The sequence below is a fragment of the Pieris brassicae genome, chromosome 9, assembly GCF_905147105.1.
Source record: "Pieris brassicae chromosome 9, ilPieBrab1.1, whole genome shotgun sequence".
NCBI classification, from domain to species: domain Eukaryota; kingdom Metazoa; phylum Arthropoda; class Insecta; order Lepidoptera; family Pieridae; genus Pieris; species Pieris brassicae.
In genome coordinates, this window is record NC_059673.1 from 11,260,713 (window position 1) to 11,379,010 (window position 118,298).

Consider the following 118,298-nt stretch of genomic DNA (forward strand, 5'->3'; position numbering starts at 1 on the left):
TGTATTTTGTTTTTGTAATAAATTCTCTTCATAATAATGGATTTCTATAAACAAACTATAGAGTTGCTATCAAAAAAGGTGCAATTAGAGGCAATGTTTATAATGAACGAACCTAAAAATTTTACTAGGAATTTCTTTTGCGAACTAGCGAACTGTGGAATCTACTCCCGGTGGAGGTATTCCCTGAGAGATACGACCTCCAACTGTTCAAAATTCAGCGTACTCCTCTCTCAAAGGCCGGCAACTCACCCACAAAAATGCGTGTCTATGGGCTGCGATGACTGCCCTTTTTGGGCGTCCCACAGGCAAAAAAATGCATTTTGCTTTGGCACATTATAGAAAACTTAAGTTCATGAAATATAAATTATAATACAATTTTTTGAGTGTTACTTTATTTTATTTAATGTAGTATTTTGTTCCCTTTCTAGTAGAGATGCTTAGGCCGTGGCGTTCTAGTACACAGGCGGTATTTAAAAATATCTGGTGACCCCAGAGCTCGTGCTTTCCTTGTGGAACGAATAAGTATTGAAGTACAAATGTGTACACGGACCAAACTTTTTAAAATTATTTTAGCTCTCTATTATTAATTATTCTCTTATTAATTATTATTATTATTGTTATCACAGTATTCTTAATCTAGCCGTATTTAAATCCTTGTTTTTTTAAAGGATTTATATTTTTTAAAGAAGTGTTCGATCCAAAGATTCTTTATTTCTCAAAGAATGACATTCACTTAGCGAGCAAATTTAGAGTAGGATAGTTGTTTATTGTGTTATGCAATTACTTGAAAATAAATATATTAATTTCTATGATTCTTAGAAGTATTCGATTTTTAAATAATAATTTATGTGAGTTCCTTTTCCGGTGAGTTAAGTCATCGGTTTATATACACGTTTTCTAATAAGCGCGAATATGCGTGACTGCTTAAGACTGACATTTCATGGTTTCCTGGTGGTGGATTTAGGTCTAAAAAAGTAAGGAAACACATTATTTTTACTCTTATAAACCTGTCAGTGTTGGCCTAGTGGCTTCAGCATGCGACTCTCATCCCTGAGGTCGTAGGTTCGATCCCCGGCTGTGCACCAATGGATTTTATTTCTGTGTGCACATAAGATTAGCTCGAACGGTGAAGAAAACCGACTTGTCTTAGACCCAAAAAGTCGACAGCGTGCGTCAGGCACAGAAGGCTGATCACCTACTTGCCTATTCGATGAACAAATGATCATGAAACAGATACAGAATCTGAGGCCCAGACCTAAAAAGGCTGTCAGTTGTTATAATGCTTTATTAATGCATAAAATCTACTCCAGACGAATCGAATTGTACTTAAAAGTATTTCATAATTACAGTGTTCTTAAACTAGTTGTAAATAGCGGACTGTTGCTTACATTTCATTACTAAGAAAAACAAATAAGTCAAATTCGAGTTTCAAACATGAAAATGTCCAGAAGCGTATTTTACTTAGAAATTCCCGTGAAATATGAAATCTGAGCGAGCAAACACCACAAACCGTCCTAGCATAAGATTCATTCATACAATTTCATGCGTTCAAAACAGTGAAAACAACAATTTCAGTTACATAACTAACACGACAATGTTGCATTCATAACCATCATACTCAGACCCCCATATTACTCTTCACCTGCAGTGAAATCTGCGATGATGTTGGTAGATAATAAAACGAGAGAGTTACATTTAAATTGGACACGCTGCCATTCTACGAACGTCGGTCTAGCCAATTAAACTATAGGAAGTTGTAATGAGATCTGCACAAAATTGAACAGTCAAAATGGCTTGTGGATAATGCAAAAAGTTTCTGACATCTTTGTTTGTGTTTAATGGAGTCGTCAGCTGGATAATTCGTCTGTTAAAGTTTTGGCAATTTTATTTAAAAATATGTGTTTAAAAGTTGAACAACGTATAATGCTGAATTTTCTGTATCGATGGAATGGTTATGGAGACTTAACGCTTAGAATGTAACAAACAAATTCTTATATGTTTTGGACATAGTAGAGTCTGGTTTCGTTTCTGAATCTTAGCATTGGATTTCTGTCGAACCACGTGTTTCTTTACCAAATCATTGTTTTCAAGGTAGCGTTTACTTGAAATCTCTTCAAAACGTGTTCGTGTGCTGTGCGTGTGTGTTAAATGCATGATTGGTGTCCAAAAATACATACATACCGACTAGTGTAATACTAGTAGTAGAGTAGATATATAAATATTAGGATGTTTCTATTATTTCAAAATAACAAATTAGCAACCACTAGGTCACTTGCCAAATTATACCCAATTTTTAATTCTGTTCTAGGAGGAAGAGCGTACCAATTCTTAATAGGCCAGAGACGTACTAGCGAGCCGTTGGCATTGAGAGGAGGCATAGAGAGTGTTCATGAGCCGGCGGAAGGTCGTTTGCTATTGCTATAAAAAAAACTTTTCCAAATAATATCACCGGTTATAAAATGAAAACGTGTTAAAATGATCAAGAAAACGGAAAAATATATGTAAAACCATTTAGTTACAGCCGTTTAGTTAGTAGCCTTTTTGGCCCATTTACAAAAGACCATCAAAAACCATATCGCCAGCGTTTGTGTAAAAAATTAAGGTATTTTAATGCAAATTCTGAACTGCACTTTTACAATACAAACGAACCTAATTTACATTTACAAAGAGAAATAAGTTTAAAAAATCTGTTGATCCTACCCAATAAATGATAGGGTTACACAAGCGATAACGTTTAAGTGTTCTTATTCAAAGAAACGCTGGCATACACCCAAGAAACTACTGGAAGGCTGCGTTGGCAAAAACTTTCAAATACTGGCAGGTACGATTCGAGTTTGTGATGTGGTTTATAAGTTAAATTGATTTCGGTTATTTGATGTAATAAGCCAGCATTGCCGGATAAGCACTAATACATTTCATTTCTAATGCCAAGTTACTAAATTGCGCCCTTTCATAATTCTCTGTATGTATTATGACATAAATATTTATATATTTAGAAATATTGTTTTATCATCAATGGTTATACAGCCCCTTGTAGGCCTTAGCCTCTATCTATCCAGTGCTCCCCGCGTCCAATATCGAACCCCTATTGTTTCGAGGTCCTCGAAAACTCCATCCCACCAACGCAACCTCGGTCTACCGGGTTTTCTCTTGCCACCGGGTTGTGAGTTCAGTAAGAACCTTGGGGTTCGTCCACCATGCGTCGCACATGTCCCTGCCACTTGAGCCTGTTGCACTTTATGAATTCGTCGTCGTCTAGGAAGTTAAGTTTTTCAAAATAGGACCAAGAATTCTACGAAGAATCTTCATGTTGATGTTTAATATAATATAATGTCCAAATGTCAAGTCTACAAAGCGACACCTACAATCTTCATCTACAAATCAGTACCCTGAATAGCGCTAAGAAAGTTATTCCGTCAGCTAAAGATATAGAATATATATCCTAGAAGATATAATTTATGGTTTTTCTCTACCTCAGCCACTGAGACCTTTGGGCCGGTAAGTCAGTGGTCGACCTTCTTTCTCTTGGCTGGAGGAAACGCACAATTTTCTTCCACAAATTTGTGACACAATATTTCTGAATAAAATGAGATATTTATCTTGATCTATCTAATCTGTGGCTGCGTCTTTGATGTTTTATCACAAAAGCCTTTTTTAATTATATGGTTCAATACCAATAGATTAGTACAACATTATGAAATCCGCGAATAAAATTTACTTATAAAATCTTAAAAATACACTGATTCGTTTGAGATTTTTCTTAGTTTAATGCTAGTTGGAGTAGCAATAGTTTTAGCAAACGATTTCTAATTGTGATTTTAAAAAAAATCAATGACCAAAACCTTTTTCGGTTTGGGCCTCAAATTTCTGTATCTTTTTCATGATTATTCGTTAATCTATTAAGCAAATAGCTGATCAGCATTTCTGTGCCAGACGCACGCCGTCGACTTTTTGGGCAAGCCGGTTTCCTCACGATGTTTTCCTTCACTGTTCGAGCGTATGTTAAATGCGCATATAGAAAGAAAGTCCATTGGTGCACAACCAGTGATCGAACCTACGACCTCAGGGATGAGAAACGCACGCTTAAGCCACTAGGTCAACACTGCTCAATTGCGATTATTATATTCTTTAAATTTGTATCTAAAACGTATAATCGCTGCCAACTAAAAATGTTTCGTCAAGTGAAGAGGACAAAACTATGAATTTACAGCAAATATCTCTTCCAAACTTAAATATGTTTTCCGAAATCCCATACGAACTTTATTGGCGGACTTTCAACTTGAAGACAAATACTTTAATACATCAATATGGTACGGAACATTTTAGTTATGGACAAGGATATGAATATTATCTTGTATAATGTTGTATAGCAGTGTTTGCCTAATGGCTTCATCGTGCGTTCCTCATCCCTGAGGTCGTAGGTTCTGTCTACGTGCGCAAAAAAAACATAAGTAAGTATATTAATAGACGAAATGAAAACTGAAATTTAACATTAAACAAAAGACAATTAATACGAGTATTTAATAGTTCAAAGAAAAAACAAAATTGTTACTGCTAAAGCTACTACTACTACTACTAGCTACTAAACTACTGCTAAAGTCTTTTTGTCTCTTCAAATATTTCCTCTCATCCTGTTTGATGAGGTGCAAAATATTAACATCCTCATAATTAGTGTCATCAGCGAATTGTGTAGGTAATTCGTATTCGTGCGAGGCACAAGGAGCAATTGTCAGTATCTCCCTTACGTTGGAGGGATTCTTAAAGAAATTAGCCATATGAATACCATACATTTTAGCGATTAAATTTAGGTAAAAAAATAAGACTCAATCTCTAAAAATAAAAGATCTATTTTATAAAATGTTTACTTTATTACTAAATAATGATTCAATTAATTGTATATCTATCTACAAGGCCTTTTCACCAAATAACTAATATCGTTATAATACGTCATAATTAATTTGCGATATTTGTTTTAAAATAAGTGTTCTTTGATGATTTGCTATTTTAAAAGAGTACCGAGAGTTTTTTACGCCTGCTTTTTCTTTTGGCCTACATCCTCTGTCTTCTTTGCCGATGAGTAGAGATGTCTACCTATCCAATTAAATGACGTGGAATAAGTGATACTTGTATCTAATGTTCCATAATAAACATATTTTATGTTATTTATTTTTATATTCTAATTTAATGTGATTAAGTCCACAAAAAACACTCGCTATTACGTCGAACGAAAGAGGCGTGTCTTAGACCTAAATATATATTAACCCCTTGTCTATAGTTTATCACAGAAACATAAAAATCTAAAGCCTAGACTCATAACATTTTTATTTTGTATCCAAGCCTACAGTCATACCCAACATATAAGTGAATAAACGCCAATCATCCCTTTCAATATTTACGAGTCGATTTCAGACAAAATTCAAATATTTCGGAAACGCTTCAAGGCTTCATTCGAGATCTTTGGGGTTGATAGATATAGATAAACCCTGATTTTATTCTTGACCTTAATCGGACGAAAAACTTCAGTCGGAGTTCAAGATATTTTAACTTATTAACCTACTCATAAAAACTTTAAAAAATTACTATTACACCATGACGCTTCTTGACTCTAGCTTACTGACTAATACTGGACTCACACCAGTAATCTTCATCATTCCATAAAAACATGTTTCGCAATTTCATTTCACTTAAAAATAGTTCAAAATTTAAAAGTTTATACTTCAGTTAGCTTTTGAAATTTAAACAAGAAAACAATAAAATGTCAGTGATAATATTTGACACTAATTTTCCAATAGAATATTAATATTTCGAATACAATTTAGCTCTACGCTCGATTTAAATAACGGAGTCTAGACACAAAAAATATTATAGCTGAAACGTTCTCTTTGTTATAAATATATTTTTAGGCTGTCATATGTTTATTTACCTATATCTAATCTAATATTCATCAAACAGGATAGAGCTGTTATATACTTGTATCATAAAACGATTTTACGCGAACCTGTAGAGTAGTATAAAGCGGAAATGCTTTAGATATTTTGAGTGCTTGGAAACTGCATAAAGTCTTATCGCTAAGGCAATTTGAGACATGAAAATTGTGGATGTCTTTGGTAGTGTATTACTTGCGGAATTATCCGCTTTTAGTTTTCAGAATACTTTATACTGAGTGACGTGAGTATAATAGCTTTATGATAAATTCATACATGTAGTATTTTATGTTTATATTTTAAAAGACTGCCGATAGTTTTTACGTCGGATTTTCTCTCGGCTTACACCCCGTGTCTTCTTTGCCGATGAGTCAACTGAGTCTAATTTAATGACGTGGATTGAGTGATAACAGTCTCCTATATTTCATAATAATAATATTTAATGTGAATGTTAGGGTTCCGTATTTAGTAGATACACTAAACACACATATAAACACATTGAACAGTGCTGGGCCTAGGCTTAAACGTACGCCTTTAAACCTAAGTTCGTGCATCGTCTTTTTTCCGTTTCTATGAGCGCAATTAACTCGCACTCGCACAACAATTTATTATACGGTACAGGACAATATGGCATGCCTTAAACCCAAAAATGGGCATGTATTTCTATGTATGTATGTATGTAGGGGTATGTATTTTTGAGCAAAAGGCTGGCCACTTTTTCTTTTCTGAAACAAACCAACCACAGTAATATGAGCACCACTGGTTTTTGTAGACTTTCTTTAGTTATGTTCCTAAATTGCACTTATGTCAATATAAAGTCCTTATAGAGCAATATTTACACCCAAGCACTACGACAAGACTCTGAAATTTAACGAACCGGGTTAGTATACAGTCTTATTTATTTAGGGAACCTTATCCAATGATATTCATCTCTTAATAATATAATCCAACAAAAAAGCCTTACTAAATGAAAAAAGATTTATAAAAATTTTCCTATGAATTTTATATTCAATAAAAGCATTCAATTTCCTTAATGAAAATTGGGTAATAAACAAGTTGAAGCGAAACAAAAAGGATTCGCTTGAGTGGACAATCCAGCTTCATCTCACCTAATGGATGGAAAAGCAAATATTTTCCAAAATATCTTTGCCATAACTTATTACTTTCATAATTAACAGTGGGCGCGAGTTTGTTAATAATGCTTCAAGTTTTGCAGAGGTATCCTAAGTGTTTTGAGAGTAAAACAGAGTTAATGCTTTTTGGCATTTATACTTGTAATTAAAAAGTAATTTAAGCATAATAGAGCATTTTAACCTCTGTTAGGAAATAACTGGAACTTTATGTCTTATAAAACTTTTGCGCGTACTAACCCAGTACGTGTATTATTCTCTGATCACAACTGCAGAAAACCATTTGAGGTGTCAACTGTCTGTTTTATCAACTAAGTAATGAATTTTATCACGTAATATGCGTTATTAGTTAGGTACTCGTAGACAATAAAGGCAAGTTTTATTGAGTGATAATTTACATGACCTACCAGTTAAAACAATCTTTCTCGACGATATGACACTCTAGTGCAGTGTTTCCCAATGTGGGGTCGTTAAGGGGGGGCTGAAAATTTGTTTAAATTATTTGTAATATCATTTTTTTATAATTAAATTTAATGGGGTGAGTACTACTCACAGACTTGGTTACTAAACATAAATAACTATAATCGAAGTGAATTCCTGTTTTTTATAGAACAAACAAACAAACGGGCAGGAGGCTTACCTGGTGTTAAGTGATACCGCCCATGGACAATTGCCAGAAATAATAACTAATCTTAAAATATAATAACTAAAATGTGTTATTAAAAGGAGTCCCATTAGGCAAGGTTCCGAAGATACTGGTAGCGTTCCCTATTTATTTATTTATACTTCGTTACCATAATATACATAATTATACAAATAAAAAACCAAAAAGTAAGTAGGTTACATAAGTTATTAGGCAACAGGCGGCCTTATCGCTAACAAGCGATTTGTTCCAGGCAACCCTAATATGGGAGAATAAAAAAACAGACACCTACAGAGGGTAAAGTACAATAAGTGCATAATTAATTAACAAAAAAAACTCGAAAATAATATGCAACTATAATTAAAATTAAATATATATAAACAGAGATGTAAAAGCTCTGCCAAAGGTTAATTGACTCACAATTAATATATATAACTAGTAGCTAATTACGAGGCAGAAGAAAAATGAAAAGCTAGACAAATATATTATATAACATATTCTTATATAATATGTTTTGAAAACTTATAAAGAAAAATAACATTAAAAATTATGTATGTTGGTTACATTGGGTGGAATTTTAGAAAAGCTAAAGTGGAGCATGGAATAAAAAGGGCTGGGAAACACTGCTCTAGTGGGAGTCCAAGAATCTTACTGCTGGTCTCGTATGTAATTTCAGGGAAATTGCTTTGCAAACTTTATATTATTTTTTATTAATAGACACTATTATTTATTTAAAATAGTTCATGTTTATTTAAAGCGCCTTAATATATTACATACAATGTCTACCGTATTTTACAATAATATCACAAAAGTATTAGAAAAGTTTTCGTACGATGCACATTTTTTTAAATAATATAAATGCATTAGATATTTAAGCTCGACACGATTCTGAAATAAACTATCAGAATTTATCAAAAATATGTTTACTTTTACATCTTTCATACTTGATTTTGTTTATGGCATATGGTAGGTTTATAAATTTGTATCTCTAATTGGTATGCTATAGATTGGCGCAAAATCATCCATCATCACAGCAGGCGGTTTACTTTCATTACGGTACATAGATGTTGCGTCTACTAAAGGAATATCATCGCTTATATCACGTTTCCTATACTTCCACCCTACCATACACGATGTAACACTTAAAAACATTCCAAAAATAGCACCAGACAACCACACATTTGAGTACACCTCACTCGAAACTAAAACTTTCGTTTTAACACCGCAAGAATAACTGGATGCGAGAGTTTTCGTGCAAAGTCTCACAATATATTTAGCGGCAATTTGTGTCTTAATTATCAAACTTGTTATATTCCCAGACACACAAACAGTATGGGGTAAAAGCAAACTATAGTCATTAAATTTAATTACAGGTGTTACTTCAACTGTGTAAGACAATACAGCCCCGTTTATAGTTTTAGGAGGATCCCATTTCACATAAACGTCACCCTTTTCGCTAGCAGTAAGAAAGGTTATTGTTGGTATATCAGCATTGATAGCTCTTAATGTTTTAACAATATTCCGAGCAGAGATGCTGCATTCTTTAGCAGTGCAGGCTCTTAACTGAAATTTGTAATTTTGATACGGTGCTAGACCACCTACTTGGAAGTCTTTTCTCTTACCATTTATGTCTAAAGCTATGTTTTGTACATAATTACCAACAGTCTTATTAAATGGCCTCTCAGGTTTGGGATGACAGTCTTTGATTATATTGCAAACATCAAAATATTCTTCTACCATTGCACCAGCGGTTGCCGTTGATAGGACACCGCACATTGACTCACAACTTCTGTCATATTTCTTTGGTGGTCTCATGACTCTGGCATGAACAGAAAAATCTTCTTGCCAGTCAAAATAATCATAATCTGTACAATGATTATAATTAATATTATGTAAATCTATAAGCGTTACATCTAATTCATACCTTACAATATAAGGGAGGTAATCTAAATGATCAACCCATCGAATGACAACTACTTCGGAAGATGATGCAGTTAACTCTACTATAAACGGTGGTTCCGGTTTACCTACTAATGTTGAAAAGTTCTTCACTGAACTCCGAGCAAGCCGACCATTTTTCGGGTCAAATTGTTCTATACATAAAGCATACTTTGTAGCTGGGCTTAAGGAGGATAATTCTACTTCTATTGATTTATCTACTGTAGACTGAATACTAATCGCGTGCCAATCTGAATCACTACAAACCTCTGGAACTATAGCATTGCTTAATCCTAATGGCACTTTAACATACAAAACCGTGTGCTCACTTGTATTTGATTCTGGATTAAATCTAGCTACAACGCTAGTTTCATTTTTAACATGTATAGTTAAGTTGAAAAAATCTTCATCGCAGCTACCACTATATCCATTTAGGCCCTGAGGAATTTCTAACTCCGTAGGTGATACAGGAAATGCAGGCACAAGTTTTTCAATTTCACTGACACATAGCATTTGATTTCTATAAAAGGAAACCGATCCTCTATCAACTTTCAAATGGTGTGTTACATTTTCTGTAAATAATGTCTGTAGGCTATGCATATCGTAGATTACTAAGCTGTATTTATCGCCAAAAAGATTTTCCCCTCTGATTCGTTTTAATGCGGGGAGGAAATCTAAAGACGTGATGACGAGGGAGCCTCTTATTTCAATGTAATCCGTAACCTCTTGAATACTCTTAAGATAATATCTCAGCTCGTTCATAGTTTCAGGAGGAGCTCTGACGTGAATACTTAAATGGCCTTTGATGTAGACGCATCTCGCAGCTTCCTGAATCGAAGCTAATGTTTGTATAGTTACGTTGTTGCAAGTCTGAAATAGAAAATTTATTATGGAAAATGTATATTAAAGCTTGTTTGTCATTTACATAAGAGGTTTATTACAGATATTGTAATACATCGGTTATATTAAAAATAGAAAATCTTTTTTAGATTTCTTAGGGGTTAAAGGAGAAAGTTGAAAATTTATGGACCTGCTCACCTTTCTCGCAAAGGCTTTGGCTAAATAAATCACTATAATCTTAAGTCGGATCACTTTGACACGTATAAATATATTTTTTAATACGTATTTTTCACATAAAATAATGGTATTAATGGACTTCGCAGCTTGCTTCAAAGAGAAATAGTCAACAAAATATGAAATATAATTCATATATTAATATAGGGTATTATTTTTTAATGTAACAGGAGGCAAACGGGCAGGTGGCTCACCTGATGTTAAATAATACCACCGCCCTTGGACACATTATCAGAAAGCTCGGAAGTGCGTTGCCGGCCTTTTAAGTATTGGTAATAGAGTATCAAAATTAATTTATATATTTAGTTTTAATTTATGCATGCTTAAGTCTTTTGCGTCTCTTCTTTTGTATCTCTATTATGTGTACGTTGTGATAAAAAAAATAGATAAGCACTTTAGTTAAAGGTTAAGGTGTTGTGTAATAATAGTTTTGTCAATAAGGCCTATAATAAATAGAATTAAGAACTAGATAAAGACATACCAAATTACAATTCTCGCATGGCACACAGGTTGTTGTCCCGTTAGTATGTTTGATGTGGTTTTGTGGACACTCGGAGACGCACCTATTGTTCCACGGCCAGCGCTCCAAATGTGTACATTCATCTTTTGTTACACAGTAGTTAGTGTCAGTTAGGGGTATTCTGTTGGAGAAAAGAAAAGGTAACAATACAATACTGAACCGAGCTTTGTAAGAAGTCAATTGGATTAGTTCTGTTGATTAGACTTTTAATAACGGGTGATTATCTAGCTTTTCTTTGATGATGCAACTTTCTAAACACAATACAGTTAAACTGTCTCAAAAAGCAAGCAAGTAGAAAATATATTTGAAACTGGATTTACATTCCGCGACGGTGGTGAAAGACAACGATTGATTATTATATGAAAAGCATTAATTGCGCAAATAAAAAAAAGATTTTATTGCGCTTCCAATTAAAGTTAACTTTCGATGGCATGATCTCAATTCTAAACGATTTAAAATAACTGGCAATAAACTCTCCGCCACTCTTTTTTATCGCCAAGTGTTTTTTTAAGCAACATTTGTAAGAAGCTGCAACCATTACACCATGTTCCACATGACATCTTAAGTCATTAATAATAATAAAATAAATTTTCCACATGACATCTTAAGTCATAAATAATAATAAAATAAATTAAAAACAAGATTACTAGTCAAAACCAGTGTTCCAATTAGATTTTCAACCCTGATGTTCTGTGTTCAAATCTCGGCCGTGCAATTGGACTTTTCATTTTATATTCGTAATTAACACTGGGTCGTACGGAAATGTAAACTTCGTTGGAAAACTAGCATGCTACTTGGCTGTTACGAAAATTATCTAAGAAATAGATGCATGCAAGGCCAAGACATATAGGGTTGTAGTGTTGAAAAATTATTGTATATTTAGTGAATGAGCAACAGCCATCTCTGTGACAAACACAATGAGGAAAACAGATAAATACTAGAATGGCTAGCCATATCAGTATTTTCTGTGATTAAATGAAGTTTATAAGACATATCTTCGGGAGTAAATATTTACTTGATTATTTGTTTTATTGATAAAGCACACTTCTGAACATCAACAGAAAAGATGTTAAAATTTCGTAAGTCAAGGGCGTAGAGTGGGCAAGAAGAACTGGCAAGACCTCCGCCACTCTTTTTCATCGCCAAGTTTTCTGTCATACAAATTGTTTGTAAGGCAGAGCCGAGCCATAATTATTTCATTCATTGACAAGGATTAGGGATCATTTAAATAATCATCAAACTTATAAAAAGCTTTGTTGATCAAAACTGAACCTGTGATACGAACATTTAACTAATAAAAATCTCACCGTCACCGTGACACACGCTGTAAAGCACGCGAAATTTAAAATTATGTAAAATAATTATATGTTTATAATAATACAAATAGCTTTAATCCGGTTAAAAAATTGTTTTCTTTCAATGTGTAAAAGCTATGTTAACCAAAGAAAATAAATACTAAATAAAAATCTGTACCATAAATCACTACTAGTAAGCTAAACTTGGAAGATTAGATTTTTTAGTAGATAGTGAATATTAGTAGATTATTTTTTGCCTCTTGCTACTTTAAGAGTGAAGACATAATCCACATTAAGCTTTAGTTTATTTATTGAAAATCTAGCCAATTTCTCTGTGATAATGACAATCCCATATTGCCCTTTAGAAGCTAGTATTCAGTATTAAGAATCACGAAATTCAATACACGTAATTACACAAAAGAAAACAAAGAGACTGAAAACAAGCAAAACTAAGTACCTCATTTAGAATCGATACAGACCCATTACTCAGGATTTGACTTGGATATCCGATGTCGAGTTCGAATACTACGAATTTATATAATCTTTTTTTTCGGAAACAAAAGACGTACGACTGTAGAAGAAAAATATCCATCTTTAACTCAATACGTTAAAACGACCGGTTTCTTACTGAGTTTAAAACATTTGTACAGTTTTAGATAGTTTTATTTTAAACATTTCCTGCTCGTTTACCCTCCTATTTATTAAAAATTAACCAGCAAAAGCATGTGACACGATCTCTTCATGTTTCAAAACCGTATTCTATAATTAATAATATTTAGACCAATCAGATAAGATGGTCAAACACACCGTCGGAAGAGTACAGGTTGGAATGCGGGGTGGCAAGGGGGTTAAACCTCACTGGCGCTATTCAACCTGTATACAAATGAGCTGATCGAGGCACTTAGTGGCGCACGTGTCAGCTGCTCGATGATATTCAGAGCCCATCAGTCGGTGCTCTCCGGCGATTGTTGTCCATCTGTGAGAGATACGCGGAATCTCACGGGCTCCGCTACAATGTTAAAAAAAAGTGAACTGCTCGTCTTTAAGGCAGGCAAAGAAAAACCCGACCTATGTGTCACCAGTAACGCTCGGGGGTGTTCCACTGAAGAGGGTTACTGAGTTCAAATAACTTGGCCATATTGTAACTGAGCACCTGAAAAACAATGCAGATATTGAAAGTCCGCTGGCACAGTTTAAGGTAACCTTGTTTAAGGCGTTTTGCCAGTCCTTTTATACATGTGCCCTGTGGGTTGGATATAAGCGGCGGGCATACAATGCTCTCCTAGTGCAATATAATAATGCTTTCAGGATGTTGTTGCGGCTCTCGCGGTACTGTAGCCCATCAGGTATGTTTGCGGATGCACACGTGGATGACTTTTCTTCAATCATCCGCAAACGGACAGCATTACTGATGCGTGGGGTTCGTGCGAGTACTAACAATATCCTGATGGTTATAGCTAAGAAACCCGAATGTGCTGTTTTGAGACACTGGGTTCATATACATGCCCATGTACCTGGTGCCTCGAATCAACGTAGATTTATGAATTAATGTTTTAATAATTTTGCTTACATAGTTATAAGTTATAGGCAAAATGCCTTAAACAAGGTTACCTTAAACTGTGCCAGCGGACTTTCAATATCTGCATTGTTTTTCAGGTGCTCAGTTACAATATGGCCAAGTTACTCTACTAACAATATATGGACTAATGGTCTGAATTAAATAATTTTTATTATTTTATTTATAAGAAAACACACTTTGACACTTTGATTTCGGTATACTTACGTCTCGTTCGGACACGTGTTGAGGCACTTATTTCGATACGTATAATATCGACAGAGCGAACAAATAGATCCATCTCTTTTGAGACATCCGACACACTCCGGGTTACATCTTTCCGCCTCGGGACCTTCGAGGAAGCGCTGACATTTCCTGAAAAATATATCCTATTATATAATACTGAGGAGATAACACATAGTTGAAAAATATCATCAAAATGTCATAGGCATCGCATGAATGCACGAAACAACAGAGCAGCTTGGGTAACGTTTTCTTTGATTGTTAAAAAATTCTGTATGACCACTATCAATCTCACCTACGTGCTTATAAAAAAATACCAAGACAGAAATTTGATCTCAATATGAAAGCGTTTTCACTTTAGGCTGTTTTGGTTTGAGTAGAATAAACATCAATGATTATATCAATATAAACAAATGTCGCGAAAAAATAACCTTTATTTTTTATTACGCTTGCATGCGTAGGTTTGAGAGAGTTGTGAGGGTTGTGAGGGCTGGCGAGAAATCATATATGTATTTTCTATACTCGGAAAATTCCTAATAATCACTTTTCGTGAAGTATCTTTGTCAGAATATTTTGTTAAAGTAGTAAATGATTCCTGTAATTATCTGTTAAGTTAAGTGAATTTCGTGTAATCCACCAAAGAAACATAAAATAAAACGAATTACTGATATTAAAATTTATTCAAATGAATAATTATAATTATTCAAATATGAAAGATTTTAAAGTTAAAAGATACTTTATTTCTCAAACAATTACATTCACTTTAAAAAAAAAATTAAGGCAGATTAGTTATTATGGTATGTGGACTCAGTTTCCGCACTTAGACTCACTCTTAGGTCCGTTGTTAGCTGTTATCAAATTATTAGAAAAAAATTGTAGTTTTGCTTACATATTATTCCAACAGAAGTTAGTAGTAGAATTATCCGTACAGGAACAAGGTAAGGTCTTGCATGGGTTGTATACGTCAATTCCAGTTAGTACGTGTCTTGCATTCGGTGCGATTGCCCTCCAATCTACAGAATGTACGTAACAGGTGAGAGGACCTGGCCAGATTATAATTCCACCTCTGTCCACTTTAAGTAGATTTGCGAGGCCTATCTGAAAAATGCAAATTTTGACAAAGCTGGCACAATACGAACAATAACTTAACATAGTTTGTTTATTTATTAAAACTAAAAAAAAGTAATAGAATTTAATAACTTAGACTATATATGTATAGTAACTGCTGATGTACTGTTTATCCAACCTATTAGGATTCTCGCCGAGTCGTACCAGTGGCTAAGGTCGCAAAAGTGTATTTATTTATTTATTCAAGTTCCCCCCTCATACATAATACTGTATCAACGGTATGTGTTACAAACTCTTTTATCTAAAATGTATGTAAAAATACAATTAAAATATATACCTACAAGAGAGGCTTAGTGGTTGGAATAAGTTGCTAGCACGTCTCATCGTACTGATTGTAGATGTCGCTACAGACGCAATTAGCAACACTTGAAATTAATAATATAAAATAAATAAATGTAACACTAAAATAAATTTATTTAGTAAAGTTCCCTGTGCCAGAGTGTCCGTAATACATTACACGTAATACAGCATTTCCTCGATGGATTAAATAAATAAAAATAAAATATGTTTATTATGGAGCATGAGATACAGGTATCACGTATTCCACGTCATTAAATTTGAATAGGTAGACCTCCCTACTCATCGGCAAAGAAGACAGAGGGTGTAGGCCGAGAGAAAAAGCCAGAGTAAAAAAATCTCGGTACTCTTTTAAAATAGCAAATCATCAAACAACACTTATTTTAAAACAAATATCGCAAATTAATTAGAAGTATTCTGTCTAGCACTAGTCCCAGGGCCTTTTATCAACTAGATAATCGTTAACTTTGTAGTAAGCCTTTTTACACAGCTTTTCTTTAACACATTTCTTAAATTTATTAAAAGGCAGAGATAAAAGAGCCTCTGGGATTTTATTAAAGAAGAGTATTCCTTTTTCCAAAAAAGTCTCACTTTAGATAGTCTAGTACGGGGAAACTGCAGCCTGCGTTTGTTCCGAGTATAAACATTTTGCGTATGTTCTATTCTAGTAAACTTACCACTATTTTTGTATACATACATTATATTTTCATAAATGTATTGCGAATACGGTAAGCAAAGAATCACCAGTTCTAAGGTAACCTGTCTATCGATTGCCTATTTAAATCGCTAATACGCGTTTGTGCACGTATCACGGCCTCTCTACTCCAAAATTGAAGTTCGTAGAAAGACACTCGTATCAAGAAACTTTTATAACTAAAAGGCAATGAGCTTAGCGTTAATTAGATAACTGTTCAACCGTAGTGATACGAGGATTAACAAGAATTTTAAATCATTACCTCTTAATTGGAATCAACGGTACCTGTCCTTTAAGAAAAGAGCGTACCAATTCCGAAAAAGCCGGCAACGCACTCGCGGGTCCTCTGGCATTAAGAGTGTATATGGCCAGCGGTTTCACTTAACATCAGATCCTGCCCGTTTGCCCTCTATTTTACAAAAAGAACCCAATACCCAAGAATATTTTTAAAAAGAGCGTAACAGTTCTTATGATACTACCATACAGGTCCAATCCCGCTATTCCGAGTGACCTTGACGGCACTATGAGTAATCATCGGATATTTAAAACGTGTAAACCTTACTGTATAAATATAAAATATTGCGATAAATAATATATAATCCTACCAGGGTTCTAACTTCACTGTATAACTGGACACGAGGCCTTCAGAATCTATATAACGCCCGAAACGTACAAACTTTGACATAAGAATAGTGTAAATAATACCTCTCTGAGTCTTGGCATATTACTGATGATGAGAGCGTAGTTATTAATCAGTGTATTCCCACGCACCCTCATTAGGTTTGGAAAGAGCCCGCCCACAGACTCCAAACCTGAGGCCCCATAAATCGCAACACAGCCTGTCACCTGTAACAAGAAATCTTTAAAGAAATTCACTTATTTACTTTTAATACGTAAAACTTATGCTATATATATTGACTGTTAGATAAAAGGCGGTGATGTAAAATAATAATTCAGTCTTACGAAAACAATTATGATATTATCCTAGACTATTCTTGCAGATCTTGACATACATCGCTGGCTTCGTGGGTTCGTACCATTGACCTATGTTTTGCAAGAAAACCCTGCTTTCGAGAGCAAGGATTCGTTTACCAGCCACAACCACTACACTGCAGAAGTGATGTTTTTTTCATGACAGTCACGTCACGTAAGAAATAATTATAACTTCAATTGAAGCAAAGCTAACTGCTGTTACTTTATTATTATGACATTTTGATTCTACATGTCAAGAGAAAAGTGGCGAAATTTTTACAGTGGCCTTGTAAAGCAAAACATGGCGATTAAAAAGAGTGGCGAAGAGTTCTTTTTAATACATAGTAGCCAAACGCGATCTGGCAAGCCCTTTTCCTAAAAAGGGACTATATATGCTTAAACTTTGGGATTTAGGAACGTAAATTTAGATCTTTCTTTTTTTAATCTTGATTTTGTAAGTTTACATAGTTATAAATATGATTAAATGAATGAACTTTGTATTGATCTACTTATGTACTGTTTCGTCTCTTTCATGTGTGTCTGATAAAAAAGAGACAGATCACTACTTCAGTTATATAAAAGGCTTGTTCACTCGCCTTGTCCATTTATCCAATAACCGAACTACCCCATGCATTAATATGACTAAAACCTCTCCAATTTCACAGCGTTCTCCTGTCTAGAACACAACAGTCTACGAGTTTCATTAAATCGCTTTAAGATTGAGTACACAGAGTACCGGCTTAGCCCAATTTCCGCTATGTTCCGATTCATTGGACCCTTAGTATTTTCATCCGCTCAAATCCGACAATAAACCTATCAGGAAATCTAGAAGCTAACTTTAACATTTCCAATGCACATTTCGTCTGGATTGGAAACGATTTATAAAACTAAATGGATCAACGTTTTAAACGCTTTGAAAAATCGTTCACCTTTATCGATGAAAGTATCAAGATCAAACAGTTGCTCCTTTCACGATTAATCGTACGAACAAAATCTGATTTAATTTTTTCATATGAACGGGCTTTGGATAAATGTGTATGATACAGAAAATATATAAATAAAAAATATAAAGAAATCAGTAGCGCAATTTTACAAACTTTTTTTTAGGTCATGGTTTCATATTTCTGTAAGTGATCAGTGAAGATCAGCCGTCTGTGCTTAACACAAGCCACTTTTCCCGTGCAAGTTTCCTCACGATGTTTTCCTTCATACGCGGGAGTATAAATTTCGGACATAGACAGAACTCATTGTGCATGGTCGGTCCCCACATCTTCTAAGTTAATAAAATATATTATTGCATAGAGGTTATGTCTATACAAATACAATAAATAATAAAAGTTTATTGAAATTGAATTGATTTGGAAAGAGATCTTAGTCTCCGTTATTACGCCCTTTCAAAAATTGGTAACCATGGCAAACGGTATTTTATTTCACGTTTTTAAATAAAGGTGATTATATTTAATACCAATTTTTGAATTATTTTGTATTCTAGTAGTAGGAAGCTATTTTTACATGATCCATTTTAGTATGTACCCTCTTTGAGCAGTGCTGGCCTAGTGGCTTCAGCATGCGACTCTCATCCCAAATGTCGTAGAATCGATTTTCGGCTATGCGCCAATGGACTTTTTTTCTATGAGCGCCTTTAACGGTACGAAACGGTGAAGGAAACGGCTTGCCTTAGACCTCTTAAATTAGATAACCTACTTGCCTTAGATTGACACACTATCATGAAAAAGATAGAGAAATCTGAGGCCCAAACCTAAAAAGCTTGTAGCGCCATTGATTTATTTGTTATAGACACTTTAGAAATTTAGTACTGGTAAGTACTTAGTATATGCCAGTTATCTCAATTGGAAAATCTAGACTTTTACTTTGTCCATCGTCCATGATAAGGTGGGAATTCAGTATCACTCTTCTTTTTTATTGAAACCCACGATATATGTTTATAATATTAATATATATCCCTAGTTCACAAGCAGAGCATAATATTCATATTATGGGCCCGTCGAATCTCATAACTTCGCAATAAAGTAATATTACTGCCAATTCCTTAACCGCAATACATTCTTGGGACGGAAGTTATATCGAAATTTATTTACCTCCGGCGCGTATAACTTTAAAAAGAAAATTTTCTTTTTGCCTGGTAATTATAAATACAGTCTATTAATAAATCAGTCATACATATACTATGATATTAGCTACATATTTTAACATTTAGTTAAATGCATTACACAGTTGAAGGTGTTTATTTAGTTTAAAAACGTTACAACGTTTATTATTATTTTTTTAATTGGGATGGTTTATCTTGAGTTGAGACATGAGGGATTAAGTCATCAGTGTCGGGAACACTCTAACCTAGTAGTTGATATCTCCTTCTTCAGGGATTTTGTGTCTAGTAAATTCCACTGAAGATCTTGACTCAAAAATTATAACTTCGCCATTTCGTGTTTGTAAGAAAAATTGATGCGTTGTGGAATATGTGCGTAATGAGTCCACTTTTGTCCTATAGACACGCACTCTTTATCCTGGAGATCTTATTATCATTAGTGGATCATACTACAATTAAGAAAAAGAGCAGTGGTCTTGGCCTCAGATATCTATAAACCATGCCCGTTACCTCATGATGTTTTCCTTCACCTTACGAGCTCGTGATACGTTCAAGAAAAAGCCATCGATGGACGAGTAGTAACACAGCTCCCCCTAACGTAATATTAGGAACTAAAAATAATTGAGTAGACTCACCTCTTTTAATTTAGGAAAACTGACGTTCACGTAGTCACGTGGCCTCGTTCTTTGCAATTGTAACTTTAGGTCCCCCAAAATCACCGTACAATTGTCCAACTTTTGTAGTGCATTCATCTGATTGATTAACACGTCTAAACAGAAGCCATTGTATTGGTAGACTTCGTTTACATACATGGTGCTGCCAAGCTGAACTACGGTTAGTGTTATCCTGAAAATTAATTTGTTTGAGTTTTATATTCCTACAACAAGCTATAACTGGTATTGGATTTTGTAAAGGTGGCTTAGTAATAAAATATTTTTCGTTAAAATTTGGCCATGTATGGGCCGTAAATAAATAAATAAGTAAACAGAACAATACATAATATCCAAAAACACTTCTTAAAGAAAATAATTGTAAAGTACATAAAAACGATATTATAAATGACAGTTAATACACCAATCTGACAAACAAGCGGTGACACTATGGATCGTTTCTGAACTCCCAATTTTGATCCCGACTCCGATAATTATGTTTTTGTATCGGTCACAGGATTTCGACATAATATTCGAAAAGCATTGGTATGGCCATCGCTATTACAAGTGACACATAACCAGCGCCGACTCTGTCAGCTTACGTTTCATAGATCTATGTGAAGTGTTTCAAGAAAATGTCATAGTGTTAACTGCTTCAGCCCTTAGTTTTGATAATTTGAATAGCATAATTGATAGACTTTTATAATTATTCACATCACATTCATTTTAAATTTTGTAATGATATCAGAATTTATAGAAAAAAATTGTATATTCTTTTGTATAATGTTTGTTGTCGTCAGCTCACAACTAAGTAAAAATCTCGAACAAAAAATCGTAGAAGTAAATATAATACGCCTTAAAAACTCATAAAAAAGGAAAAATAAGCAGGTAACAGCTGAGCCCTATCCGTACGCGAATGCCACAATAACATCGTGACTTCTCCCACGTACAAATCTACAAAACCTCATCTTAGGACAGACGTCGCCGTTTCCTTTCCGGCGGAGCATCTGAATAATTTTCACGCTGATGCTCCGCATTCTCTTTCTGATTCATAACGGCCTCACCAACAATCTGGATGGCATTCCAGCGACCGTCATTGTTAGCTTCCACCATGCTTTGAATAATTAGTGGAAGCAACATATTGCCAACAATACTATCAGCAAAGACCAAGTGAGAGCCGTCCCAAGGCGAACACTCCTCAACTCTGTGTCTCACCCAACTCACCACAGAAAGTAAATGGATCGATAGGCCGAAGGTGAATCTACCGGTTTCTCGAACTTCCTTGTTTGCTTTGAATTTTAAAAACACCAACCAAGGACTCACCATCTGCCACCTCTGGATTATCGAAGTCGACATTAATAAAAGAAGAAGAATCACAAGGCAACAGCGTTGTTACAAACAACCATCTCAAGAAACTTTGGCTCCATTGTGGAAGTTAGCGGCCTCTAGGGACAGAGGTTACCTACTCATAAAAATGTGGAACTTTTCACAATTTCGTGTGTCATCCTAGCGCAGGGACCATGCTAATCTTCTCTGTATAGTTCCAATTTTAGTATATGTATTGCCGAAACTAGGGTTGACCTGCAACAAAAGGCAGCTGGTTCACCTAACAAAATAAATCCTCAGGCCTTATGCATGTTCTAAAAATGACTGTTACACTGCGGTAAAGCGCGGCATACAAACACTGAATTATCATTGAGGAGTCGCTTGGAACACATACTTCGTTAGAATCAAATCATGTACATAATAAACGACAGAAATCTCCAATACTGCATTCTCGCTAATCCAACAATCTTCGAGATTCAGTCTCCAAGACTTCATAATATTCGAAAGCGGCATCACGATCCTTTGTTTGCATAAATCGATTTCTAAGCATATTCAAAACAGCTCCCATTTGACACTAGAGACCTCTGCCCTAAACAAATTGGATTTGAGAACTTCAATTGCCCGAATAAAAGATATTTGGAGCTCATTAGGTCCCGTATTGCGGTCAATAGGTGGTTGACCCCATTGGGAATCTAATTTCGGTATTATTATGTTGTTAGTACTTAGACTGTAAAAAAGTTGTTTACAGTTGTAAGACTTCTAAGTATGTATGTTTGTTATAATACAAACAAACGTTGTATCTGTCTAGGAAAATTAATTCATATCCACATAATCTGTCCAATTTAAGGAGCAGTTTAAGTTTTATATAGGATTAATAGATATAAGTATGCATTTCCATATAGGTTGTATTATATATAGATAGGGGAGATATAGATTGATAGGTATATTGAAATATTTTTTTTAATGTAGTTAACTCGGAATTGTTTATAAAATTATCCTTAATAGAAGTAAATTTTAATAAAAAAACTGTAGAAAGTTGCAGAAATATCGAAATCGCGTCTATCGAGAAATAAAAATATCGTCATTCACAAACACAATAATTTAATCCTATGGATTTCGTCGCATTATAATTAATCGTAATTATCGTTTTTATTAATTAAAACGTTAATTAGTTCAATGACTTTCTTGTATCCGGTGTTTGAAGTTAGGTATGTCGACAATATACTCGTATATTAATGATTAGATAAATTACTTAATTAATAAATATAATAATAGTTTTTGCATGTTATTTTCTTAAGTTGAATATAACTATTTCGTTGCTATGCTATTGGAGATTAAATTTTATTAAACAATTTTAAATTTATTAAACGTTACGCTTTACGATGCAGCATCCTTTAAGAAAAGATCATGCCAACTCTTGGGCCAGCAACGCACTTGCGAGCCCACCTACTCTCATTAACTGTAACTCTTATGAACTGAAAAAATGGCTTTCGTATATAAAACTTATTAGATAGTAACAAAGATTTGATTAAAGTCCTACTCGTGGTGAGCCCGTACCATTATGCCAGCCGTTCGTGCGCGAACGCGTATCCTAGGCCAAGTAGAATATTAAGCTACAATCTTGATTGGCCTAGTGGATTCAGCATGCGGCTCTCGTCTCTGAAGTCGTAGGTTCAATCCCCAACTGTGCATCAGTGAACTGTGACTTTTTTTCTATGTGCACGTAACATTCGCACGAACGGTGATGGAAAACATCGTGAGAAACCCGGCTTGGACACAAAAAGTAGACGGCATATGTCAGGCACAGGAGGCTGATCACCTATCTGTCTATTAGATTGACAAATGATCGTGAAACAGATATAAAAATCTGAGATCCAGACTTAAAAAGGCGCCACTAAGTATTTTTTAAATTTAATCTTGATTCGAAGTACATAATATAACGTATCATATCGACGGGGTTAGAAATATTATTGGTAACAGCGGTGCTACAACCTCTAGCCCGGTATTATCCAACGTGGAGCCGACGCCCCACAGGGGGCAATTCGAAAATGAACGTTTTCAATTATATGTTTTGAAAATTGCCTTACTGTGTTTCGTTAACAATTTCCTTGTGATTTCTTTTCAATTGAACAATTCAATTGTTAATATTGAAAATATGTTTATTACATGAGCATAAGGGGAAAGCCTTATATGGGGTATACACAAAAATGGTTGGATAACACTGCTCTACCCCGCCTTTATTTTTTGAATATGTACTTGTCATCATTTTAATCAGCGTTCTGTGTCCGTGACAGTCTAGCTTGCCGGTTCTCTAACGATGTTTTCCTTTAGCGAACGAGCAAGAGGTAATAGCACATATGAAAACCCTTTTGGAGGACAACGGTGATTAAAACCCGCAGAATTAAAGTACGTTTTATAAGCCGTGATAATCAGAGGAAGATATGGTCATATACTTTACAAGTGCGTGTATTTTTTTCGCTGTGTTTAAGCTAAATGATGATCGAACAAGGAACCGTATATCACCGAATGAAGATAACAAGAAATTTCTATTTATTGAGTAATCGAAATGACTCACATGCGATATAAATCTTCGGTATGCGAGGACATATCGTGATTACGTATACAGTGCATATTACATAATATAATAATATTTAGCTATAAAAATGGTTTATGACATAAGCAATCTTTTTCAAACAAATTTTGAATGAAAGTTTATGAAACAAAGAAACGTTTTGTTTAACATTAGATTTTAGCTGGCAAAAGTTTTAGTAAATATTTTGTTAGTAATAATATGGTGGTTGGTTGTAGAAAGGTGAATTTTTCAAAGGATTTAATTTTTTTGCCTTAACATTAAACAAACATTTATTTGTTTAAAATATATATTTTTCTATTTTTGGGATAGGTACCTTACCACTTAGTTAGGTATAAAAATAAAAAAGTGTGCGTGTACTAGTGTACATACGTAAGAAGTGAAACTTCCTTATGACCTTAGTTTTCGAAAAATGATCTACTATATGCAACTTCAAAGAAATTGGTTAAATAAAGTTAAATTAGATAAAGTTTAACAAAATGCTTTTATTATCATAGACATGATTACAAATAATACAATTATTTTACCTTATTACAACTAACATTATTACGGAATTTTATTAAATGTAATATAATTATTACCATCATTGTTATCGTTATTATATATTTTTATTACTTCTGCCTTGGAATCAACCGTGGTAGGGACAAGAAAAAGATGGTGCGTAACCGAAAAATGTGACGGTAAATTTTTATCGACGATAACGAAGTTTCACTTCAAAAATAACAACCTATTCTCGGACCAATAAAAATCGGTCAAGCCCTTTCAGAGAAGTTTGATTACAAACACGAGAATCTTATATATATTCAATCCAGTAGTATACGACTGCGTTTGGTTCATTCATCGTTAAAAGATTTACACGTTCTATACAAACGCTAAACGATTAAACGACTAAAACAAAATTTTAAATTAAAGGGACCGAGCAACACAGACGCCCCTATTTTATCGCGCCTGACAGAAAATGCATGAGAGGCTGTTTGAATGAATTGGTATAGAACAGAGAGCGCTGAGTTTCTCATTTCGGAGACCAAGACACATTTTGGTTGACAGAACCAGAGGAGTCAATGTAACGCAGAATTATTTCAAACTGACCACGTTAAACATAAATCTTAAGTAAAAACAAACAAATCGTTTAACACAAACGCCATTTTGTCTCCGAAGAGGTTATAACAAGGGTTCGAGGTTATTTAAATTTGGATACTTTTTAACTGAATTCGGTTTATCCGTTTAAATAAAAAAACAGAGGGGCGGTATATGGGATCAGTTAAAGCCTCGCGCACACAATTAACCTTTGTCAATAAAACGTAAACGCAATATTTCTTTGGAAAATGTAATCCGCATATTACCTACTAAAAAATGACAAATACTTTAAATCGACCGAATTGAACCTATAATGTAAGGCCATGAGTTGAGTTCACTAGCCATAGGTAAATGAACCTTTTAGCCTTAATATTATTAGTTTTTTCTTGTCTATCCACAGATTTGCAGGCTTTGTCTTGGTAGAATGAGAGGGTGACCCCTTAGTCTCTGTAACGCCGCTTGGTCGGAACTAATCGAGGTGTTTTGAGTGGCTATTGCTCACCCAGTCTCTAAATAGCAGATTCTGGTGAGAGTCAAGTCCCACATCCCCTGCAACTTTTGAGGGCAACATAAAAAAGTTTTGCAGACCTTTAATCCGTATAAATGAAATAATTTTAGTATTGTTAGAAAAATCTTTTGTACTTTTAAATCGATCTTCATCTGTTCGATATGCTAATCTGTCTACCGACCTAGACAAGAAGTACGGAAGACAGATTAACAACAACAATATTGTTATATTAACTGTTTTAAAATTACATTATAACTTTTGATTAGGTTCAGTTATCTAACAATATATCATATCTTTTAACTCTGTTAGTATTTTTAGTCAAAAAAAGTAAAAAAATAAAAGAAACATTTCTAGAATTGTTTTGTTTATAATTTTTCTTTACAAACAGAGATGACTTGTTTGCGCATATAACAGGGCCGGGCCGGGAATTGAATGGAGGACAATGCATTCAATAAAAAGTAAATTACGTATCTCGGAGGAGACTGCAGAACGAGTATTGTAAAATGTTTCTTTTTAGACAATATTCTTATTATAAATTAGTACTCACCATATTAACGTTGTCGACGCCATTTCACATTAAGTTTCTCCTTTCCACCAAAACTTTTATACTTCTTCTGGGAACGAACTTTCGACTTCTGCTTAACAAATAGCCTTAGCAGTTTAAATGACGTGCTACATCCAAACGGGAAGCACATTGTTTATATATCCATAATGAAATACAGCCTCGGTTTATTTTCCTACAAAATAATAAATTACTTCAATATTGATGTCTATGTAGAAATAAGACCTAACGGCATCTAAGCCTTGGCCTGAGGCAAGGCTTGTGGATGCATTTCCTATCGATACTCTGTAACTCCCAGAAACGATTGCGATTTCAATGTCGAGTCTCTGTGCATCCATACAAGTTGAATGTAGAAGTTCCAGAGCTACGAGTATCGAAAGAAATATAGCGAAATTGCACACAAAAATGTCGGGATCACTGTCACTCTTAAAAGTTACAAAGTACAGGCCCTGGAAGAGAAAGTTGTCTGGAACTGGACGCTATGATAGGTTGCGTATATTTATAAATATTTCCAAAACAATAGGTACATAAAAATAATCAATTAATAGGAATTTTGTCGCTCTACTTTTTGGATGAATTCTTTCCGTAACACATTGACAAAAAAATATTATACGATTCATTGAATCACTACACTATCTACGTATGCAAGTCCTTCGGTAAATGTCGATTAAAGGAACTGGACTTTCGAGATTTTTACCTTTTCTCATTAGGCATTTGCAGAATTTTTTTAACTAGATTTATAAGGAACAGAAATGTTGGACAACAAAGTATTCAACTGGAGCCCTTTAAAATGAAAAATATGATGACAATATAGGAGGACGGACGAGATTAAAGAAACAGCTGAAGGCACACAGTACAGTACAGTACAGGCAGAAATTACGGGATTTGATATTGATGACACAGGAATAAACAGCCTTACTTATACAATAGTATAAGTTAATTGAAATAAAATGCTTTATTTTTCTATATAAGTTGAAGTCTAGAAATTGTAGAAAACTATTAAAGAGAAGACGTAGATATTTGATTGTTATTATCTTAGCTTTCTATGCTCAAACATAAGTAAACACGGGATTACGATCTTATGAAATTCAAAAATCAATCAAGAATTAAATTTCAAACTAAGCATAAACCTGTTCGAATTTCAAGTTCAGATACTGATACCTGTATGCAATCAGAGATAAATGACGTCATTAAGTTTAACCAGATAAGTTGTGTGCCAATCCATTGTCGCTTTTTGCCATAACACCGAAATCGACTACATAACAAGTAATACGTGTATTTACTCACCAACCACTCAGATTCAGGTCAAACTTGCATAAAACGTTATCGCAATTAAAATTTTTGAACAAAAGAGCGAAACGTAAGTTAAAACGAGAAAGATTACTGACGTTTCGACACAAAAAATAGAAAACAAGATGGCGCCGAAATAACGAAAAAAATCGTATACAGGTTGTTCGCAGCTTCGCAGTGTGCAATGGAAATTATAGTTAGAGTATTTATAATTAATCTAATCTATGAGGAAAATAACGTGAACTTAATTATATCAAATGCGCGCGAACGAATTAGTGTTGCGATCGAGACTGACGTTACATCGAGTTAGTGCAAATTATTTAATTATACTCGTGAAGATTCGATAGGCTCTTAACTTAGACCCGTGACCTCATAAGGTCACTTAGTTCACAGGGTGATTATTTCCTGGATATTTAGTAAAATATTACTAACTCTTTACAACATTGAATATTGATTTAAAACGTGTCTGTTTAAATTTATATAGGAACGAAAATTACGGGATTCCATTTAATTTTCAGATCAAGTTTCTTACGGCTTAGGCTCGATTAACAGCTTATTTATTTAAAAATTAATTGAATATATATTTAAAAACCTGAGTGTTTAAATTAATTTTTTAGATCAAATCTTCAAGTTTCTTACGGCTTGGGCTCGCTAAACAGCTTATTTATTAAAAAAAATTACAGATTTGCATTCGGATTAATTGAATAGGATTTCTGGTCCGACAATTTCATGTCCTCAATAAAAAATCAGTTTCAATCTGTCTCTTATCAGTTGTGGTACACTGCACAATTAGAAAAGGTAATATTACTGTTATAATATACAATAATGCCCAAATTGGCATCTCCTGGGGTTCGTGAAGCTATATCGAATTCGTCTTTCTACGAAGAATACAAGCAGGGACTAATTGCCTCCACCTGCCGACTAGATTTAGGCCAAGGCATCTTTTACCTGAAAATAATATTTCTAGTCTTTTAAGCGAATTTTCTAGAACGCTAAAACGAAAATGGCATTACGATTTTAGTTTTTGTACATTCATATAAACGTCGATGTCAGCCTGTTTTACTGGTCAAGTAAGCAACATCTTTCCGATATATCTTTATATATAACTGTGTATATCACTGAACTCCTCTTAAACGAATGGACCAATTTTAGTTAATTTTTTGTATGCGTTTTGCTAGAGCCCTGGATGATTTAAATTCACAAATCAGCCCGGCAGATACACAAAGTAATTTGTAAATACACTTTAAACCGTAAAAATATTCTCTTATTATGTTGAGTCCAATTTAATCATAGAGAACTAGTTATTTTAAATTCACATTCATTGGTCATTTATTTTACGCACTTATATTTAAAGTAGTCACGTTTTAATAAAATTCACAAAAGAATATCAAAGCAATTAATTTATACCAAGCATCCTGTATATTGTATAAGGCACTCGGGTCAAGTGGGCTTAACAAGTAATATTGCATTTTGTACGTTGTACATAGTGTACCAAGTGCATGCTTGTGTAAAGATAGCTTGCGACTTGAGTCGCCTTATGACTCCCTGTTCTACTTAAACTTCACAGTTCAAATTACATTTATATTGTTGTTGCGTTGGTCTATTGCTTAAGTACTTACTAAGGTTCATCGCAAATAATTTTCTAACTATAAACCCAATTTACACTTGTACGAAACTTAGTCACAAAATTCGAATCGACGCATAGTCCTCGGCTTATTTTTATTATTATATGCGTCATTAAGAATGTGAATGGATCGTTTATTTACTAATACAATAATTAATTAATGTCACAATAAATTTAATCAATAAACAGGTGTAAAATAAATTGAAACTGTTAAATTATTTTGATAATTAAATCTTCTATCAAAGTGTGGGCTATAGAGGTCAAATGAATACTGAAATTTTAAACTTCGAATCAAAAAAATGCTACGCTTTAGTAATTTTAATGTCTTTAAAAAAACTATAATATAATAAATAATGCGTCTTATCAGTATACTGTATAGATATAACACATTATAATGCAACGGAAATATGTATATACGTTATTCAAAAACATTATGTTAATGTATTTTTTTTATTAAGAAACAAATCAGATATAACTTTATTTTGTCCTAAAAAGTTTCTAAATTATTTTTTAATAGAGACCAAGTGATCCGTGTTTTATAACAAGACTGAAAACTTATTACCTTGTTTACTGTCTGGAGGCAACTGCAAAGCCGGTGTGACATTTGCATGGTTACTCGCAGGTGCTTCGCCATCCTTTGTCCTAAAAGCATGTGCATGCCTAGGAATGTCTATCGCGTATTTAAACTTTTTATGTAATAATTATTCGGTCGTAAATGTTGACTTTTAGCTTCTAGCGACCGGCAGTCACTCTAGACTATATTTCTACCTAATTAAAATAATTTATTGTAATTTTAGAATAATAAAGTGTAAATACCTTCTCTATAAATATTAAAATGTTGGTTGACGATGTTTTATTTAAATATAGTACTTGCGTAAACCAAGTACAATGTTGAAAACTAAACTGCTAAAAAAAGCAATCCGAGAAGTTGTAAGTTCACGGTGCTAACATTAACAATAAAGGCGATTGCGGGTGAAGATAAAAAGTAATATTCAATTTCTATAGATAAATTTATCCACATATAGCTTATAAACAGAATTAAAATTATTGAGGTTCCGTATTCGATTCGAGTAAGATTCATAAATTATCATTGATTAATATGCCAATACGTTATTCGAACAATTGCGACATCTATATAGTATCATAAAAAAACACAACGTTTTTAGAAGAATGTTTTTGTGTTGCTGCAACACATTGACAAATTGTTAATTAAAAGTCGCCTTTAATCATCCTAAATCAGTAATTGTCAACTGTCACTGTCTTACTGTAGATTGTTCATGTACAAACAAACTCAATGCTCTCCGATTTTGTTTACAAATAGAAAGGTTTTGAAGAGGTTAAATATTAAAATACAACTGTGCCAAATACAATTCGGCGCATAATTGTCGGTTAGATGTCGAACCAAAATAATGCTCCAAAGCAAGATCATAATAAATTTAATTTACGGTAAAAATATTTTGTAACCTTGAAACTTAATTATTTAATTATACAGGCCCGGAAAATGTAAACAAAAATTTAAGAAAGCAGATAATAAAATCACAAAATTTGGTATGGAGGAAATTATCAAAACCAGGAGTCTGGTGAAACGTTTAGAAGTTTTGTTGATACTCAAAGTCACTTCACTGTTCAGAAGTCTGTTAATACTGAACCAGAAATATAAAAGAACCAAAACTTAAGATCTCTACAAAAATCAATTCTGTAATTATCTTTAAACTTAATCATTTGTATTATATAATTGTTGTGTCTATTTAGATTAATTAAGTTTAGCTCACTTCAAGCTTAAAAAAATAACAATTGTCTATTAATTATCATATAGTAATTAAATTATTGACTAAATTTTTCAGATTGCTTCAAAGAACTGATACAATAAATACAAAAATTAGAGAAAAAGGGTTGGAAAATCAAAGAAATTTTCATGTTTTGGCAGCACATAAACCAGGACCAAGCAAACCAGCCGACAATAGTAAGTACACTTAGTGTTATACATTTTAGTCATTGTTAATTCATTAATAAATTACTTCTGATAATGATGATATAAAATATTTTTGATTTTATATAATACTCATATAAAAATTTAGATTAAAGTAAAAATAAATATGCAATTACTGCATTAAATATATTCTTCTTTAAAACATGAACTGCTTAAAAATTATTTTACATATTAAATAATAAATAGATGAATATAATTTATAAAATGGCATACTCATACTACTTTAAAATATTTATTTTACAGAAGAGCCACCTAGAGATACTTTACCATATGTGAATCGCCCTAAAGGTAATATAAAAATTAAGACTTTCATAGTAAACACAAGTAACATTCAGCATTAAGACTTTGCAAGGTCTGTTTTTGACATATGGGTGTCATATTTAAGTATGTTTCAACCCTGAATGTTACACTAAAGGATTTATAAACTGAAATGATGCTTTCCTAGAATTATAAACAACAAAAAGATAATATTAGGTCCTTACATATAAAAGATGTGTTGTATGGCAGGGACAAAACATATATTTTTTAAAATAGAATATATTTAATTAATCAAAGTATGTACTATTTATATGTATGCATCCAGAACGAAAATGTTAGAACCAAAAACGCAGTATTTTTTGCGACACCGCCGCCATACACATCATTAATCCTTCCAGCCGTTTCTACCACTGGTGCCACAATGGAACTCGTAGTCGTAAATAACGCAATGTTTTATTCTTTCCACTTTATAAATAGAGTGAAAAGAAGAAAAAATTAAATGAATTATGGTTTTCTATAGAAATTTGAAATATAATATATTATCTGTGAAATAAATATCTACCTGTAGCAAACTTACAGTTCTACTAAAACCTCATCGAATTTAGTGGGGAAAAAATATATTTTTCAGACTTTATTTTAACACTATAACAATCTTTACAATTTGATACAAATGTCTTGTATATAGATTGAGGTATATCCTGTAGTCTCATCTGCTAAATAAATGGACATTTTAACGAATACATTGCAAATCTATCTGGATTGTTAAATTGACATTTCATCAATTACACAATAATGAAATAATGTATAGTATAAAACTGTTCCTAAAAAATTATTCAATTCAGTGCTTTGATTTAGTCTTTTAATTTTTATTTATAGTTTCAGCTAGTAGCGATTTGACTATGTTTGTTTATATGATTATGATTCATAAAGCCTAGAAAACTGATATTTTATTTTTGTAAATACACGAATTACTAATGTTACAGGTGTACCTGTGACATTTTTGTTGAATCAAGATTTTCAAGGGGCTATAACCCCTCAAGAAGGTAATTTCTATTTTAAAAACATTGTTTGTTACTAATTAAAATTATATATAAAAAAATAATTTGTAGACCTTTACTGATTTTGTGCTAGTCTGAAACAATTTTTTTTTCGCCGGGAACTAAACCCAATACAGTTTCGTCATGTACTCAACTGATATGTGTAATATTAGCCAAATATTATAAACTAAGCTTTATTGTTGTTTAAATTTTGTTTTAAACTAATTTTATAGGACCAATGGATGAACCAAATCGTACAGTGTCTGAGCAACTAAATACATATGATCAATCAACATTTCTTCAAGCTAAGCCATCTTTCAACCAACCAATCCAAATGCAACAATCTAATCAAATTTATGGTTATTCTATGGGGCAACAAATGCTTGGACAAGCACAAATCTTTGGTCAACAACAAATGCTTTTTCAACCGATGTATGGTCGATCAATACTTGGTCCAGCACCCCAAATGTTAACTCAGCCAGCTGAAAGGTGGCCAATGATTCAAACAGACAATTTTACAAACGCATCAAGGGAACAGTATTCTCCAACTGGTATTTACGATGACAACGATAGTAAATCGGATTATGGTAAGATAAATTTATAAGTAATGTGTCCAAAGAATATTTAACTAAATTATTTTTTCTATGTTACGTTGAATTCATTTTAAATAGCAAGGCAGTTTGTTTTTGTTCTAAGCCCAGAAATTGGGATTGTACGTTCTAAGGGTATAGGCAGCGGCACGTAAGTCTAGCGCTGGCCGATACGTGGAGGGGATTGCTGCGCATGTGTACTGTCGCGCACGCAATACATTATATGCCACTTTGCTTAATGATTACCTAAATAACGATATTAAGCTGAACGAAATGTGAAGGATAGCTGCTGCGCATGATTACTGTCGCGCATGTAAGTAATATTACCTATCTATAAGATATAATAAGACAGTAAAAAAGTGTCTGTACATAGAACGTATTTCCAAAAAAGACCTAAGATATTTTAACAAGTTTATGGGATGTCGAAAAATAAAAACATTATCTTTTAATTTGTAATCTTTTATTAATCTGAATCAGAGAACGGTATCACGCCTTCAATGGTCTCGCGACAAGGCCTTTTGCTTACTGAGGGCCCGGGCTCAGGACTGCTTCGTTCGTTGATTTGGTACCAGCTTTAAAAGTCAGCAACGCATTAGGTATAAACCCAGTATCAAACCCTGCGTGGACAATGACAACTCGCTGTCCTTTCGAAATAGGTTTCTTAAGCCCCTTAGTAGTACCATCGGTCCAGGCTTTTGAAGAAGAGTGCGATGAATCTACGTAAGATTCGTCTGTATAAACAATAGGCTTTCCCTCTTGGCGATATTGCTTTATTTTCCTTAAATATTCGATACGTTGAAAACGTCTATTAGAAGTCTCAAGCAGCACTTTCCGGTTGTTTTCGGTGTTTTTCCACCGAAATCACAAACTCTTAACTATTCGCCGAAGACTTCGTTCTGAACCTTTGAAATTTATGTCATCTTCTAGCTGCTTTTTAAGCTTTCCAATGGTAGGAAGTTCATTATTTGTCTTGTGAAAGTTATGAATAGTTCACTTTATTACTCCTTGGTCGAAGTTATCGATATTTGTGACCGGTTTTGTTCTGGAACGTTTTTTGCCAGGTGTTCTGAACACTGTAATCAAATCAGAACTTTTGGCTTGATTGGAGATGTTTCTTACCGTTGCAATTGACGTTTTTGTTGACTCTGCTGTCCTTTTTTGGATTTTACCTAATTCGCTGACTATACTATTAAATTTTAGGTTTCCTTAATGATTTCGGCAGTTTGTTTTATCTGGCTCAAATTTACAATGTTGCTGTCCGAATGACTGAACAAAGTATTTGTAGCTTCGTCAATCTCACTTTGGATTTGTTTCAAAGAATCAATTAATTCGTTAGATTCCCTTTTTAAAAAACAATTCACGTCATAAACCATTTTCCTGGCTTGTCTTTTCAAAACAGTATTTGTTCTAGGCAAATTCACTTTAAAGTCACAAGCAAACTTAAAAACAAATAACAAACAACAAAACACTAACAAATTCAAACGTAACAAAAAACAACAAAACGTAACAACAGTAACAATAATATTAATGACGCGACTGGAGAGCCAAGCGACGCTACGCGCGCCCGCTCTTCATTCCGCTAGCCCCCCTCAGGTACCTTATTTTTTACTTCTGCGCAATAACGGTCAGCGCTAGAGTTTCGTGCCGCTACTTGTACCTGAAGTCACAATCTCCGCTTGACTACTGTCAAATATGTCAAAGTTCAAATATAAGATTTTTCTGCAAAGCAGATATAAGTTTGAGTGACGTTCTAGATAATATAGGCATGAGAGACTCTTATTAGAGAGAGGCTTTTATTAGTATACTAAAGTATAGCTACTTAATTTATTTGACATCTGTCAGTTCTAGCTTCATAGTGCACAGATGCAACATCGTAACGGCATTCGCTTCACTATAGAACAAAAATTGTTTATGTTCAGAATGGTTTATTACTGAAAGTACACCGTAAAGTTACTTTCAATTGTCAATTACAATAAATAAATAATCAGATTCTTAAAAAGTTAAGCTATTGTGAAAGTTCAAACGAGTAAATAATATATGTCGGACCAATGGCGTCACTGTCAGCTGCCATTGTCGATATGTCACAGAGATTATAAATTATCAACCACAAAGTCGAATCAAAACCGGTAATACTAGGTTTTAATATAATAACAATGGCAGCTGACAGTAACGCCATAGCTCTGACATGTGTATATTATGTCCGCCGTTACATCATTACACTATTTAATTTTGATGAGGTTATCTTTTACCTATGTACCTTCATGCTTTTTTTAGGTTCTAGAGATTCAGACTCCTCAGATGTATTAGAAAACCAGAAAAAGCGTCAAAGTGCCTTTGAAAGATTGGGGCCACAGACTAAACAAACTAAACCCAAGTTGACCATCAATTTGTGTCTCGATAAAGACCAACCTATCAGGTTAACCCACTTTCTAATATAAACTTGGAGAGATGTTTTTATTTCATAATTTATTCATAATAATTTTCTCGTTCCCTTTTCTCCTTCAAGAAAAGAGCGTACCAATTATTAAAAGGCCGGCAACGCACTCGCGAGCCCTCTGGCATTGAGTGTCCATGGGCGGCGGTTTCACTTAACATCAGGTGAGCCTCCTGCCTGTTTGCCCCCTGTTCTATAAAAAAAATATATATAATGTTCTCGACCACGGCTTAATAGTAACTCATATATATAACTAGGCCATATATGTTTCGTGATAAAAATGATGTTCTTAATAGTTTAATACATACATCGCAAACGAATAAATGCGCACATAAAAAAGTCAATTATTCAGGGCCGGATTTAGAGGTCTGAGGGCTTCGGGGCAACAATGGATTGGTGGCCCCTGGCCCCAATTTTTTTTTCTTATAAAATAAACAAATTTGTTTCAGTCGAATTTTTTAATCAATAATTTATTGTGAAACCAAGTAGACTATTTAAGTATTTAACAATCATATCAAAGTAAAAGTGATTTACTAGTCGGAAAGTCTTTTGTTGGAGCTCCTCATGTGTGAAGGCCCTGGGGCTACAACCCCGATTGCCCTCCCCTAATGCCGGCCCAGCAGCAATAAGTGACCCGTGATTCAAACGTACGAACTCAGTGTATGCCACCTCTATTAAACCCTTCAGACACATTCCAACCGCGTGTGGCCAAGCGCCGCGCCTTTTCGACATTAGACATCTAGCCGAGAGAGTAAATTGTTGGATAAAGTATTTCAATTCATTATAGCTTTCTACAAGTATTGCGATCCATTGCCATCCAAAAGCAGTGTTGGATTAGTGGCTTCAGCATGCGACGCTCATCGCTGAGGTCGTAGGTTCGATCCCCGGCTGTGCACCAATGGATTTTCTTTCTATGTGCGCATTCAACATGAGCTCAAACGGTGAAGGAAAATATCGTGACGAAACCGACTTGCCTTAGACCCAACAAAGTCGACGGCGTGCGTCAGGCACAGAAGGCTGATCACCTACTCGCCTATGAGATTAAAAGAATGATCTTGAAACAGATACAGAAATCTGAGGCCTAGACCTGAGACGGTTGTAGCGCCATTGATTTTTTTAAATTTAAATAATACACGTACAACTGCACGTTTTTTTTAATAATTCTGATTATAGAATCGAATTATAGATACGATTGCCATCGTACTATATATATATTTTTCAGAGAGGTAGTAACAAAGCAAGTTCCCGTGTATGAACGAGATGAGATAATGACCAGTACGGACCCAACTGTTGTGAAGTTCCGATATTTCTGGCCTTGGAAGAACACTATACAGCTTAAGCGGAGTGTCACAGCACGATCTTCGAAGGTAATGTATTTATAAATACAAAAAAACACACTAAGTGATTGCTTTACAGAAAAGAAAACATTAAAAAGATCGTTATTTATATACATTTGATCTGAAGTTCGCATGTTCTGCCACACAACAGCGTTCAAACTTGCCTTACTTACTTAACTAGTAATTTTACATAGGAGTTCCATACAGAAGTTTTACATACAGTCATAAAATAAAAAATAGGTTTATTATGGAATATAAGATACAGGTATCACTTATTCCAAGTCATTAAATTTGAATCAGTAGACATCCGTACGCATTGGCAAAGAAGACAGAGGATGTAGGCCTGGGGAAATTCGAGCGTAAAAAACTCTCGGTACTCATTTAAAATAGCAAATCATCAAACAACACTTATTTTTAAAAAAATATAGCAAATTAATTAGAAGTATTCTGTCTAGCACTAGTCCCCCTTTTATAAACGTTAACTTTGTAGTAAGCCTTTTTACAGAGATTTTAATGCATTTCTTAAATTTATTAAAAGGCAGAGATAAAAGAGCCTCTGGGATTTTATTAAAGAAGAGTATCCCTTTTCCCAAAAAAGAATGACTAACTTTAGATAGTACGGGGAAATGGCAGCCTGCGTTTGTTCCGAGTATTAACATTGTGCGTATAGAAAATTCTAGTAAACTTATCACTATTTTTGTAAACATACATAATATTTTCATAAATATATTGCGAGGGAAAGGTATTAATTTAGTAAGTATATTAATTTCCTTGAATTTATCTCTTAGAGATTTCCTACATTTTAAATAATAGATTGCACGAATATCCCTCTTCTGCAGAATGATAATAGTTTCGACATCAGCAGCATGACCCCACAATAATAAGGCATAAGTCATTAAGCTGTGAATGTAACTAAAATAAACAAGTCTAGCTGTATCGACATCATTTACTGGACGAATCTTTTTAACCGCGCTGCAGAAGTCTCGTCGCCAATCCGTTAATATGAGAAGACCACTGAAGTTTTGAATCCATCGTGATTCCAATAAATACAGTTTCAATTCCTCATCATTTATAATTGATCTAGTATACATAACCCTTGCATCTTTAGCACAAAATTTAAATTCGTTTTTTTTTGCAACGTCCTTTATACTAAACCAATGGCCAATCGAAGAGAGAGCATTGTTCACATCGTCAAAATTTGTTATTTGTCGTTTGATTTTAAAAATCAAGGACGTTTCAGCAAATATCATTATAGTAAATTCTTATATTATTTTATAACTACATCATCACATTTTTAAAATATATTATGACGTTATCAAATAAATATTAATTATAATGTTTCACGCAAATAATCATTATTATAATATTTTTTTTCTAAAAGTAAGGTATTAAGTCGATTTTTAAATACACGTAAACATATGCAATCGTCCGGCAAATATAATCTTACTAGTGACAGACGTTCTGTAGCTATTTTACTATCTTTATCACTGAATAAAAAATGAGAATTTACATAAATCAAAGCTCCCTCACCACACGCCAACTTATGATAACATGATATATAACCTATATGCAGGCAGCTCGGGTAGATCTTTTCGACTCAGGCGTGACGTTCATCTCCTTCAACTCCTATACTCAATTCTTTTCAATCCCAAAACTACCTCTTATCTTAAAAAATAATGTATAGATATAATATATATAAATTCTTAGTTCCTTTTATATTTTGATCTCCTCTAATAGATGCTTTTTTGGAAATTCCACAGTTCATCCTTTTTAGGCAAATCGGATCTCCGCCATAAAGTTGTGAAATACACTCCATACGACCGGCTTCCTCTCTAACCTCTTTTACATTAACTCTTCTTAACCATATCCTGTCCTATATTGCATTTTAATTTGTGATTCATGAACCGAATAGTTTTTAGTTTTTTTTTTAATCAAGTTTGATAATTGTATAATTTCGTAATTATTTTCACTTCTTGCTCTTTACCTTTAGAATTTTTTTTTGTGTTTTTTTTCCTTTGTAGGGTTGCCTGGAAGAGATCGCTTGTTAGCAATAAAGCCGCCGGTTGAATCTCTAATAAGTTATGTTATTTGTTTTTATTTGTATCGAATTTTAAAAAATAAATCAAACCTTTTCAGACTGTGATGATGCTGGAGCGGGAACAAGTGGAGGAAGAATACAAAAATGATAATTTGTTCATGATCGTGTCTGTAAGTTATACAATTTATTCATTGAATAGAAGTTGAGAAGTTGTGTTTATTATCACATATATATGTTTTCTTTTAATATTATATGTTTCCTCCAGAAGAAGACCCATACTAATATTTTAATTAATAGACAGTAAAAATAATAATAGCCTTTAATCACATTTATATTTCTACCATTTCATTATACGAAAGAAATGAGCGTACCAATTTTTAAAAGGCCGGTAACGCACTCGTGATCACTCTGGCATTGAGAGTGTCCATGGAGCGGCGGTATCCCTTAACATCAGATTAGCCTCCTGCCCGTTTAATATATAAATAAAACTAAAACAAGATGAAATCTGGAGCTAATTTTTTTCCGTTTCAGGCGTTCTGAAAGTTATTGCCTTCTTAGACATTAAGAAGGAAATTATTTTTTTCTGTATTGCATTACAGGTGGTAGGATTCCCGCCATCATGGACTAAAGAAAATGTCTTGGACGCGATCTTAGAAGATCTCAAAGAAAAGAGTTTCATTCCCTGTTTTATTGAGGTATTTTTATTTTTGATACTTAAGTTAAAAGGTTTCAGGTAGGCTGATAGAACAATTTATTAAATTTGTGATATGACAATTGACTACAATAATATTGAGTCCGAACCATAATGCCACAAAGTAACTACATTATCTATGGTTAGCCACAGACTATGCTAACGATAACATTAATTTGATTAACATTTTTTATTATGTCGTTTTGACGTTAACCATCCAAATGCGAGAGATAATCCTTGTTCCTAGATACCAGACTGTCCTTTGTTTCATGTTCCTCTATTCCATCTTTGGATATATTTTTAAGTGTAATTCTTTGTTACGAAGTAAAGAAATAAAAGTTAGGAGAATTTATTGAATGGATATAGATGCTATTTTTTTATATCCTGAATCTAAGTTATAGTAACTTGGGCGTAGGACTCACATCCCTGAGGTTGTAGGTTCGAAAAGAGGCGTATTCGCCTTTGTAGATGGACTCAAATGCAATAACAGCATACGACGGTGGCCTGATATATTTTACTTTTTTTTTTTAAATAATATTATTTTATTCTCACGTAAGTTTTTAAGTTCAAACTTCATACCCAAACAACCAATGCACTTACTGTCTATATGCATTTAACACTCGCTTGTACGGTGAAGGAAAACATCGTGAGGAAACCGGCATGCCTTAGATCCAAGTCGAGAGCGTGTTAGGCACAGAAGACCAACCACCGCCTTATGAAAAAAAATATTTTGAATCATAGAAGTCTGAGGCCCAGACCTAAAAAGTTCTCGCGCCATTTTTTTTCACCACTATAAACATGGTGTCTATTTCAGTTCAACTCAAAAAATTGCAAATTCCTAGTAAACAGATGTCGTTCAGCGTTACTGGCACTGCATTGGCAAGGCTTTTCAATTCGTAAAGACGACGTCGAATTGATGATAACCATATCGGTGACGACGTTGAATACGAAAGTGTTGGAATACATCCCCCGTTTGGTGATTAGGAATAGGCTGATTTTTGGTTATGACGGCCGAAAGGTTGATTTGAGCGAGTTCACGTTGAAAAGTGGTGAGTTTTATAATAGACATAGACATAACATTTATTACTAACAAAACACACGAGGAACACATATTCATAGGAAAACACAGGAATCAAAATTAAAAAGAATGACAGATATTTTTTTAAAGAAAAAGGTTTAATTGTGTAATGCGTGTGAGCTTTGGTTGTAATTTGCCCTGGCTCTGCATTATGCTGAGGAGCAGAATTCCACAGCGCTGGTCATTCTGCTAGAGACCACAGCAGCTAGTTTGCGCCTCAGTCGCAAAAAAGAATAAGAATCTAATAATAATAATACTTAGTAGAAACTAATAATAATAGTAGTAGTAAAAGCTAGTAGTGTAAGTAATGAAGAAAAAAATTTGACAATGTAAATTAAATATAAGAATAATTGTTAAAAGAATTAACAAATATATTATTAGTATTTGTTATTGTTTGGTCTGCACGGTTACAGACAGACTTATGGCAGTGAAGTAAAGTGAGGAATTGAAAAAGTGTACCGTTATATATATTTAAGTAATTAAATTTTTTTTAATAGTACATATAAAAATGTATTGCACTACGGCTATTTCGGGAAAGATTGAGTCGTTTTGGTCGTGGCATTGTTAATGATAATATTGGCTAATAACAACTCAAAATAAAGAAAGAAGAAGAAGAAGTCAAAAAATAAATAAAATAAATTATTATTCATATAGATAACACAATGTACACTAATGAACGTCAAAGGATAATTTTAAATTTACTGCCAGTTCTCAAATTAAGGGCGTAGAACGGAAGAGAAGAACTGGCAATAAACTCTCCGACACTCTTTTTAATCGCCAAGTCTTTTTGTATTACACAAGACAGATCAACTTCAAAACTCACTGTCAAATTTTCAATCATACTTAACCATAGATAACATGTTTTGTGTGCCTATGCCCGTCTCTCGGTTCTAATTTGAGAGAAGGGGAAGTAGCTTGGGTATAGGCAATAAGTGAGTTTCCAGCCTTTGACTCTCTTTCACCGACTTGTAAAAAATGATTTATTACTTCCTATTACAGATATAAGTAACTTTATATATTTCCCGTTGAATCATCCAACGAACCAATCTGAGTTAATAGAACTTATACAAGGTTGTGATTGGGAGAATCTGGACCAGCTGAACTTATCGCACAATCGGCTTACGTAAGTATTTGTACCGTACAAAAAACCTCTCACTCATGGGCCAGTCATATAACTGCTTATGTTGCCATTTTTTACTTGCCGGCTACAAAAAGGAAGGATATCTGTTTGATTTATGTATGTATTGCTCGAATTGGTTATATCTGCTTTAAATGTGTGTGTTTGTTTACAAATATTTCTTAGTTATGTCGAGATATAGAGCTTTTTACGGGTATTTGAAATCGGTTAAGTTTTTTAGACTACTTCAATTGTTTTCTGCAGTTTTTAAAGCAGCAGTAGTGTTAGCTTCAGTGTGTGAGTTTTAGCCTAGAGGTCGTAGGTTCCATTCCCCGTTGTGTACCAATGGATATTCTGTCTATGTGTGCGTACGGTACGTACGGTGAAGGAAAACATCGTGAAAAAACCGGCAACATTCAAATTAAATAAAACACGGCGCCTGACGATCAAGATCACTTACACCTCACCTACCTGCTATCAGAAAAACCAATAATCACGGAACAGTATCAGAATAATCTAAATCTGAGGCTAGATATAAAAGCTTTTAGCGTCATTGATTTTTATAAAACAACTATCGAATAACTATCATCATCATTCCAAAGTTATTGAATTTAGGAAATTATTGCCTACCTTCTAAATGCAGTAAAAAAGTGTCTACCCTCAATTAAACTTTATTTTTTTTAGGTCCATACAAGATTTTGATCTCGTATCAAAATTACCTAAATTACTTCATTTAGACCTCTCATATAACTTACTGGATGATATTCAATCAGTGTTGCCATTGCGAGGTTTAATGTTGCAATCGTTATCGCTGGAAGGAAATCCCTTATGTTTGAATTATGTGGACGGAGATTATTATATAAAAGTGTTTAAAACACTATTCCCCTGTTTGAGAGAATTGGTAAGTTTTTTTTTATTTTGTTACTGGCTTTTATTGCACGTAATTCCTGATATTAATAGAAGACACTTAAAGAGAACTAAACCTTTTGAGTTAAAAATCTAGTGTAGTGAATATAAGTGCAAGGTACCTCAGACACACGAACATAGTATCAAAACATTACAGAACACTAGGAAAGTTAAAGAACTTACACCTAGTGTATAACTGTAAAAATTAAGTCTACATAATATTACTTGTTAGTCATAATTAATGTATATGATTGTAATTCGTAAAGTCACACACTTTTTTGTGAACTTAGGAACAAAAATTCCTGAATCACACAATCATATAAGCTGGTATGAAATGATACCGAAGTTTCGCAAATGCGTTGCCAACCTTTAAAAAAGAAAAAAAATATCATTTATTCATATAGGTGACAATGTACAGTTACGAACGTCAAATAAATATAATAAATGCTTCTATTATTACATTTACTGCCAGTTCTCAAATCAGGGGCGTAGAACGGAAGAGAGAACTGGCAATAAACTCTCCGTCACTCTTTTAAATCTCCAAGTTTTCTTATTTACACAACGTTTGTATTCTGCAATCATTACACCATGTTCCACGTTATATCTTAAGTAATTAATAATAATAAAATTATAAACAAAGATTTGTTTCTTTTATCTGGCGGTATGGAGGCTTTAAGAACCGGTAATCTTGTTCGAATTTAGAAAGAGTTAACTGGTTCCAAATCAAATGCGTAATATTCGAATTTTACCCAAAGGCTTGACTCACATTGGGCATAATCGAGCGCGGTGGGTCAAAATTTCCAGTTCCAGTGAATTTTGTACATTCGTGAATAGTACTTGCTCAACAGTATACCTATAATACAACTTTTTGTCGTTACTTTAATACGACATTGTCGTCGATACGTTCGTATAGTCAAGCGTCGAAGCCCGCTTACATTATACATTTTTTGTTTTGTTTTGACGTGACAACGTCTTATAATTCGATGGAGCCGGCTGCACGCACGAAAAAACATGACTCATGCGGCGTTACCTCGCTCTGAATCGTTCCATTTAAGGCTTGAACTGCAAGCGAGAGCGCGGAACGAGCGACAAAGAGGCACAATCCTACTTGAGTGAGCGATGAAAAAACACTTGACATAATTGTATTTATGCGTACAAATAAATGTAACTTGATCAATTCAATTGTGATTTCCATATACCTACTTCTCTATATCTATACAAATATCTATCAAGCAAAGAAAATTAAAATTCCATCAGTATTTTCTTATGACGTTGTCACGTTCAACTATCGTCAGTAAACCGACTTTACAGACAATCGATTTTTTTTAATACATGTGTCTTCTGAGACATGGAACATTACGATCTAGCCTTACTAGTAAATTAAAAGTAATTTTAGTCTAACCTAATTTACTAATAATGATAAATAACATAAGAAATGGTCCAGTACCACGTACAGTCTGTATTATACACTGTTCTTGTATTCTATTTGTTCACTTACCTCGGTTTAGCACTTTAACACTAATTCAAATGATTTTGTCTTGTTCAATCTTCTCACTAGTCCAGTGTCAAAGAGTTGAATAGCCTCGACATTCAACTTTGTATCTTAATAATGGAAACTGGATTCCGCGCCCGTGAGGGTTGAGCCTACGACTAAAACGCCGGCAACGCCCTCGCGAACATATACAATTATCGATTTCACTTAGTTGACATGGTATTTGAAGTTTTCTTTTACTTTTATATAGATTAACTTTTTCATTTTGGTTCAGATTTTCTACAATTGATTGACGTGTGTATATGAAATTTTATTTCCTTTGAATTTGCGACTTGTAAGATTATTAAGGATTATTATCAAGTAAATTGTGACTTTATCTTTAAATATAAACGAAACAAAAACGCGTGTTAGGCAAGAAGTTGCATGGCCGGCAACACACTCGCGAGCCCTCTGGCTTTGAGAGTGTCCATGGGCGGCCCATTTTGGCCCCTGTTCTATAATAAAATATAATTCTATAAAAAAAAGACTAGATATTTGTCTATTTCGCCGGCCGGCACGCGAAAAAACGTCTCAAAGAAATACTTTTGAGTTATCAATCAACGATATATCAAGAACACAAACAGAACTTATGTAATAAAATTTTCAGGACGGCATCTCCATTCAAAGAGGTCGTCGAATGCCGGAATTGAAACAATGCTATTGTTTATGTGACGCTAAACCGTTAGTTGAGAAGTTTGTGAGCTACTTCTTCAGGCTTTTGGACCTTGAGCCGGACAAACGGACTCCTATACAGGAAATGTATCATAGAGATGCAGTGTTGACTGTTACCAGTAAGATGAAATTACGTAAGTGAAACCCATACGTATTGGCTAAGAACCAGTGGCGCTACAACTTTGCGAGGTGAAATACAAAATACCATCCGCATCACCTCGACGTCCGTCGTTCCACAACTGAGCGTTTTCTAAAGCAGTTTTTGCTGCGCACCACCACTATGTGGAACCAGCTACCCACTGAAGTATTTCCGAACCAATTCGACTTAGGGTCCTTTAAGAAAAAAGCATACAAATTCTTGAAAGGCCGGCAACGCACTTGCGAGCCTTCTGGCAATGTGAGTGTCCATGGCTAGCGGTATCACTTAACATCAGGTGAGCCTCCTTACATAAAAATAGGTGTGGGCAGATTTCTGTAGCTGTTTCATGATTATTTTTCAATCTAATAAGCAAGTAGGTTATCAGTCTCCTGTGCCTGACTCCTGTCGTCTTTTTGGAGTCTAAATCCGGTCACGATGTTTTCCTTCACCAAAGAAAATCTATTGGTGCGTAGTTAGGGATCGAACCTACGACCTCAGGGATGAAAGTCGCACACTGAAGCCACAAGGCAAAACAATATCAGCTAAATAATATATTATATTAATTTAAAACATTAATTTAAATAATAATTATATTAAAAATTATTAAAGTTAAATATTATTTTTAATACACTGTATTTGCTATGCTTACGTTACATAATTGTTGAATTTTCAAAGATTTATGTTTCTTAATTTCACTGCATTTGTTTTTTAACCTCATCAATGATGGCCATTTCTGCCGAACATAATGTTTAATTCCCGAATATTCTCTAAGAAAAGTTTCAAATCGCTATAATTTTGGAAGTTCGCCTCGTGTCTACTAATCCAAAATATCAATTTTGGTAATCTGGAATATCAAAGATATGAAATTGAGAACTTAAATATTACTATGCTATCTACGCCAAATTTAGACAAACATTTAAAAAAAATACACAGTAGAACCCGTTTAAGACGATCACGCTTAATACGATTTTACGTATAATACGCCACTTTACGCCAGCCCCTGCAAACGGAGACATTTCTTAACGCTTAATACGATTCGTCATCCCGTTTAATACGCCCTAGCCCGAGCCGAGAGGTCTAACCGAGCGCTCTAACGAGAGCCCTCAGAAAGGCCCCTCCGCCCGCTCGTGAGGAACCCGAGATACTGCAGGGTTTTCCTGGTTATTCTTCCATTGATGACAATGTAGCACCGTACGAAATTCAATCAATTGAAGACCTTATTGAGAATGTGAATGACACACAAAACGAGGCTCTAAGTGATAATGATGAAGACGAAGATGAGTCAACTCCGTTTTTGTTAAACGCCCAGGCATTATCAGCTGTTAATGATTTAAGACGCTATGTAGCTTCTTTGGATCAAAGCGAAGATGCACTGCAAATGTTTAAATATATTGAAATTCTTTTAATTGCTAATGCATCAAAATCTTTCTGTCAAACCAAAATAAGTAAATTTTATATAATGTGATTATAATTACACTACGTATTTAATGTAATTTATAAATGTATAATTTAATACCTATATATACGAAAATTAGAACATAATAATATGTAGTACGTATTATTTTCCCCATCCCGCATAATACGCTTTCTCGCTTAAGACGCGTTTTTGGTAGGGTCCCTGAGGAATCGTCATAAACGGGTTTTATTGTATATCAAAGTAGGAAATTTACTTCGCTAATATTCCTACGTACTTCTCTTAGTACGTTTATAAGCGAAGTCGAAGTAAAGATCATTAATTCTTAAACTAAAATTATTAACCCCAAGGTTACAATCACGAATATAGTCTCGTACGTCAGCTGTTCCACCGCAGTCGTTGCTTAGCGGAAGGTAATTACGACTTCGTCCAAAGTTCGGAAAAAATCGGTAAATTGATATACAACTGGCCACAATTACGACACGATATACATTCCTTTAACATCGACGTCATGATGCATACGGTAAGTGAACTTATTTTCATTGTATTCTGAATAATTAAGGGATATTCAAAACTTTCTTGATCAACTTTAACACAATATAGGTAAATAAATAATGTTTCTAAATTTACTTTTATAAAACAGTGTTGGCCTAGTCTAGGCTTCAGCATGCGACTCTCATCACTGAGGTCGTGGGTTCGATTCCCGGCTGTGCACCAATGGATTTTCTTTCAATGTGCGCATTTAACATTAGCGAATGAAAACATCGTGAGCTTGCAATCGAAACCAGCTTGCCTTAGACCCAAAGAGTCGACGGCGTGCGTCATGCATAGGAGGCTGATCACGTACTTGCCTATTCGATTTACAAATGTTCATGAAACAGGTACAGAAATCTGAGGCCAAGACCTAAAAAGGTTGTAGCGCCATTAATTTATTTTTATTTTTTTAAATTTACTTTTGTTTACGAAAACTGGTAAATATCAAAAAAGTCGCTCTTCGAAATCAAAGTTTTTTGATGTGAAACTTCTTTAGAATCGTTGTGATTTCAAACCGAATACGACGAAAAAAGCGACACTTTCTCGACGACATTTTCTCCCACGTTAGGTCTTATGAATTTATGTGTCTGTCTCTTTTTACTATCGCTTTTTCATTTAATCGATTTTCAAACCGTCATTTTTTAGTTTTTACCAAATTAATGATTGATATTTACTTTTAAATTAAAATATTTTTTTTAAAGAAAAGATTAAGCCTACATTTAGATAGTCAAAAAGTCTAATTAAAGTATAATAAATTTAAAAAAAATTGTTAATTGCACACGTTTTTTCATTATATTAGAAGCTCATACGTCCGATTTTAAGTACGATATAAAAGTTATATTAACTACAACTACTTGGTCTGAGATTTCTGTGTCTTTTGTGTAATCACTGATATTTTCTTATAAGCAAGTGAGCTTTTTATAAATTGAGAGTTGTCGTTAAATGGAGAGAAGAAATAAATAGTATAGATAAATCCAGGACTCCTACTTATTGGTCATGGTCAACAACAGTACACGTGCAGGCAATCCCAATTTGTAAACAAAAGACCGAATTCCTTAGAAAGTTCGTTTGCATTTTTTTATTTTAGCAACTTAAAAAGTACTTTAGTAGTCAATTATTATCGTTATTGAGTGGGGTGTAATGGTATGCAGAGTGTATCATTGTACAAGCTAAACCAACTAAAGCCAATTGATTTCAACGCTTTAGGGAGTTCGTTGTTAAATCGAAGGACATGGAATTAACACTGTATTTCTTTTTTATTTATATTATAATACTTGGACACTATTATCGTCATATATAAATTTATATAAACTTAATTTCCTTTTGTGTGTTATTTGAGTCTTAAAAACACACACACTTGGTTGCCCTAGGGATTAAGAAACGAGACTAAGTCTGACTCCCTTACATCAATGTATTGGATTTGACATTCGGGAGTTCGACTCGTTTCTAAATCCTGCGAACTTGCTTATCTAGTTTTTAAGTCAATTATAAATTTCCTTAGGAAAGACAAACTCTCCTCCAAATTAATGGTATTGTCAGTACAAGATCCGAGACGTTGTCTGACGAAGAGAAGGTCTTAGCGTTCACAAGAACTGTCCTACTTGTATGCGAGGACGGCATTGAGTACAAAATCTATAATGAGATGCTGTATTGGGATGAAGCTACAAAGGAATGTGCCGCAAACGCCTTCACAGTTGCCATTGTGAGTATTGTAATCCCAAAAAGAATTACTCAAGTACAAATTATTTATTGAAGTGTCCTTACGTGTAATAATCTTTTTACCATGCATACAAACAATTACATGAAGACTAAAGCATTAGCATTAAGTAAGTGGTAGTTAAAGGGTTATAGAACTAGATTTTGGTGCATCAGAAGATTTATGTACCTTTATCTTTAGTACTTGACAATGACTCTTGTGTCTAAGATATGCCAGGTTCCTTAGTGTTTACCTTCATACGTAGCCGGGGTTCGTACGCACTACACTTATGCAAGGGTTTAAACTTCCATGGTAAATTATTTGAACGCCATAACACATACTTATTTATTTATTTTACAATACAATAAAAGCTTACATAAAGGAACACGCAAACATAACAAAAACCGATTGTACACCTTTAACAGGCAGATACGGCAAGCGTTATACGTTATTGATAAAGAACTATTTATTCATGCTTATATCAACTAAATGTGATTTTATTTATTTATATCTAAATTTCTAAGTATCAAATTTAGTTCCATAGTCGCTTCCTATAAAAAAGCTCATATACTATACCTCTAATATGCAAAAGGCCTTAACGAATTAATAAATTTTGATAAAATAAAACTAGTAGAAGTTAATTTTTTATTTTCAATTGAAAACAATTTTTTTTTAAACGCTAAATATTTCTAGTGATTAGTAAGCGTGCTCGAATAAAATGAATTAAATTTTCTTGTAGAAGAAAGTATACATAAATTCTATTGATTCATAAAAAAATAATCGTTAGTATTCTTAGAATAGTAAGTGCGGATTTATAATTTGCATGTAATTATTACTGTTTCAATTTAAAAAGTAATATAATAGTGAAACTATATTTACTACACCGAATTTATAAATGTGTATTTTCTTGTGTGAGATATTGAACTTCAGATTTGTGTATTGCATGATAATTTTCACTTCACAAGGTCTCAAGTTAAGGACTAAAAATAAAGTTTACATAGTAAAAATACTTTATTAATTGCAACTTAAGACATATGAACTACATTATGTACACACAATCACTGTAAGATATTTTTGGGGGAAAAAGTTTATATTATAAGGCTAAGTCTTAAGGCAAACCATCAAATTATTAAAACTGATCATGACATATGAATAATTTGATCAAAAAAACCAGAATGTGATGCATGTATTAGACTAAATCAGTATGCTACACAGTGTCCATAGATTCCTCGTTTGTAGGTTCAGTCTCCATCTCCATCTCTTTCTCATCAATACCCTCTGCATATTTTAACCGTAGTTTTTCATAATGTTCTCGCTCCTTTTGTGAAACTGAAGGCTTACATTTGCTCAATGCAGCTCTAAAGTCATCAAAAGTAACAAATATATCGGCCTCCAGGGTTCCATTTGTTATATGCGTTGTCAATGAGTTGGTTGCTGCTGCTCGTACTAAACCAGACAAATCTGCACCAGTATAGCCTTCAGTTAACTCTGCAAGGACTTGCAAATCTACATCGGGTCCTAATTTTGGTTTAGTCCCACATTTAGTAAGCTTCTCGAGAATGTCGTGCCTGTCATTCCTTGCTGGCATGCCAACATACATAATACGATCTAGACGTCCTGGTCGTAACACAGCTGGGTCAATAATATCTGGCCGATTTGATGCAGCAAGTACAAAGACACCTTCTCGGCTTTCTATACCATCCATTTCAGTTAACAATTGATTGACAACTCTTGTTGAGCCATTGTTATCGTGGGAGCTACGTCTTGGACATAAAGCATCAAATTCATCAAAAAATATAACACATGGAGCAGAGTTCCTTGCTCGTCTGAAACATGTGCGTACAGCTCGTTCACTCTCACCGACATACATGTTCAGCAGCTCTGGTCCTTTGACAGAAATAAAATTGACTCCAGCTTCATTTGCAACTGCCTTTGCTAATAAGGTTTTACCACACCCTGGTGGACCACAGAGTAGGACACCACTCGGTGCAGCCAAGCCTAGCTTCTTCATTTGTTCAGGGTACTTCACAGGAGCTAATACAGCCAACTGTAAATCTTTTCTGACCTGGCTTAAAGATCCCACATCATCCCATGTGACATCAGGTACTGTAACAATACCTTCTCTGACGGCACAAGGTTTTGTTGTTTTAAGTGCCTTAAGAAAATCTTCTTGGCTCAGTGCAAGGCCTCGGAGTTTGTCAGATGAATATGGAGTAGTATTTTCTAATAAATCTAAGACTTCAGCTACAGGATCAATTTCAATGTTGGCTTCATCAATATTATTGCTTTCTTCTATGGGCACAACAGCACCTTCAATGTTAGGCTCCTGTGGAATTGCTTCATTACTTTGCAGAGGTGGTTGAACATCAGATGTGATGTTTTCTGAATCTCCAGCCTCATCTGCTGCTACATTTGATGTAGGTTCTTCTACTTTTTCCCCATTTGGTATAGTATCTTTTGGAATTTCATTGGTTGTGATACTTGCTATAGCCTTTTTAGTTTGTTCTTTTTCTAATTGTTGAATATCTTTAAATATCCTTTTTACTGCGTAAGTACTTGCTTTATTTACTAATGCTTGTAAATCAGCTCCCACAAAACCTGGTGTAACTTGAGCTAAAACATTCATATCCACTTCCTCACTTAGTGATAAGTTTTTACATAAAATTGTAAGGATTTCTTTTCGGGCTTTTAGTGTAGGAATACCTAATGTAATTTCTTGTTCAAGACGACCTGCTCTTCTTAAAGCTGGATCTAAAGTATCAGGATTATTTGTTGCTGCCAGCACTAAAACACAAGAATTTTCCTCAGCTAAGCCATCTAAACATGCCAATAATTGGGCCACCATCCTCTTTTCCATATCTTTTTGAGCATTTATTCTATTTCCACAAACAGAATCAATTTCATCAATAAATAATATGCAAGGTGATTCTGATACAGCCCGATCAAAAAGCTCTCTTATCCTTTCTTCAGATTCTCCTGACATGCCACCCACTAATTCAGTTCCACTCACTGCTATAAAGGGTAATTGTAATTTACCAGCTATAGCATGGGCTAACAATGTTTTACCTGTCCCAGGTGGCCCATGCAGTAATGCCCCTCGAGGACTTTTTATACCTAACTTTGTATATACTTCAGGATGCTTCATATGTAAAACCAAATCGCAGATCTGTGTTATTGTCTCTGACAAACCCCCAACATCTTCAAAACCAACTTTAACATTTTTTGGTATGCCAATCTCAAATTTCTTTTTTGTAGCTACACTTTTTGTATCTGGTTTACGCTTTTTGTCAGCTGTGTTACAAACTACAGGTTTTTGAGGTGCTTCTGAGGTATTATTTGTTTTACGAACCGGAATATGTGGGGTTATGGTTATTTGATCATTGATTTTGGGAAGTTTTGGCGCCGCACTACCCTCTTCGTCGCTGCTTATTATATCGATAGGTTCACCAGATTTATCCGTCTGGCGTCGGGAAGAAGCCGATCGCTTTTTGTCTTGCATATTGTACATTGTTAGTAAACGGTCGTTTAAGGCACTGTTGTTATCGTCCAACAGCTCCAAATCGGACTCTTCCTCTGATCCTTCCGATGTGGATGCTCCGTCTAAACCGTAACTCTGTAGCACTACTTTATAAGCACTTTCGACCATCTGACAGAAAGCGTTGTCGCTCCTATTGTTATATTCGCGATATCGCTCTTTGAGTGACCGCGCCATTTGACTAACATCCACAAATGTTTTATCGACATTTTCCGCTAAGTAGTTCTTTACACGTGAAACGATTACTGGATCGTTTACCGTCTTTTGTCTGGTTTGATGTTTTTTCATTTTAACAAGTTATGTTTTCTGTGAGAAGTTATTATTGAAATGTAAGATGGACCCACGCCGTTTAAGAGTCTAGACACAAGTCGTAGTTTGATTATTTGACATTAGTAGTTGGATGCGAAACTTTATTAGAATTCAACGTGACATTGACAGTACCGACTTAACCTCGGGCGACATAGACAAGTCGATGATATATTGAGTTATGACGAACAGTAAAAATTTTTTTTAATTTTAGGTTCAAAATAAAACACCAAGTTGCAAATTTGAGACTCCCTTAGATGACGAGACCAAGAATAGTCTAATAAACATTTTCTCTAAATTAACTGGTTTAAATTCGCGGCAAAGTACAAGGTAAATATAAACAAAATTCGAATTTACCATACACTTACTTACAAGTAAGTCTTGTCTTGTAAGTAATATACAATAATTAGAAAAATTGTTGTCTGTATTTTTTTTTAAATCTCATACTTTCGATACCAATGATTGTTATAAACTTGCCATAAAAACTATTAAATTGAATGCTAGTTTCGCGTTTGCGAAATTACATTTTTTAAAGTTAATTTTACTGACTAGTAATTAATTTACTATTATAAATTATATTTTTTTTTTACAGGTGCTTGGAAGAAAAAGACTGGGATCTGAAAATAGCTCTAGAATACTTTATGAAATTACTTAAGTTAGACAATATTGAATGTCTAACAAATTAATAAACTTTTGTTTACCCACCTAAACTAAAATAAAAAAAATCTATGAAATTTTTTTAAAGGCTTATGTTATGTATTTGTAGAAATTAAGATTATAATTTATAAAAAAAAATTAGTATTATTAAGGAAACTGTTATCATTACCTTCCATTGAATCAATAATATAAAACTTTAAATTACCCTTATAGTAAAAAGGATATAAATGATCTAATGCATTAAACTTAAAATTATTGTTTTCACAATTGTGTATAATGTACTACAAAACAGATTTCAAAGCAATTGTTATTATATTTTTTTAAACCTATAAATAACATAGTAATTTTATTCATACATTTAATTACTTTAATGACATTACATAAAATCAATATTTATTAACCTTACTGGTAAATTTTATAGTTTCAGTTGTATAAACATATAAATTCTCAAAGAATTTAAAGTTTTTCTAAATTGTTTTATTTATACAATCATCTCGAGGTGTCTAGCATATTCAATGGTTTGTTCAGCAAGATCTGACGAAGGAAATACACCAGCAGCTGCTGCACAACTTTCTTCAGCCGCATTGAACTGGTAACAGTTGTCTGAGCCAAGGATCCAGTTCCGCTATAAATACAACATTAAAAATGGCTATTTTACAATTTGTGTAATAATTTATTATAACCATAATAGAAATATAATATTATATGAAGTTGATAATATATACATACATAGACTATTTTTCTTAAGGGGTCAACCATATTATGGTTATCTAAAAATCTACTTACCCTCTTGCCATAATCAAGTACAGCCTGCTGTGTTGTCAAGTTCAACCTTCGAGCAGCCTCAGCACAAGGTATCTTGAGATAAGCCTTTTCAATACACGCTGCTATTTCCCCACGCACAGTATCTAAGAGAGTATCCATGAAAAATGTATAACTCTCTGCCGGTACATTGTCCTAAAAATATGAAAGTATTTAAAATATAATTGTTACTTTTAAAATGGATTAAATCAATATCAACAATTAACAAACCTTAGCCAAAAATATTTTATTGTAACTTCCTTCCATGAGGTATTGCTCCAAGGCTAGAGGATGTTTTACATAAGGGTCGGCTCTAATCACATCAACAGGCAGTCTTTCCAATTCTGTATGAAACTCTGCAACTCTATTTTGAGCGAGGAGAAATAGCAGATTTAAACCTAAGAGTTGGTACATAAAAGCTGACTCTGGTAAATGATCCCTGAAAAGTTAAATAGGTAAGATAAGTCTTTCATTATTTAAAGTAAAACATATAAAACCATACTTATTTTATTAACTGTTTTATACTTATAAAAATACATAAAAGCTTACTTGTAATCAAAATAATAGCATTTTAACTGAGACATGTATCTCTCAAAAGCTTTAACATCTTTAACAGCGACTGCCCATTGTGCTCCAATTTCAAGAACATCTCTAGCAAGTATTAACTCTTTCTGGTTAGCCTGTGTGTTGTTACTGGGTAAAAATGTTAGATTGGTCAAGGCAATCTGAAATTAAGATTTATTATAAATTAACAGTAAATTTAAAAGTAGTTTTGCAGCAATACTGAATTGAGTATAGACAATACATCTCAACCAACGGATATTCCTAAAATCTTTAAAATAAAATCCACACACTTGAATTCACATAAGTTCTGTTATGGAATTAAAGAATCGCTAAGTCATCATCACCTTAATTTTGTTAAGAAGTTCACCGCATTTGTCCAACTTGCGTGGTTTTTTGGCCCATTCCGTTTTTAAATTTTGATACAAAGATGCAGCGTCTTTAATTGAAGTCATTTTAAACAAATTACTTTAAATTATTTAATGATATTCCGCTAAACACTATTGCTCCGTAGTCATTCGGGACTTCTTGTTTGTCCCACAGATTTTGGTTTTTGTCCACAGGTGAAATGAAGGTTGGTATTTTTACTTTTCTTGACAGTTGTGGCTATGATGTGGGATGGCAAATATAAATTTGTTATAGGCAATACTGGGGAAAGTGGAATTAAAGATCTTGATACTATTTTATTTTTATTAATGTCAAGTATTAATGATCATGAAGTATATTAGTTCTTTGTATGAAGAATGTTGTTATACATCGGGTTCTAAATATAGGAAAATATGTCATGAAAAATAAATCAATCGTTACCTATTTTATGTCCCTTACTGCAACCATACAAATAATTTAAAACTTACTAGAAAACGATTCCAAGAACTCTTCTTGCATTTCTTGTTCTTCGTCAAACGATGAAGATACAGGAGTATTTATTATAAAACGCTCTTCCAGCATTTCAATTATTATCTTGACTGGCATTCACGGTTCATGTTCTGTGAATAAGTGATGGCAATGCAAAGATATTGCAGGTGCACCAAGCATTTCACTGGAAGCGAGGTGGATCATGGTAAATGCTGGTGGAGAAAATTGATTTATAGGGAGCATTCAAGTAGTAATACTTGAATGGTCATGCAATTTTTGGTTATTCTTGATGGAACCCCCCCCCCCCCCTGGAAAAACGCAACGCAAATGAAAAATATTCTTGATAATAATAGCACATAAAAACAATTTAAACTATTATATTTTATTTTGATACCAGGTAATTGTGATCGACCCTTCAAAAATATTTGTGTATAAATGGCAACATCTTTTTCTTCAAATAGATCTTTTACATTGAATTCACAGTCAGCCATTATTGCACCTTTTTCATCAATAACAGCTAAAAGGGAACTTCTTTCAGTTATTTAGCGGTACTGGTAGATCCTACATATCCATCTGAACAAAAGGATATCAGGCCACCAGGTGTAGCACCCACCAAGAATTGTATGGTGTTGTGGTGTTTGTAGCTACTAAATCTTGCGTGTTGTGCTGTAGGGTTTTTTAGGTTTTGACATATGTATTTTTTTACCATTTATTATCACTCTGGTGGCTGGATTGCTTAAATAAATGTGGCATATAATAATCAACCAGTAAGTGACTAGGCCAAATATATTTTTTTCCACAATTCATAAACAAAATTTCAACTTGAAAGTCAGGAACTTCAGACAAAACTTCAAAGGTATCTTCAGGTATATTATTTTAGGAATATTAATTTCAACCTCTGTTGAAGATGTTGATGGAAATACGTTTTTTTCTAGAATCGCGTTTCAAATATCTTTGTTCCTTTGCCATACTTACTGTGGTAGTGGGTTTCTTTAAGGCGAAAACAGTTGGGATTGCAGTATTTTTCAAATATCTTTAAACTTGAACTGAAACCTAAGATGAATGTGTAATAATTAGTGCTTATTACACACCTATACTATATACACCATAATTCAAAAATAGTTTATGCAAACCTGTAGAAGAGCTTACGCCTTCAGTATCGGATTTAATCAAATGTTCCGAACATAACCTCGAAGAGTTTGTAGCTTTGAAATTAAGTCTTTTCAGATCTTTATCCCAGAGTCATCTTATGCGTAAATTCTTAGGAAAACTGTGATTTTCATTATTATTAAAACCAATTGCTGCGCAGCGAAGCATTTTTGAAGAAATAAATGTTTTACCTTGTTTTGTAATAATGACATAGGAGATTTGATGTTGGTTTACATTTGTTAGGAGTCAAGCGATGCCAGCGCTACTAGCGGCAAAGTTTGGCGGTTTTCTCCTCCATTGAATCATCTTTGCTTTCTTCCGCGCTTGCACCCGCGGGTGGCGCCGGGAGCCCCGTTACGCCCAAGAGCTTGCGGGGGGTATCTGTTCGCGCCCCGCTCAACGACGGGGCGGTCTTTGTGTTGGGCCTGGAGCGGCACTAGGTCTCGTAGGTGCTGCGGAGCGTCCTCGCTCACGCAGCACTCGCTGGTGTAGATGTTTGTCAGTGGGGCTGGGAAGCCCCCGCGGCGGTGGTAATGGGGGGTGCGGCGCGCGCCGGACTCGCGGTCAGACCACACCGGGTGAGACCCCCGGTAAACCCGAGGGAAGCCCAGCGAGGGACCTGCGGACGAAGTCCATTGAGCGCGCCGATTTGCCGGCAGGAGGTTCCCAGCCCATTTGTTTTAAGATGTACTCGGGTCGAAAACTGGACCTTCAAGCGGTATCAATATCCTCCGCGCGCACTAACTCGCGCGGGAAGGCTCGGCGGTGGTCGGGTGGCCTGGTGTGATGCGGGGCGAGATGCTGGAGGTGCTGGAAGCTGGAGGCGTCCGCACGCTCAAACACTCGCCTCGCCAGCGCTTTGATGAAGCTGTCCAGGCTCTCCTGTTTTAGGTCTCGATGGATTGTGGAGTTCCTTACGTAGCGCGGCGCGTCGACGATACGCCGTAGTGTGGTGCTCTGCACGGCCCGCAACCGACGTCGATGCGTCTCGGCCGCAAGCGCATACCACGCGGGCGCCGCGTACGTAAGGTGAGGACGAACATAGAGTTTGTACAGCGCCAGTTTCCGCTTTATTGGTAGTGATGACTGAAGTACGGGGCGCAATCTGGCGGCAGCCGCCTTTGCGCGGCCCGTAGCTGCAGCGATATGATGCCGCATTGTGAGGCCTCGATCCAGTGTAACGCCTAGGTAGGTCGCTTTGGGGCGCCACTGGACCTCGACCCCTTGTAGATGGAGTGGCGGCGGGAGTTGTCGCCAGCTGAAGACTATGGCCTGTGTCTTGGCGGCATTGGCGGTTAAGCGCCGCTCTGCCAGCCACGCGGGAAGGGCGTCCAGCGACCTCTGCAGTTTGACGGCTGCGTGGCGCGCGTTGAGAGACGTTGCGACGTAGGCAGTGTCGTCCGCAAACAGTGACACCGCACACCCCGCTGCTACTGGAACATCATTAGTGTAAATTGAGTACAAGCTCGGCGACAAGCAACTGCCCTGGGGGACACCCGCGGCGATCGGACGACAACTCGATTTCGCCCCCTCGACTGAGACGTGGAAACGCCGGTTGAGGAGGAAGGAGCGAATAATTGCCACCACGCGCCGCGGTATGTCAGAGTCGAGGAGCCTGCACACTAGTCCCGCGTGCCAGACCCGGTCAAAGGCTTTCTCCATGTCGAGGAATACCGCAGCCGCCACCTCTTTTTTGTTAAGGGCGGCGGTGATATCGTGTAGTACTCTCGACAGCTGGAGGGTGGTGGAGTGTTCACTACGGAATCCAAACTGTTCGGGCCGGGGTGTAAAGTGCCGCCTGATTGTCGGCAGCAGCATGGCCTCGAACAGCTTGGACTGCGTGGCGAGTAGCGAAATTGGGCGATAGCTAGCCGGGTCGAAGACGCTCTTGCCCTTCTTGGGCAACATGATGACTTGAGCCTCTTTCCAGGGATCGGGAAAGTGTGCGGTCCGGAGGATCGCATTATAGAGACGCATAAGCGTCACCACCGCACGATGGGGCAGGTGACGCAGAGCTGCGTTGGTGATACCGTCCGGGCCGGGAGCCTTCCTGAGCTTGAGCCTCGCTGCGTGTTTCTTTACGGCGCTCGGCGAGAAGAACAGCACCTCTTCGTCTGCCGGAGGAGGGGCGCCAAGCTGCTCAGCGACGGCAGTCTCGACCTCTAATGCGCGTGCTGGGTCCTCCGCGGGATTAGGGGAGAACTGCCGTTGTAGGTGGTCCGCGAACAGCTCGGCGCGGCCCTCGGCGTCGTAGCGCAGTGTGCCGTCTGGGTGTCGTAACGGGCGAATGGGGTCGGCTGCACCATTGAGGCGCCTGCATAGGCGGTGCAGGCGTACCCAATCTGTGGAGGCCTCGTCTAGGCCACGCTCCCATGACTCGGTGGCGTGATCGTTGAGCGCGGTTTTGACCCGTTCGGCTACGGCGCGCAATTCTGCGCGCATGCGCGGACAGCGGGTCAGTTGCCAGCGTCTTCGTAGTGCGCGTTTGCGGCGGATGAGCGCCAGCAAACGAGGCGGCAGCTGTGTGTACGTCGTCGGTAGAGGGCGCTCGGTGGTAGCAGCTGCGAGTGCGCTCTGTAACAATACAGTGAAAGAGGTAGCGGATTCGTTTATGGACGCTGGGGTGTCAGGTGGGCGCGGCTGTGGTGCGTCGTCGAGGGCCCGCTCGAAGACTCTCCAGTCGATGCACCTCCGACGAGGCGGCGTTCGTGGCGCCATTTTTGGCGCGGCGTCCAGTAGGGTGACCACCACGGGGAGGTGATCGGACAGGAACTCGTCAACGATCACGTCCTGTGTCATCTGGCACGTCAGTCCCTGGTGTACCACGATATCCAAGGTGTCCTCTCGGTGGTTGGCCTGGTCAGGGTAGTGCGTCGGCATGTCCGGGCCGGACACTGAAAAATCCAGCGTCTCGGCATCGTGTAGCAGGCGTCTACCCCGTGGGTTTTCTACGCGCGAATTCCATGCCGGGTGCTTCGCATTCCAGTCACCGGCCATGACGCAGGGATGGGCGGCGGTGAGGAGCGCGCGGATATCGGCGGAATTGTATCGGTTGTTTGGCGGGGCGTAGACCGCGAAGAAGCCCGTGGGCCGACCTGCGAGCTGCAGCTCCACACCCAGGGCCGCACATTCGGTGACAGCCACCTCAGGTAACAGCCGATGCGGGATGCGGCGCCTCACCATGACTGCTAGGCCACGGTAGGCTCGGCCGCTGGAGTCGACAACCTCCATTGAAGTGCTGGAAGAGTGATCCCTTTGTTTTAATTATTTGATGAAGAACAAGAAATACAACTAGAAAACAAGTCTTGAAGTCGTTATCTAGTTCTGAATGAGGTTTTAAGTTATTTGTATGATTGAAATAAATAAATAAACATAAAGTAATTTACGATTGATTTATTTGTCATTACGTATTTTCCTATCTTAAGAACCCGATGTTTAACAATATTCTTCATACAAAGAATTAATGTACTTTATGTTCATTACAACAAGACATAAATAAAAATAAAACAGTATTAAGACTATTTTATTCAATTTCCATAGTATTGCCCACCACAATTTTTTATTTCCCTAATTGCCGTGAAATTCCGCTAAAATTTTAGTACTTAGGAAAGTCACTCCCTATGTCAATTATAATAGAAAATTCATTAATTTTTATTTTTTAAATTACATGATAAATTTTTTTAGTACTTTGTTATTGTTGTAATATATTAAGTTTCTCATAAAATCTATGTAAAATGATAGATAAATTAATTTAGTTTAGATGAGATTATTATATTTAGCTCATTTCAACCTGTAGGATTATAACAGCCAAGTAACTCTTGCATAAATTCGCACTTCAGGTTTAATCACAAAGAAAATATCAAAGAGTATGTTTATCATTGCAACTTTTATTCTACCAGTAACCATAAGTGTTTATTTATGTATACTTTTTATAAATTTAAATGATAATATGAACAATAAACTTTTAAAAAAAACTTGGTGCAACGGGTGGCCTTATCGCTACTAAGCGATCTCCCCCTTCCTCTTATTTAGTGTTCTGGTGTGCTACCCAAATTAGATTTAATATCATTTGAAATCTAAGGAGATTAAACTGTGGTATTTGAAACTGAAATAAAAGTTAAATACCTACTTAAAATAACTACAATTCTTTTAAAATAATTTAAAAATATATTTATCTCAAGAGACCTAGCAGCTTGCTAGAAATGTAATTTTATACTCTATAAAAGAAAATATTTTGTAAATAATCAAATATAAAGCTTTTGCTTTTTTTTCGATATCTTTAGTTACTTTATAGATTACCCAACTAAATTCTTGAAAAAAAATCGCTATATTTATAAATGTTACTTTATGTTAGTCAGTGTCTGCTAAAATCTAATAGGTATAATATAATACAATTAAAAAACTCTAATACGGCATAAGGCAGTCCTAATGAATAAAAAAATCTGGATTAAATTCAGGATTAATTGTGATTCTGATTTTCCATGATACGCCAATGCAATGTGTATAACCATCGTGACGACACAATGCACCAGATGCAGTCTATTCCTGCCTAATGGAATTGCAATGGAATATCAATGGATTAATGGAATGGTCAATGTGCTAATGTGCTAGTATCTGTCAATGCCATAGTGACAGATTTCAATGATACCTGACATGGGCCTGATAATGGGCCGCGGCTGAATCAATTTTGCCGATTTTTTACGGACAAAAGAAATAATGGTCTTATTATTATTAAAAAATATGCAAGATGTGGGGTTTATTATTAAAAAATGAAATAGAATAATATAAGTGTCAATATGAATTCATCATCAGTAGTGGCGTGCCGTGAGATTTTTGATGAAAATAGCCAACCATCTGCAGAGGGTTCGTATTGGATTTGTTTGAATTTCTTCAAATTAAATCAATAGTTTTTAATTTTTTAACTGCTGAAACTTAAACTTATCAGTGTTGAGCTAGAGGAACAAGATGTTAACATTCACCTTTACTTACACTCTTAGGTCTATTTATCAGCATCTACTAAGTAGTTATATATTATTGATATTGTATTATTTGTTTTTATATAGAAATATCAGATTATGCCTCTCAGTTGGGAATCGATCCTGAAAGTGAAACCCATCTCTTACCTCTAGCCCGGGATGGCCTCATGCAAGCTTTACCTCCACCATGGAAGGCTTAGTAAGTTACTAAGAGTTGCTCAAGCTTTTTCATTTGTTATTTATATAGATTCTTAAGACTATAATTTTTGTGACACTTATTTAGAAACTTTTTGGCGACATTCTAAATTAAATCTTATTAGAATTACCATGTTACATACATTGAAGTTATGGTGTTTAATTGTGTACTTTTGTAATTTCTACTTAATATCTCTATTTTTAAAGTTAACACAAATGTGTAATTAATGGATAAGTATCCATGAATAGGTCTTTGGATATGGCTCAAAACGGTATTGAGAAATATTTTTAAATTCTGTAATGATTAAGGTTAGATTCAGAGTCCAAGGCTAACAGGATCTGTAAATCCAATATGTCAAAAAATATATTTAATTTGAAATATTGGTTCATTAGTTCATTTTAAGTCTTGTCACTAGAACTTAACCATAGTTTCTCTTCATATTTAGATCTGTATATACTATAACACTATATTTAAAACAATTTTTAGTTAGTATAATTTCTTATTTTTTTTTATATTTAAGCTTTGATGAGAAACTGCAAAGCCATTACTACTACAATGAAGTGACTAAAAAGACCCAATGGGAGCATCCACTTGACCATGTCTACAGGGAACTTGTGAAAAAAGCTAGAGATGCTTCCGTGTTAGATGATACTTGTGCATCTGTTCAGGTAACTAAGTTTGTAGTAATCATGTGAAAAAGGTTCATAGAGAGATTTGTAATAGTCTAATAAATATAGAAGCATATTGCAAATACTAGTATTGAAATCAGTTTAAGATGTCTAATATTTTTTATCCTGTTACATATTTGTTCTATTATTTTAAATTTTAGGTATAAAAATGTTAAATAATATAATGATAATGGCTACTTACTGGGATTGCAATCTGTGTTAGCAGTGACTTTGATTTTTAAGTGACTAAAAAAAACTAAATGAAACATGTTTTTTAATGTAATTTATTCTTTAGGATTTAAGTATCACACTTCTCATTGCTGCAATCTAATTTCTCTTTATTTAATCACCAATTCCAGGAATTACTAACATCTGAGGAAAACACAAAAAACTTAGAGCGAGTTGAAACAAAGGTTGAAAGTGATGAAGATGAATTAATAACAGATAGTGAAAACCATGCATCGGATGTTAAAGAAAATGCCTTAACCCAAGGACACAAGAGACCTATGGGCCGACCCCCTTTAGGTCCACTGTCAAGACTTGATAAGAAACTTGGAGATCTACGAATATCACCTTTGCGTCGGAGTGTGGACAGTTCAATATCGCCTAAAGGGATTCCTACAAGGAATCCCTCTGAAAGAGATGTACTAAGTCGTCCAATATTTGAAAGGCCTAAAACACTGTTTAAGCAGCAATCAGAAATTATTGATCTAAAAATGCATGTACTAACAAGTCCCGAAGAGGAAAATTTCAGTCCTTTATTGTCGGCTAAAGTTGATAAAGGATTGCCCTTTACAGGTATTTATAACATTACTGCTGTTTGCTCAAAAGTAATACATTTACCTAAAGGTTTCATTACCAGCAAAATAATAATTGTTTCTGTTTGAAACCACAAATTACTTTACAATACGTACCAAGGTCACGTTTGGATAGAAAACATTTTAAATATTGAGTTCACTATAAAATTTCTTATCACCATTTTGTAACAATTATGCAATAACTATAGTAGATATTTAAAATAAATTTCTAACGTATTTTACAATTATTAAAATTATATTAAATGTTTATGTATTTTTGTATAACAAATACCTATTTACTAAATTGATCTATACTAGATTGGGATTTATTGGCTTGTCTTGTCATCTTTTTTATTTCTGCTAAGTAATGACTCTATCGTACGAATGGCATAAGCATTAGTCATCCAGTTTATTAATTGTTGTAACAAACACTACGGCTGAATATCTTTCAGGCCGTTAGTTAAACGGCGCCCTTTAGTTAAAAGGCCAGGCTGTTAATTGAACGGCTTAAGCTAGTTGGCTGCGATATCTATTCAAGTTAAAATATGCAAAAATGTCTACTTTCAGGTAAAGGCAATATGTTCTTAAGAATATCCAGATCAAATCTCCCAAGTCCAGACACAGAAAAGTCTTCACATTTGGATTCTCTCACTAAAAGTGACCCGCCCAAGGGTATATTGCGAGAAAAATCATCGGATTATATTCAAAGGAAAATCGAAAGTATCACAGGAAAAACTAAACAAACAGCTAGCTTCGATGAAGATAAGAAAAGTGTTAGGTAATTGTTTTTAATTAAAAAAATTACATGAAATATTGGAAATTAATATTTAGGGTTAGCTAGTGATGCTATTTTGGGTTTACATCAATGAAGATTTTTTTAAATTCGAGTGGGTAAATCACAATGTCTGTTTTATGTATATTTTATAGAGATTTTATATTTATATTAAGTAGCAAATCATTGTAAGCTCATTACTCTATACGCAGTATGAACTGCACATTAGGTTTTTTTTCCATTTTTTTTACCAATGTATCTATCTATTATAGTTTGTATTGAATAGGCTCCAAAACCACTGGACTGATTTAGAAAGTACTTCTAGCATTAGCATCCTACATCATTCTTGATTCATGTCATAATATAAAGCAGATAAAGATCGTATTTTTCTTCTTTATTCTTTTTGTTGTAATATTTTTGTTTCGTGAATTGATTGTTTTTTTAACACCAGGATTAAATTGAAAGGAATTTGTACTGTGCTATTTCAATTCAGGCACTAAGGATAAACCCAGTTTTTGTGTTTTTGTACTCTTAGTTTATTTATAATGTTCAAGAAATAATAAAAAATAGATACACCATTTTTAGAAAATAGGATAATCGTAAACCATTTACAATACCCACCAACAACATCAAAATCGTCTTTCATACTAAAATGAACTTGTTGCACATTGCTTATTTATTGTATATTCGAAACTGCATTTAACATTTAAGAATATTTTTTCCACAGATTCAAACTAGAGAATCTTCCCGATCCAACAATCAGTCCCGGCTCGAACAGTTCGTCTGAGCAAAACGACGGGCAAAGTTCAATAATAAGCGCGCCATATTCGAAAAATCCATTAGAAATACCCCCATTTAATCCCTTAAATAAACCCGAACTACCCTCATTTCCTACCCAAATTCCCAATGTGCCTTTAAACTCCATTGTCCTCTCACCTTTAGCCGGCCGACCACCGATACCACCACGAATTGACAGCCCGAGGGAATATAAGAATATATCTGAAAAGGATTCTATAGGTATTATTTTTTTTATATTTAAATTTAAGAATGAAATAAATCAGGGGTGCTACAACCTTTTTAGTGCCGGGCCTCAAATTTCTGTATCTCTTTCATGATGTCAATCTAATAGGCAAGTAAGTGAACAGCCTCTTGTGCAAAAAGCAAGACTGGTGGTTTCTTCACGATGTTTTCCACATCGCACATAGACATAAAGTCCATTGGTACATTGCCGTGGATCGAACCTACGATCCCAGGCATGAGATTCGCACGCTGAAGCCATTGCCCATACACTGCTGTATTCAAATATATTTATTCTATATCTCATCTCTTTACGTTCTCACTTTACTACTACGACCTCGTTCCACAATGGAGCCTTATTTAAGGCAGATTTTGCCGCACACCACCAATGTCGAACCAGCTGCCCACTAAAATATATCCGCATCAATTCGACATAGGGTCCTTCACGAAATGAGTACGTACAAGTTCTTAAGAGGCCGGAAACGCACTCGTGAACCCTCTGGCATTGAGAGTGTCCATGGGCGGCGGTATCACTTAACATCAGGTGAGCCTCCTGCCCATTTGCCCTCTATTTTATATAAAAAAATATAGGAAGCTTGACGAAATGAGCGTACCAATTGTTAAACGTTTCAGTAACGTTGCCTTCAAATATTCATTACTTAACACCAAGTGAGCTTCCTGCCCGTTCGCCCCCTGTTCTAACAAAAATAAAATACCTTTTCGAGCGGTCGGTAACACTTGAGTAACCTATCTTTGCAATAGGAGTCAATCTCCTCTCATCACGTAAATTACTGCCTTGTGTAAGATCCTCATATTTTATACAAATTAGACTTGAAGTTCTCAAGCTGTACCAATGTTGGTCTTGAGTTGAAACGCGTAAGTACCCTAAGATGGGTATAAAATGTTAAATTCTTTAAAACAATTTTTGATTGAAATTTTGAAGTTTGCTTAAGTTGTAGGTGGTTAAGGTACGGTTCAGATAATTTATAGGAACCGCTCTAATCTGAGACCAAAGGTTGCAGCACAATTGGAATATTATTTTCGTAAAAATAAGAAATATTGTGTATAAATATTATGTGAACGGAAGTCGTCATTTATACTTAAAAACCACAGTATCGTTAAACGTTGCGTATCTGATACTGGTATTACAGAGAGTGAAATCCGAGAAACCCGCGGGACGTCACCTCGTAGACGACTTGTGAAGCCCCCAGTTGCAGACTACATAAAACCTGGATTGTTTCAAAAGAATTTTCAGAAAATTTCTGACTTGGTTCGGAAGACAGAAATCGATCCGACGAACTTAGAGGATCCTACATCTGAAAAGGAAGTCCGACCACGGTATGGATTTAATGTTGCTGTTTACTAATGCTGTGCACATATGTTGGCGATTTTATCTAGGTAAATGGACAAAGGCTAATGTTAAGTGGTAACGCTGCCCATAGACAGACACTGCCAGAAGGCTCACAAGTGCATTGCCGGCTTTTTAAGAATTGTTTTCTTGAAGGACTCCAAGTCGAAGTGATTCCGAAATTTTATTAAATTAAATTTTAAAAAGTTATATAATTTCGTTTCTAAAAAAAAATTTCGGTACAACCATTCAGATCTGGGCCTCAGCTTTGTGTATCTGTTTCGTAATCATTGGTTCAGCTAATAGGTAAGTAAGTTATCTTCTGTACCTGAAACGCCGATTTTGGCACTACGGCTGGTCGGTTTTCGAACGATGTTTTCCATGCCCGGCTTTGGCATGGCATTCGAATATACAAACGCGATGAGATGAGCATGCTGAAGCCACTAAGCCTACACTGTTCCTTCTGTGTTTGAATGATTATTATTATTTTTCTATAATAAAATGTCTATTTAGGTTAAAAGACAATATTGAAGCTTACGTTTCATATAAAATTGCTTGTTCTTTAAAAAACCACTACATTAAAAATATTTACTTGCAGGTCACCACTTATACCACAAACAAATAAAATATCAATAAATTTAATGGAAAGTATCGAATCTGAAACCTCAATAGACTCCCCAGATAGAGAATTTGCTAACATCGATTTAAATGACTTTGATGACGCTGAAAAAGATACAAAACCCAAAGAAGACAAATCGCCCCGCATCGAAGATGCTTCCGAAAAATCAAATTCCAAGACTGATTCGTTAAGAAACATTCCTTTAATCAAAATTCCGAAACTAGATTTAAAATCGAAATTTGCACATTCCGATTCTGAAGACTCGAAAAAGTCGACGGACGAGCCGAATACTGGTGTCCGGTCAAACAGTATAGACATTCCGAAAGACTTACCCACATTGAAGTTATCGCCAACCCCGAGCTTAGGATCCGATAGACCTAGATTGGAATTAAACAAGCCCTGGTCCAGCCCATTATCCACTTTCAAGCCATTAAATAAAGCTGTCACACCGCTTAAATCTTCAGAATCGTTATCGAAAAGTCTCAGTCCGAGATTAGATGGTGTCATGCTGTCTCAAGGGAAATCCAGCACCGACAATGTGGTAGTCGTTTATCAGTTCGAAACTCAGGATGAGAGTCCAAAAATCAAATCACCTATACCAGATATGGGGGTGAGGGAAATGGTGGAGAGAAATAAAGCGGATGAAAGGAGAAGACTGGAGCTAAACCTTCAGAAAGAGTTGGAGATGATAAGGATGGAGTTTAGTGGGAAAGAGAGGAGGATGAGAGCGCAGTTGCAGACGGAATTGCGGGAGGTGGAAGAGAAGTTCCTAATGGAGAAGAGTATGAGGTTAAGTGAGCAAAGTGAGAGACATAAACGTGAAATGGAAGAGGTAAATCGTAGAAACTAGTAGTAAAGTTTTTTTCACTAAACATTCTTAAAACCTTTTTGAACTTTTTACGTTTCCATCTGGTTTTACTTACCGCTAAGCCTTCATAGTTTCTGGGAATCGAACTGACAGCCTTCTTTGACGTCATCTTTATTAATAATTCAGTACGCACGTGAATCCAGAGATATAGTTTTCAATTTGCCACGATTAATAACAATTTCGGGACATACAAACAAAAACTAATATGCGTAATATTTTTTGTAAGGTTTTAACTACGAATGAGAAAAATTATCAAGAGACATTGGAAACTCGACTCAAGGAGTTGGAAAATAAATTTCAAAATGAAGTCGCCGCGACACAAAGACAACACGAGAGTAATCTCATCAAGATCCGCGAAGATTACTCTATAAAGCTTACAGCGCAGAAGGAACAGTTGGAGATTGGTAAGTTATTAATCACGAGGACAAAACGAAAGTGAAACCGTCAAATTGTGAAACGGAACGTAACTCGCGCGCTGATTGGTTAAACGGCATATGCCCCGCGCCACCATATTTGTTTGTTCTATGGCCTACTATTAAGCCGACCAATCAGAGACAGCCTTCGCACAGTTGACAATTTTAAGATTTTAATTTGACGGTTTCACTTCGATAGATTACAATCTACCGAATAATAATACGTTATAGTATTGTCTTTTGTTAACATAGCTTTTACACATTAAGAAAACACATTTTAAACGGATTGAAGCTATGTGTTATTATAATAAACATAATTATTTACATAAATTTAAAATTTTCCGACGTGATACACCTACAGCTGTGATACTTTTGACATTAAACACCTTTTGTCTTCAGTCAACGTGACCACGCACGCTGTAAAACACGGGAAACGTCGGAAAATTTAAAATTTAAAATTATGTAAATAAATATAAGTTCTTCAATCCGTATAAAAAGTGTTTTCTTAATAATACGTTAAATTGAAAGCAGCACGTTGAGGTTCACAATCTTTCGACAGTTCACAATCTCGCAAGATAGATTACAAACTAACAGTATTTACAAAAGAAAGAACACTTTCGAAATGTAACGGTTAAATGATTGCTTAAGATATTAACTTACTCCGCTGGCGCAGGGACCCATATTTGCTGATTAAAACAGGTACTTGGAGACTTCTCCACGGCGTCCTAGCGACATTAGGGCCTGCCGACCGCAATCGGTCGATATTTCTTATACGAAAATGATAGCGTATTTTTTCAGAGAACGAACGCGCACTCGCAGACGTACGCGATCAACTGCAATTGGCTCTATACAGAGAGAAGGCTCGAATACTCGAAGAAAATCGTGCCACCATAGACGCGCTAAGAGAAGAACACACTGCGAGGATTACGGATCTCAGACATGATTATAGGGCGGAGGTATAATTTTTTGATTAACTGTTTTATTTTTGGATACTTTTGGCTACTTTGTTTGTATAATTGTGGAGGAAGGTCTGCTCTTCTCCCAACCTAAAGATCCTGTCTCACAGGCCGTCTTGGATTTTAGGATATTAATCATAATAGATAGAATTGCAAGAACTACTTATAAGCATAGAATGATAGAATTTCTAACTTTAAAACAGTGCTGTTAATCTTTATTTAGAGAAATTTACCTCTATTTTTTTAACAATGTTTCAGGGCTCATATTTCGTGAATTAAAAAAAATTACGTAGGTATCGCGTTTGCGGTATAAAAAGAATCTCACATCAGTAAACACGTCACGATGTTTTTATGTTTTTGTTTGCTTTTAACTTCTAGTTTCATTAGGCTAACCGTAACATAACACAAGACCGTTTTCGTAATTTGAAGTCCATTTAAAATTGTGGAGGAAAGGTACTAGTCTACCGACCTAATAATAAGATGCTCAACCACTCCAATGTCTAAGGCCCGAAGCTCCCAGTGGCTATGGGCTAGAAGTTGTATTTATCCTTAGCGGCGGTCACGTTTCGAATTTGAATAATATTTCCGGTTATCAGGACAGTAGATTGTAGGTGTCGCTACAAAATATAATCTAACGCAATTGTTTATATACGTATATATAATAATTATTTTCATCAACCCAAAGTAAGTCATTGATTTTGAAACAAGAGACTTCGCGCTACTTGCCAATCAACCACTTGAAGCTCGCGCGTCTTCCCGCCGTCTTTCCTCCAATATCTAGGCTAGGTAATGGGTTCTTAAACATGCTTTCTGGACTCTCCGGCCCGCTCCCAGTCTCTCGAGACTAATATAATCTTTTGGCTATGGCTTCCCGTATGTTGGTTTCGGGTACCATCTCAATCTCATACTTTTTTCTGATTCTTTTTTTTTGTTAATCTGGCCAAGAATTTTTATACAAAACAGTTTCTCCTTTAAGGTGGAAAGGCTTCGGAGCCAACACGCGTGTCACTTGGAAGAGTTGAGAGTGAGATTGTCCGGTGAAAGAGCCGCAGCCGTGAGACAAGACGACAGAGTTTTACACGACAAGTATAGGTGTCTTAAGGAGAAGTATGCTAGACTGAAACATGACGTTAAGGTAATTATGAGACAGTCACTTAAAACTTACTTATTTATTACTTAAGATGTCATGTGGAACATGGTGTAATTAATGGTTTCCTTACAAACGTTGTGTAATACAAAAAAACTTGGCAATTAAAAAGAGTGGCGGAGAGTTCTTCTTCCTTCCGGCCTGAGACCTGTAAATGTAAAATTAGAAGCATTTAATGTATATTTCTTTTTTTGACGTTCATAAGTGTTACCTGTATGAATAAATGATTTTTGACTATGACTTTACTGCCGTCCATGGACAACTGCGATATCAGGAGTTTTGTAAGAGTGTTGCCGGTCTTTGAGATTAAGGGCTTTTAAAGGCCCCTAAAGTAACGGTTTTTATTTAAAAGGTCACACCAACAATGGGTATTATCATCATATTTCTATTAGAGGAAAATAGTTCAATTTTTCTGGACTAAGATTAGACGTTTATATTTTAAGAGGAGGGTGAGCTAGTGGCCTCTGTAAGTTGCTAGTATCTTTCTATGTGGAGATACCCAAAAACTACGTGTCTGACTGAAGGCTGAACGTACTTGTCCATTATTAATGATCTTGGATAGAAAAGCAAGGCCAATTTTACGAGTTTTAGCTACTCGATTAAAATTACTTTGATTTACGATGAGTAGTTCAAAGTATTTATGGTACTAAGAGAAATATTAAGTTGATTATAATCTAATATTATAAAGACGAAAAATTTGATTGAAGTTTGAATGACAACACATTGAATAGATCCAAAACTGATTAAAAAATATTTTACCATTAAAACCGTAGGGTTTTAATGGTAAATTACACAGAACGTAGGTTCTGTATGGAATTACCTCTGTCTTTTATTAATAATCTGTTTGAAAGTGTAACCCATAAAAATTACTAAATCGCGTTTGCGGAAACTATTGACAATAGAGCAATGTTATGTACTACGGTTTTATTCTTTTATGTAGACATCAATGTCTACATGAAAGTCTGCGATACCTTGTATAAAACAAAAAAAAATGTATTGAATTTTAAAATATTTCTGCTGAAAAAACGTTAAACTGTAGAACATCGAGCTATGACCGAATTAATGCAGGTGGAAAGGCAGAGTACAGCTCGTTATTTACAACGAGAAAATATGAATTATTTTCGCAAATCACTATACTTAATGGCAATGTAGACTTTTTGGAAACAAACACCGACCACATCATACATAACGCAAACTTACATATAAACCCAAAAAACGCACTATCTTTGTCCAACGCTAGTTCACCTTCAGAGACACTCATGTTTATCCACTTCTATAAACACGAAACAAATTCTAACTCGAGGAAACTTGCTGCCCACGACACAGGTAATCCTAGTGTGGCTAGTGCCTCGTCGTCATGACTCATCAAAAAAAGTATTTCTTTTATAATATTCTTATATAATATATAAACTTTATACTTATATAATATATATTCTTATCTTAATATATTTAAATCTCCTGTCACGATGTTTGTCCACGATGGACTCCTAAACTACTTAACCGATTTTAAATTAAATTGGCACACCGTGAGCAGTCTGGTCCAACTTAAGAGATAGGATAGCTTAGATCTTTAATTATAGTCGCAATTTTATTTTATTTCAAATTATTCGTCTATAATTAATTGACAGTCACAATTATCTGTTAACTCCAAAAGATTCTAACAGATGTCGATACTTTTCGACTGGATTGAGTAAGTAATCAATAGATGGCACTGCTATGGTAAATCGACAAACGTGTCATATAAGCTACAATTCAATATTATAATTACCACGTGTTATTGAGGCTAAAGTATTACCGTTTTCAGATGACACTGGAACGTCGCAACAAACGCCGCGAGATGAGTATGACAACTGGTTCGGAGACTGAGAAATCGAATTCCCATAAAGCAACGCAATCGTTGGAAAGGTATAAGGCCTTAATCCATTGAACAATGTTCAATGATGAGCCTGCCCGTTTGTCCCCTGTTCTATAAAAAAAAACGATGTACCTAACAAATTATCATTCCACCCGTATCACGTCGAAGTCTGTGGTTCCACTGAGTTTATTGCGACAGTTTCTGCCGTGCACCACTCATCCATGGAACCAGCTGCCCACAGAATTTTTTTCGTACCATTTTCTTGAAATGCCGACAAGCGAGCCTTCTGGTAATGTGTGTCCACGGGCGATAATATCGCTTAACATCAGCTGAGCCTCCTGCCCGATTGCCTTCATACATTACAATCTTATTTTTGTTTCTTTACCTTTAATATTTTTTATCGTATGTAATTTATCCTTTTCAGATGTAAGGAACTGAATGAGACGTCAGTAAGCGCGATAATAGAGACGGAGCCGCCGCTTATACGCATCAACAATAATCCCGTGAAATGTGACAACGAGACTTCGTATTCTGAGAACGTCAAGTCTGACAATAATAATGACGATTGGAAGAGCAATAGGGATTCGGTAAGTCATTATTATTATTACGTCACTCGCGCAGGAATTTATTTTAAAATTAAAAATACAGACATTAATGTGAGGGTAGAACACTAATTGGATAAATTTCTCCGTCTGAAGTATCGATATTTTTTTTATAGAACGGTGAAAACTGACAGGAGGCTCATCTGATTTTAAGTGATACCGCCGCCCATGGATACTCGCGAGTGCGTTGCCGGCCTTTTAAGAATTGGTACGCTCTTTAATTGAAGAACCGTCGAAGGAAGTCGAATTAGTTCGGAAATAATTCTGTGGTAAAAACTGGTTTAAAAAACGCTCAGTTGTGGAACGACGGACGTAGAGATATATTATTTAAATAGAAAATTAATTACAACAAGGAATGATGATAAATAATAAATTTGTTAGATAAATAGTGTAGGAGGAATCTGTGGAACAAGGTGTCATTAAAAGTTGATTTTATGTTTACAAGTAGGTAAATATAAAATAAGTGATATTAATGATTATATAATGACAAGTAGTTTTAGCAAAAACATCAATTAATACAATAGAGAGCTAGAATTTAATCAATAAATATTAGTAAACAATATAGAGTCGCTCTCGAGGTTCCCATGTATATGAAACTCTATAGATAAATAAAAATCATGTAAAAAAAAATTATGTGGTTTTGACAGCCATGAACGATTTCATACAAAAAATAATCCAATGTCTTTGGTGTTTCCACAAACGTTCCAAATTCAAATATCTAAAAATCTATTTGCAAAAACTTGGCCGTTTTATATAGATTATTTTAAGTTTTATGATAAGATTATTTTATTTTAATAAAGCACATTTACGAAACACTACATATATATTTTGTATATCACGCGATACACAAACACACTATATATTCATATCCATCATTAAGATGTTATGTAAATAATGTAATACATTAACGTTTTTATTCGATAAAGAAGTTTTTTTTTAAACGTGTATGTGTAACCTAACATTAGTTAAGTTACATATAGATATATGTCGTAGATTCAGCGCGATTAATTATTTCAAAATTGGTGTTACTCCCGTCGTCCGACATTATTCCTTAATATTTTAATATATTTCTGAACATATTCTTATAACAGCCACCACCGAACTAAATTCGTGTCAATTCATTTTATTTAACTTATATACTTACATTATTATTTAACTAAACTATTATACAAATATAGCATCGTTTTTAACTTGAAAAGTATTTAGAATACCTTGTCCACGTTATGTCAATAACATTGAACGTGTCTCGTGTCATCTGTTAACTGTCCACTGTCAGCAGGCCAAAGTGTATTTTGCTCAGTGCCAGTTAACGGCGTTAAAGGTAATAAAACAGGAACTTCACTTAGATATTTCTCACAGGTTGCGGAACCGGCAATGACGTCACTAACGTCCGCATTGAAGCAGTCGCGTGTGAGACGAACGGGAGTCGCGTTTCGTGAGCCACCTCGTCGGAGTCGCGAAAGGGAAAAGGACTTAGGTGAGATATAACGCAATTTACTTTAACAAATTATAGCAAAACAGTGCAGAGTAACTTTAATCAGCCTGTCTCTTTTCATCACAGCGTAAAGACTTTTTGAGTGAAAGAGACAAAAGAGGACTAATTTAAAAAGTGCAATGAGACTCAGGTTTTATGAATAAACAGTTGAATGCCTTCTTCAGTTACAAAACAAAATTAATATATGTATTATATTAAAACGTACAACGCTCGCTTGTGACGTCACGACGCGAGTCCGCGTTCGCGTGCGAGATATTTGCGTGACGTCATATTCATTTTGGAAATTCTTTAAAAATTTTGTTTGAGAAATATTCGTACTAGTAATTATTTTAAGATTAGATCACCTGGTGGGAATTAGTTAATTTAAAAATAAATATTCTTAGAAAACAGTGCTTTGTCGGCCATTAAGGTTGTGGAATAAAAAAAAATAAGCTGCTTTCAATACAATTACTAATTGACTTTGAAATTAAAATTTGAGTTGCAAAATGATTTTGTCTGCCCCCATTTCTCGGAAAGTAAAAGTTACATTGTTCTTTTTGATAAATCAGCGAACATAGGAAGTTCATCAAACGGGGTTTACTGATTTCTGATATAAATAAGAAATTATTTGAATCGATTTAATGATGATAATATTTGAATTTCAGAACATTAAGGATAATTAATTAATATAATACGATAAGTAATTTGCGCAGGCGTCGCTACGGACTGTCAAGATTCGTCGGACGCTACCACAGCCGATGAGAAGCCGAAGGAAAGTGTTAATGGTGAGAATAAACTTTTTTTTAAATATTGATTATATTTGAAATGCGTTAAGTATTAAAAAAAGTTCGTGCGTACACATGTCAGAAATGACTTGTAAATTAATTATTACTAAGGTAAAAGCCCCAATAGATGATCATGTATGTACCAGTATATGATTATTTACTTACAGTATATGTTTACGTGTTAATGATAATATAAATAAAGAAAACACTTTTTACCGGATTGACGCTATGTATCATTATAAACTTATACTTATTTTACATAATTTTAAATTTCTCGCGACGTTTCGCGTGCTTTACAGCGTGCGTGGGCACGGTGACCGAAGACAAAAGGTGTTCAATCTCAAAAAGTATCACAGCTGTAGAGAAAGTTGTATTATCTGTATTTATTTCCCCGGACTTGATATCGGCTAAATATAAATAAATAAAAATCAGCGTTTACTGCACAAGACGTTATGCGACAGAATTGCCATCTAAAGTTCTAATATGTAAACTACTAAACGAAAACATGAACCAATAGCGTGTATTTTTCTCGATATCCCTTTCTCGCTCTCTCTCAATCGGTCTCAATCGTTCTCTCTCTTTTCTTGGTCAAAAACGCTGCACGTTGTGCCGCATGTGACCCTCATGCGTCTAAAGAAGTTTCACTTAAAAAAATTTCAGCGATTTAACATTTGAAATGTGAAAGTTTTATATAAAATCGCGGGTACAGGGAAAGAAGGATCATTTATATATTATATCTTTAGTTAAATTACTTATAACAAAGATCAAAGACTATGATTTTAACGAATAGGTTTTGGCCTCTTTTTGAAATTGTCAGTGACTCCACACTTTGTCTCCTCACTCTCACTTTCTGACTATGTAGCATAGTTAGACAGGCCACAGATTAGACACATGACAGGTGTCATCTGTCAGCTATCATACAAATGTCAAACATAGTGTCCATAGACAATGATCTTTTTTTAAACAATATAGGTGACTACTGTGTGACATTCATTGTAAACTTTTTGAGCCTCATTCATGTTCATTGCATTTTTTTTAATGTTCTTATTTCACGATTTATTAGCTTTCTTTATTTAGACATAGACATAACATTTATTACTAACAAAAAATACACACAGAAACACATAAAATAACAATAATCAAAGTTAAAAAAAATAAATAAAAAATAATGAGAGATAACAATATTTTTTTAAGAAAAAAGATACGTTTTTATTGTGTAATGCGTGTGTGCTGTCGTTGTAATCAGCCCTGGCTCAGCATTATGCTGATGAGCAGAGTTGTTCCACAGCGCTGGGTATATAATTTACAATAATAAGATTTTTATTGTTCGATGGGTGTACAGAGCAACGTCTGTAGGGTCCGGTAATCTATTAAATTTAACGATTTTACACTTTTATAAATTTTAAACGGGATTAAACGCGAATTTAATATCGATAACCGGGCATGGTGAATAATATTAGTCTCATAGATGGCATAAAGCGAAAATATATAAGCATTTTGAGGGCCGTGGTCTCCGTATTCTTTTGGAAAACAGCACGACTTTTAGCCACACTTATCAAAAAGGATTCATAATTTTATTGCTTATAGTTAGTAATTTTTGCTTATGTAATTTACATAAAGGTACTCGTGAACTAAAGTAATAAACTATGAATGGTTCATTATAGGTCACATGCGCCGAAGGTTTACAAGATTAAAATCAGCATCAACGTCCAGATTGAATTATTCACCTAAGTAAGTGTTTGAACACATTTTTTTTAATATTTGAACTGAAAGTTGAAAAAAGTACTAAGGGCGCTCTAGGTCTCCGTGTTTGCCTTGATAAGTTCAAATATCCGATTTTCCAGACGCGGTGAAGGCTGGGCGAGTCCTTTGGAATCGCTTCGTCAACAATTGAGAAAACTTGACGATCTGGAAGACCAGTTTCCGGACCTCGCCTGCCAACCCGCGTACAGTCTTCGGTATCCATTCACTGAATTGGGTAAGGAATTTTAATAATGCAATTTTTTAATTTTTTACGATAGTAAGTGTTCAGTCGTATAAATCCTGTCTTCTATAACTGAACATCAGTTTGCTCTATTGTCAATAGTTTCCTAAGCGTAGGCAATATAGGGATTTTTATCTTGGGTTACTCTATCGAAGTTTTTATACAAAAATTTAAACTTTTATGGATAAATTGTGTAGAATTCTAATGGTATAAGAATGAGGCCGTTCATGTGTAAGTACGTAAGCTTTATAGTCTTTGATATTCTTATTTAGTGATTACGTCAACAGTATTTTTTAATAAATATTAGCCACACATTGTCTATGCTTGATAACGAAATGTAGTTAAGAGAATTCCTACAAAAAATTCAGGCGTTTATGTACTATGACAGCTTTGCTTACGTTTGCTGACGAGAAAGAGGGGCGGGGGAGGGGGAATTAATTGCAGTAAATCTGCTTACGCAACACTTGATGAACCCCAATGTTTCAAATCGGTCCAGGAGTTGTGGACCCTATTCAGACCCTATAAAGTTCGAACCCATGAACTACGAGTGAAAAAGCAGGGCATATTAATAAAATGGTTATTTCTTATGGCTTTTGTGTGGTGTTAATGTGTATTTTATATTTTTTTGAAGTAGACACTTTATCGGCGGTGAAAAAAAATTTACCGTCACATTTTTGGGTTACACGTCACGTTTTTCCGTAACGTGCCATCTTTTTCTTGTCCCAACCACGGTTGATTCAAAGAGATTCGAAGCCATTAATAACATAAATATATAAAAACGATAACAATGATAGTAATAATTCTATTACAATTAATAGAATTCTGTAATAATCTTAGTAGTAATAAGGTAAAATGAAATAATTGTATTATTTGTATCCATGTCTATGATAATAAAAGCCTTTTGTTAAACTTTATCTATATTTAACCTATTTGCATATACTAGATATTTTTTTTAAAAATAAGGTCAAAATGAAGTTTCACTTCTTACGTGTGTACACTAGCACACGCACACATTTTGTATTACTTGACTTATATCATTCTTCAATTGACTTGCGTTCCAGGCCCAGTAGCGACCGCAGACACGCCAGAATTAGAATTCGTACGTCACCGTGCGCTCGTAGAACGGGAAGGTATGCGACGTGCCCGCGCCGCCTTAAGGCGACGTAAAGCGGCGCTTAAGGAGAGTCGAGCCTCGCTTTCGCCGCATAGAGCTGCATCGGTGAGTTCACTAACCACGGAAATGTGATAGATATTTTAAAATATTCCTTATACAATACGCAATTATATATTTTTTTTCTAGGTATGAAATGGTTAGCTAAAAGTAAAAGTTTATACATAATTGTGAATGAATGACAGATGAATGAACGAATTATGAAAAAATGAAAAGTACATATATGATTATGAATGAATGAACATGAATTGACGCGTTGCAAATAGCAATTTTATAACTTTGCATAACTAACGATTGTTCTCTTTTTCCCACGCACTGTTTTTTTTAATAATGTTACTAACATACAGAAATTTAGTTTTTCATATATGAAAAACTAAATTTCTTGTCGTTACAATTGGCTTGAAAAAGCCTGGACAACGGATATGTTTTTTTTATAATAAGGGTTTGGTACTGACTCTAGCAATATACCGGCTAGCTAGCAATATATAATGTGATCAAGTAAGAATCCTGTCAGTTTACCTCCTGTTACATTAAAACAAATATCGAACGCGTCAGGGATGTAAAAATAATATTTAAATTTAAAATTTAAAAAAAAATTAACGTTACTCGAATCGATTTTTAGATTAACGTCTGAAGAAATTATTTAACATATTTTAGTATTTTTTTTGTCCTTAATATATAAGAACGTGAGTGTCAAGTACACAATTTATTCATAACGTGCCTGAATTGATAAGTTTAAAGGAAAACAACGTGAGGAAACCATCACACTCAAAGGTCAAAATACCATGTCGTTTGTCAGAAGAAGTAGGGTCACCTATTGATTATTGTTGAATATTTTTTGTGGCACTAGTGACAACAGTCAATAAAATAAGTTTAATAGTACCTTGAATAAGACGGTTTAAATGTAGTCTGTATCAATAGTACCAGTTTTTAAATGCACTCAAGCAAAGCAAAGCACAGTTAATTTTGTAACTAATTCAAGTTACTCGTAGTTATTATAGATTAGAGCATTGTTTACCAATGTGCGGCCCATGCCCCACGGACGTCAATTTTGTGGTTAAGAGGGCTTTTTGATAATTTATTATTTTCTAAAATAATTATTTCGTAATTTCAGTTTTTCGTTAGAAGTTGTAGAATGTGTTTTCGACTACAAAACATATTTAGAAATACTAAATGAGTCTAATGACACAGTTTAGGCGTTAGTGAAGACTAAGGGAGACGTAATAGTATACGTCTCCCTGTGTTACTAGTGTTAGTTAAATTAGGACTGAAGTGCACCCAAGCGTTGTTAACTTTTATCGAAGTCATGGATAAAGGGAAACTGTTAACCTGCCTCGTCCACAGTGAGTAGATGGAGCCCTTGGATTTAATGCGTAGGTCTTATACCCCCCGGACAATGAACTCTTTGGGTCACTTTAGTAATTTGTTTCGTCGCATCGCGGGCGGATTGTTGGGAAATCCTTTAACAGACCTGTTAGGATTTTATAACAATAATAAAATTGGACTGGTTTAGATCGTAGGAACAAGTGTTTAGTGTGTATCTCCACTCATAATTGTTACCATTTCCTTTTGTTTGACACTCCAATCCATTTTTATACAGTGTGATAGGTCTAAACATTTGGTATACGGTTTCAAATTTGTCGGAAGGCACTGAATACAATGAAATATTGAAATAGTTCTATAATACGACCAGCAACTTTGTCGTCTTAGCTTTTTTTATTTCTTGTCATTTTAGTTTTTCTTCAGCGACTGTTACCGACAAATAATTCGGTATTTTTAGAGTGTCGTAAACATGTACCAGTTATAATAGGAGGAGCGCGAGGCCACAGAACTCGAGGTGGCGTTACACCGAGCTCGTGCCTTGCTCGGTGAAAAAGAGATAAGACTGCAACACATCGAGCGCGCGCTTCGGAGACTGGCAGATGCCCATCCGCCGCCTCTTATTCAGGTGGAGGCCTTAGGCCTTAGAAGCCTTTGCCCTACGCGATCATATTTTCGCATTTAATGTGTATAGCACGCTTTATGGCCTACAAATAGCTTCATCTTTTTCGATATATATTACAATGATGTAAATAAGAAACTGTACGTGTACGTACACGTGCGCGTACGTGTTACTGTTGCTGAATGAAGTGGACGGACGTCCGAGATAAACACGCATTAACTGTTCTTACCTGCTTTGTCATAAAACTAAATTGTTTTATTGTAATGTTTTAATTATTTTCTTTGTGAGCAGTTAGAGCAGCAGTTTTGTTTGACTGTGATTTTTACTGATGAGACGAATCTTATGAATTGAATTTCGCTCAGGCCACGAAGTTTGGTGGTTTGTGGTTTTTATAACATGTATTGCATAAAATGTTATCCAATTTTAAATGCAAAATGTTATCCAATTTTAAATGCAAAATGTTATAAAAACTACGTTCAAAATTCAATCTAAAATTGTCCTATTTTTGTCATCTTCGGGAGGGCCTCTTCAAATTTTTGTTGCTTTTAAAATTTACTTATAAATATTGTTTTGACGTGACAACGTCTTATAATTCGATGGAGCCGGCTGCACGCACGAAAAACATGATTCACGGGGCGTTACCTCGCTCTGAATCGTTCCATTTAAGGCTTGAAGTGCAAGCGAGAGCGCGGAACGAGCGACAAAGAGGCACAATCGGCTTGCGCGTTCGGCAGCGTTCGACATTTTGTATTGTATATGTATCTTTCATTTGTCAGAGATTACTTCTAAATTAAATAAATGACATAATTGTATTTATGCGTACAAATAAAAGTAACATGATCAATTCAATTGTGATTTCCATTTGCCTACTTCTCTATATCCATACAAAACATCTATCAAACAAATCAAATTAAAATTTCCATCAGTATTTTCTTATGACGTTGTCACGTTCAACTATCGTCAGTAAACCGACTTTACAGACAACCGTTTTTTTAAATTGTACTTAATTATTAAATAGCAAGAAATACGACAATGTGTGTATGTTTTTTTAATTAAATTTTGTTTCAGCTATTCATAAGTCATTAAATAATTAATTTTGATGTAATGTGAAACTGTGTGAGTAAAATAAATTTATATTCTTGAAGAAATAAACGCAAAGAATTGAATTCACACATTATTCATTTACATCTCTTTACAAGCTTCGTTTGAGGAAATTTAGCCTTTCAATGTTTGCTTGGCTTATTGCATTAATATTTTTTTTTACTAGACGTAATATATTTTCAGAATATTTATCTCAATTTAAATACAGTACACAAATCTTACTATAATGCACCTTTGTAATGTGGTTTTTGTTGACGCTCTTTGGATAGTTCAATGTTTAGTTTAGTATACTCCGAAAACTAAACGTACACCTTTATTACGAGTCCAGACTCCGCGCTAAGTATGACTTCCTTGGCAATTCTCTTTTGACATTTGAGAGGTCTCGATGCTAACTCTAAGACAATTTTTGACGTTTGAACTTTACGTGCGATAATCGTTTCTTTGACTCTGGGAATGACAATGTCCTTTGCCATTTCTTATCCTTATTAATTCCAAATTAATATAATAGATAAACTTACCTCATATGTATTGATGATGTTGCGCAACATCTTTGACATTCTGAATTATTTTCTTATAAAATTCATGTTCACGATTATATTAATATTAGGAAAAATACATTCCAGGAAGCAACGACGAGCGAAGGGTCGTCGGGAAGCGAAGCCGGTCACGAAGTGGAAACGGGTGGGGCGGTCTTACGATCTCTACGCGCGTTGCACGCTGATGTCAGAGACATCTGGCGTGCGTTGGACGCTAGAAGACCTAATACGGGTAATACTAACGGCTAATACTTTTCGTAGTATTGTCTTTTGTTAACGTGGCTTTTACACATTAAGAAAATACTTTTTAAACGGATCGAAGCTGTGTATTATAATAAACTTATAATTATTTACAATCCGTTTAAAAAATGTTTTCTTAATGCTTTTCATGTTAGTGCTTTCTACATAGTTATATTCTTATGTTCTACATATTATTTATACGAATAAAATAAATTTTGATTATTGGATATTCATTGAAAGGGCTTTCAAGTAGGAGAACAAAATATCGTAAGTGTAAATTTGTCCACAAATTACTTGGCGTTAAGTGAAATCAAAATTTCTTTCATTCTTTTTAAATATAACAGGAGGCTCACCGATGTTAAATGATACCGCCGTCCATGGAAACTCAATGCCTGAGCGTTCGCAAGTGCGTTGCCGGCCTTTTGAAGAATTGATACGCTCTTTTCTTGAAGGACCCTATTGGTTCGGAAATACTTCAGTTAATAGAATATCTTTAGATGGTTCTCTCGCTCTTGGTGGCCCTATCTCTTTTATTTTATTTTTTCTCTGTTCGTTGTTTTCAGGTTTTTAATATAAACTCATTATAAAGTAATTATATTAGTCCGTTTTAATTCAACACTCGGAATCCATGTTATACGGATAATTCTTAAGATTCAACAAAATCAGTGGTTTTGGAGACACGCATACATTTTTGGATGCGACGTATACGCTATTGAATTATCGTTTTGTCTCAGTTGACATAATATTTGAAGTTTTTTTTACTTTTATTTCCTTTGAAGTTGCGACTTGTAAGATTATTAAGGATTATTATCAAGTAAATTGTGACTTTATCTTTGAATATAAACGAAACAAAAACGCGTGTTAGGCAAGAGGTTGCTAGGCCGGCAACACACTTGCGAGCCCTCTGGCATTGAGTGTTCATGGGCGGCGGTATCACTTAACATCAGGTGAGCCTCCAGCCCGTTTGCCCCCGGTTCTATACAAAAAAAGGGGCGTAGCCTAGTGGTTTGATTGACGTGGCCCTCATCCCAGAGATCCTGCGATTTACATATAGCTGGCACCAGTTTCTTTGATTTATATAAACTCGCTTGTACCATGAAAACATCGTGAGGAAAATTGTAACAAAATTTGGGATTAACTATGTACAGTCACCGTGACTACGCACGCTGTAAAGCACGCGAAACGTCGGGTTCTTGTTTAAATTTAAAATTATATAAATAATTATAAGTTTATAATAATAATACATAGCTTCAATCCGTTTCAAAAGTGTTTTCTTAACTATGTATTTGTTACGTAAATATTCGTAATTTCAGCGTCACCGGAAACGAGTTCCTGTAACGTGCCGACCACTTCCCATACAAGAATGACTCTATCAGCTGTAAGTGTTTAACCGTCAGAATTTGTATATGTCGCAGTAAAGTAGTTACATCAGAAAGTTAATTGAATCTCTAGATAGCTAAATAAATGTCGATATTCAATTGCCAGAAGGCTCGCAAGTGCGTTGCCAGCCTAACATCATGTTGGCAGGCAACATACTATTTCTTAACCTTCAAATTACCGAGGAGGTCAATTAATATTGATTTTATTCAATTGGTCTAGTATTTTTCAAGGGACCTGATAATAATTCACATTATCGAGAGTCGACTGTAATAGCAAAAAAATATAACTATTTATTTATGTATTTTTTGAGATTGAGAATCGATGGTCGAAATACTATATATGTGAAATAAAAGTTCGTACTCATACAAAAAAAAATTATGACGAGCTTATTTCGCAGCTCTGCTTCGCCTAACTCTTAGACGCTTCTTTCGACATCACTAAAGCAAGCTTTACAGCGCCTCTCGCGGTAGATAAAGTAACTATTATACGAATTGATCTATATATGGTGTTGAAAAAGTTACAATAAGTTTTGAGATAAACATAAGTAACGGAAATATTATTAGTATTGTCTTTTGTTAACATAGCTTTTACAAATTGAAAGAAAACACTTTTTGTCTGTGGTCACGGTGACCATGCGCGTACACTGTAAAGCACGCGAAACGTCAAGAAACGAAAAAGAATTTAAAATTATGAAAAATAATTATAAGATTAACATAGCTTCAATCCGGTAAAAAAGTGTTTTCTTTCAAAGATTATTATGTTAAACCGGCGTTTTACATCATTATACCTTTATGCATGCCTAAAAAGGCATGGATCTCAAAAATTACTAAATTAATTTTAAAACTGTTCCCACATCGTTCAAAAGGCTGGCAACGCACTCGCGAGTGTAAGTGTCCATGGGGGGCTGTATCTCTTAGCATGAAAAGCGCCTAGGTTTGCTTATAAATAACTAATCAAAATAAAAAAATCAATGAGCCTTTTTAGATCCTGGCCTCAGATTTCTGTATCTGTGTCATGATCATTTGTTAATCTAAAAGGCAAGTAGATCAGCCTCCTGTGCCTGACGCACGCCGTCGACTCTTTGGGCCTTAGGCAAGTCGGTTTCCTCACGATGTTTTCCTTCACCGTTCGAGCTAATCGACATAGAAAGTCCATTGGTGCAAGCCGGGGATCGAGAGTCGCTAATGGCGACAACTGCTCAATATTCTAAATATTCACGCGTAAAATATTTTTTGCATCGGTTAAAAACAATCTTTTATTTCAGCCTGAGCCGACTTTACAAGACAACACGGATAGTGTCGCCGAAAAGGCGAAAGGTTTGCGGGCGTGGTTGCAAACTACACCATAATTATTATAATAGCCATTGTATAAGCATTCCACAAATATATCGCATACCCTAATTAGAAATTAATTAAGTATCATATGTCAACGATATTTTCGTTGGTCTAGCGTTTTGTTGATCTAAGTTGCTATTAGGCCTATGAATGAACGTCAAACCGAAGTCGCGTGATGAGAGACCGACCTTAGAGTTTTTACTGTTTTTTTGAACTTAAAACAAAATATATCTTTTCATGTTCCTCGCCAACATTTTTTTCGACAGTTCGTTAGTCGATAGTTTGATTTAATTGAAAGAACATCGAGCATTTTTTTAATAACATCGATTTTAACTTAACCACAGTTTTTTTTATATTTCTGGGGTTAACTTTTACCACACGACGTTGACAGAGATCTTGGTTTAAATCAAATTTAAAAAATGACATTGACATTTGGGAAATTTTTGAAAGATGGATCTTTTTTGGAAAGATCATCCCACAAGATGGCGTCAATGTGTCTTGAGTTTGTAAATTTCTTGTAGCGTATAAGTATTCTATTCCACTTTACGATGTGATATTTTTCATGTACAACCGAGGGCTCTTGTGCCTAACCATTTATGGTTAGGCGCCTGAGGCCGCGTTATAAGTGTCCTTCTAGCACAATTAGTTCTTTATTAAATCTGTTTTGAAATCTTCGAAATGTTGCCATCCTTTTCTTTACTATGAAGTGAAAGGGATAGCATTAGTCACCCTTCGTTAAATTCTAGTCATTAAAGTGTATCCTATCTAGTCACATTGGTGCTAATTCTGATGTAAAACAAAAGTAAATAAAAAAAATATAAAAAAGTGTAGGAAAACGGTTATTTCGATACAAAAATAATTTCCCATAATTTGCAATATCTTTTTAAACATACGTACTAAGGACGTATAGACTATAGGATTTTAAACTGTTCCGTCTCATACTGTCTAAATACATTCCCGTTGTGATGGAAGGAGACAAAACAGTCTTCTTGTAGCCGCACTCCAAATGACTATGGACCTTAACTACATTACATACGGTTGAAATTTCCTTGTGTTGCCACGAGTTGTACATCAGAATTACGACCATTATCTGCCAAATAAATACAATAAGTAGAGTAAAAATTGATCAATTAAAAAATATAGTGTATTTAGATGTAATATTTATTCCAACTTGGAAATTGTTTTTGCTTACAAATTCGGGAAAAAAAAATCTTATTAAAACTATGAATTCTGAACGGGACAAAATATTAACTGATTTAGATTTTTAGTACATTTTTATACTGAGAGAATCTTGTCCCGAGTCTCGAGTGTTGCTTAGACTGTTAAATTATTTTTGGTACTGATTTTTGTGGTATTATTTACGTTTGTAATGCTTTAATAGTAAATAGTAGGGCCTATATAATAGATCTCATTTGTTGACTCATCAAAATTCTATAATTTTGAAGACCTTCACAATTCAGCTTTCTGTTCTGAGTACTGGAGAAATGGGCTGAAGTCTCAACTGATATTGAGTGAATACCCTCGCCCATGAACACACAATGACAAAGTGCTTTCGATAGCGTCGCCGGCCTTTTAAAAATTGGCACGCTTTCTTGAAGTACCCTAAGTCGAATTGGTACTGGTAATTGGAAGCCGGTTCCACAAAGTGCACGGAAAAAACTGCCTTAAAAACGCTCAGTTGTGGAGTGACGGACGTCGAGGCGATACGGGTCGAATCCTGTTTTCTCCTTCGACGTCCGCTGATGAAACTCAGCTGCAAGTATACATCCGAACAACTCCTCTGATGTGCGAATCTATCTGTATGTCAAATTGTAATACTTTTATGCACAAATACTGCATTTTTTCCTCTTTGGCTCTGGCACGGTTTGTGCATTAGCCAACGTCAAGTATAATTTCATTTATTTGTTTATGAATTTGTTATTAAAGTCTAGTTAATGTTCTGCCTTTCGCTTTACTAAGCTAAATTTTTTTGCATACCGCGCGCTGGAGGGTTATGTGGGTCTCGCGATTATGCATACCCACTAAAACCCTCACCAACAATCGCCTTAGACGGGACGCTGTAACAGCAGAGTTTTATCCGCTTCCCGACATGCGATGCGGCGGTTGCCACCACTTCTCCACGTCCATTGTCGGTTTATGAAGATGAAGATACTTGACACAGCAAAGTATACTTCACAGACCGGGCCATTCGCTTTTAGAAATTGGTAGGGGAGATCGGCTCCAGTACTTGCAGGGATGGATCACTATCCCTTTTGAACGCATGGAACCCAGCTTGACCGCTTGGGAAACTTAGCTACATGCCAACATATGCAACTTTTTACTATTCTAGAGACTGTTCGCTTTTTCGAAATAAAAACTGTACGAAATAAAAATAAAATTATAAAATCATTTTTCTGTATGAAAACCTTCCTCAGAGTTCAAAGAAATAAATATTTCAACGAATCCAGCCGTTTTAGAGTTTTAAGCTTAGCAACATATTTTGCTATTTATGTTTATTTGCATAGAAGAAAATGGCAGCTGGTAGAAATTGTAATTTACGCACAGAATAGAGTAGTTAAACTGGAAATGATGGTGCGGGATTGAGAACGGATGTAAAGATTGATGACGGCTCTGTGATATTGTAGTTTTATTCGTCATTCATCATTCATTGTTTATCGAGTCTTTATAGTTTCAATGACATTTGAGTCTCCACAGCAACATATTATAGAAATGGAATATAAAATATTTATTGGGTAAATACGCGCCAATTCAGAGTTGTATCTTACCTTAAGATATTAAGGATAAGCGACATTTTCATTCCTAATTGTATTGACCATAGACAAACTTGCCAACCATAGACATAGCCATCTTACTGAAACTTATCGGCTTAGTTATATTGAAGCCTAGATCTGAATTAATTTTCGTTCCTAATAATCTTAATATATTACCTTTCTTTCTACTATTTCACAACTTCATTTAGCGTTTATAAAAATATTAAACCTCTTGAGATAATAAAACTCATATATCATTAAACAGTATTTAACTTACGTTTATAAGTGAAATAATTTTCTGTAGAATATATATCCTACACGTACTATTATAACCTATGACATGTAATGGTTAAAAATAAGCAACGACTCATTCTTTTAAACAAAGAATATCATAACAATGATATTCATAATGTCCAAAATAAGGACATTTTTTTGTTTATTGGTCCTTTTTAAAATAATATAAAAATTGACACTTATTAATTTAAAGCGAAAGCTGTATTGTTCTTTTAGATAAATCTAGTAAATAAATTAAGGAAGTAGATTTCTAGAACTGTGTCTACTCAGCAAACTTTGACGCGCTAGCTAAATTAACTTAAGTAAATTCCTTATCCAAGAGATGGCGCTATAATACATTTACAATTTAATATTTATACACTTATTAATTCTTTGAATTTTGGTCTATGTGTACTAACATAACATAACCTACGTAGTACTAACATAACCCTTTATAACAATAAAATCAGCCATTGCAACTATAATTCTTCTTGTCTGATAAATTCTGACGAAAATATAATGCATGATTTATTTTTATTAATAAATTATTATTTCTATTTAAAATATCAAGTTTTACTAAAATGGTTATGGCCGTTGATAAATTACTAGGTCACGAAATGACAGAACTTATTGCGTACAAAGTTTAGAACAGAACGAATTAGCGACGAGCAAAATTACCAGGTAAATTTTAAAACTTGTTTAATTTGAAAAAAATATATATTATATAGAGTGTTTAACAGGAGTTAAAATAGTTTTTAGTATTCAGAATATTTTAAACTATAGTTTTTTCCATCGTGTATATCAATTAATGTCGGGTAGACACAGTTAAATCAGTCGCTATATTTACCAAACGTTAATGTTCGATATGTTATAACAGTCTGGTATATAGCAACCGAATAAAACTTAGTAATGTGTTTCGTCCAAAAAAATCTTTATTTACAATTTCACGTAGAGTTTAAGTTGCGTTGACGCACATTGTAAAAATAATTTAAGTTATTGGATATTCTTATTACTCATATAAATAACATATAATTCTCTTTTTTTCATAAAAGAACTTAAAAAAAGGTAGTTAATTAAAGTACTAATCTGTCTCTTTTCATCAAATGGCAAACACAATGTGACAGAAAGAAGCCAATGGATATTTCAGATAAAACTACCGTTTATTTTTTATGAATAAAAGGGATTCTTGTGTTTTTAATATCACCTGGTAATTTGAAACTATTCTAAACGAAAACTATTTATAATAAATTTTTCATAAAATTTCGTTGGGTACTGGTACTTGATCTACTAAGTGGTATTAAACCTTCTGTATAATTATTTATATTCTGGCGCTTAAAAATATTAATTATTGAATGGCGATGCGACTTATATAAACGAACCGTTTTTATTTTCTCATAAATCATTATATTTTTAACCAAAGTGCTCTTCTGTCTCTTTTCACAAAGTTGTAGACAATTTGACGAAAAGAGACGGAATAGTTCTTTAGTTAAGTGTGCTGATTAAACGAATTATTTTCTTATTAATATCAACGTCAGATATATCTTTATATTTATTTGCTACAGATAAATATGTAAGATGTTTTGATGTTATGATTATTGGTATCATAAAGACTAAGGCTTCACAAACGTCAACTGTCAAAAACGTGGATTTGACATACGAGACATTTAACGTTAAGTCTTTACTACCTCTAATTTTACTATCAAATCTATAATGGTACTTTTGTTGGTTACAACTGAAATTGTTTTTGATTACGTATTTAATAAGCGCCAGAATATTATATATATAATAGTTACTAAAGTAAAGATGATGCAAATAAATGTTAATTATATTAAAAAATAAACTTTTGAACTCAATAATTTTTAGTTTACTCTGTGATGAAAACGTTTACATGTCCAACGTTACCTGGATAATTATCATACAAACATTGTAATGATAAGAAAGCAATGAGACTTAATTCATTTTGTCCCTTCGTGATGTTCTTTGGAAATTCTCGTTTCTTTTCATGTTTTTTACGTCAAAGAAAATATAATGGCTTTTTAAAACCTACTAAATAAATTGCAAATGAATAATTTATTATTATTATCTTTAAAATATCTTTTATTTGGTACACTTCATAGACGTATTTCATACATTATGTCGTTAAGTAACTTGGTACTACTGTAAAACTGGAAATCATTAACGATATTACAATTATTAAAAAAAATAACGTGTTTTATTTGGTATCCTTGGATTTTATCATCTTACGGCCGCTTTCTATACTCGATCTATATCTATAATATAAATTTATTAAAAATTCCATTGATAAATGACAAAGACGATTTGTCGAAATCAAAGATATTTTACAAAAACGATCCATCGATCATTTATTGAAAAGTATTTTATAAGAAATGGATTGAAATATCGATCTCTAGTAGTATAAATTGGATTGGGATTTAGTATAGAAAGCAGCCGTTTGAGCAGTGTTGGCCTAGTGGGTTTAGCGTGCGACTCTCATCCCTGAGGTCGTAAACGTCGTCGAACTTTTTGGGTGTAAGGCAAACCGGTTTCCTCACGTTGCTTTCCTCCTCCGGCAAGAAAGTCCATTGGTGCACGCACATACGGGGATCGAACCTACGCCCTAAGGGATGAGAGTCGCACGTTGAAGCCACTAGGCCAACACTGCTTCAAGGCTGTTTACAAAGCGTTATTTGCTTATATATTATACATACCTTATCTTTCTCTATGGGTCAGGGATCCAACGAACAGGCAGGTCACTTGGAAAGGAGTGCTTCCGCCGCCTTCGGACACGCTGAAATGCTTACGGCTGTGTCGCCCGCTTTTAAGGGAATAATACGCTTTTCTGTTGAAGCTCCTTGAGTCGTTCCTTAAATATTTCTACTAATAGCTGTTTCTACAAAAAAGTGTTAAGAACGCTTTGATGTAGAACGCCAAGCTTCGCGGTGGTAAGGTATTTTGTGTTCTAGACAACGTGTGTGTGACTAGACGTCCGATCATGGAGTTCAGCTTCAGATATACATTCGAACCTCTAGATTAATCCAGTGACTCAGTATTGTCAACACTGCTTTGTGCTAAACTCTTTTTTACAGATTTTTCCCCATATATATTCTACGGAATTATTACGGTCCAGATAAGTTCAAATTTCACGTTAAAGTAATGAAAATAATATTTTAAAATTTTAGTATAACGGGCAATTAATTTAAACGAATTCTGAAAATTGTTTTACGTAGTTTTAATAGACAATATTCAGTTAAACATGTATCTTTTATAAATCTTTTAAAACAAAATGTATCTATCTTCTAATAATGTTGTTCAGGTACTTGGAGTTGTGGTAACCTACTCTCTATACGAGTATGTGGTTTATAAAACCTTCGCGTGGTTAATTCCTTGGTTATGTTGCTGTAAATGATATTAAATTATAATTTACCTAAAAATTGTTTTTATTGCAAATATTAATTAGAGGAAAAATATATAATATATAATGTACAAACTAGAATTTATAATTTGCAAATTATTTTAAAAGTAAGCTACAATACTGCTTACAATGGTCTCGTTTCTTAATTTTATCTTTAATTGTCGTTAAGAAAACACTTCTTAAACGGATTGAAGCTATGTATTATTATTATAAACTTATAATTACTTACATAATTTTAAATTGAAAATTTTGCGACGTTTCCTATAGCGACGACGTTAATTATATGTTTATAATAATAATACATAGCTTCAATCCGTTTAAAAAGGTGTTTTTTTAAATGTGTAAAAGCTATGTTAACAAAAGACAATATTAATTGTAGTTATTTAAATTTACACCTTAATTACACATCTATATTAAATATGTTTGATCTATTTCTCTAATCCACATTACCTACCCTAATGTATCTATTGTTTCCAAAATATCTTATTTTTATTTGTTTTTTCCATTATACAGGTGTATAAAATTTTTGACAAGGGACCAACAAAACGTACGTAAACTTAAACAAGATCAACAGATTTTTCTTCTTAGTAACGCATTAGGAATAGAAATTAAGACCCAGTATATTCTTTCCTTTGCTATTTTTAAAACCTTATCGGTCACTGTTTCAAAATCAAAATAACTTTATTAATATTGGTAAACAAGTACACTTATGAACGTCAGAAAAGAAGTTAAATTAATTGTAAATTTATATTTACTACCAGTTCGCAAGTCAAGGGCGTAGGGCGGACAAGAAGAACTAGCAAGAAACTTTCCGCCACTGTTTTTAATCGCTATTAATCCCAGGGATTAGGATCTTATTACATAAGAATAGTTATTGTCAACGGTTTTATGAAAATGAAACATATTGGCGCAAGTAAAAGTTACTCAACTGAATAATTTAAAACAATTATATCCATTACATTCAATATACCTCATGACCCATAGATTTCGGCGGATGAGGTTATAATGCGAAAGAGGAAATCATCTCGGCTCGCTATTCGTTTTCATGAAAATCTTTCCCTTTTAATTATAAATCACAACACTACCTTTAAGCTTTTTGTGTTGTAGCTAGATAGCACTAAAATTTCACACTAGTAACAATTATGTTTAAGTTATGCTACCACCACTTCACTATGAAATTTTTAATAAAATATATAAATAAAAAAATACACTTCTTATGATAATACATTTTTATGAATATAACATCTGTTTAACATTCTCAGATAAATAAAGAATATAATGTTTTAAAAGAGCGGAGACGATGTACATTGATCACTTTGTTTGTTACTTTACGGATTGGGTTGTGCTTGGTTCCGTTTATCTACTCCGAAAACATCGAAGGTTGTTAGTTTTGGTTTTTTAGTGCGATTGGAAAGATATTGAAATATATGCTTTAACGATAAACAAGCATCTTCAAAGGCTAATTTAAAATATACAATTTCGTATATTAGTGAGAATTTAATGCAAAACGCTATGGTTAAGACTGTCATGATTAAACCAGCCAGTCATAAATAAAAAATGTATAATAACAAAACCTTGCCTAAACCTTGTTCATAAAGTAAAATATATTTACGAAAAAGATACAGAAATATGTAAATTTATATTTTGTTATAGTGACAGTGGATTTTTTTCTCGGCGTATTCATTCAGTTTATGTTAACAGTGATTGAGCTTAATGTGTGCTTTATAAAATTGGAATTACATAAGTGTTTGGAAACAATCAAAATTGAACTCGCAGCTATTATTGCTGACATGAAATCAGGTTAGAGATAACTCCCGATTTTTGTTTCTTAAATAGTATTTATTTTAAAGGCATTTTCTTTCATGAATATATATATATATTATATTGGTAAAAAAGATCATTACATTTTTTAAATAATTCAAACAATTTTTTTAGTTTTACCAATATAATGGTTAAGCCTCATTTATTCCAGAAAGTGGGGGACATCTTTCGTAAATTAAATAAACTGGAATATTGCTACTACTAACAACCAGCAATAGGTGGCAAAATTTAAATGAAATCTTAATTATTCTTTGATTATATTTAATCATTTCTACAACCACTTAAATATAGATAGAGACAAAGCTAAGATTTTTACCTATTTACAGATAAGAATACCAAACCACAAATGTCTGGTATTTTGATATCTCTTCGGGCCCTTAGTAAGGCTTTTGTGACAGTTTGTGATACCTGTTTAAAATACAATGAATCTGAATGTACTATAAGTTTAATAAGAACTATATTTTACTTCGCAGGAGCTTGTGCTGTACAAGTTGACAACTGGTATGTAATATAATTCTGTAGCTGAGCTAAGTACTTACACGGCATCATATTTTCCATAGAACACGTCTATTCTATAAACAACGCTGTATACTCCTACAGAAATTTTCAGACACATTCAATTTAGCCTCGGGCTTCAATGTATTTTTCTATCGAAATCTCTATGGTTATGGTTTATTGTCTGTTTTTTACCGATATTAACCATACCACTTATTCAAAAATCTCTGCAACTTGGATGGTAGTTGTTGCATTTATTCAGAATTTATTATTATCGTCGGAAATAAACAAGGGAGTAAGTTTTATTACCGAGTAATTTATATTTCATTATATATATTTTTAAATATAGATTTAAAAATAATCATTAATGACAAACGAGGTAAATATAGTATTGGAATTGGATTGGGCAGTATTTTTATTTACGATACATATCCATCGCTGTAACGTTAATGTTTTGTTTTTTATGATTTAACTTGAGTAATCCTGTAAACATCAACTCAATATAAAGTAGTAAATCTTTAATATTGATGTGATTCATGTCATTCATTTTTATTATTATTTTATTTATCGGTAAATTAAAAATTATATACTAAACTTGACAAAATATAACTAACAGTATATTAGTTTATTTAATTGATCATGATAAACCTTATAATATAAATGAAATTTCGTATTTTATCCAGTCTCATTCTTGCCATTTAAAATTTTTCATATAATATAGATTTTCGACAGGTAGTCGAAATAAGATATCAAATAGCACAATTATCTCAATTATTCACGTCTTTTGGAAAGATAATGCCTCTGGTGTCTCAAGGACTGATCGGTCCGGTAAATATATCTTGTAGTAGGCAGTAGTTAAATCAGTGAGTTAATTGAATCTCTAGACAGTTAATTCAATGTCGAACAAATTATCACGAGGCATCTATCTGACGGCATCTAAATGACGCCCGTAGACAGACTGCCTATGCGCCGGATGAGTGAAAGGGTGCTGCTAATGGTGACTCAAGTTGATGTCTTAAATTCAAGGGTGTTATGATTAGCATTTATATTTGTTATTGTTTTTTCTCTTAAATTATTATTTTAATGAACCGCATCAAGAACAAATTTTGTAATTAATATGCGCTTTGAAAGAGCAACCATAATGATTTTTTTTATTACAGATCCACAGTTTATCTACAGATCTACGGTTTTTATTACAGAACTATCAACAGTTGCTACCTACGGTATTGTCACGATCCAGATAGGTTAGGTTTACCCTATTTAGCACATTTCTGACATCCAAAGTAAAAATCTATTCGTTGCTTAGTGGCCATAGGAATCCTATATAAAAATAATCTAAAACCAAATAATAAAATGTTTTTATGGAGCATGACAATTTCAAATTGCACCAAAAAGTTTGTTCCAGTTCTTCTCAACCATTTTACGACCATATATTGAGAATTGGCAAAAAAGGAAGTTTAAAATTCATTACGATCCAATCCTTCATTTATTGTTCAGAAAATAAGTTAAATAAAATAAGAAAAGAAGTTATGAAGCAAATACAAATCAGTTGCGCTCAACGAATCTTTGAGGCGTCATGCCACAAAGCAATTGGCCAATATCAATCTAAAATTGAGTACTTTTACTGTAGATTAGATAATTTCATAGAAACATAAAATAAGTTATCGCAAAAAATGTGTGTGCTTGGATATGAATTGCTACAGTATAAGTATGTAACGCGACTGAATCTCTCGGCTGCATTTCCAGACTCGGGGGCGATCGTCAACATCCACGACTGTTTTATTGTAATGTGGGAGCAAACCGTGATCTATGTGGTATCAAATTACTTCCGAATAATTTGGATTATTATTATCTTCTTATGTAGATGATACAGGACAAATCCTTATCTCAATTTTTTTTATTTATAAATTAACTATTACTTAAGATGTCATGTGGAACATAGTGTAATAGGTGCAATAATGAGGAGCTGACTGCAGTATGTCAGTTATTAAATCGTTAAGTGACCACAAGTACTGTATATTAATGATTTAACATAACATTTATTTCCAACAAAACTCACACACTGAAACACATAAAATATAGAAAAAGATATTAATATATATAAATATAGTAAAGAAAAAGAAAAATAAATAAAAAATAATAATAATAGAGAGATAGAACAATTTTTTTAAAGAAAAAGGTTTAATTGTGTAATGCGTGTGTGCTGTAGTTGTAATTGGCCCTGGCTCAGCATTAGGCTGAGGAGCAGAGTTTTTCCACAGCGCTAGGTATTCTGCCAGAGACCACAGTAGCTAGTTTGCGCCTCAGTCGTAAAAAAAATAAGAACTACTACTACACTACATAATTTTAATATCTTGTAAACCTTTTATCAATCAAAAATCAATTATGGGAAAGTCATTGAAGAGTATTAGGTTGTCAACGTTTTTCTGACAGAAGTCGTTTTGGATTTTTATTTAGACATTAATAGCTCCTATCAAAAAGTTCTTTAGAAAACTTTTACTCTATGTGATAAGAATATGTTTTATCAAATGATTATATAAATGTTAAAAACATAATAGCTGTAATTTATGACTTATTTAAAGTAATTTTTAGGTTAAATTTATATTATATTATCATAGACGCAAATGTCGACGGAAGTTGTACGGTTAAATTTCATAACGTACAGAAACCACAAACAAAATTATCGTTCTTTCGTTAGGTCTTGGGATTCCAAAACGTTGCAGTTTATCGGAGGTCATGATATGGAAAATGGGACTCAATTTAGGTATCATAAATATCTCAACACGATCATTTTAAGAATGCTCGTTGAATGCCCACAAGGAAATAATAGGTCAGGCGGAAAAGTAGTATTTTTCAATTAATGTCCCTTTGCGTACATATTGGCCGACTTAAATTGCAAATTAAAAATCCTATGAGAGTTATTAAGAAAACTGAATTATGAATTCTCCATAGTTACACGTTCAAAACAAAAGAACAACGTTGTTTGTTAAATAAGGATTTACCGATAAGGTAATAGGATCTATGACCTTGAGTTCAATGCAGTGGTGATAACGCAATTATTTATTATTGATATAAAAATATTCTATCAGGAATTGTTAGATCTATAATTATAAACTAACAAACGATCAAGCCAACGCACAAAATACGTGTATTAAGAAGTGTGGATGCGGTATGACGTAGACGAATCAGTGTGTACCAAAACGTTTGTTTTCCCCAACATTCCGATTTCCGAAGGCCTGCGAGACAAAAACTCTTACAAGTCACAATTTGAGTATATGAATAATTGTTTATTATAGTCTATACTTTTGTGCTGCAACTTGTTGTAATACCAAATCGTTACAATTTTCTATTTTCATTGTGTTTTATTTAAAATAGGGATATTTTTTCGAGTTGCATTGGAAAATACATTAAGTATTCTCAATAGCATTTGTAAAAAGAAGTCTGAGTATTTATAAGAAGAAAATATACACTATCATGAATACTTATCTGGAAGGACCAGATAGATATTTATTATAGACAAAGACTAATTATTATATTACTTTAGGTAGTTTTGGTTTAGGTTGATTGGTCCTTATTTGGTTAAAATAAAACTTCCTAATAATTCGTTGAGAAGAGGTGAAGATGGAATGTGGAATGTGTTTAATTTTTAAAAACTGTAGATTTATATACAAAAGTTATCCTACACTGGCCACTAGTGGTAACATGTGGTACCAAGATGCGAAGGGTGCGTAGACAATAAAATCGAGGCGCGGCAAAAAGTTGTCCTTGAAAAGAAAAAAGGACTTCGCTTCCGACCGCCGACCCGTGCGGACGCGTCCTCAGTGCTCTCGTGTTTAAGTGTCTCAGTGTATATTTCTCGTGTTCGCTTTTACGTGCCGCGGAATATGCACACGCTCAGCTGGCCTTAAGGCCCTTCTCCAAGTACGATGGAGCAAAGAGTTCGCCGCGAACCTAGCCCGCGAGCCACCGATCGCTCCCGCTCTCGCGGTCGAGCTAATCCGTCGCCAACCGCATCTTCCGTGCCGCGTGATACCGATTCGTCCCAGGGTGGCTCTCGACCGCTGTGTGATCGTGCCCCGGGTCCGGAGATTTGTAAATTAGTGACGCCAATAAAAGAGCAACGAGCCCGCCGCGAAACTGGCCCGCGAGCCACTGATCGCTCCCGCTCTCGCGGTCGAGTTGTGCCTTCGCCGCAGTCGCCAACCGCAACTTTTGTGCCACGAATTACCGAACCATTACAAAGTGAATCCCGTGAAACAAGTGATCAAGCCCTGGAAACATGTAAGCCTCAGTGCAAAATAGTTACACAGGGCGCGCAGCTCTCGTCGCGGTATACTGGCACCGAGGTACCTGAGACCGCGTCCCCCCGCCTCTCTCGCCCCCGGACGTTGTCGCCTACGCTCACGCACTCAGTTGGCGGCACGCAAGAAGACCCCACCGACGCGTACAACCCAGAAGCGTTGCTCGCGTTCCTAAACAGCGACCAACGCCCGCCGCAGCCTGTGACTTCGCTTCCGACCGCCGACCCGTGCGGACGTCTGCTCCAGTGCTCTCTCCGTGTGAGTCATCAGTGCTGTAGTGCCATCTCGCTCGCTCCGTGTGAGTCATCGCCGCTTGCCGCTGTACAGTGCGCACGCGCTGTCCGATCGCTGCCTTGCTGCCTGCCGCCCTCTCATTGGTCGCTTCGCGTCTTCGGTGTTTGGACATCGGGTTGAAGGCTGCAATTTATGAACGCGGGTTTACCTGCAGCCCTCAGATAGCCACCTAACGGTGCCAAACGGTTATCTGTTGGTTAACGCCTTGTGCGGGAGTGTTTTTGTCCGGGGTGCATACACCGTGCCTTTTTCAAGGCGCGTAACAGCCCCTCCGCTTCCTTCAAGTCCTGTGCACGGCCGGGCCTCCTAGTAGGCACGTATTGGGGAGTAGGTACTCCAACTACTCTCTAGCAACCGGCTAAACACAGGTCCACTGTTGGACGGGTCCTGTCAAATCCGTAGGGGCTCTTATACCCAATCTCCTACGGGCTGGTTAGGTCGGTGACAAACCACACCTCCGCTATCACTAGCGGAGACACACCACATTGTAGGGCAAAATCACTAGCTCAGGTACTCACCACACTTAGGCAAACTAGGTACACACACCCGTCGTCAACCTGTTGGCTTCCCGCCTTCAGAATGGCGTCCGGGGATCCACCCCCTGACATAAGAAGAATTCTGCTCTTTCTCCAAGAGCGCTTCCCCGACGCATTGCGGGCTTTTAACGAGTCCGTAACCGCGGATTCACCGCGTTCGCCGTCGCCATCGCCGCGTAAGGCGAAGAAAAATGCCTCCGGGAAGGCATCTCGACCCGTTACCCGCTCTCGCTCGCGCTCGCGCTCACCACTCCCTGAAGTGGGAAGCGCCAGCGATGAGGAGACGGGTCAAAATTCACGCCCCTCTTCGGTCATGTCGACCCAATCCGCTCCGGCGGTAACAGCCGACGATGCCGAATTAATCTCATCTTCCGAAAGCGACGGCTTTCAAACCGTCGGTCGGAAGAAAAAGCGTTCGGCCAACGGCGGTCCCCCCGCCAAAAGGCCCACTCAAGCCGCCAACCCTCCGAAGAGGGATCTTAGTTCCCTATTATCGGGAAAACCTGCGCCCCCCGCCCCCGCGGAATGCATTAAAACCCCCCCGCCCGTATACGTTAGGGACAAGGGCGCCTGGCCGGCCCTATCAAAAATTCTCGACACAAAGTCGATAAATTACAAGGCCCGAACGCTAAAGGATAACCTTTGCGTTCAGGTCTTTTCATCCGACCACCATAGATTTTTAACTTCATACCTTCGCTCTGAAGGTATCGGTGGCCACACCGCATGCTCAAGAGAACAACTAAAGAAGAGTACGACATGGTACTCGTTGTCCTCGATCCCACCCCGAGTGGGAAAAAGATATTTAGCCTGAGAGAGTGTTGCAAGCTCTCGGGGCTGAGGGTTGAAACCCCACTCAAACATTCCTTCACACGACAGTGTCACCGCTGTCAACTCTACGGGCACGCGGCCCGTAACTGTTTCGCTAGGGCACGGTGCGTAAAGTGCCTAGGCGACCATGGCACGGCGGACTACAAAAGAACGCTTCCGTGCGCTGAGCCGCCGGCGTGCGTGCTTTGTGGGCAACAGGGCCACCCTGCGAATTATCGCGGGTGCCCTCGTGCCCCCAAGGCGCATAAGCCGGCGTATGGGCGCACGGCGGGGCGCGATGCGGTCCGTCGTGGCGCGGGAGCAAAGCCCACATATGCGCCGGCCCCACCTCCCAAAAATAGTGCCTGGACCAAGCCCCCCGTTACAGAGGGCCCTCCCCAGCTCACGTCAGAGGCCTTCCCGCCTCTGCCAACAAAATCGGCAGCCATGAAGCCTTCCCAGGCGCCGGCGCCGACCCCCGTCATAACGGAGAGGCCCACACGCAAGATGAGCCCTCCAGCAAAAGCCCTCAGCCACACGGCGGAGGCCGCCGCGGAATCAGAAAAGGTCCGCGACGCCTTAAATCTCGCGTTTAGCATCGTAGACGCGTTAGACATAGACATTTTAAGCCGCAGGCAGATTTGGTTCGAGATTTCCTCGTTCGCTACCAAATAGATATTTTCCTAGTACAGGAATCTTTCCTCAAGCCCAGCGTCCGCGCTCCCAGATTCGCGAATTACAACGTAGTGCGAAACGACCGACCTACGGCGAAAGGCGGTACGCTCATTTATTATAGACGAGCGCTTCACTGCTCGCCGTTAGACCCGCCCTCCCTTACCAACATAGAGTGCTCTGTGTTGCGCGTAGCCATGACCGGCCATCAGCCGATTATTATCGCGTCGGTGTACCTCCCTCCCGCCAAGGACATACTAGAGAGCGATCACAGAACCCTGTTTGCGATGGGCCCCTCGGTCTTATTAGTCGGGGATCTCAATAGCAAACACGGGGACTGGAATAGCTCAAAACAGAACCCTAATGGGTTAGCCCTCAATAGGCTTATAGACGTGCTCAATTTCAACGTCATTGCCCCCATACAACCGACTCGCCGTGGCATAACAGGCAACGGCCTTCTCTCAACGGACGTCATAGACGTAGCGGTTTTACGTAACGTGGCACTACAGCCGCGAAGCGTAGAGACGTTACACGAGTTAGACTCGGATCACTTCCCGGTTCACTTTGAATTCGACCCTCCTAACACTCGAGAGAAGAGGTTCAAGTCCATTGTCGACTGGCAGAAGTTAGACGAGGCTCTCAAGCCCGCCGACACCTCTGCCCTCCCAAATGTCCCCGACAATTTAGTCTCGTCCGCTCACGCGTTAGACGCGATCTCCTCGGTCACTAATCACATTCAGACCAAGGTCGCCGAGTCGTCCCGGAAGGTCCCAGATGAGTTCGCTCAACGTTGGGAGCTTCCCCCGGACGCGAGGCGTCTATTGACCGAGAAGAACGCGGCGACTCGCGCCTTCGCCAGAGCACCGACCGACGAAAACCGCAGAGCACTCCGCGCCTCGCAGCGCCGAGTCAAAGAGCGCATGCGGGAAATTAGAAAGAACGCTGGGACCGTCTTACCAGTGAATTGTCACCTTCGCACACGGCCTATTGGTCTCTCGCGCGTTCCCTTAAAACCGACACGGTGGCGTCCATGCCCCCTTTCAAGCGTCCAAATCTGCCTGACGCATTCGACGACGACGAAAAAGCCGAGTGCTTAGCTGTCAACCTAGTGGAGCAGTGCACCCCGTATCTCGATCATAGCGACCCGGCGCACGTCGAACACGTGAACCGCGAGGTCGAACGCATCGTAGCACTGCCGCGCCGATGTGGCGCCGACCACGACGCCCTCCTCCAATACCAAACGAGGACAACATTCTCTGCGTCGCCCGCCACCTCCCAACTCGGACGAAGAAGACGTTGGCGTAACATCAAAAAGATTGTGTTCCACTAACTCTGCACCGCCCTCACAGTCGCAGCCGGCTCCATTTTCCCAGCGCGACCCACGCCGTCACCGAGTGCCTGAAACACCTGCGACCGATGCCAGCACGCCAGCCACGACACCTGCGCCCGCAGATGTTGAAATGCCGGATGCACCCAACTACGCGGCCGTTACAGCCGCGCCAACTGTGCCTACACTGCCGACAAAGGGCGCCAAGGCTCCACTGAGGCCTAAATTTCCTCCACTCGTGGTGGAAACCCTGCCCAACTGGACCCACCTCTTCAGGATCCTAAAAGAGAAGTTAGGCCGCGCCCCCAATGCCCAACCGTATGGACGCGGATGCCGCTTCACTCCCGACGAAGAGGGTGAGTATAGGGTAATTCAAAAATACCTTACCGAACTCGAGGCACACGAAAACATCTCGTGGTTTTCGTACTCACTCCCGGCGGAGCAAGATTTAAAGGCCATCAGGGGCATTCCGGTCGACACGTCACCTGAGGACATCACCGCCGGCCTACGTGACCTCGGCTTCGCGGCCGAATACGCACGCCCCATCCGCGCCCGCAAGGGTCGACCGGGTTGTATTTTCTACGCGCAGATCAGGCGCACCCCGGACCTCATCCCTGCAATATACAATGTAACGGAGCTTCTCTGCATGCCCGGCGTCACCGTTGAAGCATGGCGCGGAAGGAAGGGCCCCGCGCAATGCCACAGATGCCAATCGTTCCGGCACTCGTCGCACCAGTGTCACCGACCCATTGCTTGTGTAAAGTGCGCAGGCAGCCATCGCGCAGCCGAGTGCCCGCGCCCGAAGGAGGACCCCGCGACCTGCGCTAACTGTAAGGGTGCACACCCAGCCAACCACTCATCGTGCCCCGTACTCAGAGCAGAAAACTCCAACCGCCGCGCGGGAACATTCGCGCAAACCGCTCGCCGGCCTCGATCATCGCAAAGGTTGGCCCCCGCAGCGACTACTCACGCGGACATGTCCGCGGAAAAAACACGCCCAAGTGACAATGCAGAACCGACAGCCACCCCGCACGACGAGTGGACGCTCGCGCGCGGCAAACGCCGCTCAGGCCGCAGCCGTCGCGGCCCAACGCTCGCAGCCCTCGAATCCTCTTCCGCGCACGCCGCCGCGTGCGTCCCGCCAGCAATAACCAAACCTAAACAGATAGATAACTCTGTAATCTCCCAGGACAACAACAACCGACACCGCGACACTGCGCTTGCGTCGGCTCAACCCGCGGCCGCTCCGGCGATGCCGACTACGATTGTGCCAAGCACTCGTGACACCGCTTTGGAGGCGATGCTTCAGATCCTGATGGCGATTCAGAAGAACCAAGATCCCACACCACTCTTCCTAAAGGCGGCAGAGCGCCTTAACCGAGGCGTCCAGTACAATGATGGGGCTTAGGCTCCTCTACTGGAACGTACGAGGCCTAGCCACCAAGATGGCCTATCTACGGCAGGTTGTCAAAACCCAAAACATCGACATTGCGCTCATCAATGAGACACACTGCGGTCCCCGAGACACCTGTAAGATCTCGGGCTACATCGCTTACAGGCAAGACCACACCAGCCCGCAAAACCGAGCCTACAGGGGCCTCGCAGTCTACATCCGCCGTAGGATCCCACACAGGCGACTCGACGACCTCCCATTGAGGGAAATCTACGCCCTAGGGATCGAGGTGGAAGTCGCCGGTAAACCCTTGGCCATCTACTCTATATATTATCTACCTACCGACAGCTACTGCTCAGCCGACGACAAAAACTCCTGGATCCTGGACGCGGGCGAAGCAGTGTTAACAGCCGGTGACTGGAACGCGAAGGACCCCCACTGGAACGCCACCAAAACCTCGCCACGCGGAACACAATTACTGCACGACGCCGATGCACTAGCCTTCGAGGTCATCGGGCCGGACGTCCCGACTCATTACCCGGACCAAACGGCTTGGGTGCCAGACACGATAGACCTCGTGGTTTATCGTGGGTTTCCCGGCCGCATCGCCCTCGACGTTCTAGTGGACGAATTCCTGTCGGATCACCAACAGGTCGTTGCGGAGCTTTCAGACTCCACACTGAGCACCACACCGACGCAATCCCGTCCAACGCACAAGAAATTGACGACACTGCGGTGAAGCTGACCAGCCTCATACAAAACGCCCTCACAGCAGCCACCACCACGGAGAATCCCAAGATCATCAAGGACCGCCTCCCGGGCAGGCTAATGAAGCTCATCGCAGAAAAAAGAACCCTCCGTCGTCAATGGCAGGCGTCTCGCTGCCCACGCCAAAAAGCGGATCTAAACCGCCTAGCGTTGAAGGTACGTCGGGCTCTCGAGGACCACGCCATAACCAGCTGGGAGACCACCGTAGATGACGTCACCACCGACTGGGTCCGCCTCCATAGGCTATGCCGTAGCATCAATGGACAGCGGGACCCCGTCAGACCATTAAATGTGCACCTGGAAACCTGGAACGTGTTCTTCTCAGAACAGTTCGATATCGTGGTCTAACGATAACGCCAATTAACTGTTCTTTTCAGAACAAATTATTGTTTCATGACGATAACGTTTACAACTGTCCTTGTCAGGACACATCACTGTTTCATTACGACACGTACTAATCACCTACATTACTTTATATTTGGTAACAATATTAAAGGGTTTTTTATATTTAAATATCACTTGAAGCCATTATAATATTTAAGTCTAATAAATGAATGTGTATCAAAAATTTGAATATATTTATGCAAATAAGATTGATATAAATTAGAAATGTAATAATGTTAAAAAAGTTAACGTTTACATAGACTCTTTCAATGTGTGTCATAATTACGCACTTATATGTTTCACTGGCCCTAACAGTATATTACATCAGCGGTATAATTAAAATAGGAGTATAATTATAGTCCGTTGAATTTTTCTTTGACATTGTTGCAGGTAACGCTACACGAGAACGCAGCAATCCGAAGATCAATTCATTACACTATATGTAAACTCTACTTAACTTAGTCATGGGTGGGTCTTGCGTTGTAAATGGTACGTTTATGTTTATATTGAGATTTGCACGTTTGTTTGGTTTGGCTCCTATCAGATTTAAGCCAGTAGAAGATGGGTGTCGTATTGAACCTTTGAAGTCATCGAGTTATGAATATGTATTTATATTGTTTTTTAGTAAGTACTAAAAAGATTTAATAAATAAATAAACAAAACATATAACCTTTCAGATCTTGGCCTCTGATGTCTATATCTGATTCGTGATCATTTGTTTTTTTTTTAAAGGTAGAAGGTGATCAATCTACGTGCCTGATACACGCCGTGGACTTTTTGGATCTAAGGCATGCCGATTTCTTTTACCGAAAGACTGAGAGTTAATTACTTACAAAGACACATCCAAGGTTCGAACCTACAGCCTCATAGATCAGAGTCGTAGGTTATCACATTCAGACCAAGGTCGCCGAGTCGTCCCGGAAGGTCCCAGATGAGTTCGCTCAACGCTGGGAGCTTCCCCCGGACGCGAGGCGTCTATTGACCGAGAAGAACGCGGCGACTCGCGCCTTCGCCAGAGCACCGACCGACGAAAACCGCAGAGCACTCCGCGCCTCGCAGCGCCGAGTCAAAGAGCGCATGCGGGAAATTAGAAACGAACGCTGGGACCGTCTTACCAGCGAATTGTCACCTTCGCACACGGCCTATTGGTCTCTCGCGCGTTCCCTAAAAACCGACACGGTGGCGTCCATGCCCCCTCTCAAGCGTCCAAATCTGCCTGACGCATTCGACGACGACGAAAAAGCCGAGTGCTTAGCCGTCAACCTAGTGGAGCAGTGCACCCCGTATCTCGATCATAGCGACCCGGCGCACGTCGAACACGTGAACCGCGAGGTCGAACGCATCGTAGCACTGCCCCTCCCTCCCGAGCCGCTCCCTCCTACGTCGATCGCCGAGGTCAAAACTCTAATAAAGAGTTCACTGCCTCGTAAATCTCCAGGTCTCGACGCCATCTCGAACAAGGTCCTCCGGTGCCTCCCGCCTCATCTGATATGCCTACTAGTGTCCATTTTCAATTGCCTCCTTGAAAACTGCACCTTCCCGGCGCAGTGGAAAGAGGCCATTGTCATTGGTATTCACAAACCAGGCAAACCCCGTAACAACCCCACCAGTTACCGCCCTATCAGCCTTCTCAATACGCTTAGCAAGCTTTACGAGAAGGTACTTAAAAAGCGCCTCCTAGACTTTGCCCTAGATAAGGGGCTCTTTCCCGATGAGCAGTTTGGCTTCAGGCCGGCCCACTCGTGCGTTCATCAAGTCCATCGAATCACGGAGCACATCCTCTCCGGGATGAATAGCTCCCTGAAACCGAGAGCCACGGGTGCGCTCTTCTTCAACATAGCGAAAGCTTTCGACAAGGTCTGGCACAACGGCTTGGTTTACAAGCTCTACCACCTTAATGTGCCACTAAGACTCGTGCGTATCGTACACGACTTCTTGTCCGACCGCTCAATGCGCTATCGCGTAGAAGGAACGTTATCGTCTCCTCGCCCCATCATGGCCGGAGTCCCTCAGGGCTCGGTCCTCTCGCCCCTTCTGTTCACGCTGTATACCGGCGACATCCCTAGGGCTCCCAATGTGGAGCTAGCCCTCTATGCCGATGACACCGCTCTCTATACCACCCATAAAGATAGAGGTGTCATTGTGGACAGACTCCAGACCGCTACCACGTCGTTAGGCGAATGGTTTCGGAAATGGGGCTTCCAAATAAATCCCGAGAAAAGCGTAGCAGTTCTCTTTGCCAGGGGCAACCCCGGTGCTATCGCTAGGGATAAATTTCACCTCAAGACAGAGGTAACCCTATACGGGCAAGCCATTCCATGGCAAAAGTCCGTTAAATATCTAGGAGTCACGCTCGATAGCGGCATGTCTTTCCGAAAGCACATAGCCGCCGTTCGCAAGAAGGCACATTTTGTCCTCTCTCGCCTTCATTTCCTCCTAAATAAAAGGAGTCAAATGTCTCTAAGACACAAGGTCACCCTGTACAAGGCCTGCATCCGACCGTGCATGACATACGCTAGCGTAGTCTTTGCGCATTGTGCCCCCTCCTATATACACCGACTACAGGTGCTTCAGTCGCGATTCATGAGAATCGCGACCGGTGCGCCCTTCTATGTGAGAAACGTCGATCTCCACCATGACCTGGAGCTCCCTACCATAGCCCAATGGATGAAGTTGGCGTCCACACGCCACTTTGACAAGGCTAAACACCATCCCAATCCGCTGGTGCATAATAGCATCAACTATTACCCCTTCCCGACAAAAAAGGCTCGTAGGAGGCCCCGACACATACTAACGGATCCGGACGATCCAATTACTGTAGCAAACAATAAATTAAATGCCGCCCGCGCGGCCAATAATAAAAATAGCCAATCACAGTTTAGGGTAAAAAACCGCCTTCACCGGGGAAGGCGAGGACCTTTACTTCGCACTTCGCTCACTACAGTGAGCTTCCGTCCTGCCCTTCAGGCGATTGACCGCCCCGCGACGGCCCAAGCCGAGGTTCGAGTCTCACAGGAGACGCCCTTGCGCTAGCCGCGGGATAAAACGCCATTCTGGCCGAGCTACGCTCGCCAAAACAGCCCGAGCTGAGCTGTAAAGGCCCTTAAGGCCAACAGCGAGATTCCATTCTCAAAAAAAAAAAAAAAAAAAGTCGTAGGTTTAAAATCCACGGAGTATACCAGCTATCGAGTGATCATCTACTTTTATTATATTCATTAACTATATACTAGTACTAGAACAATTATGAAAATAGCTTGAGATATCTGGTGCCAACGCCTGTTTAGCACTGCACTGCTTCATTTAACATATTTCAGTCTAGTCTAACTTTTCAGACGGTATATATTTTACATTTTCCTACTTCGCCTTATTCTCTCCGGCAATAATAGGAAATATTTCTGTTATTTCTTTGGTATTAAGGATGGTTGATTGGACTGCAAAAACAATATTTTTAAACATCGCGATATTAAGCAGTAAAGGTAGTTTGGAATTGTTGACAGATTGTGTTCCGGTAATTATTCTTTTTAAAAATATCACATGTCTTGCCACAAGTTTATAATTTTTAATTTAATATTGAAAATGTATGAGTAATGACGCTGGTGTCAGCTGTCATTGTCATTAAAACATTTCACAGAGCTTCTAAATTAACAACAATTGTGGTTTATTAGATTTGCACATATTACTAGAGATACAAATTAACGACTATTTGAACAAACAAATAGTCGTTAATTTGTAGATACTATTGTTGTAGTAATTACATAGTCATTATTATTAATGTAAGTGCAATGATGTTAGTATAATCCGACATTGTCATTCTAATTTAATAACGATGAAACTCCTTCGTATGACTGCCGTTTGACTCTCTAATCGATTCGGGATCGGTCGCGGAACATATTCACGATATGTGACCAATTTTTTTTATCCCAAATTCCGGTTACTATTAATATGGGCACTGGTTGGAGCGGCCCCCATTCCGCGTGGCACACAAAAGCCAAAAACTGATTCTGGTAAAAAATTAATTCACCGGGGACTTCGTATTTTACTCACTCCGGTAAGCGTCTGTCCTGCCCTTCAGCCGATTGACCACCCCGCGACGGCCCAAGCCGAGCTATTCTCGCAGGAGACGCTTTTGCGCAAGTCGCGGGAACACGCCCATTCCGGCTCGCTAAAATAGCCAAAGCTGAGCTGGAGCATAAGGCCAGCAGCGAGAATCCAAATGCTGCCCACCTGTTCAATCAAGCGGTCGAACCAAGAAAAATCCTTTAAAACGTAGATTTTAATTTCAAAATTACTCGGTTGATCTTACGCTAATTTTTAAGTTTTTGTTAAAATTCGTGCTATCTCGTTATTGTGCCTAGTTCTCCATCCACTATATCAGTCTCCCTACCCTCTCTCTCTCTCAGTACCCTCTTTACCCATCGATTGTTTTGTCTTTTATTTAGACTTTAATCCATTCCCTTTTCCATATTGACATATTGACGGATCCCGTTAATACATATTGACGGAGTGGAAAAGGTAATGACCAAACTTAAGCCTAAATCATATTAAATAGAATTCATTTTCAATTCGATTAATATATATATCTTCTTGCAAGTTACTTAAGTTATTATTCGTTTATGGGATAAAAAAAATATCCCTAAGAGAGTGAAACGTTGTTGTCTGTTGGGCTGGAACGAATTTGATTGTTATTGGTCATCAATAACATAATATATCATAGATAACATGCGTAGAGAAGAATATATATTATTTGTGCGTTCTTTTTCAGATAAATAAAAAAAATAATCTTGCAAGAGAGCGATGGCGATCTCTTTTGATTGCATTGTTTATCTTACTACGATTTGGATGTGTTTTGCTTTGGTATATATTCTACGGAAATATCAAAGGTATTGTTTATTTGAATTAGTTCACCTAGGAGCGAATGTTTTAACCAAATTTTTACCGCTCTATGCTTCTTTAAATATCTGGTTTACTTACTGGAGGGATTTTAGATATTAGTTATGATAACTGAAGTATTAATGGAAATGGTTATTTTCATCTTCTTTAGCCCAAACCTTAAAGCGGAAAAAAAAATCCAATGACTACCACTAGTCTTCCGAAACTCCAGAGGTGGGCGTACCTTTGTCATCTGCGCAGTAGCCCTTACATGTCTTTAATTACAGAAAAATACTTCTAAGAAAAAGAAAACATTTAAACTTAATTTTATTGTATTTCTTTCAGTGGACATGTTCGCGGAATGTTTTCTAAATATTATCATTGCACTTTCACAAACTCTGATTGAGCTCAAGACGAGTTTTATAAAATTTGAAATTCATAAATATATGGAAACTATTAAATTTGAACTCATGGAACTTATTGCTGACATTAAATCAGGTGTTTATATATACTTAATACATTTTTAACACATTAAGGCTATTTCAATATATCAATTATATTTAAAAAAATGTTTTGCGTAATCTAGGCTCTAGGCTCTAAACAAAACTGTCTCGTTATAATTACGACTAGAGTGTGGTGGACATTAATCATTGATAATTTAATTAACTAGCTGATTAAAATAAATAAACTAAATAGCTGAGCGCAGGCTGCGGCCCCGCTCAGCCACGAGATGGCGGTTTAAGAGGTTAGGGGCAGTGACGACAGGACCTACTTGGCGATTTAAAAGAGGTGACGGATAGGTTATTGCCAGTTCTTCTCGTCCGTTCTACGCCCTTGATTTGAGAACTGGCAGTAAATGTAAATTTAGAAGCATTTAATATGTATTTCTTTACTGACGTTCATAAGTGTAAATTGTGTTACCTAAATTAATACATGATTTTGAATTTGTAAAATTTGAAAAAGTTCAAGTATTTCAATATATCAATTATATTTAAAAAAATGTTTTGCGTAATCTAGGCTCTAGGCTCTAAACAAAACTGTCTCGTTATAATTACGACTAGAGCTATATAGAACACCAGTGGACATTAATCATTGATAATTTAATTAACTAGCTGATTAAAATAAATAAACTAAATAGCTGAGCGCAGGCTGCGGCCCCGCTCAGCCACGAGATGGCGGTTTAAGAGGTTAGGGGCAGTGACGACAGGACCTACTTGGCGATTTAAAAGAGGTGACGGATAGTTTATTGCCAGTTCTTCTCGTCCGTTCTACGCCCTTGATTTGAGAACTGGCAGTAAATGTAAATTTAGAAGCATTTAATATGTATTTCTTTACTGACGTTCATAAGTGTAAATTGTGTTACCTAAATTAATACATGATTTTGAATTTGTAAAATTTGAAAAAGTTCAAGTATTTCAATATATCAATTATATTTAAAAAAATGTTTTGCGTAATCTAGGCTCTAGGCTCTAAACAAAACTATCTCGTTATAATTACGACTAGAGCTATATAGAACACCAGTGGACATTAATCATTGATAATTTAATTAACTAGCTGATTAAAATAAATAAACTAAATAGCTGAGCGCAGGCTGCGGCCCCGCTCAGCCACGAGATGGCGGTTTAAGAGGTTAGGGGCAGTGACGACAGGACCTACTTGGCGATTTAAAAGAGGTGACGGATAGTTTATTGCCAGTTCTTCTCGTCCGTTCTACGCCCTTGATTTGAGAACTGGCAGTAAATGTAAATTTAGAAGCATTTAATATGTATTTCTTTACTGACGTTCATAAGTGTAAATTGTGTTACCTAAATTAATACATGATTTTGAATTTGTAAAATTTGAAAAAGTTCAAGCAACATTCGTTACGAATAGTGAATTACTGTTTTATCGACAGTAAATATAATATTTTTTTCATTTTCTCACGAATTCTGCATAACTATTATTACGTTATAGATCACTTATTTGCACTTATTTAATATTTGTAACCTCGAATCGTGCGGGAAACACCCAAAAATAAAGTTAACTGTTTTAGACAAATGTTTTTCACTTCAAATCAATTAGGTTCACGCTGTTTTGATCGGATACCACTTTCGCGAAGTTGTTGTTTTTGGGTTTCTTGGACTATAAATTCCACGTCACCAAATCCTGACCCGTTCTTGACCTAAAACCGCCATCCTGATCACACTAGTTGTTTGGTGTACTCGTAGCCTCTACATGAAAATGTTAAAATTGCCCCCTCGAAATAAAAGGCGATGAATGAATGAATGCATGAATGAAACGTGATAATTCAGCTTAATATATTTACCATAGAAATGACAATAGAAAATATTTCATAAGGCAACATTAAATAGAAATCTTTTTGCACAGATAAAAAGCCCAAACCCCCGATGTGTGATATTTGTATATCTATTTGTGCTCTCAGCAAGGCTTTCGTGAGCACATGTAACATGTTTTTTAAATACAATACATCCGAGGATTTATTGGCTGTGACTTTAGCTTCAATGTTTACGGTAAATTTAGTAGGTACCGTCTACACCTTAGCAGCAGCGATCACTTCGACAGGTAATATACTCACATTATTTTGGCAGCATTGCTACGCTCAATGTTTTTAAACGGAGTAAGTTATAAGCGTAATGAGAAATGCAAGTATGATCACGCTGCGCGATTTCTTGGCGCGCTAAACCCTTTGAAAGTCAGCGTTGATTTTCTTGTTATGTTCACGCTAAAGTTTCTTCTGTGGCATATATTTTTTCTTGTTTGTGAATGTTATTTCTCACTATATATCACGATTTCTCTTTATGTTTGTAATGGTATAAACATTACAAAAATAACGGACCATATCCTGTATGGATATATAAGTTACGTTTTCAAAATTAATGCTTTCTAAAAATCTTTTTCAGATTATGAACATAAAACAAAGCAGTCTTGTGTGGAATTCGCTTGGATAATATTGCATATATTTAGAGCTATTTTGTATGTGGAAGCATCGTATCAAATAAGCAAAGAGGTAAGTGTTAAGAAGTATGTTTAGGTTATCATCCACTTGATTTGACTTTGACTTTAGAGTATTAAGAACAAGGATTTGGGAACTATGACTGCCCTATCTTATCAAAGTAATTTAAATTTGTTCATAAGATAAACATTCTATATGTATCTTGTAGTTTTTATATTCTTAAATGAAAAGTTTAGAATATCAGTAGATTCGAAATGTGAGCATAGTGGCGAAGGCCGTTTCAATTATTTCTAGTCATTGACTAAGTCAGGCAATCTGGTCCATAAATATTTTTAATCTATTTAATTGATATTTATAAAAATGATACAGGTGGAAAGTATAAGGCATAAAGTAGGAGAATTATCTCTACTCGTCACATCGGTCGGTAAGGCGATTCCCTCAGAAGTTGACATATTTCAACTGGTCGTGTTAATCAATAATCCTGAGACGAACCCGATGGGTTTCTTCACAGTGTCTCGAGAATTGCTTGGTCCGGTACGTCACTATATATTTTGTCTGACCTTAAATCCTTACCTATATCTGACCGCCACAAAATTACTACATTTGTGAGTTTAAGGCTGTTTATAAAGCGTGCATTACTTATAATCTTTTTTAACTTATCTTTCTATATGGGCCAGGGATCCAACGAGCAGTCAGGTCACTTAGAAAGCAATGCCTCCCGTCGCCTTTGGACACCAGCAACGCTAAAAGGCTTACGGGTGTATTGTCCGCTTTTACACTCTTCTCTCGAAGCCCGATAAGCTGGTTCCACAAAAAAGTGGTGCAGAAACTGCCTTAAAAAACGCTTGATGTAGGATTTAAGCGTCGCGGATATAAGCATGAAATTTCGTATTCTGCTTCGACGCCCGATTCAGGAATTCTGCTTTAAGTTTACATTCGAACCACTAGATTAATCTAGTGGCTAGGCATAGTTAACACTGCTTTGAAATATACAATTTTTTTACAGATCTTTTCCACTTTTATCACCTATGGCATTGTTATGGTCCAAATAAGTTCAAGTTTCCCTTAAAGTAATGAAAATACTTTTTTTTAATGTTAGCATAAGGATTACAGTGTACCTGAGGTATACATTCGTTAGAAATAATTGATTAAATAATTGGCATAAGAAACAGACGTTGCACACTGATTGGACGGGGTAAGATTATAACAAATCTTTAAAATTATTTTAGTTTTAATAGACAATATTACTTTATAGGTGGAATTAACTTAATATCAACAATAATATTCGTTATTGCATAATGCAATTACAGAGTTACAGATTAAGAAAAGCCACAAAATGTGTATGTATGGAAATCCAAATGCATTGTATACATCTTTTAATTATGTTTTCTTTCAGGTACTTGGAGTTGTGGTGAAATATTCTCTATATGTGGCAATTAAACCTTTGAGTGGTTATTTCCTTGGTTATGTTGTTGTTAATAATATTTCTAGAAATTATAATTGACCTAAAAATTGCTTTAATTGCAACAGTTTTATTTGAGGAAAAATAAAACCATCCTAGTTAAATATATTTTTTTTCAAACTAGAATTTATAATTTCCAAATTATTTAAAACTTAAGCTATGATATTCCTTACAACGGTCTTGTTTTTTTTTAATTTTAACGATTCGTCACAACAATGTTGCTGTTTGCTTTAAGGTTACTAAATTATTTATTAAGTTAAAATTAAGAAGAAAGACCAAAACACAATCACTTTAACCGCTCCGAGGCAAAGACCAGGTTTGTTTTTTTTCATACTTAGTTATTCTTCTTCTTCCACCTTTAAATTTTCATGAAACTTATTAAATGATAATTTTATTGTGAGACTACAGTGAATGTTTAATAGTGTCAAAGCTAAACACAACATTAAAGATTTGTGACATTACAAGTTCCGAAAATTCATAGTAATAATAAGACAATCTGACAGTCGGTCTACGTATTTGAACTAAGTCTAGAATACTAAGCAAATATTAATTAATTTGTAGCACTGCACCTTACGACTAAGTTTAATTGTTATATTGAATTTACACTTAAAGTACACATCTCTTTCTATTAAATGTGTTTCATTTATTTATCTAATCCTCGTTCGTCTGATGCTTTTTTTACCAACTTAGCGGTCAGTGTTTCGATTCGACCGTTTACAAAACAAAAGAACGACTATGACAATGTTTATTCATACTGATAAAGGAAAAGGTTGTATGTTTGTAAGGCTAATGGTTGTTATTTCGTTTTATAAGGTACTAGCTGTGCCCCGCGAGGTTCTCACACCTGACATGCGCGCAGTAGGCTCCCACGAGAATGCGTGCTCCTTTTTCACTCCTGATAGAGGACAAATCCTTGTTTTTAATTTTTTTCTTATTAATTACTTAAGATATCACGTCGAGCATGGTTTAATGGTTGCTCCTTACAAACATTATGAGAAACACAAACTTGGCGATTAAAAAGAGTGGCGGAGAGTTTATTTCCAGTTCTTCTCTTTCGTTCTACGCCCTTGATTTGAGAACTGGCAGTAAATGTAAAATTAGAAGCATGAAGAATTTAATATGACATTCAGAAGAGAACATTGTGTTACCTAATTTAAAAAAAATGCCCTTTACCACTGCACTCGAATTAATACGTTCCAACAATGTCCAGCTTAAACTGACTGCAGTATGTCAGTTATTAAATCGTTAAGTGGCCAGTTAGTTAATTATTGATTTACACTAAATATATGAGAGAACGCAAATTTTAATAACTAGTGTTAGCTTCTAATATTTATTTAATTAAATTCTAAACATTTTTATGAAACATATTCTTAAGAATCTTGCTACAAGTGCGCATGTGCAATAGTTACTCATTTGACTCGTTCGGTTGTTTACGAGTTGTTACGAATTGACTCGACCATTTTCCCGAAGTAGGATGGTCGAGACGGAGGAGGGAGTTGTGATTATAAAAGAGGTTGTGACACATGCGCACGGGCCTTTTCTTCGTACAAGTTTGAAGTTATACAGTTCACGTAAAATCAGTGAAGTAAATTATAATGAATTAAGTCATCATTGAAGTGTTTAATTTCCTACCCTAAGAACTAAATCAACAACCGCTAACACTAGTAAACCTTTTATCAATCGAAAATAAATTATGGGTAATTACTGAAGAGAATTACGCACGAATTATGTTAATGTAGTGTGTATGTGAATGAGATTTATATATTATTTATAATAATTATAGTTTTGCGTACAGATTGGCCGTTACTCAAGTCATTAAGAAAACTGAATTAAGAGTTCTCCACAGTTCTATGTTCAAAACAAAAGAATAACTTTGTTTGTTAACTAAGGATCTACCGATAAGATAATAGGAGCTATGACCTTGAGTTTAATGCAGTGGTGATAACGCAATTACTTATTATTGATATAAAAATATTCTAACAGTAATTGTTAGATCTATAATTATAAAGTAACAAATGATTAAGCCAACCCACAAAATACGTGTAATAATAAGTGTAGATGTGGTATGAGGCAAACAGATCAGTGTCTACCAAAACGTTTTCGCCAACATTGCGATGTCCGAGGGCCTGCGAGAAGAAAATTCATACGAGTCTGCCACAATTTGAGTAAATTAATTATTTTTCACTATATTCTATATTTTTGGTGCTACTTATTATGGTAATACCAAATTGATTAAATTTTCTTTTTTCATTGAGTTTTATTTAAAGTAGGAAATTTTATTCGAGTTGCATTAGAAAATAGATTAAGTATCCTCAATAGCATTTATTTAAAGAAGTCTAAGAATATATAAGAAGAAAATAGACAATATCATGAATACTTATCTGGAAGGACTAAATAGATATTTATTATAGATATAGACTATATATTTCATTACTTTAGACATATTTACTACATATATTTAAGGCTTCAATATTAAAGTCTTTTTTCTATTTAATGACATATAACAATTAAATATCACTTGAAGCCTGATATTATTTAAGTTTGATAAATATTATTTAAGTAAATATGTGTATCAAAAATAAGAATATATTTATGGAAATAAGATTGATATAAATTTGATATTATCTTTGATTGCGTCTATTAAAAACCGGTCCGGCAATAGGCTCCATTTTTTAACCTTTACACAGTAGATACATTTCTCCTCCTCTCCTCTCTACCCTTCTCTCTCTATGTATGTCATATATGCCATAACAGTACATTACATCAGCGTTATAATTTAGATAAGAGTATAATTATAGTCGGTTGAATTTGTCTTTAACATTGTTGCAGGTAATTTGCTACACGAGAACGTAGCAATCCGTAGATCAATTTACTCTATTTCTAAACTATACTGAACTTAGCTATGGGTGGGTCCTGCGTTGTAAATGGTTCGCTTATGTTTATATTGAGATTGTCACGTATGTTTGGTTTGGCTCCTGTCAGATTTAAGCCAGTAGAGGATGGGTGTCGTATTGAACCTTTGAAGTCTTCGAGTTATGAATATATATTTATAGTATTTCTTAGTAAGTACTTTAAAGATTTATAAATAAATAAATAAAATATGGCGCTACATATAACCTTTCAGATCTTGGCTTCTGATGTCTATATCTGATTCGTGATCATTTGTTTTTTTTAAAGGTAAGTAGGTGATCAATCTACGTGCCTGATACACGCCGTGGAATTTTTGGATCTAAGGCATGCCGATTTCTTTTACCGAAAGACTGAGTGTTAATTACTTACAAAGACACATCCAAGGTTCGAACCTAGAGCCTCATAGATCAGAGTCGTAGGTTTAAAATCCACGGAGTATACCAGCTATCGAGTGCTTTAGCTTTTATTATATTCATTAACTATATACTGGTATTAACAATTATGAAAACAGCTTTAGATATCTGGTGCCAACGCCTGTTTAGCATCACTACTTCATTTAACATATTTCAGTCTAGTCTAACTTTTCAGACGGTATATATTTCACATTTTCCTACTTCCAAATAATTTCTCCGGCAATAACAGGAAATATTTCTGTTATTTCTTTGGTATTAAGGACGGTTGATGGGACTGCAAAAACAATATTTTTAAACATCGCGATATTAAGCAGTAAAGGTAGTTTGGAATTGTTGACAAATTGTGTTCCGGTAATTATTCTTTAATAAAAATTTCACATGTCATGCCACAAGTTTATAATTTTTAATTTCATATTGAAAATGTAGGAGTCATGGCTGGTGTCAGCTGTCATAGTCATTATAATATGTCACAGCTCCATTAGATTTGCCAATATTATATATACAAATTAACGACTATTACTGACTGACGAAGACTGACTTAAACAAACAAATAATCGTTAATTTGTAGATACTATAGTTATATTATGTTATAGTAATTTCATCGTCATTATTGTTAATGTAAACGCAATGACGTTAGTATAAGATGCCATTGTCATTTTAATTTAATAACGTTGACACTCTTTCGTATGACTGCCGTTTGACTCTCTAATCGATTCTAGATCGGTCGCGGAACAAGTTTACGAAATGTGACGAACTTGTTTATCACAAATTCGGGTTACTATTAACACAGACACTGGTGGGTGCGGCCGGCAAGGGAGCATAAGTCAGAGAATCAATCCAAAAAATGCTCCCCACAGTTCAATCGAGAGGGCGAACCAAGAAAAAGTCTTTAAAAAGTAGATTGTAATTTTAAAATTACTCGGTTGATCTTACGCTAATTTTTAAGTTTTTGTTAAAATTCGTGCTATCTCGTTATTGTGCCTAGTTCTCCATCCACTTTATCAGTCTTACCCTCTTTACCCATCGATTGTTTTGTCTTTCATTTAGACTTTAATCCGTCCCCTTTTCCACTCCGTCATATACATTATACATTTTGACAGAGTAATGACCAAGGTTAAGCCTAAATCATATTAAATAGATTCATTTTTAATTTGATTAATACTAATCTCTTATTGCAAGTTGCTTGAAATATTTGTTGATGGTTTAAAAAAAATTTCCTAAGAGAGTAAAACGTTGTTGTCCGTTGGGTTGGAACGAATTTGATTGTTATTGGTCACCAATAACATAATATTATATTATGTAGAGAAGAATATTCATTATTTGTGTGTTCTTTTTTCAGATAAATAAAAAAAAGAATTATTGGAAGAGAGCGACAGCGATTTCTTTTGATCGCATTTTTTACCTTACTACGACTTGGATGTGTTTTCATTACTTATATATTCTCCAGAAAATTCAAAGGTATCGGTAATTTAAATATTTGAAAATATTTGAATTAGTTCGCCTAGGATCGAAAGGTTTTAACCATTTGGTTAAAGCTCCTTAAATATCTTGTTAATTTAACGGAGAGCTTTAAGATATTAGTTATGATAAGTAATTAATAGAAATAATTAAATTACATATTGTGTAGCCCAAACCTTAAAGCGGAAAATAAATATTCCAATGATGTCACCACTAGGCTTCCGAAACTGCAGAATGCCACCTTTGCCATCCGCATCCACCTTGCGTGTCTTTAATTACTGAAAAAAAATTCAAAGAAAATGAAAACGTAATTTTATTGTATTTCTTTCAGTGGACATATTCACGG

At 36.1% G+C, this 118,298-nt stretch overlaps 5 protein-coding genes, 4 long non-coding RNA genes and 1 other non-coding gene across 11 annotated transcripts; 4 read left to right on the forward strand and 6 right to left on the reverse strand.

Annotated features, from left to right (window-relative positions):
- Positions 1-8,459: 8,459 nt before the first annotated feature.
- LOC123714549 (insulin-like growth factor 1 receptor) lies at positions 8,460-26,396 on the reverse strand. Its single transcript, XM_045668843.1, has 7 exons — positions 26,219-26,396; positions 20,156-20,366; positions 17,147-17,287; positions 15,212-15,420; positions 14,308-14,454; positions 11,191-11,350; positions 8,460-10,505 (listed from the first exon to the last, which is right to left on the reverse strand). Exons 1-7 carry the CDS (start codon positions 26,239-26,241, stop codon positions 8,670-8,672), a joined length of 2,727 nt encoding a protein of 908 aa, XP_045524799.1. The 5' UTR covers positions 26,242-26,396; the 3' UTR covers positions 8,460-8,669.
- On the reverse strand, positions 21,641-21,744 carry LOC123714758. The gene has a single exon (XR_006754361.1). It is a non-coding gene; the product is annotated as a U6 spliceosomal RNA (small nuclear RNA).
- A 4,031-nt stretch (positions 26,397-30,427) lies between the features above and the next one.
- LOC123713946 (nuclear RNA export factor 1) lies at positions 30,428-53,287 on the forward strand. The gene is made up of 17 exons (XM_045667850.1): positions 30,428-30,593; positions 30,992-31,110; positions 31,381-31,425; positions 32,379-32,438; positions 32,666-33,019; positions 35,297-35,438; positions 36,679-36,823; positions 38,930-39,001; positions 39,431-39,526; positions 40,337-40,571; positions 41,600-41,723; positions 42,402-42,618; positions 44,762-44,960; positions 46,730-46,902; positions 48,415-48,615; positions 52,665-52,780; positions 53,043-53,287. The coding sequence occupies exons 1-17, from the start codon at positions 30,541-30,543 to the stop codon at positions 53,134-53,136; spliced, it is 2,445 nt and encodes an 814-aa protein (XP_045523806.1). The 5' UTR covers positions 30,428-30,540; the 3' UTR covers positions 53,137-53,287.
- On the reverse strand, positions 49,608-52,524 carry LOC123713945 (nuclear valosin-containing protein-like). The gene has a single exon (XM_045667849.1). The coding sequence runs from the start codon at positions 52,430-52,432 to the stop codon at positions 49,817-49,819; it is 2,616 nt and encodes an 871-aa protein (XP_045523805.1). The 5' UTR covers positions 52,433-52,524; the 3' UTR covers positions 49,608-49,816.
- A 281-nt stretch (positions 53,288-53,568) lies between the features above and the next one.
- On the reverse strand, positions 53,569-55,035 carry LOC123713947 (26S proteasome non-ATPase regulatory subunit 8). Its single transcript, XM_045667851.1, has 5 exons — positions 54,817-55,035; positions 54,458-54,633; positions 54,140-54,347; positions 53,894-54,064; positions 53,569-53,732 (listed from the first exon to the last, which is right to left on the reverse strand). Exons 1-5 carry the CDS (start codon positions 54,922-54,924, stop codon positions 53,589-53,591), a joined length of 807 nt encoding a protein of 268 aa, XP_045523807.1. The 5' UTR covers positions 54,925-55,035; the 3' UTR covers positions 53,569-53,588.
- A 6,110-nt stretch (positions 55,036-61,145) lies between these two features.
- LOC123714123 (centrosomal protein of 164 kDa) lies at positions 61,146-89,845 on the forward strand. Of its 2 annotated transcripts, XM_045668268.1 has the most exons (21): positions 61,146-61,336; positions 61,537-61,648; positions 62,166-62,313; positions 62,673-63,111; positions 63,678-63,888; positions 64,610-64,899; positions 66,051-66,237; positions 66,846-67,698; positions 67,961-68,138; positions 68,946-69,103; positions 70,080-70,238; positions 72,055-72,155; positions 72,530-72,692; positions 74,067-74,184; positions 74,895-74,966; positions 76,631-76,697; positions 76,811-76,944; positions 78,012-78,169; positions 81,788-81,932; positions 83,254-83,318; positions 84,585-89,845. In XM_045668268.1, the coding sequence occupies exons 1-21, from the start codon at positions 61,270-61,272 to the stop codon at positions 84,666-84,668; spliced, it is 3,909 nt and encodes a 1,302-aa protein (XP_045524224.1). In that variant the 5' UTR covers positions 61,146-61,269; the 3' UTR covers positions 84,669-89,845. The 2 variants fall into 2 exon arrangements, 1 of the variants encoding a protein (XP_045524224.1); XR_006754271.1 differs by lacking the exons at positions 76,811-76,944; positions 78,012-78,169; positions 81,788-81,932; positions 83,254-83,318; positions 84,585-89,845 and having other exon boundaries at positions 74,847-74,966.
- Positions 85,250-90,765, reverse strand: LOC123714124. The gene is made up of 3 exons (XR_006754272.1): positions 90,386-90,765; positions 85,691-85,744; positions 85,250-85,353 (listed from the first exon to the last, which is right to left on the reverse strand). It is a non-coding gene; the product is annotated as an uncharacterized LOC123714124 (long non-coding RNA).
- Positions 90,766-90,890: 125 nt separating this feature from the next.
- Positions 90,891-92,321, reverse strand: LOC123714364. Its single transcript, XR_006754300.1, has 2 exons — positions 92,019-92,321; positions 90,891-91,073 (listed from the first exon to the last, which is right to left on the reverse strand). It is a non-coding gene; the product is annotated as an uncharacterized LOC123714364 (long non-coding RNA).
- Positions 92,322-92,803: 482 nt separating this feature from the next.
- LOC123714329 lies at positions 92,804-104,379 on the forward strand. Its single transcript, XR_006754295.1, has 3 exons — positions 92,804-92,889; positions 93,384-93,411; positions 104,278-104,379. It is a non-coding gene; the product is annotated as an uncharacterized LOC123714329 (long non-coding RNA).
- A 4,276-nt stretch (positions 104,380-108,655) lies between these two features.
- Positions 108,656-112,865, forward strand: LOC123714520. The gene is made up of 6 exons (XR_006754318.1): positions 108,656-108,767; positions 109,102-109,254; positions 111,124-111,318; positions 111,657-111,763; positions 112,079-112,243; positions 112,716-112,865. It is a non-coding gene; the product is annotated as an uncharacterized LOC123714520 (long non-coding RNA).
- The last annotated feature ends 5,433 nt before the right edge of the window (positions 112,866-118,298 follow it).

Bases quoted from the DNA above. Each gene is read 5' to 3' on its own strand.
- LOC123714549 (XM_045668843.1), bottom strand. From the start codon at position 26,241: ATGGCGTCGACAACGTTAATATG. The intron at 20,367-26,218 runs GTGAGTACTAAT...ATTAATTTTCAG, and splicing joins GCGTCGACAACGTTAATATG to GATAACACTAACCGTAGTTC. The intron at 14,455-15,211 runs GTAAGCAAAACT...TATATTTTTCAG, and splicing joins AACTTCTGTTGGAATAATAT to GAAATGTCAGCGCTTCCTCG.
- LOC123713946 (XM_045667850.1), top strand. From the start codon at position 30,541: ATGTCGAACCAAAATAATGCTCCAAAGCAAGATCATAATAAATTTAAT. The intron at 32,439-32,665 runs GTAATTTCTATT...CTAATTTTATAG, and splicing joins GGCTATAACCCCTCAAGAAG to GACCAATGGATGAACCAAAT. The intron at 41,724-42,401 runs GTAAGTATTTGT...TATTTTTTTTAG, and splicing joins TTATCGCACAATCGGCTTAC to GTCCATACAAGATTTTGATC.
- LOC123713945 (XM_045667849.1), bottom strand. From the start codon at position 52,432: ATGAAAAAACATCAAACCAGACAAAAGACGGTAAACGATCCAGTAATC.
- LOC123713947 (XM_045667851.1), bottom strand. From the start codon at position 54,924: ATGACTTCAATTAAAGACGCTGCATCTTTGTATCAAAATTTAAAAACG. The intron at 54,634-54,816 runs GTGATGATGACT...TCTTAATTTCAG, and splicing joins AACTTCTTAACAAAATTAAG to ATTGCCTTGACCAATCTAAC. The intron at 54,348-54,457 runs GTAAGCTTTTAT...TTAACTTTTCAG, and splicing joins TGCTATTATTTTGATTACAA to GGATCATTTACCAGAGTCAG.
- LOC123714123 (XM_045668268.1), top strand. From the start codon at position 61,270: ATGAATTCATCATCAGTAGTGGCGTGCCGTGAGATTTTTGATGAAAAT. The intron at 69,104-70,079 runs GTATAATTTTTT...TTCTCCTTTAAG, and splicing joins GACATGATTATAGGGCGGAG to GTGGAAAGGCTTCGGAGCCA. The intron at 72,693-74,066 runs GTAAGTCATTAT...TATTTCTCACAG, and splicing joins GGAAGAGCAATAGGGATTCG to GTTGCGGAACCGGCAATGAC.